Source organism: Dendrobates tinctorius, unplaced genomic scaffold (assembly GCF_039654945.1).
Source record: "Dendrobates tinctorius isolate UK_male_01 unplaced genomic scaffold, ASM3965494v1 ptg000098l, whole genome shotgun sequence".
Taxonomy (NCBI): domain Eukaryota; kingdom Metazoa; phylum Chordata; class Amphibia; order Anura; family Dendrobatidae; genus Dendrobates; species Dendrobates tinctorius.
The window spans coordinates 18,954,849-19,099,027 of record NW_027361766.1 but is presented as its reverse complement, the minus strand read 5'-3'; the positions used below and the strand labels follow the sequence as shown (position 1 = coordinate 19,099,027).

The window sequence follows — 144,179 nt, the reverse complement described above, 5'->3', positions numbered from 1 at the left end:
TAATCCTATCCTGTGTTACTGCCTGCTGAGCTGTGTATCTAATTCTATCCAGTGTGTTACTGTCTGCTCAGCCTTGCATCTAATCCTATCCTGTGTGATATAGTCTGCTGAGCCGTGTGTCTAATCCTATCCTGTGTTACTGACTGCTGAGCTGTATATCTAATCCTATCCCGTGTGATACTGTCTGCTGAGCCGTATATCTAATCCTTTCCTGTGTGATATAGTCTGCTGAGCCGTGTATCTAATTTTATCCTGTGTGATACTGTCTGCTGAGCCATGTATCTAATCCTCTGACTGCTGAGCTGTATATCTAATCCTATCCTGTGTGATACTGTCTGCTGAGCTGTGTATCTAACCCTATCCAGTGTGATACTGGGCTGTGTATCTAATCCTATCCTGTGTGATACAGTCTGCTGAGCCGTGTATCTAATCCTATCTTGTGTGATCATGTCTGCTGAGCCATGTATCTAATCCTATCCTGTGTGTTACTGTCTGCTGAGCCCGTGTATCTAATCCTATCCTGTGTGATACTGTCTGCTGAGTTGTGTATCTAATCCTGTCCTGTGTTACTGACTGCTGAGCTGTGTATCTAATCCTATCCTGTGTGATACCGTCTGCTGAGCCGTGTATCTAATCCTGTCCTGTGGGATACTGTCTGCTGAGCTGTGTATCTAATCTTATCCTGTGTGTTACTGTCTGCTGAGCCATGTATCTAATCCTATCCTGTGTGATACAGTCTGCTGAGCTGTGTATCTAATCCTATCCTGTGTGATACTGTCTGCTGAGCTGTGTATCTAATTCTATCCTGTGTGATAGAGTCTGCTGAGCCGTGTATCTAATCCTATCCTTTGTGATACTGAGCTCCCCCTGGGCTCCCTCTGCAGTCTGTGTCAGAGGGTGGTCTGTGTTGGCACGGTAATAAATTGTGTTATTTCCAGCTTTACAGAAGGACGATAACACCATAGAAATGATAAGAATAATAGGCCTCAGTTACCACAACTGTCTACAAGGAAAACTGTTGCTCATAGCAACCAATCACAGCTTAGCTTCTTTTAAACAGCCCTGGTGAAATGAAAGATGCTTAGTGATTGGTTGCTATGTGGAGTGGGCGTGGCTGATACACACACACATACACACACACATACATACACTCATTTTTATATATATAGATATATTTGTTTTGAATATTTCTCACCATTAATAGCTAAGTAAATGTAAATAGTGAATATTGGGAGAATAGGTGCGGGGTAAGAGAAGTATGATAAATTAAATGGCTTGAGAATCCAGCAGAGGGTCCTGGTAAATGCCTCATGTCAGTATAATTCTCTGATACTGTAAACTAAAGGTGCCGGTGTGTGAAACATGTAGGCAGATTTAAGACAACTGGACGTCAGAAGGAGGTATGGAGACTTTGACTGATACTTACGCCTCCTAAGCGAATTAAGATGACGGGACGATGATGATGCAGACATTGCATCATGTGAACCAGAAGTTGTGGTGAGGGTAATATGACTGTAACTGAATTAAGTGTTGCAAAAAAAAGAGTGAAATACAGTATAGGCTGGGGTTACACGGACGTTGAGTCGGACCAATTATACACATACTCTGGATCACACTCTGTCAGAGCACAGCATACTCTCATGCTAAAGAATCTGGCACAGGTGAGGAGAAGACGTAGAAAGTAATTTCTCCATCTTCTTCCATTACACATGTCTGTGGTAATGACACTGCACTGGGATAACTTGTCTGGGTACATGTGAGCCGAGTCTCGCACCCGAATCAGCATTAGAAAAAAAACACAGATCTGGGCTGCCGCACAGAGTAACACTGGTGCAACTAATATGCGATAAAACACCACATAGTACTCAGCCATGTTGTACACCAGTGTGAGCGAGCCTATATACTCATTGCCTTATCGATATTAGGTCTGGCCAAAGTACCTTTTCTATTTATGCTACATCATCTAGCAGAAAGATGATACTGTGTGGCGCCCCCAGGAGTATGGTCGCCACAGTGGCATTACCTTCCTCCTAGGGAGTGTGATGTCATGCTTGGAAGCAACAAAGGGTCTTTCTGTCAGGTAAATTCAACACACAGCAGGGTTCCCAAGCCAGGCCAGCAGGGGGAGCTCTGAACCAAAGCTGGGGGAGGAGCTGCCCGGGAAGGGGAAGTTAGTTAGTTCGTGTGAGGAGGGCGAAGTGTGTGGATGGGAGAAGAAGAGCTGGAGGATTGAGCAGAGCTCAGGCTCACTTCTAACATGGCGCATGGTCCGGAGTCTGGTCTCCGAGGTGGTATGGATACTGATGTTCCTGCATCAGAAACCGGAGGAATAGGAAACTGTAAATGCTCTGCTCCCACATAAGACTCGGAGGCACAACAGCAACGTGTGAGCCAGAAGAAGGAGGCTACAGCTGTCTGCCATACGAGGGGGCTCTAAAAGAAAGCAAGCAAGGGGAACATCAGTGTAGCTCAGAACTGCAAGTACCTCAGATAAGCGCTAGAAAGGAGACTACACAACCCATCTGCATAGAGAGATTCCTGAGTTGCTTCCAGGCTGGCCAACTCCTGTTCCATCTATAATCTGGATCCTGGACTGCACTTATTATTATTATTATTATTATTATTATTATTTATTGTTATAGCGCCATTTATTCCATGGCGCTTTACATGTGAGGGGGGTATACATAAAAACAAGTACAATAATCTTAAACAATACAAGTCATAACTGGTACAGGAGGAGAGAGGACCCTGCCCGCGAGGGCTCACAATCTTCAAGGGATGGGTGATAATACAGTAGGCGAGGGTAGAGCTGGTCGTGCAGCGGTTTGGTCGATCGGTGGTTACTGCAGGTTATAGGCTTGTCGGAAGAGGTGGGTCTTCAGGCTCTTTTTGAAGGTTTCGATGGTAGGTGAGAGTCTGATATGTTGTGGTAGAGAGTTCCAGAGTAGGGGTGATGCGCGAGAGAAATCTTGTATGCGATTGTAGGAAGAGGAGATAAGAGGGGAGTAGAGAAGGAGATCTTGTGAGGATCGGAGGTTGCGTGCAGGAAAGTACCGGGAGACGAGGTCACAGATGTATGGAGGAGACAAGTTGTGGATGGCTTTGTATGTCATGGTTAGGGTTTTGTAATGGAGTCTCTGGGCAATTGGGAGCCAGTGAAGGGATTGACAGAGGGGAGAAGCTGGGGAATAGCGGGGGGACAGGTGGATTAGTCGGGCAGCAGAGTTTAGAATAGATTGGAGGGGTGCGAGAGTGTTTGAGGGGAGGCCGCAGAGCATGAGGTTGCAGTAGTCAAGGCGAGAGATGATGAGGGCATGGACTAGGGTTTTTGCAGATTCTTGGGTGAGGAATGAACGGATGCGTGAAATATTTTTGAGTTGAAGTCGGCAGGAAGTGGAAAGGGTTTGGATATGTGGTTACTTACAAAGCAAAGTAAAGGTAAAGGAAACTGCACCCTGTTGTGTCATTGCCTTCTTCCTGCAACTCCTTCAGCACTGCTACATCTCTGTGCCTAACACTGCACCCTCTTCCTCAACACCTATTCTCACTGCCCTGGGACTACAGCTCTACCTGTGGGGAGCTATTACATCTTGCTGTCTTATACCATCTGTCCCAGAGGATCTGCCTGCAGCGTCGGCTTAACCCCTTCATTGCCGAGCACCACAGGTGGCGTCACGTATCATCCACTTATAAACTTTAATCAGCCACGCTTATCCCCTTTTACATGGACGCCCAGGGCCACGGACAGGGTCACCGCTACTGTGACACTTCCCTCTGAGATACCGGCCCGGTACTGAGTACCCCACTGCCCTGGCAGGTGATCCATTTGTGCAATGATAATGATAATGTAACGATGAATTGAAAAAGCACTATGTCACACCTATAATTGCGTTAATAGTCTAACATTAATTGAGAATTTTTTATGATAACTCAAATACAGTGTTAATTTATAGTTGTATTGTAAAATAGGATACATAATAATGACTTAAGCACTACTGTGAAAGTAAGTCGTAGGCTATAGTCAGACTGACGTAGATTCTGTCATCTGAGAGAATTGGGCAGATTATGCAAATGACGCTCAGATCAAACTGTGAGCAGAGTTTGATCTGAGTGTCAGCATAGTGTAATCCGAAATGGAAAAAAAAATGAACTGGAGTAAACAGTAAGTAGGTATGCATACTCACACTGACCATTAAATAGGGGCGGCACGGTGGCTCACTGGAATCCCACCAAGGACAACATCTGCAAGGAGTTTGTATGTTCTCCCCGTGTTTGCGTGGGTTTCCTCCCACATTCTAAAGACATACTTATAGGGAATTTAGATTGTGAGCCCCATCAGGGACAGTGGTGATAATGTGTGCAAACTGTAAAGCGCTGCGGAATATGTTAGCGCTATATAAAAAACAAATAAAGAAGAAGAAATAGACAAAACCCAAGACAGAAACAAAATGTATTCAAACCAGATAGATTCGTGGTGAAAAACCCGTGCTGCTTTTCAACAGTAAAGATGAAATTTATGGTTTATTTTCTTTCTCAACGCGTATCATAGCTCAAGGACTTCTTCAGGAGAAGATACAAGTATGCACTGTCATTACATGCTATTTAAATAGGTAGAACATTCAAATCTAGCATTTAAATAGCATGTAATGACAGTGCATACTTGTATCAGCTCCTGAAGAAGTCCTTGAGACTTTGAAACGCATTGAGAAAGAAAATAAACCATCACTTTTATCTTTACTGTTGGATCGTGATTTGTACATCAGCGCGGGTTTTTCACCACTAATCTGTCTAGTTTGAATACTATTGTTTGGCTATTTGACGGACCAGTGGTCCTGCTGCAGCTGTCGGCTCTGATGAGCTATTACACACCCGAATACTTTGAAAAGAAGGTGAGTGCAATCTGATTTTATATCTTGTCTTCACCACCGAATAAGACCCTATTTGGATACGCTGGTGCAAGTGAGACCTTTAGGTAATAGAGCAATGATCTTTTAGGCAAACCAAAAGATCATCTCACCTGATGAAAGAGCATTTTGCTCATTTATCAGGTGACCATCAGCCTGTTTAGTCTGCATGATTATAGGGGATCACTCATTCACAATAATGGTGCAGTAGAAATATAGCTTCAGAATACCCATTTTATCATATTGTGATCCACTTTTCGTTACCTAACCTACTGCACTCAGAAAAGGATCCTTGTCTTCTCTCCCTTCACCCTTTGTGTTGTTTGCTAGGTTTATAAGGTTGTATTGTAAGGCAGTTGATTATGTTGACAATGAATCAACATACAGTATTGTGCTGCCTCTCAAAATATCTTACCAGCATTTTAATTTCCTCTTCATGTATTTTCTAATTAAAGGCAATAAATTATTCATTATTTACCTGCCTGTATTGCGGGAGCATGACAGAGCATCCTGGTGCATAACAAGCGAGCAATCATTGTAGCACAGACTTGTGTGCTGAAAATAATGTAGCTGGTGTCCCTGTAGAAGCAAATTGCCATTTCTGTCTTAGAAACAGCTTCGACCATCGAAACTGCCGCACCAGGCCGGGATGGGAGCAAGATCATCACCCTGCAGTGTCGGACCACCGGAAGAATCGCCCAACTCCTGCTGCCACCAGCGCTGCTGATTTACCCCGGGTAAGATGAATTCAGGACTGTAAGATGGACCCTATTTGACTCATTAATTTTTTTCCCCATTTTCCTTCTGAAAATTTGGGGTGCGTCTTATGGTCCAGTGCATCTTATAGACCAAAAAATACAGTAATCACTGCAAGCAAACAATTTCAGTGACTCTGAATGGCACTTTTGCACTTGTTCACAGGTAATTTGGCCTCGTGAGGGAAAACTACTCTAACTCTCTCAGGTATGTAGGATGCCTTCTGCAGACTGCATGTCTCAACTCTTTCCACATATGCTCAATAAGATTTAGATCACAGCTCATAGAGGCCACTTCAGAATAGTTCAATGCTTTGCTTGTAGCCATTCTTGGATGTTTTTAGCTGTGTATTTTGGGTTGATTATCCTGTTGGAGGACCCATGACCTGCGACTCAAACTAGGCTTCTGACACTGGCCAGCAAATTTCCTTCCAGAATGCCTAGATAATCTTGATCCAAGGGGTAAAGGGGTAACGTTTCTCCCTGTGGAGAGTGACATGTCAAGCATGCCAAGGTGAGGAGACTTTTATGCAGCAATGTTCCTCTGGAAAATATGCAAACTGTCTCATCAGTGAGGAAGATGACTAGGACCCTAGTGCCACCTATGGGAAGTAGAATTTAGATAATCTTGAGATTTCATTGTACCATGCACAGTTTCAAGACACTGTTTCAAATGCAGTAAAGCAGCCCCAAAACACAACCGAACCAACTCCATATTTCTTAGTGGGCTCCATTTTCTTTTCTTTGTATGCTTCATTTTTGCATCTGTGAACATAGAGCTGATGTGAGTTGCTAAAAAGCTCCAGTTTTGTCTCATCTGTCCCAATGACATTTTCCCAGGAGCTTTGTTGCTCTTAAAATGCATTTTGGCAAATTCCAGTCTCACTCTTTTATGATCTGCTTTCAACAGTGGTCTCCTCTTTGGTTGTCTTTCATGAAATCCAGTTTGGCCAAGACAGTGAGGGATGGTGCAATCTGACACTGATGTACCTTGACCTTCGAGTTCACCTCTAATCTCTTTAGAAGTTGTTCTGGGCTCTTTGCTTTCCATTTGTATTATCTGTCTCTTCAATTTGTCATTAATCTTTCTTTTGCGGCCACATCCAGGGAGGTTGTCTACAATAACGTAGACCATAAAATTCTGGATAGTATGTGCAACTATAGTAACTGGAACATCAAGCTTTTTGGAGATGGTCACATAGCTTTTACCTTTAACGTTTGTCTAGAATTTTCATGCTCAGTATGGCACACACCATGATAGCAAACAGGAAAATGACTACTTTTCACTCTTTAAAAAGACTGATTGATTACACGTTTGTAGACACTTGTGATGATAACTACAGGACACCCCTTAGTTTAATATGTCCCTATAGTCCAATTATTTTTAATGTTTTCTAAGGGCACCATCATTTTTGTCCAGGCCATTTTCATGAGTTTGCTTTTTTTTCATTGAAGCTGCAAACGAAACACGCGTTGGGGTACTTGACAGTATGGTTTAACTCAATGGCATATGGTGGGTATAGGTCATTTTGTTATTGCTGGGGGTTTATATGTTCTCATTGGCCTATCTGATTATATAATGGTAATATTTCTGGCCTTAACTCTCTTTATGGTATGAGACTTGTTCTAATATTGGATATATATGGGTTATATTGTATTAGGCCTTTATGTACTGATTGCTACAACATGTTTTCCTATATCTTCACATTCCGGTTATATGTAATTTTAATATGCTAAATACTATTGTGTCTATACTGCCAAACTTGTCCTTTTATGTGGGCTTTATGTCTTTTTTTAATGGGATTTGCTTTTGTGTATAATAAATTGCTTGTATTAAAGGTTTAATATATTTTTGACAATTTTTCTCTAGTACTTAAATTATTATATTTGCTTGGTGGTAGTTATTCAATTATGTAAGTGTTTCTATGTATATCTGTATGGAACCAGCACTCACACAAAGATCTTTGCCAGATAAGTTTGACTCGACTGCAGAGGCACATATGAAAATTCCAGAAGTTTATTCTCAAGCAGAATTATTGTATTATGTACAATACTAACAGTAGTAGCTACACTAGAATTGTCCAATAAATAGTTAGGATCAGGCACTTCCAAGATACATATAATCATAGAAATTTCCAGACTTACATAATAGCATTTGCCGAAAAAAATGAAGAGATCCAGAAAAAATTATATTAAAATGACATATTTATTAATTACACATAAAAATTAGAAAAATTAGAAAAAATGCCCAGTAGGAGGCGCACATATGCCCTAACAGTAATAATAATAAGGCATGTGTAGGTAATAAAAGTCAGATATGAAAAACAATTAAAGAGCCATAATTAACTCCATAAATCCTAACAAAATAAAAAAGTGAAAAAGGCCAATGTATTTAATTAATAAGGTACAGCGGCAACATGACAACTAAGTCTAAGTCCCTGTATCAATGAAAGTGTACAACCAAGATTAAATAATGAGGTACAACGGCAGCATGACATCTAAGTCTAAGTCCTTATACCAATATAAGTGAACAACTAATTACCCAGTGAGCCAAATGAGGATGAATAAGCCATAAATGACATTACCTAAACGTTGTGAGCACAAATAGCGGTAGGCGCTGACGCAGCCTCCTCCACCCCAACGCGCATTTCGCAACAAGCTTCTTCCGGGGGCTGTAACAAGTGCAGCAGGTAAAAAGACAATTCTGAAGGATCCTTATATTAGAAACTTGGAGGCGATAGCCACATGTCGTGAAGCTTAGATGCAGCTGTGAGGCTCATTCCTCAATATGGGTTATTATGACGCCTAGGAGCTAGATGCAGCTGTGAGGCTCGTTCCTCAATATGGGTTATAGTGATGCCTAGGAGAGGTGAGCTTCCAGGAGTGGACCCTCTGGGTCATGGCACCGAACCTGGGTGAGCGAACCAGGTGGACCCGACCCCTATACAGGGATCGTTAGGGGCAGGCCCAGTGGAGTCAGATACCATGACAGCCGGTACCAAGAGGGACGACTCGTAGAGAAGCACTGGGACAAAATGGATAGGGCTGATGGGACAGTCGCAGGCAGGGTAGGAAGGAGACAGGAACCAAGAAGGCTGAGCAGGCACAGAGAGTCTGGGAAAAAGGGGTAGAGACCTGGATGACTGCAGGGAAAACTGGGAGGAGAACCCTAAGGCACCAGGAGAGAGACAGGGACAGCAGAGCTGAGGCAGAGGAACCACCAGAATGGAACAGGAGCAGGGAACCCAGAGGTAGGGAAAACCAGGGAACGCCGAAGACACAAGCAGGAATAGGGTTAACAAGTAACAGCAGGCAGATTCCTGCAGAGACGGCCTAAGCATGGGTATGCAATAGCACACACAATAATCAGGCACCTCCGATAAGGGAGGGCGGCCTGATATACCCAGTGATAGAATCTGATAGGAGCAGCTGTACTTCCGGGTCAGGCACTGCAAAGCTAAAGAGCCGGCAGAACGTGAGGCCTAAGGCGCATGCACAGATCCACTGCCGGCCGAAAGACCGACAGCGCAGGATGGACACACCACGACCCCCAACCAGAAGGATGCCGAGGTGCCGGAACAGAGAGGTGAGTATTGGGAAGTGGGGTGGCTGCGGTCATGACAGTTATATTGTATTAAGCCCTTATGTACTGATTGCTACGACATGTTTTCCTATGCCTTCACATTCTGGTTTGTATAAGAAACTTGGACGTGACAGCCAAATGTCACAAAGCCTAGATGCAGCTGTGAGACTCGTTCCTCAATCAGCTGGGTCAAGGTCAGTGGAGATGTGATGCCTGTTATGCACATGTAGTAGTAAACATGGGGGCAAAGGATCTAAATAGGAAGATACTGCACAAACCCCACTTGGTTCCTGTACAGACTATAGTATCCAGTAACTCAGGCCATAGCGGCTTCATCATGGCCTAGAAAAGGCCTCAAGGTAAAACTAGAGAAGACAGCTCGGACCTGGCTCCCTAAAAGGCCATCAAGTGTATCACATACTGCCTAATCAAGGGAGAGTTCAGCGTTAGAAAGAAAGCTCAGCAGTGCACTTATCTGACTGGCCTAGATAATCCAAGCAGAATTTACCAAATACTATCACCAGAAAAGCAGACTCCACTGGGTAGGTATAATTAGCACCTGCAGTGTGATAGGACAGGATAGATAACAAATGAAAAACACCTGCTGTCCAAAAAGAAAGGACAAAGGTAATCAGCTACCGCACAATGACAGAATCTGCTGGGGCTCAGCAGAGACACTGACAGAAGAGCACAGGACTGTTGGATAGAATCCTGAGGCATGACAATGCCACTGATCAGGAGTAGAAAAACTTCTGATGCACTCTACTCTGTTGCTGACATATACATAGAATTGTTTTGTTTGGTTGTATATGTAACCAAGCACTACTTTTATTAATAATAATAATAAACTTTGTTTCTATACCGCCGACATATTCCGCAGCACTTTACTTTTCAGAGGGGACATGTACAGACGATAGACATTACAGTGTAGAAAGTAAATTGCATCTACTCTGACGTCCAGTTCATCTTTTTTAACTTCAACAATTTCCAGTACTAGTACAGTAGAAGAAAGTTCAAGCCTTGATACAGAGTGTGTGGGTTTTGGGGTTAATTTGGTCTTACCCAGAACAAATCCACAATGTACCTTGTTGATGGTTTCTGAGGTTTTCAGATAGGCTACTGCAGCTATGACCTCTGTGGATGCATCAAAGAAAATGTGGACTTCTTTCCTGATGGCAGCTGAAAGATACTTTAAAGCATAACAACGTGGGACTTGGGAGATCTTCTACAACTTTCAGAGGCTTCTTCCATGGGATGGTAGAGGAGTGTCCCACTCTGTCTAGTATCTTGCCTTGAATAGCAACAGGTGCTATAAACCCAAGAGGATTATAGATGCTGTTCACAACAGATATGACCATTGAAGAGTATGTCACAGACTGACACTTGGAATGTGAATGTGCATCGTTTACTGTCTCGCAGCAAACCAAGGCTGCATTGCATGGAAGAAACAAAAGTAAAGAGACTGAAGTGTCCGTCAAGTTCTTGCTTGGCCTTCAGATGGAAATGCTTCCATTACCTTTTGTCTGTTGAAGATAATCTTGTGAAGTCTGAGGTTCACTAAAGACAGTATACTGTATAAAGAGCCGATCAATTGCCTTGTGGGCAAAAACTTAAGTCCATCATTTACATAGAAGTTCTTCTCCACAAATTGATGAGCATCAGATCTGTACTCCCTCTCATCTTCACAAGCTGTCTGTTTCAGTGCATAGATTGCAGCAGCTAAAGGGCTGTTCCTGAAGACATGTACCTCTATCTGGTAATCTATGACCTCTTTGTGGATGTCATTGTCCTTGTTGTAGCAGAGTGTATCTTTTGAGAATCCACCAATACACAGGAGAACTTCACTGAGCAAGTTATCTTGAGTAAACAGCATTTACTTCTGTTTTTCTCATTTTTTGTGTCCAGTGAAATCATAGTGTCTTCATTTAGATCCTCAATGAATGTCACACTGTTACTCACAGTGACTCTGTTTTAGGATTACATCCAAAAACTTTTAATTGATTGACACTTGGTTTCATACAGTTGGGTCCATATATATTTGTACAGAGACAACATTTTTCTAATTTTGGTTCTAGACATTACCACAATGAATTTTAAACAAATCAATTCAGATGCAGTTGAAGTTCAGACTTTCAGCTTTCATTTGAGGGTATCCACATTAAAATTGGATGAAGGGTTTAGGAGTTTCAGCTCCTTAACATGTGCCACCCTGTTTTTAAAGGGACCAAAAGTAATTAGACAGATTAAATAATTGTAAATAAAATGTTCATTTCTAGTACTTGGTTGAAAACCCTTTGTTGGCAATGACTGCCTGAAGTCTTGAACTCATGGACATCACCAGACGCTGTGTTTCCTCCTTTTTGATGCTCTGTCAGGCCTTCACTGCGGTGGTTTTCAGTTGCTGTTTGTTTGTGGGCCTTTCTGTCTGAAGTTTAATCTTTAACTAGTGAAATGCATGCTCAATTGGGTTGAGATCAGGTGACTGACTTGGCCATTCAAGAATATTCCACTTATTTGCTTTAATAAACTCCTGGGTTGCTTTGGCTTTATGTTTTGGGTCATTGTCCATCTGTAGTATGAAACGACGACCAATCACTTTGGCTGCAATTGGCTGGATCTGAGCACACAGTATGGCCCTGAATACCTCAGAATTCATTCGGCTGCTTCTGTCCTGTGTCACATCATCAATAAACACTAGTGACCCAGTGCCACTGGCAGCCATGCATGCCCAAGCCATCACACTGCCTCCGCCGTGTTTTACAGAAGATGTGGTATGCTTTGGATCCTGAGCTGTACCACGCCTTCGCCATACTTTTCTCTTTCCATCATTCTGGTAGAGGTTGATCTTGGTTTCATCTGTCCAAAGAATGTTCTTCCAGAACTGTGCTGGCTTTTTTAGATTTTTTTTAGCAAAGTCCAGTCTAGCCTTTTTATTCTTGATGCTTATGAGTGGCTTGCACCGTGCAGTGAACCCTCTGTATTTACTTTCATGCAGTCTTCTCTTTATGGTAGATTTGGATATTGATACACCTACCTCCTGGAGAGTGTTGTTCACTTGGTTGGCTGTTGTGAAGGGGTTTCTCTTCACCATGGAGATTATTCTGTGATCATCCACCACTGTTGTCTTCCGTGGGCGCCCAGGTCTTTTTGCATTGATGAGTTCACCAGTGCTTTCTTTCTTTCTCAGGATGTACCAAACTGTAGATTTTGCCACTCCTAATGTTCTAGTAATATCTCGGATGGGTTTTTTCTGTTTTTGCAGCTTAAGGATGGCTTGTTTCACCTGCATGGAGAGCTCCTTTGACCGCTTGTTTCCTTCACAGCAAAAACCTTCCAAATGCAAGAACCACACCTCAAATCAACTCCAGGCCTTTTATCTGCTTAATTGAGAATGACATAACAGAGGGATTGCCCACCCCTGTCCATGAAATAGCCTTGGAGTCAATTGTCCAATTACTTTTGGTCCCTTTAAAAACAGGGTGGCACATATTAAGGAGCTGAAACTCCAAAACCCTTCATCCAATTTTAATGTGGATACCCTCAAATGAAAGCTGAAAGTCTGAACTTCAACTGCATCTGAATTGTTTTGAATAAGATTCATTGTGGTAATGTCTAGAACCAAAATTAGAAAAATGTTGTCTCTGTCCAAATATATATGGACCTAACTGAACCTTGCCACATTTCATATGGAGTTTTCTTCAGCTTTCTGGAGAAAAGTCTGTTCTGTAGATATGTAGCTGTCATTGCTGCCTCACCCCAATATTTCTCTGGTAGTTTGGAATCTGTCAGCATACATCTCATCATTTCTGTCAGAGTTCTGTTTTTCCTTTCTGCTACTCCATTTTGTTCAGGTGTGTACGGAACAGTTTTCTGGTGTTCTATACCATTTTGTCTTCAGTAGTTTTCTATTTTGTGACCTGTAAATTCACCTCCATTATCACTTCTGATGACAATTGGCTTCCTTTGAAATTTGTTACTCGACCTTGCTACATAGTCTTCAAGTTTATCAAAAACTTCACTTTTGTTCTTAATTAAGTATGTGACTGTGTGTTAGGCGTCAGGTTCCTGCAGTGGCACAGCAGGAACCCAGAGCCTCACATTCTGCGGTCTCCCATTCCCCATTGACCGCAGAGGAGCTTGCTCAGCAGCTTCGTCGTTCCCGACGCTCTGCCCAGACCTGCTCTGTGGGTCTGGCTGTTGCTGCCACCTTTGGGCCAGCAGTAGCAATGCAGGCTGTTCAGCAGCAAACCACTCCAGAGGCTAAGTCCTTCTGTCGCTCCACTGAGCATGTTCACATGCCCAGGTCCTTCTCCAGATCTGATTGGTCCATCTCAGGGATCTGGAAGCTTCCGGAAGGTCCCGGCTATAAAAGGTTCGCATGGCCGCTCGGCCATGTGCTAGTATAGACTCTAGTTGCTACCTGTGTGAATGATGACGGATGCATGAACCTGCGAATGACTCATTAAGATTCCCCTCCCTCTGATATTATGTGTGTGGATAGGGACTTAGTCATAGAGTCAGCGCCAGTCAGTGGCACGCTACAGGCCACAGTGCATAACTTCACAGAACTAGCGTCCGACAGTGCGCCCCCTCCTGGGCATTGTCGTATAGCGGCTGTGTCAGTCGCCGCACTGCAGTCAGCAGCACTTGTCAGCATCCGCGGTAGTGACGCCGCACGCACAGTAGGTCTAGACGGACACTGACCCTGTCTTGGGCCTCAGTCCTGTGACCATATACCGTGCGTGCATTCCGCTGAGACCTGTGAGTCCAACAGGCTCGGTATTTATGTTTATTGTTTTGGTGCCTCTGTGAATCAACAGAATACGCCCAGCGCACACCGGGTGACGTTCAACCCGCATGCGATATACCGCCATATTTAGTGTCCGCCATTACCTAGCAACAGTGTAACACCTTCTGCACGGTGGAGCCCGGGTGGCGAACACACTTTCTATTATTTATTATTTAGTGCATTCTGCCATCCCTAACACTGTGTATATTGAGTAGTCATCTATGAAAGTCACCATGTATCTCTTTCCTCCTGATGTAGTCACTTTCATGGGTCCACATACGTCAGTATGCACCAAATCAAGTGGTCTTTTGCTTTTCATCTCACTTTCTTTTGGAATAGATATTCTTGTGGCTTTAGATTTTATGCAACATTCACATCTTACTGTAATTGATCAATCTGATATCTTTAGATCTTTTGTCAATTCTTTTCTTTGTAGTTCCTTTATACTGTCAGGGTGTCTGTGTCCTAGACGTCTATGCCACATGTGAATACAGTTCATGTGAACATGTATACATACCTTCATCTATTCCTTTGGTGTGTCAAGATGATATAATTGTTCATCTGCCATGACATTGGTTATCACCTTGTTTCCTGCTAGAATTGCACGCTCATTGTCGTTGAATTTTACAGTGAGTCCATTGGCTGTTAAACGCTTCACAGATAACAATCCGCCTTCCAATTTTGGAACATACAACACATTCTGTACAAGTATCTTTGAATTTTGTCCGAACTTGTTTGAACAGTTTAGCATACCTTATCCTATACCTTCTGCGGTTATTTTACTCCCATCTGCAAGATAAATGGCTTCTTTCTTATCTAAATCAAGATCAGTGAAGAAATTCTTGTCACTTGTCATATGACTCGTTCCTGAATCAATAAACCAACCAAGTGATGATTTCTTGTCTGTTACTTTAAATGTGCCATTCCAATTATTATCACATGAATCAGAAATTGTGTTTTTCACTTTCTGTGTGTGCTCTTTATGTTGCAATTTTTGTTGTTCTGCTTTCCATATGGTACAGTCTTTCTTTAAATGACCTTTTTTCTTACATCTGAAACATTCTCTTGTCTCTTTATTATAGGGTTTTTAAAATTCTGTAGCTTTAAGAGCATTTCCACTGTCCTTTTCAGTAGAAGAATCATTTGTTTGTTCTTTTCTTCTCTGACATTCATCTATTAGTCTGGTTTTCACAAAATCTAATGTGATGTCTTTTTCTGGTCTTGTCTCTAGGGCATTTATCAAGGCTGTTTACAAATCTGGTAAACTGCACCATAATATTGCTGCTACATGACTTTCTTTAATGTCTTCACCAATAAACCTTAGCCATGATATTACTTCCATCATTGAGAATATGTGCTTCTGCATATCGTCATTTGCACTCAATACTGTAAAGCTTTCTTAATAGAAATAACTTGTGATTTAAACTGGGTCTTTCATGTAATTTTCTTAATGCGTCCCACATTCCTTTTGCTGTATCCTCATTCCTTATGTGTATTAATTGAGCATCATCCACTAATAAGCTAATGGTGGCTCTAGCTTCTCTATTCTTTCTATCCCATGTCTAATTATCTTCATCAGGTCTATCAGTAATGATTACCTCCCAAAATCATCTTTAGATAACATCTCTACTTTGAATTTCCATAACTGATAATTTTCACTGTTCAGCTTAGCTACTGTGAGTTTCAGCTCAGTGCTGCACATCCTTTTTATATAATCTTACCTGTTTTATGAAGATATTCTTCTTTCTTCTTTATATATCCTGTGTGTGGTGTTTCTCTGTAATTATCTCCAGTGTGCGGCCCTCCAGTTCCTGGGTCATAAATTCCTTTGTCCCTCTGTATCTGGATTTTTTCTTTTCAGCCTCGGTTCACTGGGTTTTATCTCCTTCTGTTAACAGATCTTATCTGCGTCTCAGGTGTCTGAGGTTATCTCCTGTAATTATCTTCTGGGTGTCTATGTCCTGGGTGTCTGGGACTATCTCCTGTTCTGGGTCCATAACCTGTAGCAGAGTGTATCTTTTGAGAATCCACTGGTACACAGGAGAACTTCAATGAGCAAGTTATCTTGAGTAAACAGCATTTACTTCTTATGGGTAAATATGAGATAAGAATTGAGAAGCACACAGCCCATGCTGCTGGTATAATACAGTCAAAAGCGAAAGCAAAACTAACATCATCAATAGAGAACTTCCCTCCCCACAATACAGCAAACATTTAACTTCACACTATCGCCATCTGCTGTCAGGCTAGTGTAAAGTCCTCCTTTACATAAACAATAAGTTCATTTCTGTTGCATATGCCAACACTTGTGCCATAGGAACATAAGGTAGTTTTAACTGCCTTCCCTCAAAATAAAGCAATGTAACATTTGCTGGATTTTGGGCTACTACTGCAACAGGTTCTTGTCTGAAGCAAATTAACACTTCTATAAGGCTGTTGTTTAGATTAGGTCCAGTAAGGAGCAGGTTACTGAGAGAATTGCTTTCATACTGAGCACTTTAGTCAAACACCACTCTGATTTGGTAATGTTTGTGAGGGTGATAGACATCAAAGGTTGGAAGCTATCAGCATTATTTTCCTTCCTTCAGTTGTAGTGCAGGTTCTGTGGAATCTCTGTCAAAGATATTCTTCATGAAATCAATGAAATATTTCATCAATATTTTAGGGTGCGTTTTAAAGATGTAAACCTTGCAGTTGCTTTCTGTAGATTGTTTGGTAACTTAATTCTTGGAGAACGAAAGGGTAAAGATGCTACTCAGCTGTTGGAATCATCCTTGGCAAATTACACCAGCCTTACATAAGAAATCTTGGAAGGCCACTTAATCTTATCTATTCAAACATTGCCTATGATACCTCAGCCTAGATCAAAGCATTAGGCAAATGGAGCATCTTGTAGTCCATTGATTTGCTGACATATCTTTTGTAGGTGGAAAATATCTATGCCAAGCAAAATCAGGATATCTGCACTGTTGTCAAGGGCTGGTATCTTGTTTGCTATAGTATTTAGATGAGGGTGATGAAGAATAGCCTCTGGCATTGGGATTGCCTCTCTATTGGATGGCTTCGACGTGTGGGTAAGGTTATCTCTGCAGTGTACTCAACAGAAGCTACTATATGTCCAGCAGCTCTTCTCCCAGACACCTCTATAACAACACTACAGGTGCCGAAGGTGTAAGGTGTAACTACGCCCCCAGGCCTGACTGACAGTCTTCCTCATATCTTGGCTGATTTCTTTAGATTTCCTATGATGCTACATAAAGACGTAGTGTGTTTCAGGTGTGCATTAAAATACATTCACAGGTATGTCTCTAATTAACTCAGATGTTGCAAAAAAAAGCTTCCAAACACATGACATCATCATACGGGCAGTCCAGAATTGTTTAAAGGCATAGTAATCTTAGTGTATGTAAATTTTTGACTTTGCAGTAAGTAATGAAAATGCCTTAAAATATTCTCTCTCTCATTATTCTGGCATTTGGCAAATAATAAATATGGTAATCCTAATTGACCTAAAATGGGAAAGGTTTATTCTCATTTCATGTCAGATATTATGCATATGTGTATTTTTGTAGTGTATGTAATTAAACTTCTAGTTTCAACTGTACATCAGAGCTGGGCTACAGGGAGAGAGATAGGACACATTTCTAAAATCGGCAAACCTTATTGCATAGCAGTGCAACTGTCACAAGTATGTTGCTTCCGGATGTGACCCTTGACCGGTATTCTTGCACCTGTGTTGCCGCCATCTTAACTATATGGGTCCACTCCATCCTGTGCATTTGTTTGGAGGCCTGGGTAGTTAAGCATCTCTGCCTTTTTGCTGTATTTTTGAATTTTTGGAGGCTTTTCAAGTCCTCTTTTTGTGCTATTGCTGTTTAGTGTTTCCGGATGTGACCCTTGGGGGATCTGGATTCAGAAAGTCACAAAGCTTAATTGATCACAGGTCCTCCTTGGAGCTCATTTGACTATTACCTTTAATTGGAGTGGATTTACTGTCATTCAGTGCTGAATGGGTTAAGTACCCTGTCCCTTCTGGCTGTGAACTTGTAGCTTTAGAACTCAGCTTCAGCACCTTGTGACCAATTCCTTCCACTATATAAGCCCACTCTTAGCTCCATCCCTTGTCGGTTATAGAGCTTTTATACTGAGCACTTTGAAGGAGCTAGTCTCTGGATAAGCTGAAGCATTCGTTCTTGCTGCAGCAGTAGTGAAGTTTCCTTTTGGAGAAGCTGAGGAGTGCAATTTGTTGTGTCTTTTCTTACCTGTTTGTCTTACCTTTTTCGTGTTGTCGTATTGTAGTAGTGGGACAAGTGTCTTGCTGGAGAATGCATTAGTCTGGGTGAGATCAGGGCCAGTGAGGGCCTAGACAACTGATCACGCACAGAGGGAAGGACCCGTCTAGGGCATCCTATTGCCATGGGCATGACAGTAGCAACAATACAATACTGTATGATTTCCAAGTCGTGTGACATGACACAGTTATACTTATGTAGATTGCAGAAAATAAAACAGGTCAGATAGATTACAATACAGAAGCAAAAAGAAACTTTATGTTGGGCTAAGTAGACCTGCATATTAACAATTCGTATGCATTTACTGTGATTTGTGAAAAGTAATACAATTGTGGGAAAAGCTCTTTAATGACCAACCAATTCTTCAATGTTTGCATCTGCAGATTTCAGGATCAATAATTGTTTTAACTGACGTAGATGTATGAAACCTTGAAATATGCAGAATAAATTACATTATTTTCTATTCTGTTCTCGTGAAAATATAAACTACTATGTAATTTACAGAATTATTTTATGAAAAACAAATATAGAAAAAAAGCAATTGTTTTTCTTACTATTCATGTTTTGCACCAAACAACTTGTTGAATTCTTCAGGTTATTATGGTCATGTGAGTACCTAATTCGTACAGATTTTTATTTTTGTTATTACTGTGTAATAAAATGTATTTCAAATTAAAATATAGTATATTTTTCATATAGAGAGAGTGGGATTTTTTTAAATTGTTCTATTTCTCCCTAATGTTTTTTATATACAGTATATTTTTCAAAGGTTATTCTTTGCTTTATTGTGCACTTTTCTTGTAGATTGTTTTAAAATACCTAAGATCCCTATAACCTCACCCCCATCACTGATTGGAAACCTTCAGTGTACACTGTCCATGACCACAAATCTCTCAGTCAGTGATGTGGGCATTGTTATAATGATTTCATCAAAATGGCAGCAAGCAGCCAACTAAGTGACACGCTTAGGGGCAGTAGGCCAGGGCACATAATGTAAGTAGTTACTCGGCATTTGCACTTTATGGTTCTATTTACTTAGGCACCCTATGCACTTTATGCAGCACTAGCCGTTTGCACCTTAGCATGTCCATTCTTCATTTTTTTTTCACTTGAAATTAATCTTCCCGCATTGGGTTTAACTTAATAATGAGTTTTGACTGTTTTAGCATGGCTTAGTTGTGCACTATTTGCTAATATGGTGCTATTTACAATGATATTTTTTCATTAAAGTGCTCTTGTGACTTTTTTTCTGGTGCCCTGTGTTTTCCTGCATTAGAAGTGTTATTAGAGTTATACTGACTAATTATTCCAGTGTGTAGGGAATTTCAGTGTCTAATAATATAAAGCTGCAAGGTAGTCACTCAGTGTGGAGCTGATCTCACCCCTGCACAAAGTGCTGCTTCTCTGGTATATGCAGCCAGTGTCGGACTGGGGTGCCAAGGGCCCACTAGTAACATTGACTTTGGGAGCCCACTTTTCATCTGCATTACAAATATTACACTACCATCATTTACAAATTTACCTATATCTCAATATAATAATAATAAACTGGGTAGCTTGGTTAATCAATAGTGTTGAGCTTTCCGATACCGCAAGTATCGGGTATCGGCCGATATTAGATGTATCGGAATTCCGATACTGACTTCCGATACTTTTTTCATATCGGATACTGGAATCGGAAGTTCCCATAATGCTATGAGCCAATGGGAATCCTCAGTTGTGTGGGCACATCCTGTTAGGCATGTAGGCATGTTAACTATTGGCATGGCTGTGATTGGCTGCTGAAATGATGTCATGATGCACTATAAAAGCCACTGCCGCCACCATTTCTGGTCACTCTGCTGTGAATTCAGTTAGAGACAGGCTGCTGTTGAAGACTGTGAGGGACAGTTAGAAATAGCGATTCTCAAAACAATATTGTGCTTTACCCAGGCTACATAAACCACCACTGTAGCTTTCTTTTCCCTAGCAGCAGTGTTCACAGCTGTCTGGAAGGGATGTGTGAGTGCAGCTCACGCTGTGGAGTGGGTCCTGCAGCCATGTCTGGTTGTAGGCCGCCCAGCGTGCCTCACTGCTGCCTCATACATATTTTTCTTTTTGAGCTGCTTATTTTTTAAAAATTCTATCTAGTGTGCTTCCATCTGTATCCATATACATTGGTTGCAAACACTAGTAGTAGACAGCGGAGCCTTTCTACAGCCTTTCAGTGCTAGTGCCCACTTAGCTGCACTGTTCACGGCTGTCTGAGAGGTCTCTGACTGTGTGTGAGTGCAGCTCATGCTGAGTAGTGTGTCCTGCAGCTACATCTGGTTGTAGGCCGCTCAGCGTGTCACTGCCTCACACATTTTTCTTTTATTGCAGCTCATTTTTTCTCCTATTAGTGTGCATCCATCCGTATCCATATATGGTGGTTGCAAACACTCTAGGAGTAGATAGCGGAGCCTTTCTGCAGCCTGTCAGTGCTAGTGCCCACTTAGCTGCACTGTTCACGGCTGCCTGAGAGGTCTCTGACTGTGTGTGAGTGCAGCTCACGCTGAGTAGTGTGTCCTGCAGCTACGTCTGGTTGTAGGCTGCTCAGCGTGCGTCACTGCCTCACACATATTTTTCTTTAACTGCAGCTCATTTTTTCTTCTCCTATTAGTGTGCATCCATCCATATCCATCTACATTGGTTGGTTGCAAACACTATATAGGAGTAGATAGAAGAGCCTTTTTTCTGGCTTGTGCCCTTCAGCTGCAGCCAGATTAGTATTACCCAATTTTTTGGAGCCTCATCTTTTGCATTGTAGGTTACCTGCCTGCATTGTAATAGCTCCAGAAAGTTGGTGATTTTCACTTTCAAATCTTTGGTCACATCATTTTAGTTTTTCCCCCCCCCCAAAAAAAACAACAAAGTTCTCCAAACACTACATTTGAAAGTTGTGTAGGCCACATTGGCTCCCATTAAAGTGTAGTCGACACATACACTTCATAAAATTAGTGTTTCTTATACCTGTAACCAGCTGTTCAGGAATAAGCACACTAAGGCCCCCCTTTGTACTTTTCTGCCTATCTTTCTCAGTCTAGCAAGATGAAGAAGCCAGGGAGTAAGGCACGTGGGCGTGGGCATGGAGTTTCAGCAGGGAGAGGACGTGAGGATTCTGCAGGGAGAGGACATGGGGATTCTGCAGGGAGAGGACATGGGGATTCTGCAGGGAGAGGATGTGGGGATTCTGTGCCTGCTGTTGGCACCAGTGAGTCAGCATCCCCCAGTTTTAGCAGGCAACAGTCCTTTATGCGCAGCTTTGTAGGACCTCACCGTACCCCACTGCTGCGGGAGGAATAAATTAAAGCCGTTGTCGGATGGATGGCAGCTAACGCATCGACTTCAATTACTTCCACATCCTCTCAGGGCCAGAGCACCGAAGAGCAACCATCTGTCTCTTCACCACCTGCCAAAGTGCCCAGGCAGTCAGAGAGCCCTGGACAGGAGCCATCACAGTCTCTACTTCTGTTCTCGGAAACTGTTGGTTTGGAAAGAGGGGGCCAGCCAAGCAGCATTCCAGAATGTGAAGAAGAGGGAGTATGCAGTGATGCGCAACTTCTTTGTCCCTCTGAATCTGAAGAGGCGGGTGGGCCAGTGCCTATGGTCAGCACACCTCAGTACGCATCAGATGATGACGAGACACAGTTGCCACTTTCTGTTGCGTACGGTGCTGGCGAGACAACCCAGGAGAAGCAGGTGTTTGAGGAAGGGAGTGTAGATGATGAGGTCCTTGACCCTTCATGGCACGAGGAACAGGAAGGTGGTGGGAGCAGCTCTGAGGAAGAAATTCCCTGAACGGCCAAAACCGGAGGGAGAGGGAGGGGGCAGACTTGGTTGCCTGTAGCCTCCACTTCGGCACCCGTTAGGAGCATTCCACTTTCAAAAGGCAAAACGGGCGCTCCCAAGACTTGCATTGTGTGGTCCTTTTTTGACACAGTTGCAGATGACATTTGCTTTGTCAAATGCAAGCTGTGTCATCAGAGAGTCAAAAGAGGGAAAAATGTCAGCAACCTCAATACCACTAATATGTGGAAACATGTGCGGACCAAGCATGAGATGGAGTTACACAGACACCCTGAAGACATAGGCCAACGTACAGCACCACCTACCACCTCTTCAGCTCGTGTTGGGGCCTCTTCCTCCAGCTCACACACAGCTGGTTCGGCTTCCTCACAGGATCGCCAAGGAAGAACCTCTGGCACTGTTGTCCGGAGACCCTGTGACATTCCATCCACAGCACCACGTTCCAAGTCATCCTCACACTCCCAGGCCACTCGACAGCCATCAGTAGCACAGGCATGGGAGAAAAGGCGGCCATACTCGGCAAACCATCCCGGAGCACAGGCTCTGAATGCTGGCATTGCCAAACTACTGGCACTTGAAATGCTGTCATTCAGGCTGGTGGAGACTGACACCTTCCGGGACTTCATGGTATTGGCAGTCCCACAATACACCGTGCCCAGCCGCTTTTATTTCAGCAGGCGAGCCATCCCTGCCCTGCAGAAACATGTGGAGGCAAACATAAAACATGCGCTACTAAATGCCGTCAGTAGCAAGGTCCACCTGACCACCGATGCGTGGACCAGTAACCATTGACAGGGACGATACCTTTCCCTCACTGCCCATTGGGTCAATGTTGTGGAGCCGGGTACAGATCTGGAGAGTGGCGCTCTACGTGTTCTGCCAACTCCACGGATTGCAGGAATCCAGTCTGTACACATTGACTCCTCCTCCTACTCAAGTTCCTCTAAAACAGCGTAGCAGGAGCCTGTTACGACCGATATGAGCACAGCCGTGGCCAAACGTCAACAGGCCGTACTGAAATTAATTTCTTTGGGGAATCGAAGCCACACAGCGCAGGAGCTCTGGAATGCCATCAAGCAGGAGAGCGACGTGTGGTTTCTGCCAGCGAATCTCCAGCCGGGCTTGGTAGTGTGTGACAATGGCCGAAATCTGGTGGCAGCTCTTGGCCTTGGCAACCTCACTCACATCCCATGTCTGGCACATGTGCTCAACTTGGTCGTGCAGAGCATTCTGAGGGACTATCCGGATCTTGATGCACTGCTGCACAAGGTCCGCATAGAGTGCGCTCACTTGCGCCGTTCCAGCACGGCAAGGTCGCGCCTTGCTGCTCTGCAGCGCCGATTACGCCATCTGGAACATCGCATCATATGTGACCTACCCACCAGGTGGAATTCTACGTTACATATGTTGGAGCGGTTGTGTGAGCAGCAGGCAGCAGTCATGGAGTGCCAGCTGCATCAGGCGCAAACAAGTCGCACTGTGCGCTGGTCACACTTCAGCACCACTGAGTGGGCCTCTATGAAGGACATCTGCCTCGTTTTGCGTGCCTTCGATGATTCCACGCGGATGGCGAGTACAGATGATGCACTAGTCAGCATGACTGTCCCCCTTATCTGCCTGCTTCAAAAAACACTGCAAGCACTAAGGGATGAGGTTTTGGAAGAGGTGGAGGATGAGGAGTCCTAGGCAGGGGACACTTTGTGAGGAGGATGAAGAGGAGTCGATGGAGGAGGAAGACATCTCTCCAGAGGAGGGAGGTACACAAACCTCTAGTCAGTATGTACAGCGAGGGTGGGGTGATGCAGAGCAGGCAGAGATCACGCCTCAAGCAGGGGACAGCGGTTCTTTGGCAGTTGGGAGTCTGCAGAACATGATTGACTTCATGCTGCAGTGCCTGAGAAACGACCGCCGCATCGCCCACATTCTCTATACGGCTGATTATTGGGTGTACACCCTCCTAGATCTTCACTACCGGGACAACTTGCAAACCTCATGCCAACGTTGAACCGGGAGCGTAAACTGCGGGAGTACCAAGACAGCAGTGGTGCTAGTGCTTTACAAAGCACCTCTGTGCGTCAAGCCAGTGGAGGAAACTCGGCACAAAGAGGGAGCAGAGGCAGCGCCTCAGGACAAGGCAAGACCAGTATGGCCCAAATGTGGCAAAGTTTTGTGTGTCCGCCAAAATTGTCTACACCATCACTGACGGCTCCAGTCAGCAGGAGGCAACGTTTCCGTCAGATGGTGACAGACTACATGTCTTGCCCTGTGACTGTATTCCCAGAGGGCTCTTCCCCCTTCAAGTTTTGGGTCTCTAAGCTGGATACATGGCCAGAGCTTAGCCAGTATGCATTGGAGGTGCTGGCTTGCCCTGCTGCCAGTGTATTATCGGAACGCGTCTTTAGTGCCGTAGGTGGTGTACTAACAGACCATCGCACGCGACTTTCTTCCGATAACGTTGACCGGCTTACTTTTCTGAAAATGAACAAGGCCTGGATCTCCCCAGAATTTGCCAGTCCTCTTCCCGACTAAATAATTGGTTGGCAACTGTATCCAGGTCTCCTGTTGTGTTCATGTTTCTACCACCTGAACTATAATCCCTGGGCTTCAACACAGCCAGTTGTCGCTCAGATGTGTCGTCTGCACAGAGAAAAACACTAGCTCCTGTGTTATTGAGGTTCAGTAAGGCCAGCTGCTCCCCTGCTGTGTGGACTGCAAAGTCTCCTGCTCCATCCACATTCAAACTAATACTGATTTTTAACCGTGCTCCACTTAGGCCTCTGGCTCCACTGTCTCTAGTATTTCCCCTGGCCTCCAACCCCGCCAGTTGCTGCTCTGAAGTGGCATCTGCACAATCCACACTTGTTCCTGAGTTACTGGGGCTCAGTCACGCCAGTTGATCCCCTGATGTGTGTCCGGCAAGGGCTCCTGGTCTGTCCACATTCCCATTACTAGTAGTGTGAATGAGGACAGAGCAGGAGACCTTGCCGGACACACATCAGGGGATCAACTGACGGGACTGAGCTCAAGTAACACAGGAACAAGTGTGGATTGTGCTGACGCCACTTCAGAGCTGTCACTGGCGGGGTTGCAGGCCAGGGGAAATACTAGAGACATTGGAGCCTGAGGCCTAAGTGGAGCACGGTTACAATCAGTAGTAGTCTACAACCTCTATAAAACGTGCTGCAAGTTGGCCTCAGCCTGCTCCATGCTTCATCCTGGGCTCCAACAACGCCAGTTGGTGTTCAGAAGTGCCGTCTTCACAGAGACAAACACACTAGCTCCTGTGTTAGTGGGGTTCAGTAATGCCAGCTGTTCCCCTGCTGTGTAGACGGCAAAGTCTCCTGCTCCATCCACATGCCAACATCAGACCTCAGCCTGCTCCATGCCTCAACCTGGGCTCCAACAACGCTAGTTGGTGTTCAGAAGTGCCGTCTTCACAGAGAAAAACACACTAGCTCCTGTGTTAGTGGGGTTCAGTAATGCCAGCTGTTCCCCTGCTGTGTAGATGGCAAAGTCTCCTGCTCCATCCACATGACAACAACATCAGACCTCAGCCTGCTCCATGCCTCAACCTGGGCTCCAACAACGCTAGTTGGTGTTCAGAAGTGCCGTTTTCACAGAGCAAAACACACTAGCTCCTGTGTTAGTGGGGCTCAGTAATGCCAGCTGTTCCCCTGCTGTGTAGACGGCAAAGTTTCCTGCTCCATCCACATGACAACAATATCAGACCTCAGCCTGCTCCATGCCTCAACCTGGGCTCCAACATCGCTAGTTGGTGTTCAGAAGTGCCGTCTTAACAGAGCCAAACACACTAGCTCCTGTGTTAGTGGAGTTCAGTAAAGCCAGCTGTTCCCCTGCTGTGTAGACGGCAATGTCTCCTGCTGCCTCCACATGCTAAAACAATCAGGCCTCAGCCTGCTCCATGCTTCATCCTGGGCTCCAACAATGCCAGTTGGTGTTCAGAAGTGCCGTCTTCGCAGAGACAAACACACACTAGCTCCTGTGTTAGTGGGGTTCAGTAATGCCAGCTGTTCCCCTGCTGTGTAGACGGCAAAGTCTAGTGCTGCCTCCACATGCCAACAACATCAGGCCTCAGCCTGCTCCATGCTTGATCCTGGGCTCCAACAACGCCAGTTGGTGTTCAGAAGTGCCGTCTTCACAGAGAAAAACACTAGCTCCTGTGTTAGTAGGGTTCAGTAATGCCAGCTGTTCCCCTGCTGTGTAGATGGCAAAGTCTCCTGCTCCATCCACATGCCAACAACATCAGACCTCAGCCTGCTCCATGCCTCAACCTGGGCTCCAACAACGCTAGTTGGTGTTCAGAAGTGCCGTCTTCACAGAGCAAAACACACTAGCTCCTGTGTTAGTGGGGTTCAGTAATGCCAGCTGTTCCCCTGCTGTGTAGACGGCAATGTCTCCTGCTGCCTCCACATGCAAACTACTACTGATTTTTAACTGTGCTCCACTTAGGCCTCCAACTCCACTGTCTCTAGTTTTTCCCCTGGCCTCCAACCCCGCCAGTTGCTGCTCTGTAGTGGCGTCTGCACAATCCATTATCTTGCGTTGAAATCTCTTGTCAATTTTTCTTTTCCGTCCAAATCTAGGGAGGTTAGCCACAGTGCCATAGGCTTTAAACTTCTTGATGACACTGCGCACGGTAGACACAGGAACATTCAGGTCTTTGGAGATGGACTTGTAGCTTTGAGATTGCTCATGCTTCCTCACAATTTGGTATCCCAAGTCCTCAGACAGTTCTTTGGTCTTCTTTCTTTTCTCCATGCTCAATGTGGTACACACAAGGACACAGGACAGAGGTTGAGTCAACTTTAATCCATGTCAACTGGCTGCAAGTGTGATTTAGTTATTGCCAACACCTGTTAGGTGCCACAGGTAAGTTACAGGTGCTGTTAATTACACAAATTAGATAGAGAAGCATCACATGATTTTTTGAACAGTGCCAATTTTGTCCACCCTCTTTTTTATGTTTGGTGTGGAATTATATCCAATTTGGCTTTAGGACAATTCTTTTTGTGTTTTTTCATTTAAGATAAATTAAATGAAGATAATAATAACAAAGAATTTGTGTTTGCAATCATTTTCAGGAAGAAACTGAGTATTATCTGACAAAATTGCAGGGGTGTCAATACTTTTGGCCACAACTGGACATATCATAAGATGATAAATGTTGGTGTACCAATACATATCAAATGAGATAAACATTAATTAAACAATGAAAAAATGAAAAATAAAATGAAATAACTAAAAATAAAAAGTAAAAAATTAATAATAATAATAAATAATAACTAAATAGCACTAAATATGAAAAAGGATAATAAAATGGAAAAGTGAAGGCATGGAAAAAAAAGTCCATAAATAAATAGGTGTTATATTGGCTTTTTCATGTAAACAATCTGGAGAATGATGTCACCGACGAGCTGTGTCCCATCCATGAAAGACCACCAAGGATGAACTGGATCAACTCAAAGGGAGAAGTAAAAAAAGACCCCACAATACTTCAGGTAACTGTAAATTTAAAATATAAAAAGTGAATATACAAGAATGAAAGAGAGGGCAAAGAAAGAAAACAAAGGCGAAAAAAGAGAAAAAGGGGAGGGGGAAGGTGGGAGAAAGAAAAGAAGAAAGGAGAGGAAGGGAAGAGGGAGGGAGGAGAGAGCGGAAAAGAAAAGGAAAGGAAAAAGAAAGAAGAAAAAAGAAAAAGAGGGGGGCAAAAAACATGTGCATATTATAATAGAAAAAACAGGACCAAAGATAACAATATTTAAAATTCAATAAAATAAAAAACAACTGGATAACGAGGTGGTCAGAGATGGGGTACAAAACTGATATTTTCATTGAGGCCATTGGGGTGTATAGTATTCAAAGTCCAGATCCATTTAGTTGCTTTCTGGGAAAGTTTCTTACTAATGTTGCCACCACGAATGGAAGGAGGGATGATGTCTATTCCTCTTATTTTGAGAAGCGATGAGTCACAACTATGGAACATTTTTAAATGTTTAGGTATCGTTTTTAAATTAAAAATATCTGTTTAGCTTTGGGCAGCATTAATGCCATTAACATGCTCCCCTATACGCACTTTAAGCTGGCGAGTGGTTAAGCCATAAATTGTCAGACATGGGCATTCTGCGTTGTAAATAACAGTGTTTTATTCACAATTAATACAATGGTCAATCGTGAATGCTTTAGAACCCATGGAGTTAGTAAAAATGTGTTTGAACTTACCACAGTAGGACAGGCCACACATCTTCCACATGAGAAACTGCCTTTATGTTGTGGAATGGTATTTAAAAAAGTCTGTGGTTGGATCTAGTAATGGCTATGTACCAAAATGTCTCTAATGTTTTTAGATCTACGGTAAGTAATGTTAGGTTGTTTTGAAAGATTTTGAGCCAGAACATTGTCTGAGAGAAGGATAGGCCAAGAATTTTTAAGGGTTTCCCTCATCAGATTAGCTTGAGAATGGTATTCGGTAATACAGGGCCGCCATCAGGGCATGACAGCCCTTACTGCTGTATGGGGCCCGGTGAACAGCAGTACAGAAGGGGGGCCCGCATGTCAGGGGCCCCACTCCTGTGCTTCTAGTGCTGTGCACTGCGGCCGGGCCCTAAGTGCTGTGCGCTGTGGCCTGCCTGCGGTGCGCCGGGCACACATCAGAAGAGCCGCAACAGCGGCTGACATCAGATGAGAGCTGCGCAGAAGTGGAAGAGGTGAAGGACCTGTGGTGACGTCATCAGCTCCGACCCCTGATCACAAGACGATGACGTCACCACAGGTCCTTCAGCTCACAGCAACAGCTGCATCTTCACTGCAGGAGCGCGGCCAGCCAGGTAAGAATAAAGTTTTTTTTTTAATTTGATTATTGAAAACGTCCAATATGTTTCCTTGGCAGGATGGAGACACATGGACCATGTGTCTCCATCCTGCCAGGATAGATTGAAGGCACATGGGCAGATTGGAGTGTGACACTGGGGGCAGGATGGAGACGGGGCATGATTGGAGACACGGGGCAGGATTGGAGATACAGGGGGCAGAATGGAGACACGGGGCAGAATGGAGATGCGGGGCATGATTAGAGACATGGGGCAGAACAGAGATACGGGGCATGATTGGAGACACGGGGCAGAATGGAGATACGGGGCATGATTGGAGACATGGGAAAGAATGGAGACACGGGGCATAATGGCGATACGGGGCATGATTGGAGACACGGGGCAGAATGGAGATATGGGGCATGATTGGAGACACGGGGCAGAATGGAGATACAGGGCAGAATGTAGATACGGGGCAGAATGGAGATATGGGGCATGATTGGAGACACGGGGGCAGGATTGAAGATACAGGGGGAAGAATGGACATACGGGGCATGATTGGAGATACGGGGCATGATTAGAGACACTGGACAGAATGGCGATATGGGGCATGATTGGAGACAAGGGCATGATTGGAGATACAGGGAGCAGAATGTACATACGGGGCGTGATTGGAGACTCAGGGCAAAATGGAGATATGGGGCATGATTGGAGACTGGGGGCAGGATGGAGACACGGGGCAGAATGGAGATACTGGGGGCAGGATGGAGACACGGGGCAGAATGGAGATACGAAGCATGGTTGGAGACTCAGGGGGCAGAATGGAGATACGGGGCATAATTGGAGACATGGGGGCAGTATTGGAGATACTGGGGGCAGGATGGAAACACGGGGCAGAAAGGAGATACGTAGCATGATTGGAGACTCAGGGTGCAGACTGGAGACACGGGGCAGTATTGGAGATACTGGGGGCAGGATGGAGACACGGGGCAGAATGAAAGACATGGGGGCATGATTGGAGACACTGGGCGCATGATTGAAGACAAGGGGCATGATTGGAGACACTGGGGCATGATTGGAGACACTGGGGCATGATTGGAGACACTGGGGGCAGGATTGAATACACTGGGGGCAGGACTGGAGACAGATGGGGCAGGGTTGGAGACAGATGGGGCAGGGTTGGAGACAGATCATGCAGGATCATGGGGCAGGATGGAGACAGATGGGGCAAGATGGGGAGATCATATGGGGCAGAATGGATACTCATGAGGGTAGGATGAGAGAACATATGGCTGAAGCCAGGAATGAGACACACGGGGGCCAGGATGGGGGATATTATTACCATAGGGGCTAATTAAGGGATATTATTACTGCAATGATGTATTTATTTTATTTTTTTAGTATACTGTTAAATGGGGGGTGGTCCTGTTACTGTGTAGAGTGATACTATGTTGCCTTTTTTTCTTCATGTGGTGTAATGTAGAAGTTGGGAAAAAAATAAGTAATGTGCTCTGCTAGTGGAGCTCTAGATAACTGTTTTATTTCCTGCAGAGACGAGTCCTGGCTGGAAGACGTGATGGCGATCTGTGCTGGATGAAAGATGAAAAGCAAAGATGAAGGACTTCACCTAGAGACGTCACTGGTGAGTTAGTGTGTTACCTATACACGGACACTATACACAGAACTCCTGTGTATAATGTCATGGATCACTGTATTACCTGTATATAGACACTGCATAATGGCACTTATGGTTGGCACTTATGGTGACATTAGTATTGTGTTTTTTTTATTACTTATCAGTATTGTAGTATTCATTCACTATGTGGTGGTAATATGTGGTCTGGACATGGTGTAGCGGTATTTGTTCCTTGTATGTGGTATTATTTGGTCACTGTGGTGGTAATATGTGGTCTGTACATGGTGCAGTGGTATTTGTTCCTTGAATGTGGTATTATTCAGTCACTGTGGTGGTAATATGTGGTCTGTACATGGTGCAGTGGTATTTGTTCCTTGAATGTGGTATTATTCAGTCACTGTGGTGGTAATATGTGGTCTGTACATGGTGTTGTATTTTTTTTCCCTTGCATGTGATATTATTTTGTCACTGTGGTGGTAATATGTGGTCTGGTAATGGTGTAGCGGTATTTGTTCCTTGTATGTGGTATTATTCGGTCACTGTGGTGGTAATATGTGGTCTGTACATGGTGCGGTGGTATTTTTTCCTTGTGTGTGGTATTATTCGGTCACTGTGGTGGTGATATGTGGTCTGGTCATGATGTAGCGGTATTTGTTCCTTGTATGTGGTATTATTCGGTCACTGTGGTGGTAATATGTGGTCTGGACATGGTGTAGTGGCATTTGTTCCTTGTATGTGATATTATTGGTCATTTTAAATATTGAAAAATAAATAAAAATATATCTAAATTGTATTGGATATTTTAACAAATATTTAATAGGTTACAGTAGAGTAGAGCTCGACCAAAAGTGTATACCATGTTATGGTGGCGGCTTAAAAAATCTTTTGGCCAAAACAAAAGCTGCCGGCTATATGTGTGATCTGGAGATGGAAACTGTAAATGTGTGATTTGTGAGAAGTGGAGTTTTTCCAAGAGAGAGCAGTGAGCAGTGAGCAGTGAGCTGTGGACAGTTCGAGGGGTGGAGGGCGGGGCTGGGGTGGAGCCTGGGCGGAGTCTCAAGGGGCCCCAAAAATTTTGCCAGTATGAGGCCCCAAAATTCCTAGTGGCAGCCCTGCGGTATTAACCGTACTACTGACGACTTAGTTGTTTTGTTAGAGGAATAGAGTAAATCATTCCTAGTGGTGTGCTTAGCCCTGTTATATGCTCGTTTAATACACCAACGCACGCTCCTATTGCGTTCCATGTGTCTCCGCCTCCTGCTCTTACATCCCCATGTCGTCGCGTCTTCTGATTGCGGCGCCGTGGGTCATGTGGGTCGGCAGCACGGCAGCAGCTGGCCCTTAGTATTTATTCCACATCCTCCCTGGATAGTGCCACACCCTGACGAAGGCAGACGCCAAAACGCGCATTGGGGTGGGCGCATCCTTGGGACCAGATCTGGACCCTCCTATTCTCTGATTATACCTCTGCAAGTAAAGATTACGTAATTATTTATAGCTTTATGATGCCTGGCATTGTCCTGGCAGTGGCAAGGTCACACACTGGTTTAAAGTGACAGCACATGCACTGTACCTTATCTTTTTGCCACTTTATCCTCCTTACCTTATCCCCTTTTGCCACATATCATGACTATTTATATGAGAGTCCATACATATTGAGTTATATCAGCAGTTATTACACATTTGAACTTTTTTCATCATTGGATGTTTGCTGCTAAACAAAACATTTTTTGCCTGTTCCCACGGATTTGCGTCCTTTTTTGTCCCCTGAATTTTGTACCTACCCCACCTTTGTTTTGCTTTACTTTATATTTATTAATAAAACATATTTTTGTATCATATTGGGTTTTCAAGTCGGTTCTTTCCCATGGTTTTCATTAATGTCCCCGATATGCCCTTTACTGCATCCATGTCACATATACTGTGCCAGTGATAAATTTTTCACTTTATTCTTCTACTATTTATGACTAATTTGTTTATTTATGAATGTGTAATTTGTTTTTCAGGTGTTGTTGTAATTAGTTCTCGTGATGAACTGAGCGTATCATGAGAACTGCTGTGCACATGACCGCCGGGGACCAAGCTATCTCCGGTGATCATCTTCAAGCTCCGCTGTGTCTGGATATCAGGCTGAATGGTGGCATAATGCCACCGTTGAACAAAAGGCATCCAGATGTAGCAGAGCTGGACTCGTCGTGGGACAGTATGTATATCTTCTTGGCTAACAGGTAAGGATATTGTTGCTTTTTTATTTGAAATATCTTCCAGGAGATGAGGGCATCGGTGGAATAGGCAATGCAGTAAGTATGGTTTAATTAAGATCTATTAAAGGAGTCTGTGTCATTATTTCAATTAAAATACTTTATTATAGCTGTGTCTTTTTTATCATATAACTATAGGATTAGTAATGGATAGGTGTCTTATAGACGCTTCTCCATTACTAAGCTGTGGGTTTGATATCTCCTGACAATAGAAAGGTGACATCAACCCCACAAATATGAACCCCACTTGCAACCGCTACAGGGCAAGTGGGAAGAGCAATGTAAAGTGCCACTATTGGCGCATCTTTTGATGTGCCAATTGTGGGGCGGCTGCGGGCTGCTATTTTTAGGCTGGTGAGGGCCAAAATCCATGGGCCTCGCCAGCCTGAGAATACCAGGCCGCAGCTGTCTGCTTTTTCCTTGACTGGTTAACAAACATAGGGGAACCTCACGCTATTTTTTTAAATTATTATTTATTTATTAAAAAAGAAGGGGACCTCTCTGTGCTTTCCTCCACTTCCTGTCATGTACTTCTGGCTGTGTCACGAGATTCACCATTATGTAAATTAGTACACATGCATAGTAAGCTGCGTTCCTGCTCTTAATACACATGTGATTAGGAAGATAATGTGGTTATACCAGATCTAATGAAAGTCTATGGGTAATTTACGCTACGACATGCTGCGGTCTGGACGCTGCGGGTTGGACGCTGCAGATGTATGCAGCGTCCAACCCACAGCGTTTACTGACCGTGTGCACATACCCCAATATATGTGCAAACAGGAAATCACTTTTTTTTCCCAGAAGCCAACTTTCAATTAGCTTTATTTAAAGTGACATAAAAATGGCAGATGTGACAACCTATATGGTGCGCTACAACATGTGCTGCATGTTCACAGATCGACCAGAAGAAGAATCTAACTTCACCTGTCAGAAGTGTAGACTACAGGTCCTTTTAGAAGAAAAGAATCGGAGTCTGAAAGAAAGAATTGCAACTTTGAAACTCAACAAAGAAAATGAAGACTTCCTAGACAGAACAGAAACATTACTACTGGTCACAGAAGGTGAAGAAAGTGTCAAAGAACCTCCAAAAGCAGACGAGTGAAAGCATGTGACCAAAAGAAGCAAGAATACAATTCTTGTGATCATGTGTACACAACTTTATCTGTTTCTTTAATGTGTCGAGATGATAAAATTGTTCATGTGCCTTGACATTGGTTATTATCTTATTTCCTGCTAGGATTGTACATTCATCTTCTTTGAATTTTACAGTAAGTCCTTTAGCTGTTAGACATTTTACCTTCTAATCCTGGAACATATAACACATCCTGTACAAGTATTTTTGAATCATGCCCAAAACATTTTAGAACAGTTTAGCATTCCTTGACCAACACCTTCTGCAGTTATTTTGCTTCCGTATGCAAGATAAATGGCTTCCTTCTTATTTAAATCAATATCAGTAAAGAAATTTTTATTACTTGTCATGTGACTTGTTGCTCCAGAGTCAATAAACCAACCCAATGATGAATTCATATCAGTTACTTTAAATGAGCCATTCCAATTATTTTCACATGAATCAGAAATTGTGTTTTTCACCTTCTGTGTATTCTCTTTATGGTGTAATTTCTGTTGTTCTGCTTTCCATATAGTACAATCTTTCTCTAAATGTCCTTTTTTCTTACATCTGAAACATTCTCTTGTCTCTTTATTATAGGGTCTTTTTGATTCTGTAGCTTTAAGAGCATTTCAGCATTAAGTTTTATTGTTGAGTTTGTTTGCAGTACACAGGATCAATCTAGGGGCTAAATTTGTTTACTGGCACTATCTTTTTGTCCCTCTGCTTGCACTGTGTTGGTGCATTTTGGAAAGAAGGAGCTCATTACCTCACAGACTGTTGTTCACAGGACACCCACCGTTTTATTCCCCTTAGTGTTAGCAACACTGTTAAGAAGGATTACGTGGTCCTTGTTTGTAGCTACCAGATACCTAAGATTCCCATCACTGTATTAGTCAGTTGAATTTACATTACTGGATAGCAGGCTGATTTAGCACATGTTGTTTATAAACTGTTCAGCCAGCCATTTGCCTCATGTATTTCTGTGTTACCTGTTGTAGCACCCGCATCTCTGCCTGCAGTCCCTCTCTCCCTGCAGAGACATCAGCGAACTCACCGCCAAGGCTCCGGGTCAGCTGCTGCCCGGGGTGCACACACTCCTAGCAGGTCTCCAGGCACTGTGCTTAGAGCGCACGTGCCCGCACTCTTCTTCTTTCTTAAAGGGGCCGTGCACATTCCTCTAAAGTGTCCTCAGCCAATAGCTGGAGGTCTCTTATAATTTAAACAGCCTCCTCTAACATGGAGGTGCTGTGCAATGTTGTGAGTTTGTTCCTAACACGCTTGTCAGTTCTCAGGTCCCTGTACTTGCATCTGAGTCTGCTGCACCAGCCAGTGCTTCCTTCAATGGTAGTTGAGTCTGCTGATCTTCAGGTGGGGACGCTGCATTTGGAGATTTCTCTTTTCGTGATGTCTGGTCTCTCTTATCCTCAACAGCTAGGTCTCCTGTGGCTGCAAAAATACGAACCTGTTCTGGACTGGATGTCTGGAGAAGTACTCCGTTGGTGCTCAGGGTGTCACGAAATGTGCCATACTCCCGTCCTTCTTGTTCGGTATCCTACTTCTCCTACATCTCCTGCTAATTTGCCTGGCCTGCCAGCGGCATACTGGACGTATGTGGACATCTTCGACAAGAAGACCACAGAATGCACATTTGTCATTCTGTGGTCTTTGTTTGTGTTTCAGTCAAGGTGATGTGAACATTGTCCAACAGACTTGTTCACATTTGTGCATGTCACATGTGTGTTTTTAATCCAGTTTTTTTCGTGCTTATGCATGATTTGATAGACTCCACCCCTCTCTTGTGTGACATGCACATAAGGAGCTGTCTTGCACCACATGCCCATACTAGAAAGTGCCTGTCTTAATCCTGCTCATTTAGGCACTATTCATATGTTCAGGTTTTAAGTACATTAGATAGGGACTGCTTCGATACGGGTTACCTTGACGAGGTGGAGCAGCTTGGCATACATTTTTTTGCAAAAAAACATATCGACTAAATACCCTGTATTTGTTATTACCTTTTATTAGCACTTGCTGACTACTGTCATATGTCTTACTGCAAGGTATTTTTGCACATTTTTCATTCTGTGCTCTTTGTTTGTGTTTCAGTCAAGGTGGTGTGAACATTGTCCAACAGACTTGTTCACATTTGTGCATGTCACATGTGTGTTTTTAATCCAGTTTTTTTTGTGCTTATGCATGATTTGAAAGACTCCACCCCTCTCTTGTGTGACATGCACATAAGGAGCTGTCTTGCACCACATGGCCATACTAGAAAGTGCCTATCTTAATCCTGCTCATTTAGACACTGTTCATATGTTCAGGTTTTAAATACATTAGATAGGGACTGCTTCGATACGGGTTACCTTGACGAGGTGGAGCAGCTTGGCATACATTTTTTTGCAAAAAAACATATCGACTAAATACCCTGTATTTGTTATTACCTTTCATCAGCACTTGCTGACTACTGTCATATGTCTTACTGCAAGGTATTTTTGCACATTTGTCATTCTGTGCTCTTTGTTTGTGTTTCAGTCAGGGTGGTGTGAACATTGTCCAACAGACTTGTTCACATTTGTGCATGTCACATGTGTGTTTTTAAGGTTAAGAACTGTCTATACGCCATATATGAAAAGTGCGTCTTCAAACAGTCCTCCCTTCTGTTTCTGGGGTGCATCGTTTCTGAGACCGGTCTGAAGATCAATCCTGAGAAGGTGTCCGTTGTCTTGAAGGGGCCCTGTCCAGACGGTCTTAAGGCTATCCAGCAGTTTCTCGGGTTTGCAAATTATTATCGCTAATTTATTTAGCATTTTTCTTTCTGGACTGCGCCTATTTCTGCTCTGACCCACAAAGGAGACAATCCTAAGGAATGGACTCCTGAAGCTGAAGAAGCCTTTGTGTCTCTCAAGTAGGCATTCTCCTCGGCTCCGGTGCTGCATTGCCCAAACCATAACAAACAGTTCTTCCTGAAGGTGGATGCATCTTCCACAGAGGCCGGAGTCATCCTCACTCAGAAGTCTTCATCCGGTTGCATGGTGTCCTGTGGCTTTTTCTCTAAACTCTTCTCGGCACCAGAACGTAATTACTCCATTGGCGATAGAGAACTGCACCCTATGAAGCATGAAGCTGGCTCTGGAGGAGTGGCGGTAATTGCTTGAAGGAGCGTTGCATCCTGTTGTAATCTTCACTGACCACAAGAATCTGGCTTATCTGCAGTCTGCTTAGCGGCTTAACCCCCCCGTCAAACTAGGTGGTCTTTGTTCTTCGCTCGCTACAACTTCATACTCCACTTTGGTCCGGCTGATAAATATGTTTAGTCGGACGCGCATTCCAGGTCCTTCCAGTCCACCAACCAGGAGGCAGAGCTTAAACATATCTTCGAGCCCTTCAAAATAATCACTGTCGCTCTGCTGGACTTATCTCGTCTACCCTCCGGTAGGACTTACGTGGCTGAACCTGACAGGAAGCGGGTTCTTCTCTGGAGAAATTCTAAGGTGGCGGGCCACACCAACAGAAGAATACTCTCCTTATCTCTCGACACTATTGGTGGCCGAATCTGGGCAAAGATGTGAATTTTGTCCCTGCTTGTCCTTTGTGTGCCTGAAATAAGACTCCCAAACAGATTCCAACTGGTTGGTTGCTTCCGTTGCCTGTACTCCCTGACAGCATATCTCCATGGATTTCATCACAGATCTGCCAGTGTCGGCTGGATGTACCATCATCTGGGTGGTGGTGGATCGTTTTTCCAAGATGGCTCATTTCATCCTACAATCCGGTCTTCCATCTGCGCCAGTACTGGCGAAAGAATTAATTCTTCAGATTTTCTGTTGCACATAGTCTCCGATAGAGGTGTCCAGTTTACCTCTCGTTTCTGGAGGGCCACATGTAAGATACTGGATGATACTTTGGATTTCTCATCTTCTTACCATCCTCAATCCAATGGCCAAGTTGAACGAGTCAATCAGATCCTGACTAATTTTCTCCAGCATTTTGTCAATGCTCATCACAGTGACTGGGCTGAACTCCTGCCTTGGGCCGAATTCTCTTACAATTACCATAACCATGTGAGCGAGTCTTCAGCCAAATCTCTGCTTTTTGTGGTCTATGATCAACACCCCAAAGTGCCGTTCCCTGTGGCTGTCACCACCGATATTCTAGCTGCTGATTCCCTCGTCAGGAACTTTTCTGAGATCTGGGAGGAAACCAAAGCATCTTTGGTAAAATCCTCCGAACAGATGAAAAGACACGCAGATAAGAGACGTCTGGATTGACCTCTGTTTCATCCTGGAGATAAGGTCACCTCAACGGCAGCTGAGCCAGCTGCACCTGCCAGTGCTCATCTCTCCATCAGACTGTCCTGTCTGCACCTGCGGTTCCTGTCATCTTCTCTGCCTGCATCTGTTGAACATTCTCCTGGGCCATTCCACATTCCAGCTATCCGCTCCTAGAGGTCAGCCGCCATCTACCCAGGGTCAGTCCTGGAGTTAGCACCTGGATCACCTCCCTTGTCTCTCCACGGACTGCGGTGTCGTAGCTGCTGTGTGTCCGAGGTCAGATTGGGTGAAGCTCCAAGTTACGCCCCTCCAGGTCTTCCTTTGGCTTTGGCACAGTGGTTCCACCACCCAGCCCATTACACCTGTATACATGTGCTGAAAACTGCACAGACAAACAAACTGCACAGACTTCAAGTTACAGGCTTCTTACTGGACTATGGTAGATAGGTTTAGCTGCCTGTCAGACTGCTTACACACCTCAGGGTAACGTGTAGTGAGGACATAACAGTGAAACAGTGGCTACCCAGTCAGTGGGATTCAGGACATCGACTATACAGAGACTTTGTACAGCTACAGCAATCTCTTCACAGTAAAGCATTCCCTTAAAAGCACCATTTCCCAAAAATCTTCATAAAAAATGAGATCTGTATCTTCTATCTCCTCAAAGGCATTGTCTATCTGTAAGAAGATGAGCCGAGACAGAGTCAGTGGTTCCCGCTGCCCTTTAAGGCTGGAACTATCGGGACTGTCACCACTGTTGCCGGAGGAGGTTTTTCCTGGGGGGGAGAAGGACCTTTATGCTGGACAGTAGGGGGCGCGGGGAATATAAAGAGGACTGAGTGGGAATGGGTCCGACTTGGCGGGAAAACGACAGGAGAAGGTTGACTTTCTCTCTGCTGCTCAAGCTGCCAACTCCAAGCCATTCATTCCTCAGCATACTGACTCTAAGACTGACTGTGACGCTTCTGAGTTACCGCCTGACCATGTTTTCCTGGACAGCTCTGCCTTGCCTGCAGTTGCAGATAAGCTTACCCGCTCCGTTCCTAGAGACTAATTCAGAATAGCACCCGCTGCCGCGGTCTGCGAGCGCGCCCATGGTTCTTGTCCGACGCCATTCCTGAGGGATCTACACAAAAGACAGTATCCACGTTCCAGCGCACTCAAGCCAAACCGGATACATCAGCACCTTCGGGAAACAGTGCTTCTCGTTCCTCCGTAATAGAGGCAGAGACTGTTCACGATCTGCGTCACCGTCGGGAGATTTTCCAGCCTTTCCCCTGCAAGAACTGCAAATGATAAGTGACCTTGTTTTGTATATCTTTCTCTCGTGCATTCAGTTTGTGCGCGATTTCCGTCATTGCTGTTACTAGTCTTGTCTCCCTGCGTGGAGTATTTCTTGTTCAATTGCCTGTTCAGTAAATCCTGTTAACCCCGTCTCTGTCTCCGGCTCTCCACTGTATCCAACGAATCTCTCTCCTTTACTTTTTGGTGTAGTCCGCAGGACGCAGTCTGATAGCATGGAGACAGTTGAACAGGAAGCTGGGCCCAGAACCAGTATCTCTCTGGGGGCCATGCTGAGTAACTTGACGAAATTTACGGGGTCCAATACCATGTTGTGGAGTTGGACGGAACGTATGAGAGGCATAATGAGAATGCACCCTATGACCCCAGCTCTCGAGGCCGAGGAGGCCATTACTGCTTTAGATGGGGAGACTCGAGACTCTGTGATGCTGCGTACCCCCCTCCGAGACCGTGATATGTTTACTAAAGTGCCCCAAATCCTGGAGGTGACCCATGGGGACACCACTGACACAGGAGAACTTAACTCGCCTGTTTAGTCGTATGCAAAGAGAGGGGCAGATGGTTACGCAATATATGAATGCTCTACAAGAATTACACACCACCATTGTAAGAAAAGACGGAATGGGGATAGGGCTGACAGATGTTTTGTTGTGAAACCTGATGGTGACTGGCCTGCGGGACTCCCTGACCAAGCAAATCCTGAGAGAGCGGGTGCGGGCAGACCCTCGTATCACTTTTGCTGACATAGGGAGAGAGGCCCACTCACGTGAACATGAGCAGGGGGTGACAGTCCCGGTAGGGAAGGTCCAGAGTGGTGAAGCAGCAGTGCAGTCGGTAGCTGAACCCCAATGGGTAGGAGTGACGAGAAAGAACTGCTGCATATTCAAGGTGAACTGGCTCAGGTAAAAGAGAAAGTTGAGGCCGACCAGTGCAACGCCAGAAGCCAAGGTGAAGTAAATGTCCGTAACGAGGCCCAAAGGATCCATTGGCAGAGACCTTTTGCTTGCTATAACTGCAAAGAAATAGGACATATGGCTAGGGAATGTCTGCAACGGGCCGGCTCCCGGCCACGCCGCCCATTAAACTAGAGGGCTCCGAACCTTGGGACATCGCCTGGAGCCAGAATGGAAAGGAAGGAGTAGTGAAAGTCCCATGAATCTGGTGTCTACATGCCCTCTGGGTTGGGCTGAGTTCGATGGCCAGGCCATGCGTTGCCTGGTGAATACCAGGTCTCAAGTGACCACGATGTCGGAACCGTATTTCTGTCGGCACTTCCAGAGACTCTCAGGCTTGAGTGGGTCCCGGTAGTAAAATTGACGGTGGCAAATCACCTGCCCATCCCGGTCACAGGGGTGGTGAGGATGCAGGTCTCCTTGTATGGGAAGGATCTTGGATGGAGGGGTATTGTGCTGACCCAGGGAGAGGCTGGCCACGGTCATATCATTACGCTGGGGATGAATATCTTGAAAGAATTCGAAAAACTGCTGAGTGATGAGCCATCTCACTTGTCTTTAAAACAGTGGAGTCCACACACACCCCAGCAATGGGTGTTCCAACAGATAATCCATACAGCTCGGGTGTAGGAAGTCTCCAGTCAAGGAGAAACATTAGGAAAAGTGGTTGTGACGGCCTCCACCCAACTCATCCTACCACCGGGACAGACCATACTTGCCCTGCCCGTCCAGGCACATGCCCCGCTGGAGGGGGTGGAAGTTCAATTAGAACCTTCGGTGGTGGAACAACTGCCTGCAGGACTCTTATTGGCCCGAACGCTGGCCGTGGTATGAGAAGGGAGGGTGCTTGTACACTGCGTGAAATTGACCGACCAGGAGATTGTTGTCTCACACAGGGTTGAAATCGCGCAGGTAGTGGGCATGCCTGAAGAAGTCATACCACCCCAGGTCATACAGTTCACTACTTCTCCGACAGCTGAACCTCAATACATCCAAGACGGTCGGCGCATTCTGGAACAGATGCGCGCTGAACTGTCTGAACTCACGCCCACCCAGGTGCAACAAGTAGAAGTGTTACTGGGGCGATATCAATCTGTTTTTACGAATCATGAGGATGACTTCAGCTGCACCAGGGCGATCACTCATGAGATGCCAACGGGAGATACAGCACCCATATGAAAATGTTACTGACAGATCCCCCTCCCCCAGTTATATCAGTAGGTGAGAGAAATGCTCGGTCAGATGCTACAGGCGGGTGTCATTAGAGACAGCCAGAGTCCATGGGCAGCTCCCATTGTGCTGGTGCGGAAAAAGGATGGGTCACTGAGGTTCTGTGTAGACTAACGCAAGCTTAATGCCTGTACCATACGGGATTCATACCCTCTGGCTCGGATTGAAGAATCTCTGTCTGCGTTGGGAAAGGCCAAATTCATCTCAACACTGGATCTCACCAGTGGCTACTGGCAAGTGCCCATGTCAGAAAAGGATCGGGCAAAAACAGCCTTTATACTTCCCATGGGCCTCTTTGAATTCAACAGGATGCCATTCCACCTGGCCAATGCCCCCAATACGTTCCAACGACTGATGGAGAGTTTTCTAGGTGATTTGAACTTTGAGGCCACGCTCATCTATCTGAATGAGATAATCATATATGCTGCCTCGTTTGGAGATCATCTGTGGAGACTCAAGCAAGTGTTGAGCCGTTTACAGAAGTATGGGCTAAAAGTAAAACCCCAAAATTGTCACTTGTTCCGGACTCAGATCAAGTACCTAGGTCATGTTGTTTCCGCCGAAGGGGTGAAGCCGTCACAAGATAAAATTGTGGTGATCCGAGAATGACCGACACTGGAGAATGTAAAAGATGTCCAGACGTTCCTGGGATTGACGGGGTACTACCGTCGCTTCGTGAAGAATTGTGCCCGGGTAGTGCAACCGTTACTCGAACTCCTAAAAGGGGTACCCCCAAATGCTAAGTGTCGATTCATCCGTTGGGAGGAGAGACAAGAGAAGGCATTTTTGTGACTTAAAGAAGGCGCTGATCGAAGCTCCGGTACTGGCTTATACGGACTTCCCTATACCATTCATTCTCCACACTGACGGCAGCTTGCACGGACTTGGGGCTGTGTTATCACAGGTGCAGGACGGGAAAGAAAGGGTGATCGCCAGTTTCTTTAGCAATGACTTTTGGTGGCTTACCCTCCTTGTGGAGGGTAGTCTTTAGGAAGCGGCATGGTGGCTCAGTGATTAGCATTGCAGCGCAGGGGTCCTGGGTTCATATCCCACCAAGGACAGCATCTGCAAGGCGTTTGTATGTTCTCCCCGTGTTTGCATGGGTTTTTTCCCACATTGCCAAGACATACTGATAGGGATTCTAGATTTTGAGTCACATAGGGGACAGTGCCAATAATGTCTGTAAAGCGCTGTGGAATTAATAGCGCTATATAAAATGAGTTAAATAAATAAAGCTTTTGCAGGTATTTTTTGTTAATTATTCTAATTTACTTGAGATAATGACTTTTGGGTTTTCATTGGCTGTAAGCCATAATCATCAATATTAACAGAAATAAACACTTGAAATACATCACTCTGTTTATAATGACTCTATATCAGGGGTCTCAAACTCGTGGCCCACGGGCCAACTGCGGCCCTCGGGACAATAGTTTGTGGCCCTCACCTCATGGGCCCTCGGAACAATAGTTTGCGGCCCTCACCTCAGCCGGGATCACACATGCGAGAAACACGGCCAAGTCTCGCATGTGAAATCCCAGTAACACGTAGTACCGCTCATTAAGGTCATGAATATGGACGTCACTCCACTCTCATAGGCGTGGCACCCAAATTCATGAGCTTAATGAGCGGTACCACGTGACGTGTGACTGCGCGCTCATACAGGAAGAAGATGTTGGTGCTGAACCATCGGAGCTGCGGCAGGAGGGTTGAATATGATGATGGCTAGACAGTCACAGCAGCCTGCTGTCAGCAGGCAAGGCATATGAGTCACACTCACAACATTTGCAGCAGGAGCAGCCGAGCAGGGACCGGACCGCGCCACAGACTCAGGTGCGCCGGGTTCAGAATGAGCGGTGGGGGAGTGCGGTATATTGCTCTCGGAGGCGGGACATCTGCCGGCCTTATTGCGAACTTGCGCCATTACCCCGGGCTCAGAAGCGGAGGCGGCCACGGAAATTGCTGCTCAGCGGGACAGAAAAAAGCAGAAAAGACGCATCGGCTAACACTGAAACAGTGACACCAAGTGGAATTATCTATTACACAGCCCCAAACATGTCTTTTTCAAAGCCTGCAGTGAAGAGAAAGGTTGGTGATGAGCACAGACAATTTCAGGAAAAGTGGGAAGTGCAATATTTCTTTGTTGAGCACAGGGGCATCCCGACGTGTCTTATTTGCACAGAGGAAGTTGTAGTGCACAAAGAATACAATTTGAAACGTCATAAGTAGACATGCTGAGGAGTATGCAAAATACCAGGGAGATCAAAGAGACAACCAGGTTGCTAATCTTAAAAGATATCTACTGAGGCAACAAGATTTCTTTAAGAAAGCAACCAAAGAGAATGATGCAGCAGTCGAAGCTAGCTACGTGGTTAGTGAAATGATTGCTAAAGCAGGAAAGCCATTCAAAGAAGGTGAATTTGTAAAAAAGTGCATATTACAGGCTGCAAGTAGTGTCTGTCCAGAAAAGAAAGGTCAGTTTAGCAACATCAGCCTTTCTGCCAACACCGTAGCAGAGCACATTTCTGACCTGTCAAGTGACATTTATGATCAACTGTGTGAGAAAACAAAATGTTTCAGTGTATACTCAGCCCCTCTTGATGAGACCACAGACTTCACAGACACTGCCCAGCTCACAATCTATGTTCGTGGCGTTGATGACAATTTTGAAGTCATAGAGGAGTTGCTCACAGTGATTCCAATGCATGGCCAGACCACCGCTCAGGAGATATTTCACCAGCTGTGTGATGCCATTGAGAATGCCGGTTTACCCCGGAGGAGGTTTGTTGGAATAACAACTGATGGAGCGCCATCAATGACAGGGAGGAAAAATGGACTGGTGGCACTTGTTAAAAAAAAACTGGAAGAGGAAGGTGTGGAGGAGGTCATTGCTCTGCCCTGCATTATCCATCAGCAGGCCCTTTGCAGCAAATGCCTGAAGCTTGACAATGTGATGTCTTTCGTTGTGAAATGCATCAACCAAATCAGATCCAAGGGCTTAAACCACAGAAGGTTTTGTGCTTTTTTTAGAGGAAATGGAGTCAGAATATGGGGATGTGCTCTACTTCACCGAGGTACGTTGGCTCAGCAGGGGAAACATATTGAAGAGATTTTTTGAGTTGAGAGCGGAAGTGAAAGCCTTCATGGAGAAAGATGGGGCTGCTGTTCCTGTGCTAAGTGATCCAAAATGGCTCATGGACTTAGCTTTTTTTGTTGATTTCACACATGAGCTTAATGTACTGAACAAGAAGTTACAAGGCCAGGGGCAACTTGTCAGTGCCGCCTATGACAATGTGAGAGCATTCTCTACAAAACTTATGTTATGGAAAGCCCAGCTTTCTCAGACAAACCTTTGCCATTTCCCATCATGCAAGGCACTCATGGAAGCAGGCACACCATTCAGTGGTGAGGAGTATATGGATGTCATTTTGAAGCTACAGGAGGAATTTTATCACAGATTTGCAGACTTCAAGACGCACGGAGCCACATTTCAAATTTTTGCGGACCCCTTCTCCTTTGATGTGCAAGATGGCCCTCCTGTGCTTCAAATGGAGCTCATTGACCTGCAGTGCAACTCTGAACTCAAAGCCAAGTTCAGGGAGGTGAGTGTAAAAGCAGACAAGCTCGGGCAATTTTTGAGAGCCCCCCAGCTTCCCTGAGCTTTCCTGAATGTTCAAGCGGACCATGTGTCTTTTTGGGAGCACATACTTGTGCGAAAAGCTCTTCTCTACCTTGAACTTCAATAAGTCCAAGTACAGGTCCAGACTTACTAATGAGCATCTTCAAGCCCTACTGAGGGTCTCAACTGCTTCCGCCCTTAAGCCAAATTTGCCTTGGCTATGCGAGAGTAAGCGCCAGTAGCGTAGCTACCGGGGGGAGAGGGGGCGGTGGCCCCGGGCCCCGCGCTCTCTGGGGGCCCACCCGGCGCTACACTACAGATGCACTTTGCGGCAGAGCAGGGAGAGTCTGGCCGCTATGGCTCCCTGAGCAGGCGGGGGGGCCCGGTACAGCAGTGGGCCCCCCGCCCGTCATCGCAGGGTCAGTGGTGTCAGCTACATGCCGGCACAGCTGACCGCATTGATGACAGAAAGAGCGAGCGCTCCTTCTCTCATCATACCCCTGTCAGCGTCTGATGTCACCGACGCCGACACTGACAGGGGCGCGATGACGTCAGTACCCGGCGCCTGCAGTCAGAGATGAGCGGGATCAGCGCAGGAGCCAGGAGGAAGAGAGGTGAGTATTTAGTTTATAGGGGAGTGGTGCATTATCCTACAGAGGGTGGCTATGGGGGTGCATATACATAAGGTAGCTATGGGGGTGCATATACTGAGGATGGCTATGGGGGTGCAATACAGAGGGTGGTTATGGGGGTGCATATACAGAGGATCGCTATGGGGGTGCATATACAGAGGGTCGCTATGGGGGGTGCATATACAGAGGATCGCTATGGGGGGTGCATATACAGAGGATGGCTATGGGGGTGCATATGCATAGGGTAGCTATGGGGGTGCATATACAGAGGATGGCTATGGGGGTGCATATGCATAGGGTAGCTATGGGGGTGCATATACAGAGGATGGCTATGAGGGTACATATACAGATGGCTATGGGGGTGCAATACAGAGGGTGGCTATGGGGGTGCAATACAGAGGGTGGTTATGGGGTGCATATACAGAGGATCGCTATGGGGGTGCATATACAGAGGGTGGCTATGGGGGGTACATTATACTACAGAGGGTGGCTATGGGGGTGCATTATACTACAGAGGGTGGCTATGGGGGTGCATTACATTATAGAGGCTGCCTATGGGGAGTGCATTACACTATAGAGGCTGCCTATAGGGGTGCATTACACTACAGAGGCTGCCTATGTGGAATTCATTATACTATAGAGTCTGCCTATGGGGAGTGCATTATGTAGTTTAGAGTCTGCCTATGGGGAGTGCATTATACAATATAGAGTAAAAAAAAAAAAAAGCATTATTACGTTCTAGGGGACAAAATGCGGGCACTGTTTTCTAGGGCACTTGCACCCGGCCTTAGTATTTTCTAGAGGGTTGCTTTAAAATTTAGAGGTCACACAGGGCCACACAGCAGGTGCATTAATAGGGTCACATATGACAGCAGCGGATCAGCATTGAGGCATCAGCATGATGAGGAGTTTGTGCAGGTTGGGGATAGTTCCGTTTTGGACAGTGCTGAAAATGTGAGAAGTGAAACATGTCTTTGTTGTATTCTCTGTAGCCGAGTCCTGGCTGGAGAAGTTGTCATGTCGGTCTGGGCCAGATGGAAAAGACGTGAAAAGTGAACGGTTCCTTCAGAAAGAACGTCAGCGGTAGGTTATTATCTGTAGCTGTGCTGTGATCTCTTATACAGTATGTTCTGTAGGACGGGTATCTACCACTGACCATATGGTGGTAATATGAATGTTGGTCTTTATATAGCAATTATTTTCCGTAACAGCGCGGTCATCTGCTGAGGTTCTCCTCCACTATTAAGGTGCGTCACCCAGTTATAATCAAGGTTACCTGGTTAGGGGCCCACTCAGAAGTTTCACCCCCCCGAACCAAAACCTTAGCTACGCCTCTGGTAAGCGCTGCCAGATCTCTAGCAGCAAGAAGTAGGCAGAAGAAGCCATGTTCAAAACAGTTTATGTTCAATGTTCCATTCATGTTCAGAAAGTTAAATGTTAAAGAACTGTTAACACAGACATCTGAATAATAATAATAATAATAATAATAATAATAATAATAATAATAATTACATTTCTCTAGTCAGCAACTATATGTGGTTTCTTCAGTCTTCTATATCTGCTGTATTATTACCATTTTCATTTTATTTATTACTGATTGATTTATTTTTTTCTTATGATTTTGTTAATTTATTTTTATTTTTTAACACAAAATAAGATGAAAAAATAAAGACATTTGATAACATTGGAATGTTTTTGTAAGAGCTTTTCTTGTGGAAAACCTGATGCGGCCCAGCCTCACCCAGATTCTACCTCCAGCGGCCCCCGGGTAAATTGAGTTTGAGACCCCTGCTCTATATAATATATGAGATACACTTTTTGTATTAAAGAACTAAAATAAATTAACTTTATGTTGATATTCTAACTTTGCAAGTAGCACCTGTATATCTTCTATTAGACATTTATTTTCTTTTGAAGGATAGAGTTTACAATGATTTAAATTGTAACACAACAAGAAAACACAAAATAACAAATTTGTTATTTTGTGTTTTCTTGTTGTGTCTCAGCCATTGGGTGGTATGAGCATTGTCTTACCGACTTGTTCACACTTGTGCATGTTACATATGTTTTTAATGATTTAAATTGTGTTGAGCCAATTTTGAGGCAGTGAAACATGTTCCCCTTATAGCAGCATGCATCTCTTCATGCCAGTATGTGTGAGCAACCCAGATATTGGATATCTTGATTTTCCCATCACAAAAGTCGCATGATGTGTTATCAGCATTTTTTTTTGTTATTTAAGGACCCATGTACATACTGTATAACCGGTCTGGCTTTTCTAAAGGGCATGTCACACTAAGAGATATCGCTAGCAATATCGCTATAACTTGTGACGTTATAGCGATATTGCTAGCGATATCGCTGTGTCTGATACTTACCTATGACCCACTCCCCCGCTGGTTATCGCTGATCGCGCGAGAACGTCCTGGACCGTTTCTCGTCGTCAGCTTCCTGTGGCGCTTCCTGCTGTGACGACGAGTGACGCGTGGAGCTGGGCGGGAGGATGCAGGATCGCCTCGTCTGACAGGTAAGTAGCGACCCCCGTCCCCTGCGATGTCGCTGGTGAGATCTGCCTGTGTGGCAGCTCACTAGCGACCACTTAGCGATGTACCAGCGATCCTGACCGCGTCATATCGCTAAGTGTGACAGTACCTTAACTCTCTGGTGCAGATCCAAGTGCCAATCCGGTGACCAGATCACAATATTTGTGCAGCATGTTTCAGACCCGGCTCCCAACCAATGTTCCGTGCCATTTTAACAAGTAACAACTGAAGTATATTTGGATCAGTTTGGCATCACTTGTGATCATGGTATCTCTTTTCATGTTCACTACTCTCTTTAGAGACCCTCTTTCTCATTAGATGACCTCTTTCATCATCTTCCATGCTCTGGACCATAATATAGTATCCGGAACCTATCACAGCTTTCCTTTTTTATACTGATCCAGAAGGCCACTTGAGCCATCGAGACAATGGAATGCACAGGTGCAGAGCAGAGGGTTGAAAATCCATACGAGGATAATAAATGGTTAGCCTGCTGTCTGTCAATGTCAAGCTTTCTACAGATCTGGTATCATCCCTCACCCACAAATTATCACTTAGTATCCTAGCAACAGCCTGCACAGAGAGAGGTTGGGGTGAGGGGATTAGGCGTAAACTACCTGCATAAGATTGATGAGAAGGAATATGGAGATTTACCTATGATGAGTGGTATAACATTTACAAGGCTCTATGGCCTTAGCAATGCTATTTAGATCTTGATTTGCAGAGTTTTGTGAAATAACCGGATGAAAGCAAGGCTTTATTTATATGATTTCTATTCTACAATAGATAAACCAGCCACAATGATAGGGAGGAATAAAAATCATTACAACCAGTCATTTCTGTAGTGTATAGTCATATATCCAGCTATGCCATCCAAAATCCAAGCCACAGGTTGGCATCAGATGTTTTATGTCCATGGACAGTTACGCAGTGGTGACGGCTTGCCACTGGTTGGCATTGCCCCCTACCTTTACCCTGCGTTTGTGGGTATGATTGCAAATCAGTGGGCTTGGAGATGGAAGCTGCCCCTCCTCCCATTCTGCTCTCACCCCCCTCCATCCCTGCTTCTGCATCCCACTCACATCTTCCAGAGAGGAGAGAGCGAGAATACAGTCTGCAGTGCCAAGGAAAAAGGGCAGTGTGGGTGTCACTGGAGGACTGGACTTGGCACCAGGAGATGTAAGGTTGGATGGTGAAAAGCATTTTACCCATCCGCCCAGACATTTGACAGATCATTCCTATGTGAGGAGAAAAAGGCACAGAGCGGCCGCAGCTGGAAAGAGTATCCTAAAGGTAAATATCCTCTACACCCAAAAATATTGTTAGATTTGGGACATAACTAACTTGCCATCATAAGAAATGTCCATTGGAGAGATCATACAATGTCTATCTGGCCCCATCCCCTATACTTTCGTGTCATCAGTATGTGCAAAATATACTAGATGTGTCTGCGGTCCTCGTTGTGGCTTTGTTGGAAAGCAAAGTATTAGCCTCCATATGAAAAAATGGGCTTTTTATTATGAAGTGTTAATAGAAACGTGTTTTTTTTTATAATTCCTTACTTTATCATCCCCCTTCGTGTAAGAATGCAATTGTTCCCAATTTCCCATAGAAAACCTACAAGGACTATTCCTGCTCTTATGTAGTCACGGCGTCTGTAAGCACAAAATGTGCATGGGACTGTGAGCTGGTGTCCGGCCAAGATGGCTGGTCACAGGTTAGATGGTATATTTCATCATGTTACTATTGGTATGATGATTACTGTTAATAATAATAATATAATAATAATAATAATAATAATAATAATACATTGCTGCCAAGTAACACATCTTCACATGTCAGTCCTATGCCGAATCCAAGACTTTTACTGTGCAATCATTCTGAATGCATCCTCTTTATTTAATATACATTAGTGGAAAATCATTCTTCATCTATTCATTCATTTCTTTTTCCTTTTTCCCCCGACCAGTTATTTGATTTAGTCATTTGTCGCTAAATATGCTTGTGTATGTGACATGATGGGGTGCCACATGTTGCAGGCCTCATTCATTCCAAGCTGAGTAGTTCACGGGAGCCGCATGAATCTAAAGCAGCTAAGAGAATACTTATAAGACTTCCAAAGATTTCCATTGGATATAGAGATAACAGATTAGTTACTGACCAACCAGAAAAAAAATAAAAAAAATAAATATGGTGTATATATATATATATATATATATATATATATAGTGAGTGTGTTATATAGTGATGGGTGTGTGTTTTATACTGATGTTTGTGTGTTATATACTGCCATTTGTGTGTTATCTACTGTATACTGATTTTTGTGTTACATATTGATGTGTGTTTAATATACTAATATGTGTGTGTGTTATATACTGATGCATTTGTTACATACTGATGTGCATGTGTTATATACTGATTTGTGTGTTACATACTAGTGTGTGCGTTATATACTGTTGTGTGTTACATACTGATGTTTATGTGTGTTATATACCGACATTTGTGTGTTATATATACTGATTTGTGTGTTATATACTGATGTGTGTGTTATATACTGATATGTGTGTTTTATACTGAATTGTGTGTTATATACTGGTATGTGTGTTATATACTGTTGTGTGTGTGTGTTACATACTGATTTGTGGATGAATGTGTTATATACTGTATACTGATTTGTGTGTTACATACTGATGTGTTACATATACTGATGTGTGTTATATATACTGGTGTGTGTTATATACTGACATTTGTGTGTTATATATACTGATTTGTGTGTTATATACTGATGTGTGTGTGTTATATACTGATATGTGTGTTTTATACTGAATTGTGTGTTATATACTGGTATGTGCGTTATATACTGTTGTGTGTGTGTTACATACTGATGTTTATGTGTGTTATATACTGACATTTGTCTGTTATTTACTGTATACTGATATGCGTCCTACATACTGATGTGTGTGTGTTACACATTGATGTGTGAGTATGTTATATACACCGAATTGTGTGTTACTTACTGGTGTTTGTGTTATACACTGATGTGTGTGTTAGATACTGATGTGTGTTATATACTGATATTTAAGTGTGTTATATACTGTGGTGTGGTATATACTGACATTTGTGTTATATACTGTATACTGATTTGTGTTGCATAATGGTGTGTACGTTACATATTGATGTGTGTGTTACATATACTGATGTGTGTTATATATACTGGTGTGTGTTATATACTGATGTTTGTGTGTTATATACTGATGTGTGTGTATTATACATACTGATTTGTGTGTTACATACTGGTGTGTATGTTACATACTGATGTGTGTGTTGCATACTAATATGTGTGTGTTATATACTGATGTGTCACAACTTTGTTGTCGGGTGTCCTGGGACCAGGGGTTCCTTCCCTGTCCCTATGACTAGGGGCGCACTAGCTTGCACCGGATTACTTCTGATGGTGATGATGCTGGGGCCAAGTAATTTGCCTTAGCTCCTGAATCAGCCTTGAGTCTGTACCCTCCCCCCACCCAGGGAAGAGGGGAGTAATAGTGTACCGTAATACACCAACCGGACTAACAAGGTAATACAAACATGGATAATGAAAAATACCAAACATACAAATATGCTCACACAGACAACAGAGGAATGCACTGGGGAGTGGAGGATGGGGTTAAACCAAAGTAAGAGAAGAAAGAGAATTATCACACATTTAAAACCTAGAAACAATCACAGATAAATCCACCAAATGCCTTCTCCAACAACAACCAACAACCTCCAGCCATGCAGCATAAACTAGCTCTGACAATGAGTGCTTGCCAAGGTACAGATTATATAGGAGATGGGAGTGGCTAACAGTGCACAGATGAGAGCCTTAATACTTCCAGGAGCTCTCAACTGAGCAGATTAACCTGTGCACTGCTAAAAGAAAATTACACCATTTTTTATGAAGGTGAAGTGCTTCTAATCAGTGCATGAGTAGGAAAAATCAGAAGCTGCGGTCTTCTGGCTCCTCTCTGTTGTGGTAAACCTGTGACATGATCTTTATATATGTTATATACTGATATGTGTGTATGCTATATACTGATGTGTATGTTATATACTATTATGTGTGTTATGTACTGATATGCGTGTGTGTTATATACTAATGTGTGTGTTTACATGAATATAAACAACTGTGTATATAGTACTTAACTAGTGCTAGACAATCTTTACAATGATTATCTCGATGAAAACATCTCCATGTATCTTAGTTTTATGTATATCCGAATATAGCTAAAAATGCATTTTCTTGCCATGTAAAACTGGACCCACGTTTCATTGTTTCGGAGCAGTCTGTTCTCATGTCCCCTACATTAGATTACAATTGCTCTGACTTTCCTCTCATGTCACCATAGGAGTGACCATACATTCGCTCATTCAGTCACCCATGACTATTAGGCACGCCACCTCTTCGCCTATGTGTCTGTATCGGAGATGTACTGTATCTAGCACAAGTGTATATTCATTCCCACAGAGGTCTGGTGTGTTGGCTTTATGGGAGGCCTCATTTGATGCTTGTTTCTATGGAAACGGCACATTTTCTCTCTGGGATTTGTGTGACAGGTCTGATGGTTCCTCGCTTCAGTGTGAGAAGCATTCAGCGCAAGATGGAGCCACCCTCCTCCTCCATTCTCATGATCAGACCGCTGTGCCTTTTTCTCACTCCTAATGTGTCTGCCTCCTCTCTTCATCTGTTTTTACTGCTTCTACGCTCGCTCTGGCTCATTCCATCCAACACACACATTATCTAAGGGGTAATTTTACCAACATTAAGGGAAAAACAACAGTAATCCAGAAAGCAATGGGAGGTACTACAGCAGCGAATACTGGGAGCTCTGCATACCATTATGAGAGCAATGGAAGGAACGGCAGGTAAATCATGGCAGGACGCTAACAGAGCAAGGTCTCATCATTATTTCACTATCTTATAAATGCACAGAAATATTCACTTATAAGCAACAAATGTCTGTCTGAGTGGGCTGTAATGGAAGTGGGCACAGGACGGATGTGACTCACTCCATACAGTCCGGTCTTAGCCACACATGGCGGGGTCGCCTTACATGAAGCATCCGCTATTGTGCAGAACGGCAGGTGGTTTATTAAAAATCATCTACTAATTGGCCTTTCAACAAATACAAAGTTGTGAAATTGCTCCAAGTTACAGATCAGAGTGAAGGGAAATGTATGATGTAGCACCATCTGGCCCTCAAGCACTGAGACATGGAAGCAGCCATTTTCACGGGAACATTACTGATATTAAAGTTTTGTTAACTACATTCACACTTTTGTGTTTTGCTTGAAACTTTGCCCATATGGATGTTTTTCTGCACATTATGTATTTTTCATTGGATACGGTTTATACAAATTATTTCCCCACAGAAGCTATATAGCAGCTGCTTCTCATTTGGAATAGAGTGCAAACTATGGCCTCCATACAAATCACCCTGCCCACAATATGGTGCAGAATATAGTGTCATTGTCAGTGCAGTTTAGTCTATTTCCAATTAGAAATCGTCCAGACCTGAATTTGTAATATAATTTGTTATTTATTGTCCATGCTAGCATGGAGACAGAATGACGACCGAACAAAGATGTTAGCAAGATCTCCTGTCTTCCTCAGTACAACTTCTTCATGTTTAAATAGCAAAAGATAAAGGCGTGTCTTAACGAAAACCTTAGGTGGAAAAGTACAGAGCGAAAAATGTTACTGCACATATGACGGTCATATGATTGACCGCACATGCATCCTGTTATCTACGATACCAGAAAAAGCAATCAAAGACACCTTTGTTTGTACGTTAGAAAAGGAAAACTAGAACTAGGCTAAAAATCACAGAAGTTAACACTAGTGATGAGCGAGTATGTTCGTTACTCGAGATTTCCGAGCATGCTCGGGTGTCCTCCGAGTACTTCGGTGTGCTCGGAGATTTAGTTTGTGTCGTGGCAGCTGCATGATTTGATAAAATTGGACCATTTAGTCATAACTTACAATTTGTCAGCAGACAACAAATTCTCTTTATTGCATCTTGAACCTTAACGTTTAAAGTTAAGGTGACAAATCTTTCCCATGTACTCCTTGTCTAAGAAGGTAAGTATAAAGATTGTGTTGCTTTAGAAATGTGTTGCATTTAAAACTATAATCCCTATTACCAGGGATACCTAATTTATCGTTAAAGATGCACTCCCATCAAAGTTTCTATCCTCTTAATATATTGCAGTCATGATATTATATAGTACTGTGTACTTACAATTGCTCATTTTGCCTTTCTACCCAGCTAATTCTTCTCTTTTCGCTGCTCTATGTAGAAACAGGAAGCTTGTTTTCCCTGCATAAATCATTCCTCTCTTCCACTCCTGATCCAGCTCCACCCTCCATTTCCCCCAACAGGGACTTTTGTAGTGACTGATGAGTCGCACAGGGAAAATTGATCTCCTGTTTCTACATAGAACTTAGAAGGATTCATCTAGTCAGTTTTTAATAACGTGATATCATAGACCTAATGGCAAAAAAAATTAGCTGGGTAGAAAGGCAAAATGAGCAATTGTAAGTATACAGTGCCATATAATATGATGATTGCAATATATTAAGAGGATAAAAATGTTTATGGGAAGAGAGCTTCTTTAAGTTTCAGTGACTAGCAGAGTGGGATTCTATTAACAAATGGCTGAAGCAAATATTACTCTGGAAAAAATGCTGATCTGGGCAACAGCTGTAGTAAGCTAGCTACCATGGCACTATGTCATTCTACTTCATCCATCCTCCGAGTCATGTGCTAAAGGTTAGTCCATCTGACAATATGGTGTTCATCTGCCCATAGGGGCCATTGATCCATATGCTGCGTAAATTAGTGCTCATGATGAGAAGCAGAGCTCAGGAAAATAATTTTCTGACATTTGCACATATATCCCAGGTGTAATTCATAATCATTTACGCAACCTTCAATTTTCACATATTTGTAGAATAAAAAGTGCTTATAGCAGAAATAGACCTTAAGAGCCAGTAACACAGGAATTGACATGTCACATGACCAGTACTTAAAATGATAGCATACATTACTATTGAACAATATCTATTTGAGCCCAATAGTTAGGATACTTAAGTGATTAAAATAATAATTTTAATTAAACAAATCACTGGATATTTTTACAGCAAAGGGAGTAACTCTAGGGGATGTAGATGAAGCAGCTGGATCCAAGCCATGTTGTCTGTAGAGGCCCCAAGGCCCTTGTCCCACATTGGAACCCAGAAGCTTCACCTTATGTCTGTATCCACAGTTTCTACTATAGTGGATGTTCACTTACAGCTGAATTCAGACTTCTGCAGGCTGTCAGGCTTTATATAGTTCTGGATTATTTCTCCGCTGGCATAATGGTAGCACAGAGATTACTCTGATTTCTTGCGAGCTGATAAGACAAGTCTTTACACCAGAAATGCTCATTAATCTGATGTAACAATAATGAGCTTTGAAATATGCAATGCTCTCAAGATCATTGCATATTAAAAGAGTTGTATAACTATCATAAGATGACTACAGCACTGGACTATAATATAGGCTGTAATGCAAGATCACTAAATGTAGACTTATTCACTGCTTATTATGTTGTATGTATAGTACTGTGCAAAAGTCCTAGGCAGGTGTGGAAAAAATCCTGCAAAGTAAGAATGCTTTAAAAAAATAAAAGCATTTAAGGGAATCTGTCAGCAGATTTTTGCTATGTAATCTGAGGACAGCATGAGGTAGGGGTTAAAACGCTGAATTCAGCGATGTGTCACCTATCAGGATGTGTGCTATTTATTTACTATGAAGGTTTTATCACCAGGACATTATTACCTCTGTGAATAGCTGGCATGAGAACACTAGCACGATGCTGCCCCCAGGTCTGCCACCAGGAATTTCAAGGCCCCATACTGGCAAAATGTTTGGGTGCCCAGGCTCCAGTCAGCTCCACCACCACTCGTCAAATATTCTACAGTCCCACTGCCCAGTCTTGGAAAAACTCCACTTCTGCACCACATCCTCATCAATCACACATTAGGCTGGTTTCGCATTAGCGCTTTTTAAGCGCACGCACGGCCGGGGGTAGCTCCACCCCCGAGCCGGCTCTCTGCCCGGCGTGCCCGCCCCTTGCTTGTAGCGCCGCCTCCTAGCGCACAGCGGCGCCTGCGATCGGCGCACCCTATCTTTAGCATAGGGTGCGCAGATCGTGCGCAGGCCGTGCGCTAGTTGCGTTTTGACCTGCGCTGCGCACTTTTGACGGTGCGCCGTGCGCGCCAAAATCAAACTTTTCGGATTTCGGCGCGCACGGCGCACCGTCAAAAGTGCGCAGCGCAGGTCAAAGCGCAACTAGCGCACGGCCTGCGCACGATCTGCGCACCCTATGCTAAAGATAGGGTGCGCCGATCGCAGGCGCCGCTGTGCGCTAGGAGGCGGCGCTACAAGCAAGGGGCGGGCACGCCGGGCAGAGAGCCGGCTCGGGGGCGGAGCTACCCCCGGCCGTGCGTGCGCTTAAAAAGCGCTAATGTGAAACCAGCCTTAACTGTTCCCATCGAACACCATATCACATACATAACCAGCAGCTTTTGTTTTGGCCAAAAGTTTTTTTAAGCTGCAACCACAACAAGGTAGACTCTTTTATGCCGGTCCCTACTCTTCTCTAACATATTAAACATTTCTTAAAATATCCTGTATTCTTTTTAGGTATATTTTTATATATTTTTCTTTAAGGGAATAAGTCACACACATTTTTTTAAAATTACCATTAATACCACATACAAGGAACAAATATCGTCACGCCATGGCTGGACCACATAGTGACTGAATAATGCCACCTACTGTGCAAACAACAAATACCTTCCCACCATGACCAGACTACATATTACCACCAAATAGTGACCGAATAATACCACATACAAGGGACAAATACAGTCACATCATGACCGGACCACATATTACCACCACATAGTGACTGAATAATACCACATACAAGGAACAAACACCACCACACCATGACCAGACCACATGTTACCACCACATAGTGACTGAATAATACCACATACAAGGAACAAATACCACCACACTATGACCAGACCACATATTACCACCACATAGTGACCAAATATTACCACATACAAGGAACAAATACCGACACACCATGGCCAGTCCACATATTACCACCACATAGAGACTGAATAATACCACATACAATGAAAAAAATGACTGAATTGTACAATACTGATAACTTAAAAAAACACACTGCTAAGTGCCATAATACTCAAAGCTCTGTATATACTGTCAGTGTACAGGTAATACAGTGATCACCTGTAAAGTTATACAAAGGAGGTCTGTATATAGTGCCAGTGTACAGATAATACAGTGATCACCAGTGATACTATACAGAGGAGCTCTGTATATAGTGTCAGTGTATAGATAAAACAGACAGATCACTGGTGACATTATTTACAGGAGCTCTGTATATAGTGTCAGTGTAGAGGTAATACAGTGATCACCGGTGACATAATACACAGGAACTCTGTATATAGTATCAGTGTACAGGTAATACAGTTATCACCAGTGACATTATACACAGGAGCTCTGTACATAGTATACAGTATATAGTGTCATTGTATAGGTAACACACTAAAGGGGTTTTATACATAGCGACATCGCTAGCAATATCGCTATAACGTCACCGATTTTGTGACGTTATAGCGATATTGCTAGCGATATCGCTATGTGTGATACTTACCTCCGACCGGCTCCCCCGCTGTCCATCGCTGATCGCCCGAGATCGCGCAGCTCCATTTCTCGTCGGGCGCTTCCTGCTGGGCTTCCTGTGGCGCCGACGAGCGACGTGTGGAGGCGGGCGGGAGGACGTCAGGATCGCCGCGTCTGAAAGGTAAGAATCGTCAGCTGTATCGCTGCTGCATCGCTGTGAGATCTGCCTGTGTGGCAGCTCACTAGCGATCATTTAGCGATGCATCAGCGATCCTGACCGAGTCGTATCGTGGTCGGGATCGCTGGTGCATCGCTAAATGTAAAAGGGCCTTAACTCACCAGTGATATCTCTAGTTGAAGTCCTTCATCTTTGCTTTTCTTTTTCATCCAGCGCAGACCACCATTACATCTTCCAGCCAGGACTGGTCTCTGCAGAAAATAACACAGGTATCTAGAGCCATGCTTCCAGAGCACATTCCCCACTTTTTCCTTTTCTTCTACATTACACAACTGAATACAGACTTTCAACCACCATTAATATATAATTAGTTATTATGCAACCCACCATTCCAAATATAAATTGTAATCCACCACTGTGCCCCATCAACTATAAATAGCCACTTTCCCATCTAATAAATATGTAAACTAATTAGCACATATACTTTTTCTCTCAATTCACTACCAGTTACATCGCTGCATCCTCAATGCACCCCACTATGTACCTCCCGCTCCCCCATTTCATTATATTTACATGCCCCTTCCACCCCGATTCATTATGCCATGGCCTCTCTCTCTCCCATCCTTACTCTCAATTCATTATCAACTGCTCTCCCCTACATTCCAGACATCATTTACTCTCCTCCGCCCTCAATTTATCATCATTTGCTGCCTCACCCCCAATTCCTCATTTGTTGTCCCCACCCACAATTCATCATCATTTACTGTCCCTCGTCCCCCAGTCTCAATACATCATCATTTACTCCCCCACCCTCAAAACTCATCATTATTTGCTCTCTCCTAGGACCCCAAGTCATCATTTGCTCTCCCCACCTCCCACCTTCAATGCAATTGCTGTCCCACTTCCCCCACCCTCAATTCATCATTTGCAGTCTCCCACCCTCAATTCAAAATTTGCAGTCCCTTGTCCCCCTCACTTCATCATTTGCAGTCCCACCCCACTTCATTATTTGCAGTTCCCCTCACCCATTTATTTCATTTTATAAAGAAAAAAAACCTTTTTCATGCATACCTCACTAATGATCCCCTGCAGGCCCAGCTCTGCTTCTGGTGTCCTGGCAATGGCTAGTGGCGCTCGTACATGCTGGCGTGCGTGCGATGACGTCATTGTGTACGTGCCGTCACCTGACCAGAGGTTCAGGGAAGGCGGAGATAACTGGAGCTGCGCAGCTGTTCAGGTTAGACAGCCGTGGAACTCCGGGAAAGCTCTTTATTACTCTCTCTTAGCCCAGTGAGGTGAAACACAAGAGGGGGGGTTCAGACTAGCTCCAGGTCCCCCCTCTGTACTTCTGCTCACCAAGCTCCATACAGCAGTAAGGGCAGTAATGCCCTGATGGCAGCCCTGTCCGCCCCCTCCTGTTATAAGCAGCTCACTGTCTATAGACTATGTACATAGAAAGCCTGGTGTGGGTGATGTTAGCTGCCTTAGTTCTACTTCATGCTAAATCTAAGAACTCTGATTGTGTCACAACTGCTGTACCCAGTAAATTTAGTGATACATTGTTGGATTCAGGGTTTCCTTTCCTACATTATGCTGCTCTGAGATGAGGTAGCAAAAACCTGCTGACAGATTCCCTTTAATGGTTTATTTTTGCCAATTAGCAAAACGTAAAGTGAGTAATTAAAAACAGATATTTAAATCAAATCAATATTTGGTGTGATGACTTTTTACCTTCAAAACAAAAATCAACCATGAATTCTTCTAGGTGCACTTGCACAGAGTTTTTCAACAAACTCAGCAGGAAGTTGGTTCTAAACATCTTGGAGAATTATTCACAGATCTTCTGTAGATGCCACCATTCTCAAATCCTTCTGTCTTGTCATGCAATCCCAGACAGACTTTATGATGTTAAGATCTGGGCTTTGTGGGGGCCACATAATCACAGGACTCATTGTTCTCCTTTATGCTGAACATAGTTCCCAATGATATTGGCTGAATGTTTTGGGTTGTTGTCTTGTTTCAGAATAAATTTGCAGCAAAAGTACTTCTCAGAATTGAGGACACCATTAATCCGGATTAACTCTTCAACTCTTATTTGCTGAAATGCAGCCACAAACTTCATGAATCCTTCACTGTTGTCTGCAGACACTCATTAATGTTCCACTTTCTAGCACTCCAGCAAACAAACTTCCCTCTGTTACAGCCAAAATTTTTCACATTTTGACTCATCAGTCCACAGTCCTATTGCCATTTTTCGGCACCCCAGATCCAATGTTTTTGAGTATAGTTGAGTCACTTGGCCTTGTTTCCATGATAAAGGTATGTTTTTTGGCTGCAATTATTCCATAAAGACCACTACTGGCCAGACGCCTCTGAATAGTAGTTAGATTTAGCTGGTACCCAATTGTTGCTGCCAGCTCTGAGCTGATGGCACTCCTGGACATCTTCAAATTTCAAAGGGAAGTAAGCATGATATTTTTTTTCATCTGCTGCACTAAGCTTCCTTGGCGAATACTGCATCTATATTCCTTAACGATGCCCATTTCATAGTGTCTTCAATGCTAAGAAATAGAGGCAGATACTTATCCATCATGCAATGTGTAGTACAGCGGGATTGGTGCAGTGTGACAGACAGGCAGTGACCCAGGAATGTTCAAAAACAAAGTCTCTTTTAATAGTCAGCATACTCACAAAACAGAAAAGTAAATAGGATTCTCCAGATCGCAGCTGAGAAACAAGATAGTCCGTAACTGGGACTTGTTACCATGGGCGACTGCACCGCCGTGTACACTGAGGGGTGCCAGGCCTTTTGGCTCTGCTTGGCTCCGTGTTACTTCACACAGGGACACACCCAACCCTTTGCTGCAGGGGTTTTTACAAGGAACCTGTGGCCGTAGACCACATGGAAAACCCGGGCCAGGGGAAGAGACGGCTGACCCGTTATCTTCCTGTAGTCCGTTTAAAAAATAAAAGCCCATGGTAGGTTTTCCGAAATCTGCCTTGGACAAATAGCTTGCCCAAGACCAACACTCACTTTTATTCTGCATTGCAATCACAGCTATGCCTGTGACTGCAATGCACTCCCGCGGCCCTAATATGCTTCTTTGCGCATCCTGGGGGACACATAGCGACCCTCGCTTATGACACCGGTCACTGCCTCACAAATACTATCGATCAGACTTCTGATTCCAAATTTGTTTGAGAGCCAATGTCATTAAAGAGGTTGTCCAGTACCATAACTGTTTTTTTTCATAAATCGTTCTACTATGTGCCCCTCAGTACATCCGTTATGCTATTGTAGCAATTACCTTTTATTATGCTCTAGCAGCATTTCATTATTGCTGGCTTCAGTTCTGATGGAATTAGTCAACAACTTCCTTTCTCCTGACTTTCTGTGTTCTATTACTATAAGTTCCATCATGCATTGCAGTGGTCTGTGAAGCAAAATAACAAATAAGATAAAATAACTGAAAACTTCAGTGTCATTAACTATTCACCCCTTAAAGTCAGTACTTTGTAGATCCTCCTTTTGCAGCAATTACAGCTGCAAGTCGCTTTGGATAAGGTCTGAGCTTTCCACATATTGCCACTGGGATTTTTGCCCATTCCTCAAGGCAAAACTGTTCCAACTTCTTCATATAGATGATTTCCTCTGGTGGACAGCAATCTTCAAGACTGATCACAGATTCTCAGGTCTGGGCTTGGACTACGCCACGCCAAAACATTTAAACGTTTCCCTTTAAACTACAGGAGTGTTGCTTTAACAGTATGCTTTGGATCATTGTTTTGTTGGAAGGTGAACATCAGTTCCAGTCTCAAAGCACTCAAATTTTGGAATAAATTCATGGACTTCAGTGCGCTGCTAGACAAATTCACTAATCCAGGTTATGAGAAAGATTAATTGTTTATTTCCCTACGCGTTTCAAAGTATATACCACTTCTTCCTCAGGGGATGACATATATGTCATATCGGATTGCAACCTTCCCGATTCTCACGAGACAGTCCTGTTTTTGACACCTCCACCCGCGTCCCGCCCGGGACGCTATTTTTCCCGCATTGCACTGAGCCGCCACATACCCCCATGCACCAACGCCATCCTCGCCCTCCCAGATAGACCCACTACAGCCTTCAATGATGTGGCTGGGCTGTGTGTTCTGTGCGCACAGGACTTGTGAGAGGGGAGGAGTCAGGGGTCACATGATCAGAGGCCTACGTGTCTGCACTCTGCAGGACTCTGCTGTGCTGGTTGTCATGGTGCGGATGAGGTAAAGTTTCTGTGTGGGGTCAGGAGGGGTTTACAGTGTGGATGTAGCAGAGCTGTGTGTGTACGAAGTGTGCGTAGCCGAGCTGTGTGTACGAGGTCTACGGAGCAGAGCCGTGTGTACGAGGTGTATGGAGCAGAGCTGCACGTGTAGAAGGTGTACAGAGCAGAGCCTTGTGTGTACGAGGTGTACGGAGTGGAGTCGTGTGCATACGAGTTGTACGAAGCAGAGCCACGTGTTTACGAGGTGTACGGAGAGGAGCCGTATGTGTACGAGGTGTATGGAGCGGAGCCGTGTGTGTACGAGGTGTATGGAGCAGAGCCGTGTGTGTACGAGGTGTACGGAGCAGAACTGTGTGTGTACAAGGTGTACGGAGAGGAGCCATAAGTGTATGAGGTGTACAGAGCGGAGCTGTGTGTGTACGAGATGTACGGAGCAGAGCCGCGCATGTACAAGGTGTATGGAGCCACGTGTGTATGAGGTGTACGGAGTAGAGCCACGTGTGTATGAGGTGTACGGAGAGGAGCCATGTGTGTACAAGGTGTACGGAGCAGAGCCGTGTGTGTACAAGGTGTACGGGGCAGAGCTGCGCGTGTACGGAGCGGAGCTGCGTGTGTATGCAGCGGAGCTGCGTGTGTACAAGGTGTACAGAGCAATGTGTGTATGAGGTATACAGAGCGAACGGAGCTGAGCCGCGTGTGTACGGGGCGTACGGAGTGGAGCCGCATGTGTATGGGGCATACAGAGCAGAGTCGCGTGTGTATGGAGCGGAGCCATGCGTGTACGAGGTGTACAGAGCCACGCATGTACGAGGTGTACAGAGCGGAGCCGCGCATGTACAAGGTGTACGGAGCAGAGTCACGTGTGTATGAGGTGTACCGAGCGGAGCCGCACGTGTAAGAGGTGTACGGGTGTACGGAGCGGAGCTGCAGGTGTACGGAGCGAAGCCGCGCATGTATGAGATGTATGAGGTGTACGGAGAGGAGTCGTGTGTGTACTTGGTAGATGGAGCGGAGCCACGTGTGTATGGGGTATGCACAGCGGAGTCGTGTGTGTACGGAATGGAGCCATATGTGTACGGGATGTACGGAGTGGAGCCAAGTGTGTACAAGGCATACAAAGCAGGCTTTTCCCACGGACACAGGAGTACACGGCGGAGCCCCGAGGAGCACTTTAAAACTCGCATATGATGGTCCACCGGAAGTGATGTGCTGGAAGCTGACCGGAAATTAGGTAACTTCTTGAGGAGATTTTGACGGAATCATGAGTGCTTCAGATCCATCACCATGTCCTCCGACAGCGCGGACAGCAGGATCTCCTTGGAATCGGGGATGCCGGCCATCTGAGCGGATCATGATATGTCCTGCATCGGGAGGCTCAGGTGGGCATTACAATGGGAGCCGGGCTGCTATAGTATCTTTGTAGAATCTTTCTTTATTTCTTTCTTTCTCTCTCTGTTTCTTTCTCTGTTCTTTCTTTCTCTCCGTTTCTTTCTCATTCTCTGTTCTGTCTTTCCCTCTCTTTCTTTCTCTCTGTTCTTTCTTTCTCTCTCTAATCTTTCTTTTTTTCTCTCTCTGTTCTTTCTTCCTCTCTCTCTGTTCTTTCTTTCCCCCTCTTTCTTTCTTTCTTTCTTTCTTTCACTTTCCTCTCTTTCTTTTTCTCTGTTCTTTCTTTCTTTACTTCTTTCTTTCTCTGTCTGTTCTTTCTTTCCCCTCTTTCTTTCTCCCTATCTCTCTGTTCTTTCTTTCCCCTCTTTCTTTCTCTATTGCTCTGTTCTTTCTTTCCCCTCTTTCTTTTTCTTTCTTTCTTTCTCTCTCTGTTCTTTCTTTCTTTCCCCTTACCTTCTCTCTCTGTTCTTTCTTTCCCCTCTTTCTTTCTTTTGCTCTCCCTCTGTTCTTTTTTCTGTCCCCTCTTTCTTTCTCTCTCTGTTTTCCCCCTTTCTTTCTCTCTCTCTGTTCTTTCTTTCTCTCTGTTCTTTCTTTCTATCTGTTCTCTCTCTGTTCTTTTTTCCCCTCTTTCTTTCCCCACTTTCTTTCTCTCTCTCTGTTCTTTTTTTCTGCCCCCTCTTTCTTTCTCTGTTCTTTCTTTCCCCTCTATCTTTCTCTCTGTTCTTTCTTTCCCTCTCTTTCTTTCCTTCTTGCTCTCTGTTCTTTCTTTCCCCTCTTTTTTCTTTCTATTTATTTCCCCTCTTTCTTTCATTCTATTTCTTTACCCTCTTTCTTTCTCTCTGTTCTTTCTATTTCTTTCTTTACTTCTTTCTGTCTCTCTTCTTTCTTTCTTTTGCTCTCTGTTCTTTCTTTCCCCTCTTCCTTTCTTTTGCTCTCCCTCTGTTCATTTTTCTGTCCCATCTTTCTTTCTTTCTCTCTGTTCTTTCTTTCCCCTTTCTTTCTCTCTCTCTTTGTTCTTTCTTTCTTCTCTTTCTCTCTCTGTTCTTCCTTTTTCTTTTTCTCTCTGTTCTTTCTTTCCCCTCTTTCTTTCTCTCTCTGTTCTTTTTTCTGTCCCCTCTTTCTTTCGCTCTGTGTTCTTTCTTTCTCTGTCTTTCTGTTTCTCTGTTCTTTCTTTCTTTCCCCTCTTTCTTTCTTTCTCTGTTCTTTCTTTTGCTCTCTGTTCTTTCTTTCTTTCCCCTCTTACTTTCTCTCTCTGTTCTTTCTTATTTCTCTCTCTGTCTTTTCTTCTCTAGCTGTTCTTCCTCTCTCTGTTCTTTCTTTCTCTCTCACTCTCCTTTTTTTCTTTCTCTCTCTGTTTTCTTTCTTTTCCTCAGTACCTGTCAGTGAGCCAACAGTACCAGTCACTGTGCCCATAATGCCAGCCACTGTGCCCTCAGTACCAGTCAGTGAGATCAGCAGTGCTAAATGGGTGTGGTTGGGTGTTGACATTAGTGTGACTAGTTGTGAAATGGGTGTGGTCGGGGCGTGGCCTAAAATTTGAGCTGCTTTCAGCAAAAAGAAAAGCAAGGAGTCGTCAAAGTGCCCTGATTGCAAAATTATGGAGTCTGTCTGAAGAGACAGGCATATTTGCACAAGCCTGTATCAATAGATCTGTGGTTCTTCAAAATGTATGGAACAACCTCCCTGCCAAGTTCCTTCAAAAACTGTGTGAAAGACTACTTAGAAGATTTGATGTGCTGAAGATGTCTTGAAGACAAAGTGTGGTCTCACCAATTATTGATTTGGTTTAGATTTTTCTTATGTTCAGTCACTTTGCAATTTGTTAATAGATTTTTTACTGCATTCTAATTTTGCAGCATTTTTCCACACCTGCCTCAATTTTTTGTGCAATAGTATAGATGTAAACTGCAAAATGATGCTAAAAGGAAGATATGCAGTAATGTAACCTGCAATAGTTAACATTGACTTTAACATGCAGACAGTTGTACAATACTTTGCAAACACTGAATACATGGATTACATTTTTGCTACACACATAAAAATGTGAGATTTGAGGTTCTCAGAGCACATTTTGATCAAAGTGTATGAGCCCACTTACCAGTAACAAGGCAAGCTCTTTTAGATGGAACGTTACACTAAACAGACTAATCTCTCCTTTATTTAGGCCTCAAAGGAAGGTGAGAAAAAGAAGGATCAAGCTATATTGTTAATAAAAAACCTCTTATTGGACCCATACATGGATAGGGCTCTTAACCCTAATGGAAGCAGACACACCTCCCAAATGCGCAATCCAGAAAAGTCTTACATCCTTCTCACCATCTATCCAAGGCTATTTTTTAATTCCTGTTTCAGGATTTTGTGGAATATACTGCAAGTTAAATAATAGTGAGGTGACTATATTCCCTGGGCTCTGGAAAATAAAGCTTAATAGACAGCAATCGCAAGGGTTAGGTGACAAAACCACAGTGGAAGAACCACTCTGCAACCAAAAAAATGCCATCCCATGTGATTCTACCACCATAACTTTCCCTGCCTGGTATTAATCACGGTTTTACATATATATACTGTATATTTATATATATATGTAGATATATATATATATATATATAATATATGTATACATGTGGTCAAAATTGTTGTTACCCCTCGCTTAATGACAGAAGAACCCACAATGGTCACAGAAATAACTTGAATCTGTCAAAAGTAATACATCAACAATCTATGAAAATGAACAAATGAAAGTCAGACATTGCTTTTCAACCATGCTTCCACAGAATTTAAAAAAAATAAAATTCATGAAATAGGCCTGGACACAAATGATGGTACCCCTGAAAATAATGTGACAAAAGGGACATGTTAAATCAAGGTGTGTCCACTAATTAGCATCACAGGTGTCTACAATCTTGGAATCAGTGAGTGGCCTGTATAGAGGGCTACAGATACTCACTGTGCTGTTTGGTGACATGGTGTGTATCACACTCAATATGGACCAGAGGAAGCAAAGGAAAGAGTTGTCTCAGGAGAGTAGAAAGAAAATTATAGACAAACATGTTAAAGGTAAAAGTTATAAGACCACCTCCAAGCAGCTTGATGTTCCTGTGACTACAGTTACACATATTATTCAGAAATTTAAGCTCCATGGGACTGTAGCCAACCTCCCTGGATGTGGCCGGAGGAGGAAAATTGATGACAAATCAAAGAGACGGATAATACGAATGGTAACAAAAGAGCCCAGAAAAACTTCTAAACAGATTAAAGGTGAACTTCAAGCTCAAGGAACATCAGTGTCAGATCGCACCATCTGTCGTTGTATGAGCCAAAGTGGACGTCATGGGAGACGACCAAGGAGGACACCATTGTTGAAAAAAATCATAAAAAAGCCAGACTGGAATTTGCCAAACTACATGTTGACAAGCCACAAAGCTTGGAGAATGTCGTATGGACAGATGAAACAAAAATGGAACTTTTTGGCAAGGCACATAAGCTCTATGTTCACAGATGGAAAAATGAAGCATATCAAGTAAAGAACACTGTCCCTACTGTGAAACATGGAGGAGGCTCTGTTATGTTCTGGGGCTGCTTTGCTGCATCCGTCATAGTGTGTCTATAATCTGTGCAGGGTACCATGAAATCTCAAGGCTATCAAGGTATTCAATAGAGAAATGTGCTGCCCAGTGTCAGAAAGCTTGGTCTCAGTCACAGGTCATGGGTCTTGCAACAGGATAATGACTCAAAACACACAGCTAAAAACACCCAAGAATGGCTAAGAAGAAAACATTGGACTATTCTGAAGTGGCCTTCTATGAGCCCTGACCTAAGTCCTATTGAGCATAAAAGCTGAAACATGCTGTCTGGAAAAGGCAACTTTGAAATACGAGACAACTGGAGCAGTTTGCTCTTGAGTGGGCCAAAATACCTGTCGAGCGGTGCAGAAGTCTCATTGACAGTTACAGGAATCACTTGATTGCAGTGATTGCCTCAAAAGGTTGTGCAACAAAAAATTAAGTTAAGGCTACCATCATTTCTGTCCAGGCCTATTTCATGAATTTTAATTTTTTTAATTCTGTGGAAGCATGGTGGAAAAGCAATGTCTGACTTTCATTTGTTCATTATCATAGATTTTTTAGTTATTATTACTTTTGCCAGTTTCAAGTTATTTCTGTCACCATTGTGGGTTTTTCTGTCATTAAACAAGGGGTACCAACAATTTTGACCACGTGTGTATATCAAATTTAAGTTCTGTACCCTAGTGAGCGTTTTTGCAGCTTTTTTTGGCGACTGTTGCTGGTCTCAGCACCAAGACTCTTCTGACTACGATATGTCAAAAGTTTTTTTAACCTATTAGTGCTCCTGAATTACATTTAGATACAGCCATAATAATACGTCTGTCAGCTCTTCTGCTTCTCAGGGCCATTTTAAGTGTGATATGGTACCTGTCTTGTTCACAGGAACAACTCATGGGGAACACAATGTCCAATACCCACTCTAACAAGCAGGAAATCAAAAGGTCATCACTTTAGGTACAAATGCTCCTTAATGCACAATTACCGGATTGGGCTCGCTAATGGGAGAAGATTATCCTATTTCTGCAGCAACTCATTCATTCTGACAGCAATAATTTCAGCATAGAAAAGCACTAATGAAACAGCAGCATCCTGTAGACAGTGAGGAAAATACAGATCTATCTCGGATTAGAAATAAAAAGATGAATATTTCAGAGTCACTGAAGTTTAGTATGGCGAAAAGTAGGATTGAGGATGGAATTAACCATTACTGTAGTGATATGAACATCTCACACTGCCTATGATGAGAATAGCATACTACAGAGTCATCTACCAAATGACAATAAAAGGTCATTCTAAAAGTCACTTGTCACAGTCCTCTGGGTCTGCCAGCTATTGCAAGCCTGTTTGACCTTACTGAGATCATGGTCTAAGAGACTTCTGTCAGTGCAGCACTAGCAGGTATAATGCATTGAAATGCTGGTACACTGTTAAAAATAAAGTGGCAAAAAAACTATGCTTTTTCACCAGGCTGACATACAAAAAGTAGAATAAAATCTAATCACAAGTCAAATGTAAATAAAAATGGTATTGCTGAAAATGTCATCTTTTTCTGCAAAAAGTAAGCCACCATACATTTCCATAAGTGGAGAAATAAATCTATAGCTCTCAGAATTTGTTTTTCTATAAAATAGTTTTCATTGTGTGAAAGCGACAAAACATAAAAAATTATATAAATGTGGTATCGCTGAAATCATACTGACCAGAAGAATAAATTTGTCTTATCAAATTTACCACACAGTGAATAGCATAAAAAAAAATTAAAAAAACAATTCCTGGAATGCTGGCCTTGGTTCATTGTGCCTCACAAAAATCGGAACAGAAAGCTTTAAAAAAAAGTCTTGTGCTCAAAAATGGTACCAATAAAAAACATCAACTTTTCCCGAAAAAAACAAGCCATCACATGACTCTGTCGGCAGAAATATAGCTCTCAAACATGGCGATGCAAAAACTTTTAGTGTGTGACAGCAGGCAAGCATAAAAAAAATATAAGTCTGATATTGCAGTAATCGCCCCAATCCAAAGAATAAAGTCGTTTAATCACTTATACCACACGAGGAACGGTGTAAAAAATAATAATAATTCACCTGCTATTGATTTGTTTATTCTGCCTCCCAAAGATCGAAGTAAGGCTCGGCTCCATTTATCCTGCACTGAGCGCTGTTAGGTGCCGGATTCCTACAGCTACACAACAGGAATCCAGAGCCTCACATGCTGCTCTGCAGCAAGTCATTCCTGAAGCTAAGTTCCTCTGCCGCTCCACTGAGCATGCTCACGAGACGATCTCCCATTGGAGGTCGGGAGTCACGTGCTCAGGTCCTTCTCCAGATCTGATTGGTCCATCTCAGAGATCTGGAAGGTCCCGGCAGCGCACGGCTATAAAAGCCCACATGGCCGCTCGGCCATGCGCTAGTATAGACTCTTCTTGCTAGATGTGTGAATGGTGATGGATGTATGATTCTGGTGACTGACTTATTAAGATTCCCCTGCCTCTGATATTACGCATGTGGATAGGGAACTATAGAAAGAGTCAGCGCCAGTCAGTGGCAAGCCATAGGCCACTGTGCACACCGCACCTCTACACTAGCATCCGGTGGTGTCACGTCTCTCACGGCACTATCGCATAGCAGCTGTGTCTGCCGCCGCGCTGCCTTCAGCAGCACTTACCGGCATCTGCAGTAGCGACGCCGCACACACGGTAGGTCTAGACGGACACCGCTCCCTGTCTTGGACCCGTGTCCTGTGACCAGATACTGTGCGTGCAATTTCGCTGAGACCTGTGAGTCTAACAGGCTCGGTGTTTATGTTTATGTTACAGTGCCTCTGTGAGTTAACAGAGTCCGCCCTGCGCACATCGGGTGACGTTGATCCCGTGCGCATTATACCGCCATATAACGCGTCTGCCATTAATTAGCAGCAGCGTTAACACCTTCTGCACGGTGGACCCCGAACAGCGAACACACTTTATTATTTATTTATTTGATGCGTTCCGCCGTTCCTAACATTATACTAGCACCAGGGTCTGGCTAATAATGGCGGACCAGCAGCAGCTACAGCGGTACATTCGGCAGCTGGAGGGCAGGTTGGCAGCCCTCGAGAGTTCCACCTTGGCTGTGGATGCTGCTGCAGTCGCTGCTCAGACACTTGCAGAAGCTGTCTCCTGGCCGTCCATGTCCACGCCCATGCCAACAAATTCCCGCCTCCCGTTGCCCGATAAATTTTCTGGTGACAGCGCCACCTGTAGAGGTTTCGTGAGCCAGTGTACTATCCAGCTCGAGTTACTGGCCATGCGATTCCCTACAGAGCGGGCTAAGGTGGGGTTTATCGTCTCCCTCCTGTCAGGCATGGCGTTGGAGTGGGCTACGCCACTATGGGAGCGTGATGACCCTGTGGTACTGAGCGCGGCTCAGTTTCTAAAATCACTAAAGCAGGTCTTTTTGGGACCCCGGGTCACTCACGATACCTCTCTCTAGTTACTTGTGTTAACTTAGGGATCCCTGTCGGTCAGTCACTACGCCGTCCGTTTCCGGACCTTGGCTTCCGAGCTCGAGTGGCCTGATAAAGCACTCATCCCTGTGTTCTGGAGAGGGTTGGCTGAGCATGTCAAAGATGCTTTATCCACCAGGGAGGTCCCCACAAGCCTGGAAGAGTTGATAGCGATCTCCACCGGTATTGACCTCCGTTTTACAGAGTGCGGGCTGGAGCGTACTCAATTCAGACAGAAGCTTAGGTCGGCCCCCGACTTCTCTGAATTTCTGGAACCCCCAGATCTGGAAGTTTTACCTTCTGAGCCCATGGACGTGTCTCGTACCGGTCCGAAACCGCATCTGGCACAGGGCTCCACTTGCTGCTACCTGTGTCGACAGTCGGGCCACCTGGCTAACAGGTATCCGCAGCGGTCGAAAAAACGTTCACCTCCAGTGGCAGTTGGTGGAGATCTACCTAATATGAAAACTTTCTCCTCCAAACCGGTATTTTGAGGGAAGTTAGATAGTGGAGCTTCCACCTGGGAGGTAGAGGTCACAGTGGACTCTGGGGCAGAAGGAAACTCTATGTCTTCAGCCTTCGCCCAAAAGCACGCCATTCCACTGGTGCCACTTCCTCACCCCATGACCGTTAGAGTGGTCAATGGATCTACCTCACCGTCTCAGATTACCCACCAAACAGCACCCCTGGGGTTCTCATTCTCCCCGTCTCATTGCGATACATTGTCCCTGCTCATTATGCCTAAGGGCATCGATCAGGTGCTTCTCGGACTCCCCCGGCTCCGTTGCCTTTCCCCTCATATAGAGTGGTCCTCGGGGAGTATACTGGGCTGGAGCAAGGACTGTGTGGGAAGGTGCATGGGGGGTAGTGTCCAAGTAGCCTCTGCGGAGGTGCCCGCGGATCATTCTGCACCCCTCACTGGGAATCTGAAGTCCATGGTTCCAGTCGTCCCTGAGCCAGTGCCGCCAAGCAAGACCTCTCTCCCGCCTCACCTGTGGTCCAAGGTTCTCGCGTGTTCACACGCGTCCAGGGTGGGTGGTCACTTTGGTTACAATCGGACCACTAAACTCCTGGCTAGCTCTTATTGGTGGCCGCACGGGGCTCGGGACACTAAAAAATATATTCAGGCATGCGCCTCTTGCGCTTGGAATAGCTCCTCTAAACAGAGGCCGGCTGGGTTACTGTATCCCTTGCCGGTGGCAGACCGGGCAATGGAGGTCCGCGACAGTCTGGGTCGCACCCCGCATGTCACTCAAATCTCTAAAATGAGAATGATGACGCCCACCGACACACTTCAGCGCCCCCCTCCAACTTCGGCTCCTTGCAACATAGCCATCCCTGACACCTTCCACGTGTCCCTTCTCAAACCGATTCACATGTCCCGGTTTTTCAAGTCATCTGCCGGGGCATCAGGCTGGTCTTCGGACGAGCCTGAGGCCTACGCCTCTGTGGGACACAAGGTGGTACATGGCAGAAAACTTTGCTTGGTGGGTTGGAAGGCTCAGGAGGGAGGGGGCCCTAGGAGGGGGGGTAATTTTAGGCATCGGATTCCTGCAGCTACACAACAGGAATCCAGAGCCTCACATGCTGCTCTGCAGCAAGTCATTCCTCAGGCTAAGTTCCTCTGCCGCTCCACTGAGCATGCTCACGAGACGATCTCCTATTGGAGGTCGGGAGTCACGTGCTCAGGTCCTTCTCCAGATCTGATTGGTCCATCTCAGAGATCTGGAAGGTCCCGGCAGCGCACAGGCTATTAAAGGCCCGCATGGCCGCTCGGCCATGTGCTAGTATAGACTCTTCTTGCTAGATGTGTGAATGGGGATGGATGTATGATTCTGGTGACTGACTTATTAAGATTCCCCTCCCTCTGATATTACGCATGTGGATAGGGAACTATAGAAAGAGTCAGCGCCAGTCAGTGGCAAGCCATAGGCCACTGTGCACACCGCACCTCTACACTAGCATCCGGTGGTGTCACGTCTCTCACGGCACTATCGCATAGCGGCTGTGTCTGCCGCCGCGCTGCCTTCAGCAGCACTTACCGGCATCTGCAGTAGCGACGCCGCACACACGGTAGGTCTAGACGGACACCGCTCCCTGTCTTGGACCCGTGTCTTGTGACCAGATACCGTGCGTGCAATTTCGCTGAGACCTGTGAGTCTAACAGGCTCGGTGTTTATGTTTATATTACAGCGCCTCTGTGAGTTAACAGAGTCCGCCCTGCGCACATCGGTTGACGTTGAACCCGTGCGCATTATACCGCCATATAGCGCATCTGCCATTAATTAGCAGCAGTGTTAACACCTTCTGCACAGTGGACCCCGAGCGGCGAACGCACTTTATTATTTATTTATTTGGTGCGTTCCACCGTTCCTAACAAGCGCTTACCCCAGGGTTTTCTGTGTAAATCTCTAAAATACATGATTCAGACGAAACCCCTGGTGGAAGATTCCCAATAATGACACAGATGGAGGCACTGTAGACTCTGGGTTGGACACATTTTTGTGCACCTGAAAAGAAGGACACCGCTGAAGAGAGGCCAGATGAAGTCCAGAGTAACTCTGCTGCCTTATTATAGTGAATGGATTCCTCGGAGTTTTATCTGAATCACATCATTTCGAGATTTAGATGGAAACTCTGATGTAAGTCCTCAGTGTAGAGCGTAGGATAAATGTGATCCAAACTGTTATGTGAAATGTTCTAAATTAAAGCTTCAACTCAGTCTATAAAAATAGCAAGTCCCCACTCAGGTCCACCATCTGCCAATGGAAATATAGGGAGCTTCCATCTTACAGGTAGGACAAAGGCTGTGGAAAAGCGCTAGAGTTCTTCGCCCCCAAAAGAAATCCAGCGAATTTTGTGCACACAAATCAAAATGCCGGCTCCTTCCTGAGCTCCACAGTGTACCAAAACCACATTTAGCATCCATATGTTTGGCATTTTTGTAATGGTGAGAGCTCACTTAATTTATGGGTTGTGGGTCTTCAGAAGCATGAGCTGGGCACAATGCATGAGCACTGCAATGTGAGGGCACTACAATAACAGATTTGCAATTTTCACTCAACAACATCCACTGCTGCTTTTTTCTGGAATACACCCATGGAGTCAAAATTGTCACTACACCTATAGATTAATTCCCAGAGGGGTGTAATTTTCTAAATGGGTTCACTTGAGGTGGGGATACTGCCCTTCTGGCACTTAGGAGCACACTATCAACAAAAGAAGTTACTCTTGTCAACAAAAGCGGAAACAAATGACACTCAAAAACACTCACGAGCAACAAGCAGTGCGTCCGGAAAGAAAAGAAGAGTGGTAGTTATGGGCGACTCACTACTAAGAGGCACGGAGGCAACTATCTGCAGGCCGGACATAACCGCACGAGAAGTATGCTGCCTCCCAGGAGCAAAAATCAAGGATGTGGCCAACAGGATACCAACTATCCTCAAATCCAAGGACGACTACCCTTTCCTACTGATACATGTAGGCACAAATGACACGGCAAGAAATGACCTACCAACTATCTGCGAAGACTTTGAAATTCTGGGGAAGAAAATCCTCCCAGTCGATGGTCAAGGCATCAGAAGATGGAATAGGATACTAGAGGTGAACAACTGGCTACGACGGTGGTGCAGGCAGCAAGGATTTGGATTCTTGGACCATGGCGTGAATTACCTCTACGATGGACTTCTCGCAAGAGATGGGATACACCTCACAAAACCTGGGAAACACATATTTGCCAGAAGACTTGCCACACTCATCAGGAGGGCTTTAAACTAGAAGAAGAGGGGATGGGAGGAAAAACAGCAGACAAGAACATGCAGCAGAAGGACAAACTAATCAAGGATACTAGATGTGGTAAAGAGGACCCAAGACAGGTTACTCAGAAGGAAGCTAAGAAAAAGGAAGCAAAACTTCTTTCCTGCATGCTGACCAACGCAAGAAGCCTGACCAATAAGATTGAAGATCTGGAGTTGGTAATGTATGAGGAAAAATACGACATAGTAGGAATAACTGAGACATGGTTAGACGACAGCTATGACTGGGCGGCTAACTTGCAAGGATATGATTTGTTTAGGAGGGATCGTAAAAAAAGGAAAGGGGGTGGAGTCTGTCTATATATAAAGTCCACTTTAAAGCCCACACTAAGAGGAGATATACAAGAGGGATATGAAGAGGTGGAGTCTCTATGGGTGGAGATACAAGGAGGGAAAAGCAATTAAATCCTCATAGGGGTTTGTTATAAGCCACCAAATATGACAGAAACCATTGAGAATGTATTATTGAAACAAATAGACAAAGCAGCAAATCACAATGAGGTGATTATTATGGGGGACTTCAACTACCCCGACATAGACTGGGAAACTGAAACCTGCATATCTCAGAAAGGAAACCAATTTCCGTCAGTGACCAAGGATAACTATCTGTCACAACTTGTGCAGGGCCCAACTAGAGGGACAGCCCTTCTGGACTTAATTTTAAGCAACAGGCCAGATAGAATAACAGAAGTACGAGTCGATGGGAACCTAGGGAACAGTGACCACAATATAATACAATTCCACTTGTCCTTCAGTAAGGTGCCCTGGAAGGGGGTTACAAAAACGCTGAATCTCAGGAAAGCAAAGTTTGATCAGCTTAGAGAGGACTTTCGTCGAATTGATTGGGACAATGTCCTCAAAAATAGGAGCACAGAAAATAAATGGGAAATATTTAAATCAGTTTTACACACCCACTGCGAGCTAGCCATACCGTACAGAAATAAAAGGGCTAGGAACAGGAGAACACCAATGTGGCTAAATAAGGATGTAAAAAGGGCAATAAATAGCAAGAACAAGTCATTTAAGAAGCTAAAACAAGAAGGCAATGAAGAAGCATTAAAAAGTTACAGAGAAAAAAATAAAATGTGTAAAAAACAAATACATTTAGCAAAAGTGGAAACTGAGAGACTCATTGCTAAGGAAAGTAAAACAAACCCCAAACTATTCTTTAATTATATAAACAGTAAAATGATTAAAATTGATGGTGTCGGCCCTTTAAAGAACAATGAGGGTGAAATCATAGAGAGCGATATGGGAAAAGCAAATGTTTTAATTACTTTTTTCTCAACAGTGTTCACACAGGAAAAGGATTTGCCAGGGGAAATGCAGAGTGATAATGTAAACTCCCCATTAAGTATTACCTGCCTAACCCAGGAAGAAGTGCAGAACCGCCTTAGTAAGATTAAAATTGACAAATCACCAGGCCCTGATGGCATTCACCCTCGGGTATTAAGGGAGTTAAGTAATGTGATAGCCAGGCCTCTATTCCTTATATTTAAAGACTCTATAGAAACAGGGTCTGTTCCTTTTGATTGGCGGCAAGCAAATGTGGTACCAATATTCAAAAAGGGGTGTAAAAGGGAACCTGGAAACTATAGGCCGGTAAGCTTAACATCTGTTGTGGGTAAAATTTTTGAAGGGTTTCTAAGGGTTACCATTATGGAATATCTCAATGTTAATAAATGTTTAACTCCATATCAATATGGATTTATGAAGGATCGCTCCTGTCAAACTAACCTGATCAGCTTCTATGAGGATGTAAGCTCTCAAATGTACTAAGGAGAATCATTGGATGTCATTTATCTCGACTTCTCTAAAGCATTTGACACTGTCCCACATAAAAGATTGGTGAGTAAGATGAGAAAGCTTGGGCTAGGGGAAAATGTGTGTTGATCGGTAGGTAGCTGGCTTAGTGATAGAAAACAAAGAGTGGTTATTAATGGTGCTTACTCAGATTGGGCCAGGGTTACTAGTGGGGTACCACAGGGTTCTGTATTGGGCCCCCTACTATTTAATATATTTATTAATGATCTAGTGGATGGTTTACACAGTAAAATATCAGTATTTGCAGATGATACAAAACTATGTAAGGTAGTTAACACAAAGGAGGACAGTTTGCAACTACAGACATTTGAGTAAATTGGACAATTGGGCTGAAAAATGGCAAATGAGGTTTAACACAGATAAGTGTAACATTATGCACATGGGAAGGAGAAACAGATGGTATAATTACTTACTAAATGGGAAACTGCTGGGGAAATCAGACATGGAAAAAGACTTAGGCATCTTAGTCAATAAGAAGCTAAATTGGAGTGCCCAGTGTCAGGCAGCTGCCACCAAAGCAAATTGGGTCATGGGATGCATTAGAAGAGGTCTGGGGACACGAGATGAAAACATAATTCTCCCTCTGTACAAATCACTCGTCAGACCACACTTGGAGTATTTTGTGCAATTTTGGACGCCGGTGCTCAAGAAAGACATTACTGAACTTGAAAGGGTTCAAAGGCGGGCTACTAAAATGATAAATGGAGTTGGTTCACTACAATACCCAGAAAGGTTATCAAAATTAGATCTTTTTACTCTAGAAAAGAGAAGACTTAGGGGAGACCTAATAAATATGTACAAGTATATCAGAGGGCAATACAGAGATCTCTCCAATGAACTGTTTGCACCAAGGACTGTGACAAGAGCAAGGGGGCATTCTCTTCGTTTGGAGGAAAGACAATTTCTGCACCAGCATAGAAGAGGGTTCTTCACTGTAAGAGCAGTGAGGCTCTGGAATTCTCTTCCTGAGGAAGTGGTGATGGCCAACTCACTGAATGAATTTAAGAAAGGAATGGATGCTTTTCTTGTGAGTAACAGTATAGAAGGTTACGAATAACAGAATATTATAGGTAGATGGTTGACCCAGCTTAGGAGTCGGGAAGGAATTTTTTTCCCTATGGAGAAAATTAGCTTCTACTCTGTGGGTTTTTTGCCTTCCCCAGGATCAACAATGCAGACCAGCTGCACTAAAAATAGGCTGAACTAGATGGACATAAGGTCTTCCTTCAGCCTTCAAAACTATGTTACTATGTATATGGAGTCCACAAACTATTCTACAATAATTTGTTATCGTAGCGCTCCTTCCCTCCTAAGACTTGCCATGTGGCTAGGCAGTATTGTACAGCTACATATCGAGTATTTCTATGCTCAGCAGAAATTGTGTGACAAACTTTGGTGCCACTTTTAGCCATTCCCCCATGTGAAAATCATAAACCATATCAGTAAAATGTTCACTATAATATGGCACTTCTTCCTTTTGGAGTTTTGCACTGTACCTCAAAAGTAGTTTTCAACCACATATTGGCCATTGGCGTACTCAGAAGAAATTGTGTAACAAATTGTATAGTCTGTTTTCTCCTACCCTTTTAAAATTTGAAAACCTGGGGCCAAAGCAACATTTTAGTCTTAAAAATTGCAATTTTCTTTGAGTTAGCCCAATGTTATACAGTTCTGTGAATCACTTGAGGGATAAAACAGTTCATTAAATCCTTAGATGTATTCCTCAAGAAATGTAGTTTCCAAAATGAGGTCACTAGTGGGGGTTTCTGCTCTTTTGGCATGTCAGGGGCTCTTCAAATGTGACATGGCATCCACAATCTATTCCAACCATAATTGCACTCCTGAATTCAATTGGCACTCCTTCCCTTTTGAGCCCTGTCGTGTGTCCAAACAGTATTTTTTCAACACGTATGGGGTATTGGCTTACTCAGGAGAAATCACACAACAGATTTTGTGGTCCATTAACTCCTGTTATACTTTTCAAAGGGAAAAATTTGGGATAAAGCAACATTTTTGCAGGAAAAATGTATTTTTTAAATTTTAATGGTTCAACATTATAAAATTCTATGGGTTCAACGTGCTCATCCCACTCTTAGATAAGTTCCTTGAGGTGTATAGTTTTCAAAATAGGGTCACTTGGTTCCCACTGTTTAGGCACATCAGTGGTTCTGCAAATGCGATATGGCATCCGCTACCTATTCCAGTCAATTTTGCTCTTCAAATATTGCCCCTTCCATGCCCTGCTGTGCGCCCAAAAAGATATGGGCAACATATCGGATAACTGTGTATTCAGGATAAATTGAACTTCAAATTGAATGCTCCATTTTCTCCTGTTACCTTTGTGAAAATGAAAAATATGGAGCTAAAGCAACATTTTTGTGGGGAAAAGTAAAATTTTCTTTTTTTTTTTCCCACATTGCTTTAATTCCTGTGAAGCACCTAAACTGTTAATAAATTTCTTGAATGTGGTTTTGAGCATTTCCAGTTTGGTAGTTTCTAAAATGGCATCAGTTTTGGCTATTATTTGTCATATAGGCCCTCAAAATCACTTCAAATGGGATGTGGTCCCTAGTAAAATTGGTTGTGTAAATTTTGTTGGAAAAATGAGAAATACTGATAAATTTTAACCCTTCTAACTTCCTAGCAAAAAAATTATATTTAAAAAATAATGCTGATGTTACGAAGACATGTGGTAAATGTTATTTATTGACTATTTTATGTGATATAAATATCAGATTTAAGGGAATAAAAATTCAAATTTGAAAATTACAAAATTTTTGAATATTTTCATAAATAAATGCAACTCATAAAGACCAAAATTTACCACTTACATGAAGTACAATATGTCATGAAAAAACATTCTCAGATTCACATGGATATTTTGCAGCGTTCCAGAGTTACAACCTCATAAAGTGACACTGGTCAGAATTGAAAAAAATTGGCCTGGTCAGGAAGGTGAAAACAGGGTGGAGGGTGAAGGGCAGGGGAGCCGGGGATCTGCGCAGGTGAGGAGGCGCCACTTGCTGTCGGGGACACCGGTGCGCTATGGGCCCCCCGCCCGCAGCTTGGTCGGTGCCTCAGTACTTGCAATACTTACCTTTTCCCGTTCCTGCACTGCAGGATCTTCCATGTCTTCTGACTTTAACGTTTCAGGTCAGAAGGCTCGAAGACATCATGTCTGTGCGCCTTCTGCCTGAACAGTCACAGAGCAGAGAGCAGGAAGATGGCGACGCTGAGGAGTCCGGAGCGGAGCAGTGGCCAGCGAGGAGAGGTGAGTATTTATTTTTTTATGTTTGAAGCATTATATGGGGCTTTATATCCTGGAGCATCATATGGGGCCCATTATATCCTGGAGCATCATATGTGGCCCATTATGTATGGAGCATCATATGGGTCCCATTATATATGGAGCATCATATGGGACCCATCATATACTGGAACATGATATGGGGCCCATCATATATTGGAGCATTATATGGAGCCCATCATATATTGTACATTATATGGGGTCATCATATACTGGAGCATCATATGAGGCCCATCATATACTGTATGGAGCATCATATGGGATCCATCATATGCTGGAACTTGATATGGGGCCCATCATATACTGGAGCATTATATGGAGTCCATCATATACTGGAGCATCATATTGGGCCCATCATATACTGCACATTATATGGGGTCATCATATACTGGAGCATCATATGGGGCCCATCATACACTGTATGGAGCATTATATGGGGCTCATGGATGGAGCAATATATGGAACTCATTATGTATGGAACATTATATGGAGCCCATCATATACTGTACTGGGCATTAAATGGGGTCCATTATTCTGTATGAAGCAATATATGTGGCTCATTATACTGTATGGAGCACTATGTGGTGCCCATAATACCTTATGGAGGACTATACTGTCCTGTTTCTGAGCTATTGACATTGTAAGTGAAATCATTGGCATTCTACTATACCTATATTTCTCCGCTGTATCTGTGCATCATGAAATGTAGTATGTGTTAAAGGGGCCCACTGAGACTCTTTTGCCTGGGGCCCATGAAAACCTGAGCCGGCCTTAGTGAAGAGGTTAAATAACAGGTCATTTTCCGATGACACATTCCCTCTAAAGTATTTTCCAGATTATCAACCTTGAGTCTGTAACCCATAAGGACTCTTAAATAAACCCTGTTCTTTAGACAGAATAAAAATGGCAACTTGATTTTCTGTAATCCAGAAAAGTGTTCAAAATTAAAGTCATATAGGCAGATTTTCTCGATATCATATTGTGGTCATTGTCTTCTCTACTCAGTCCACTCACTCATAATCTCTCTATCCCTTTTTCTATCATAGGGTGGTCTCTGTTCCTTCCTTAATCACCTCCCATTTGTTATGCCGCGCTCTCCAGGAGGCGGGGCTTCGGCCCCGACGTCACTCCTTCCGGTACGGCGGTCCCTCAGGGGCCCCCGTCGGGTGCGCTCGCGCAACTCTCGTCCCCGGGTCTCCCCCTCCATGCCACGTTTGCGCTTGCGCGCTCCTGTCAGTGCTGTATAGGGCTCGGTCCTCTCTATGGTATTGGAGGACCCGACCCGGAACCACTAGTGGTCTTGTGCTTTCTGGCTAGGTCCTGACCCGGAACCAGTAGTAGTCATGTGCTATATCAGACGACCTCCCCCTAGGGGAGGTGCCTGATTATTGTTGTGCTTCCTGGCTGGGTCAGCTGTGTCCCAGCCTGGCTGTGCGCTGTTCTCAGGTCCTCTGCTCTGTCTGCTATTCTGTGGTGCTCCTAGCACTTGCTCTGAACCCTTGTTGCTTCATGCTCAGTTGTGCCTCCTGGCACATCCTCTCGTATCCTGTCCCTTGTTTCTTGCTCCGCCGTGCCTCCTGGCATTCACTCTATTCCTGTGTTCTGTTACTTGCTACACGCCTTATGTGCCCACGTGTACCCGTCTAGCACTACCTTTTACTCAGCGCACTCCCGTGTACTCTCCTGTGTTCCCTAGTATCCTGCACCGTCCAGTCACACAGTCTCGTATCTCCTGTGAGCCGGCCGCCTGGTGCCAGCAGTCGTGGTATCGTATCCCCTGGGGCTTGCTCCTGACACTCCCTGTATAGGGGGTGGTCCTCACTAGGCTAGCTCGCCCTGGGAGGGTTGGTGCCGCGACCCAGAGGGTCCACTCCAGGAGTCGCTAACACTCTAACACTCTTACAGTATAATCAGGCCATGGACCCCGCTGGTACTGCGGCTTCCGTCCAAAAGGAGCTGACGTTCCTCCGGGAAAACCAGATTAGGATTATGGCATTTCTCAAGTCCATGGAGTCCGGTTTATCTGCCTCTCAGTCTTCTGAGCCTGGGAATGCTGCCCAGTTGGCTAGTCTCCAGCAGGAACTTGCGCAGCAACGCGACTCCCAGGCTCAGATTCTCAACTATATAGCGTCGGTAGATAATCGGCTCCTTTCCATACAATCTGCCCAGGCCATGCTTCCACACTCGCTTCCGCGCCTATGCAAGCCACCCCGGTATAGTGGTGACCCTGTGTTGTGTCGCGGATTCTTGAACCAGTGTCGTTTGCATTTTGAGTTTTTGCCGCAGCATTACCCCACCGATCGTGCTAAAATAGCATTTATTGTTTCTCACTTAGAGGGTAAGGCGCTTGCGTGGGTGAATCCCCTTTGGGAGCGTGATGACCCGCTCGTCGCTCAGCTTTCCATCTTTTTGGACACTTTCCGTAAGGTGTTCGACGAGCCGGGTCGCCTTGCTTCCACCACCGAGTCCCTCTTTAATCTTCGTCAAGGTTCTCTATCGGTTGGACAATACGCGATATGTTTTCGCACTTTGTCCTCTGAGCTAGGTTGGAATAATGATGCCCTCGTAGGGGCCTTTTGGCGTGGTCTGTCCGGTCGGATCAAAGACGAACTGGCGGGCCGAGATACCCCTACCAATTTGGAGGATCTTATCTCTCTCGCGACCCGCATTGATTTGCGCTTCCAGGAGCGCACCCGCGAGTCAGCCAGAGAGAGAGGGTCCTCTCGCCTCTCTTCGTCCACTCGCAGTTTTTCTCATCCGTTACCCGAGTTATCTGCGGCAGATCCGGTACCTGAGCCTATGCAGGTGGATCGCCTCCAGATAGCTCAACGGCGTCGTGTGAAAAGGCAGGCACAAGGGCTCTGTTTCTATTGTGGGGATGCCTCCCACTTTCTACGCTCATGTCCCAAGAGACCGGGGAAGTCTCTCCGCCTGGGACTGTTAAGTGAGGTCTCCCCAAGTGTATGTGATTCCTCTCTACCCCTGACCGTGCCTGTCTCCCTGAATTTTGGTTTCGAGACTTTTACTGTGAAAGCTATTGTGGACTCTGGCGCAGTGGGTAACTTTATTAGTCTCGAGGCAGTTAAGAAGTTTCGCATCCCTGTCAGATCCCTGGAGTCTCCTAGGTCAGTAGTTCCGGTCGACGATAAGCCCTTGCAGGACACCGTTAACCAGGTCACTGAGGAAGTTGAGTTGCAGATTGGCACATGTCATCGGGAGCGGATCTCCTTCTACGTATTGCCGACTTCGCCTCATACCCTTCTTCTTGGCTTTCCTTGGTTACGTATTCATGGGCCGACCCTGGACTGGCAATCTGGTGATATTCTCCGTTGGGGACCGTCCTGTCAAAAGAGTTGCCTGCTGTTCATTCATCCTAAGAACCCTGCTTGCTCGTCTTCGACGGTTATAGGTCCGCCGTCCACCATCCCGTCTGTGACTTGTGACATTGTCGAGAAGGAGGCTGAGAGTCAGTCTCCACATCCGTCAAGCATCCCGTCTGTGACTTGTGACATTGTCGAGAAGGAGGCTGAGAGTCAGTCTCCACATCCGTCAAGCATCCCGTCTGTGACTTGTGACATTGTCGAGAAGGAGGCTGAGAGTCAGTCTCCACATCCGTCAAGCATCCCGTCTGTGACTTGTGACATTGTCGAGAAGGAGGCTGAGAGTCAGTCTCCACATCCTTCAAGCAACCGGTCTGTGACTTGTGACATTATCAACAGGGGGGCTGAGAGTCAGTCTCCACCTCCGTCAAGTGACCGTCCCAAGGTAATTACCGTGGCTTCCGTCAAGTTGACGCCCCAGCGTCCAGGGGAGACCTTTGTGTCTAAAGGTAACCGTAAAGGTGTGTTATCCTGGGGACATTCTTCTCCGGCTGCCGGTCATGTTGGTGCCAAGAGGACACTCTCCCGTTTATCCCACGATTACTGGTGGCCATCTATTGCTCAGGACGTCAAAGACTTCGTGGCTGCTTGCCCATCGTGTGTCAAGAAGAGACTTCCCAAGCAATCATCCTACGACAGCTCGCCTCCTAAGGATGAATTGACTCCCAATGACTGCACCACCACTTCGGCCTCCAAGCATGTCTGTGTGCCTCTGCCGGTTCGACCTGTCTCGGGGATACCTGCCTCCGACTCTCTGTCCGTGGAGTTCTCCAGGGTATGGCAGGAGACCGAATTTTCTCGTATTGAGACTCTGGATCTCATTGGTCCTCATGCAGTTAGGAAGTGTCTGGATCCCGCTCCTAGTGTCAAGGTGCTATTTTCCAGTTCTAGAGAGAGGGGGCTTAAAGGAGGGGGTACTGTTATGCCGCGCTCTCCAGGAGGCGGGGCTTCGGCCCCGACGTCACTCCTTCCGGTACGGCGGTCCCTCAGGGGCCCCCGTCGGGTGCGCTCGCGCAACTCTCGTTCCCGGGTCTCCCCCTCCATGCCACGTTTGCGCTTGCGCGCTCCTGTCAGTGCTGTATAGGGCTCGGTCCTCTCTATGGTATTGGAGGACCCGACCCGGAACCACTAGTGGTCTTGTGCTTTCTGGCTAGGTCCTGACCCGGAACCAGTAGTAGTCATGTGCTATATCAGATGACCTCCCCCTAGGGGAGGTGCCTGATTATTGTTGTGCTTCCTGGCTGGGTCAGCTGTGTCCCAGCCTGGCTGTGCGCTGTTCTCAGGTCCTCTGCTCTGTCTGCTATTCTGTGGTGCTCCTAGCACTTGCTCTGAACCCTTGTTGCTTCATACTCAGTTGTGCCTCCTGGCACATCCTCTCGTATCCTGTCCCTTGTTTCTTGCTCCGCCGTGCCTCCTGGCATTCACTCTATTCCTGTGTTCTGTTACTTGCTACACGCCTTATGTGCCCACGTGTACCCGTCTAGCACTACCTTTTACTCAGCGCACTCCCGTGTACTCTCCTGTGTTCCCTAGTATCCTGCACCGTCCAGTCACACAGTCTCGTATCTCCTGTGAGCCGGCCGCCTGGTGCCAGCAGTCGTGGTATCGTATCCCCTGGGGCTTGCTCCTGACACTCCCTGTATAGGGGGTGGTCCTCACTAGGCTAGCTCGCCCTGGGAGGGTTGGTGCCGCGACCCAGAGGGTCCACTCCAGAAGTCGCTAACACTCTAACACTCTTACACCATTGTATTGTTCTATTTTATTTATTTTAAGGTACAATCTTTTGTCCATATTCTTGTTAATCTATGCATCTATGCTTGTTTATCTATTCGACATGTCAGCTACTACCACGTTTCTTCGAATTCATTGTCATGTTTAATTGCTTTACTTTCTTCTCAATAAGAGCTTTATTGATACACATCTATACATGGTGGGTCTTAACAAAGCAAGGGTGATTATAGGTGGTTTAATTGACAGATTAATGATGTGAGATTGATGATAAGGTTCATTAAACCAGAGGTTCCCTAATAAGAATGGTGGTATGTTCATGAATTAGTACCCTAGTGCCCAGTGTTCAATGAAAAAGGCTATGTACTTCACAAATTAACCTTTCTTTTATTTGATTTTTCACTTGCTAGCATACTGGAAAAATCACTCACCAGCCCAAATAGCCATTAAACATTTTCTTCCATTGTACTGCTGTAGAGTGTCTGTAAGTCCTTTATCTAGATGAGAGTTTTTACAGAAAAGTTGCAAATTCTTTAAAGCCACTGTTCAGCAATTACAGCTCTTTCTGCTTTTTCCTTCTTTCTCTTGGTGTTAGAGATAGCAGAAGGGACAATTCTACACATATATCCATAGTGAAAAGAGGAGGGAGTGGAAAAGCATGAACAGTCTCAGAGCGGGCAGAGAAAACACGCAGTATAAAGAAGGAAAGCAAATCTACCAGAAATAAGTGCAGTATATAAGTTGTGCTTATATAGGAGCTAATTAAGACATCAACACCCAGTAGACACACAGATTTACCATCGTTACATAGCATGTTGAATAAATACACATTTGTGTGTCATGTTCAACCTAGGGATGGGAAAGGATAAATGGAATGAAGTATAGGTACAACAATAATACATGATGCAGTTTGCATTAAAATAGCTGATTTTTCTTTCTGAATCACAAGCGTCTATCCACTGTATGACACTTAGATAAGTATTTATTTTATCTTCTTCTAAAAAAAATCATCTAAGCCCTTTTTTTAAACCATTAAGTGTTCCTACCGCGACCACAATCTGAAGTTGTCAGTTCAATAGAATAATAGTTCTCATGGTAAAGAATGTTTGTTTCGTCTAGAGATTTAACTTTCTCCAGACAAAGAAAGTGTCATCTATTCTTTCGAGTGAGTTTTATATGATATAACTTTTGACCATATTTTTGATAGTCCATTTATACTGTATACTTGTTTTCTCCACATTGAACCTCATTAGTGATGAGCATGTATGCTCGTTACTCCAGTTTTCCGAGCATGCTCGGGTGATCTCCGAGTATTTTGGCGTGCTCGGAGACTTAGTTTGTGTCACCATAGCTGCATGATTTGCTGCTGCTAGACAGCCTGAATACATGTGGGGATTCCCTAACAAACAGGCAATCCTTGCATGTATTGAGGCTGTCTAGCAGCCGCAAATTACGCAACTGCAGAGACACAAACAGGGCCGGACTGGGACTAAAATTCAGCACTGGCATTTGAAGTTACACACGCCTACTAGTCACATGGTGACAATATAATATCTTTGTACACTTGTAGGTTACAAGAAGTGAGAGGAGATTAACACGACTATATAACATGTAGTCACAGCTGTGCCCAGTATTTCAGCTCAGTCCTATTTATTGCTTTTAGTTGCAGTACTCCTCCCAAAGCTCTGTCCCCTTTTGTACGCACGGTCACAGAATTCCTGGCAGAACTGCTATGCATTGGGCAACCAGACCCCCTGGTCATAGCCGCCCCTATCATACCTCCCAACTTTTGAAAACGGGAAAGAGGGACAAAGACAGCGGCGCGCTGCACGCGCCACTGCAAATTTTAGGTCACACCCATTTTGCAACTAGTCACACCCATGTCCATGCCCAACCACACCCATTTAGCACTGCTGATCTGCTGATCACACTGACTGGTACTGAGGGCACAGTGGCTGGCATTATGGGCACATTTGCTGGTACTGTGGGCACACTGACTGGTACTAAGGAAGAGAAAAGACAGAGAGAGAGAGAAAAAAGAAAACAGAAAGAAAGAAAGGAGAGTGAGAGAGAGAAAGAAAGAACAGAATGAGAAAGAACAGAGAGAGAAAGAAAGAAGTAAAGAAAGAACAGAGAGAAAGAGAGGAAAGAAAAATAAAGAAAGAGGGGAAAGAAAGAACAGAGAGAGAGAGAGAAATAGAAAGATTAGAGAGAGAAAGAACACAGAGAGAGAAAGAAAATGAGGGAAAGACAGAACAGAGAGTGAGTGAGAAACAAAGAACAGAGAAAGAAAGAAACAGAGAGAAAGAAATAAAGAATGATTCTATAAAGATACTATAGCAGCCCGACTCCCATTGTAGTGCCCACCTGAGCCTCCCGGTGCAGGACATATCATGATCCGCTCACATGGCCGGCATCCCCGATTCCAAGGCGATCCTGCTGTCTGCGCTGTCGTAGGACATGGTGATGGATCTGAAGCATTCCTAGTTCCGTCACAATCTCCTCATGAAATTATCTCATTTCCGGTCAGCTTCCAGCACATCACTTCTGGTGGAACGTCATGTGCGAGTTTTAAAATGCTCCTCGGGGCTCCGCCATGTACTCCTGTGTCCGTGGGAAAAGCCCGCTTTGTATGCCTCGTACACACTTGGCTCTGCTCCGTAAATCCCGTACACACATGGCTCCACTCCGTACACACACGGCTCCACTCCGCATACCCCATACACACGCGGCTCCGCTCCATACACCAGGTACACACACGACTCCGCTCCATACACCAAGTACACGCGCAGCTCCGCACACCCTGTACTCACGTGGCTCCGCTCCGTAAACCTCATACACGTGCGGCTCAGCTCCGTACACCTCATACACACGCGGCTCCGCTCCGTACACCTCGTACACACGCAGCTCCGCTCCGTACACCTCGTACACACGCTGCTCCGCTCACATTCACCTTGTACACACGCGGCTCCGCTCCATACACTTCGTAAACACGGCTCGTAGCTGCTCTGCTACGTCCACCCTGTAAACCCCTCCTGACCCCACACAGAGACTTACCCGCATCCAGCAGTGCACCATGACAACCAGCATGGCAGAGTCCTGCATACACACAGAGGCTCCTGATCATGTGACCCACTGACTCCCCCCCTCCTGTGACCTCATCACAGGTCCTGTATGCACAGAGCAGCCAATTGCAGCCTGAGAACGGAGCTGCCTGCGGGGGGGTCAGAAGTGCCATGCAGCGTCTCATCCCGTCATTACAGAAGGGGGACCCCGCATTTGCGTGCAGTGCCCTGGAAGCAGGAGCGGATCGAGCGGCCTACTATAGGCACCGGCCCTTCTGGCATTTGCCAGAAGTACCCGATGGTCAGTCTGGTCCTGGACACAAACATAATTTACAAGCACGCCCAAGATACTCGGAGAACACCAGAGCATACTCGCTCGTCACTAAACCTCATCTGTTATGTAGATGCCCAAACACTCAGTTTGACCAAGTCAGCTTGTTATTTATGAACATCTACCCAGATTTCGATCTAATGACAAATCTTACTTTCTCACCTTGTAAAAACATTAATTTACCCATTAGGTGTCTATGGGGGAAAATGTCAAACACCTTTGAAAAGTCCAAGAGCACTTTAACCAAAGATGCCCCCTTTCTCCAGGCTTCTACTCACTTTCTAAAAACTATCAGGGTAGTTTGATAACTTCTGTCCTTACTAAAAGCATGCTGGCATTCACTTCTAATAATATTTTTTATCACATACTCCTACATATAGTCCCTTACAAGCCCTTCAAATATGTTTCCTTTAATGGATGTTAAGCTTAATGGTCTATAATTACCAAACAAGACCGAGAGCAATTTTAAAAATGGGCACCCCAACCCATATGACTAGTCATATTTATATACTTTAAATGCCTTTTGTCATTAAAGGGAATCTATCACGATGTTTTAGTCAACTAATCTGAGAGCAGCAAAATGTAGAGACAGAGATCCTAATTCTATCGATGTGTCACTTACTGGGCTTTTTAGTGTAGTTTTCATAAAATCACAATTTTATCAGTGGGAGATTATCATTAGAGGACTAGTAAACCTGTTGCCAGGTAGTCATTCATATTCATAAGTTCTTTTTAACCCTGCCCCCACCACTGATTGACAGCTTTCTGCCTATGTACAATGCAGTGGTTAACATTCAGATAACTGCTAGATCTGCAGCAGAGATTTTATCAAAATGACAGCAAGCAGCCCAGGAATTGATACATCGCTGGAATCAGGATCTCTGCCCCTACATTTTGCTGCTCTGAGATGGGTTAGCAAATATCTGTGGACAGATTTCTTTTAATGAGCTTTGTAAGAGTGTAATACATATGGGGTTTAATTTTTGTCATCTATACATGTTACCTATAGCAATACATTTTTTTAAATTCTTTATTCAACAAAGGATAGAAGAAGAGCATAGAGGAGCTATTAACACTCAGCATCATACACCAATATTTCTGACAGCAGTGAAAAAGAAATAAAGAAAAAACAGAGAAATATGGCCACGTGATACGTGATTGTGTAGTTGCAAAAACAGCTAGGGCCTTGATACAACAGTCAAGAATTGGGGGCCAGGAGGTAATGATTGTCTATTCTATTATTTCTACACACTGTTTTTCAGTGATTCCTTTGTATCCCCGTTCATACTGCACCCACACGCACAAATGATACCCCATTTGAAAGGTAAACTTGCCCCCTTCAGCAAGAAAATAGCCAACCAAACCACACATCCACAATTTGATCACAAAATACAGTTTAAACATTAATTTTCATAAACCTGCAGTAAGGAAAAATGACCTGCAGGTGGCACCACAGTACCCCAAAGCACACTACCAACACATTTGTAAGCATGCACTGCTTTTTCGGTGATTACTTCGCCCCACACACAAATGGGGAGTCACATATGCAAACACATTTGTAAACATGCACTGCTTTTTCGCCGATCACTTCGCCCCCACACACAAATGATGCACCGTTTGAAAGGTAAACTTGCTACCTTCAGCAAGAAAAGAGCCAAACAAACCACACATTCACAATTTTATCACTAAATACAGTTTAAGCATTCATTTTCATAAACCTGCAGAAAGACACAATGGCCTGCAGGTGGCACCTCAACCAGAAGACATTTTTTGGCCTCTACTTATCAAAACAATTTATAGTATTCCCAATCAACATATATAAATACCTGTCTGTGTTCATCAGCTTATGAAATACATTTACATTTGACCAGCTTGCTTTTTCTGAAATTTATTTATTTTACTCATTTATATAGCGCCATTAATTCCACAGTGCTTTACAGACATTATTGTATGTTCGATGTAAAGAACATTCTGTGTGTGACAGTTTCTCTGAGCACTTGCACTTGCTTTTTATCATTGTCTTTATTACTATTTTTAGATTAAGAGTAAATGTATGCAGTCATTTGCAAGTGATTGGTTCATTTCATGATAACAGAACATACAGACCAAAGATTGGTAATTACTGTTTGACTTGAGCGCTGCCATGACGTTAGAACAAGTGATCCCATAATTTGTGTGGCAGGTGTTCACGTCTGACAGCAGCTTGCAGTCTCGAGTCCATGTGCTGGCATTAGGACCTCGTTACGTTCCTGATGATGACACTTTGACCAGAGAATGATTGAAACTGTGAGACCTGGTCGTTGCTTTGCGGTTGTAACCTGGCAATCGCAGCCTTCCAGCGGTATAAAGGGGTACAAGTCTGACAGTAATAAACGGCCTGTGGGTCCGTTGTCATCATTAGGACATGAACCTGTAAGCTCCAAATGACGGCACCCGGACCAGAGGCTGTTAGTTACGGCCATATCTTGACATCTCATAAAAGCAGAATCCCGCAGTTGCCACTGGAAGGGGAACTGTAAATACGGCAGTTCAGGAAAGGGTTAAAAGAGAATTGCATCATTTGTAATTCCATTATATATTGGTGATAATTTGCAGACTATGAATTGCAAATAGGGTCTACTGATAGATAAGAAATACCAGGCGACCACTAAGGTGGCCATTTATTTCTATCATTCCATCAGCGGCAGCACTTCTATTGCCTGTGATTGGCAACAGCGATGTGGTGACTTCAACAGCACATCATCAGAAAACCAATGGTGCAGGTTAAGTCACCGGACCACTGCGACCTGCGATTGGTGGAGGAACCGGGGTGCTGGTGAAAGTGTCCTCTCATCTTCCTGGGTCAGCATTGTCCACAGAGAGGACTGCGTGGATTCAGGTGGGTGTCTTTTCGTTTGTTAAGGCTGGGGTTGCACGGCAACATCAATTCTCAGAAAAAAATGGGTGACAAAAATTTTTGTGTAACTTGGCTGCGACTTGCTGTCACACTACTATTCTATAGCTGTGATTTTGCTGTAAAATTAAATAGCCTAGTTGCGATAAGTTGCAGGCAATTTGCATTGAAGCCTATGGCAAGTGCCGCTCGCGACTTCCTGCAGAAATTCCAATTCATTTGGAAACATTTGTGACTTGGTGTCACAGTTGCAGGATGTCGTGGGTTGCATTTTGACACCGTAGGTAATCATTAGATGCCGTGTCAGAATGTGACACTGATTTCAGTGTTGCATGACAAATGTTATTGCGTAGCCCTAGCCTAATTTTTACAGCTCCAATACCCTGGAGAACTTTTTTTTTTGCTTGGATAACCCGTTTAAAGGGAATCTGATATTTCGTGATATTGGGTCGCCCTCCCAGGGCCATGGGGTACTCGGTACCGGGCCGGTGTCAGCGGGATGTGTCACAGCAGCGGGGACCCGGTCCATGGCCCTGGGCGCCCAATTAATAGGGGAAGTTGAATGGTGGTGGAATGTAGTTAAATTAATAGTTTGTGACGCCACCCAGTGGCGGATTAAGTGGACTATGGGCCCGGGGCTGTTCATAAAACCTGGGCCCCTGTTACCCCCCTTCCCAGGAAAACATTTTCTGTCCAAATTTTGTGGCTCTTCTCACAAAAACACTGCATATGCTGATTTTTAGGTATACAAATTGTAACATTTATTAGACCATAAAAACAAAGAAAAATTACTTTTTTCTCACAAGAAATTGTATTGTATGGTCAAACAATATAAATAATATTAAATATTCCTCAAAATCAACAGTCAAAATATAATGATGGGCTATAAAACCGGGACACAAAGTGTAGGGAAGAACCCAGGTGCGCACCCTGAGGAACAACCCCGTTATCCCATGCTAAAGTGCTTACCCATCATGTGCTCCAGCCTCCAGGACAAGTGCAGCACCGCCACGCTGCACTTGCGCTGGTGGCGGCGCTGCACTTGTCCTGGAGCACATGATGGGTAAGCACTTTAGCATGGGATAACGGGGTTGTTCCTCAAATAAATTTCTTACGTTTCTAAAATATTTTGGACTTTCACTCCATTTTTTTGTGTTAACATATAAGTTACACTTAGGCTGTGTGCACACGCTACGGATTAGGTGTGGATTCATCCGCGCGGATTTTGTAAAATCCGCAGGTGAAACCGCAGGTCAAAATACCTGCGGTTTTACCTGCGGATGTCAAAAACCACTGCGGAACTGCAGCAAAATCCGCAGTGTGTGCACACAGCCTTACACAGGCTGCCTGCCTGCGGCTGCCTGGCTGCTGTGTGTGTGAGTGTGACTTAAGTTGTGAGTGACACTGAGTGGAAGGAAGCTGCCCGCAGGGAGAGCTCAGCAGCTGACTGAGCATGGAGGCAGCCGCATAATGCATTGGAGGGAGCAGCCAGGGAGGCTGGGGAGAGGCAGAGCATGGAGGCAGCAGCATAATGCATTGGAGCCGGGAGCAGCCAGGGAGGCTGGGGAGAGGCAGAGCATGGAGGCAGCCGCATAAATTGCATAATGCATTGGATTGGAGGGAGCAGCCAGGGAGGCTGGGGAGAGGCAGAGCATCCTCCTCCCAAATGGTGACGGTGAGTGACCCACCTGCGCTAGCTGCTGCCAAAATCTCCTGGGCTGAGCCTGATATACTCTCTCTTCTCTCCTCACTGTGCCTCGGCCGGCCGCCTCCACGCTTCTCTCCCGAGTCCCGGCCACAGCACAGAGAGAGGAGGAATTTCTGCTCCTGCCGTGCTGCGCCGCCCCCACACACGTGCCGCCTGGGACTGCCCGCCCCCCTTCCAAGTTCCTACGCCACTGGGTGGCGGCGGGCGGCTCACACAGATGCCGACCGACCGGATTGGCCCCTGCCCTGGGCCCCCAAAAAACCTTGGGCCCGGGGCGACCGCCCCATCCGCCCCTATTAAGATCCGCCATTGACGCCACCTGTGGTGTTCAGCAAGTGAGGTGTTAAGCCGACGCTGCTTGCAGATCCTCTGGGACTGGTGGTGTGTTGCAGCCAAGATGGTGAAGCTCCCCACAGGTGAAGCTGTAGCCCCAGGGCAGTGTAGATGTGGAATTAGAGGAGAGGCACAAGCGGTGTTGAAGCTGGTACCCAGATGTAGCGGTGCCGGGTGCGTTGGCGCAAGAATAAATGGAAGACACCAGGGCATGTAGTTCCAAAACTTTACTCACAGTCTGTAGTACACACAGGTGCCTGCCTCCGTGCCGTGTCCTCCAGGTCAGGGACTCAGTCAACCTACAGGCAAGATGGAATGCTCCCTTCCAATACTCCGCCAACATGTGCCTTTCTGAACGTCTCCTCTATAGCGCCTTTAAGTGTGAAGTACTCCTAGTACTGAGTTACACTGGAGTGCCTCCTGACAGATGTTCCCAAGAACTCTACTTGTACGGCAGACAGCTGTAGCCTGCTTCGGGGACTCCTTACTCCTGAGTCCCGGCTCTCTATCCAAGTTGCTGTTGTGCCCCCAAGTCTTAGATGGGAATAGTGCATTTACAGCCACTACTCCACCGGTGTCTGCTGCAGAACCATTAGTGTCCATACAACCTCGGGGATCGGGCCCCTGCCTTGTGCTTAGAACTTCTAGGCAGGGTTCTCTCCTAACCCACGTCCTCTCTGTTCCCTTTTACTCCTTTGTTCCGTACTAATCTCTCTCTCTTATGGAAGATCAGGTTTCAGTTCAATGTCTTTCTCCTTCTTTCCTTTCAGGTGCCAGCAGACCCGGGTCACTCAGGTCTGCTGCAGCACCTCCTTCCTCCATCCCTCTTCCAGGGATCTCCTCTCCTCACTCTCCTCTCTCTGACTGACCTGTAATTCTAAACCTTCCCGCTCTTTTATGTATTCTCAACTCCACCCGTCTCCCAGCACGTTTAGTGTTCCAAGCAGGGAGCCACCAAAGGTGCTCTGCTACACTCCAAGCAGGGAGCCGCAATGTGGCTTTGCTGAACTACTGTGTTGTGTGGGATGCAGATGTTGGAGCATGGTCAGGAGCCTCCAACTTACCTGGATGGTGGGGCACCACACCTCAGGAGGAGGTGCAGTACCTCTGTGGCAACTGAGCCTCAGGGGCGCCACAATATCATGTAAAGATATCACCCAATTGTGCGTCCCATAAGGATTCTATTAGGGCTGTTGACTCCCCCAACCCCGCACCTTTGAGGCATAAATACCTTTTTTATCTTGTTGGGGATGTATGCAAATCGCCGCGGTCCAGTCCGATGGGCGTGGCTTAGTCGCCTTCTCCCCCCCCTCCTTGGCTTGCTGCACGTAATCTTCATCTGTGAATAGCACAGATAACATTGGTTTCTGTGCTTGTGCATTGTAAAGACTACCGGCGCCTGCGCAGTATGCTTTGCCCAACTGTGGACGAAGCATATAATCGCTACTGCGCATGCGCCGTAATTTTCCAGCGCGGCCTATGCCCCGGAAGTCTTCACATGCATTTGAAGACTTCCGGGGCATAGACGGCGCTGGAAAATACCGGTGTACACGCAGTAGCCATTATATAGCAATTATATGCTTCGCCCACAGTTGGGCAAAGCATACTGCGCAGGCGCCGGTGGCCTTTACAATGCGCAAGCGCGGAAACCAACGTTATCTGTGCTATTCACAGATGAAGATTACGTGCAGCAAGCCGAGGAGGGGGGGGGCGACTAAGCCACGCCCATCGGACCGGACCGCGGCGATTTGCATACATCCCCAACAAGATAAAAAAGGTATTTATGCCTCAAAGATGCGGGGTAGGGGGAGTCAAAAGCCCTAATAGAATCCTTATGGGACGCGCAATTGGGTGATATCTTTACATGACATCACGAAATATGGGTGACAGATTCCCTTTAAGGACCTATTTATTGTGTGGCCCGACAAATGTTGCCATGTAGCCTATTTTTTACAACCCTAAGGCTCTGGGATACTTTTCTTTTTGGTCGGACAACCCCTTTAAGGACCTGTCCACATAAATGTATTGTTTATCTTGCTGTTGCACAGATGAGTACTGTGCAGTTCCCTTACTTTTCAGTCATTTTGCAATGACGAATCACACTCGGATTTCACTCAAATTAGTTTTATGAGACTTTAAAAATTTTATGTTTTACAGTGCCACTTTTGCCTATGGCTTTTATACAGATTTGCAGTTTAGTCTCATTTAAAGGGGATGTTTATTTCCTCCTTAAGCATTGCGATGTTCTATTATTCCTGCTAGAATTGTATGAATACATTGACAACTGGATGTTCTCATTTTCCTTGACAATAGGCTGTGTCCCTACATGGTCTGACACTGACATCAATGACTGAACAGCGTGAGAATACGAAGGAAAATACGACATTGACACAGAAAATGGTAACTCTCAGTTGTGAATCTACAGTGGCTTGTGAAAGTATTCACCCCCCTTGGCTTTTTACCTATTTTGTCACATTACAACCTGTGGTTAAATGTTTTTGTAATCTGATTTGTGTGTGAAGCAAAAAAGTGAGAAAAATATAGGCATCAATAAAATTTATGGGATCAAATAACTAAAAATTGGCCTGTGCATATACATTCACCCCTTTTGCGATGAAGTCCCTACAAATTTCTGGTGCACCAATTATCTTCATAAGTCACATGCTTAGTGACAGGAAGTCCACCTATGTGCAATCTAAGTGTCACCTGGTCTGGCAGTATATACACACCTTTTCCGAAAGGCCACAGAGGCTGCAACACTAAGCAAGAGGCAGCACTAACCAAACACCATGAAGACCAAGGAGATCTCCAAACAAGTCAGGGACAAAGTAGTGGAGAAGTACAAGTCAGGGTTGGGTTATAAAAACATATCCCAATCCAGTGTTGGACTGGGGTGTCTGGGGCCCACAGGAGGAACTGAATCTAGGGGCCCACCCTACAGCTATATGTAAATATCTGTAAGCCGTTATCCCTGTTATAGCGGAGTATCGACTGTAAAACACAGGAGGTTCCTGCTCATCTGCTGTGCCCACCATAACTGGGAAGTACAATTACGGTAGGTTGCAGCAAAGAGCTTCTTTGGTTGAAACAATTATCACCGATCCACAGGATAGGTGTTTGGTGGAATCCAACTTTTGGAAAATGCACCGACATGAAGAATGGGGAAGTTTTATCTCTGACAGTGCACTTTTATACTCATTTTAAAATGAAGCTTCAGGTGGGATGTCTGACCACAGCCTCATTCATTCTCTTTGGGGCTTCCAAAAAAAACAAGAGCAGCGCATGGCTGAGTTGTACATGCAGCTCCAGTCTAATGGCGATAAAAGTTCCACATTCTGCCAATTGGTGCAGGTCCCAGCAATCAGACCCGCACCAATCAATAACTTATCACTTATCTTGTGGAGAAGTGATTACTTTTTTACTGGGCAACCCTTTTAAGTGCCTCTGTGTTCCAAGTATTTAATCTCTAATAGAAATAAAGAATTGTCTCCTAATTAATATCAGAGAGAACAAATGACCGCCATACACAAGACAATCCACTATAACAAGACAGATAATGCCACATACAAGGGAGAAATACCACCACACCATGACCAGACCACATATGACCAGCATATAGGGACCAAATAATACCACATACAAGGGACAAATATTGCCATACCATGACTAGACCACATAGTGACCAAATGATACTACAAACAAGGGAGAAATGCAGCCACACCCGTGACCAGACCACATATTACCACCACATAGTGACCGAGTAATATCACATATAAGGAACAAATACTGCCACACCATGACCAGATCACATATGACCACTACATATGGACTGAATAATACCACATACAAGGATCAAATGCAACCACACAATGACCAGATCACATTTTACCACCACATAGGGACTGAATAACACCACATACAAGGAACAAATACTGCCACACCATGACCAAACCACATATTACCAGCATATAGCAACCAAATAATACATACAGCAAAGAAATACTGTCACACATGACTGGACTACATATTCCACCACTTAGTGACCAAATAATACCACATACTGTACAAGGGAGAAATACCATCACATCATGGCCTGACCACTAGAGTTGAGCGAAACGGGTCGAAAAATTTCAAAAGTCGCCGACTTTTGGCAAAGTCGGGTTTCATGAAACGAAACCCGACCCTAGGATGAGGTCGGCCACGAGGTCGGCGACTTACGCGCCAAAGTCGCGTTTCAAAAGTTTGTTTTGCTCTCTTTTTCAGCCAATCAGGATCCACGGACACTGTGGGCAACGTGATGACATAGGCACGGGTCACCACCATCTTTCAGAAGGGCATGCAAGTGATTGGCTTGCTTTGGGGGGCGTCACAGGGGGTATAAAAGGGCGTGCACGCCGACCGCCATGTTACTCATGCTGATCTCAGAATAGGGAGAGCTGCTGCTGCTGCTGATTTTGTAGGGAGAGCGTTAGGCAGGGAAGAAGACACCAAAAACTGCTTCTGCTGCTAGCGATTTTGCCTGTACAACACACCAGTCACTGTGTGTGCAGTGCAAGGGGAGGCTATATAGTGGTGTATCAGTGGTGTTGGTTGTTGGGCTGCCTTCTAAGGCTTCCTGACATTCCTGCATTGCTGTTTACCCACTGCTCCGCAAACTGCTTTTTTAAAAGCAATCCCAATTTTTTTTTTTGTCCTGCTGAGGTACTGAGCGTGCATTTTTTCACACCATACAGCGGTGTACGCTCCTCACACAGTACCGTGTAACGGCTGTTATCACAGCCACAGTGAAGCTATCAGTGTGTCACTCTGTGAGAATAAAACGAGGACATGTTCCGTTCTTACAGATCTGCACTCTAGGGAGATTCCTATTCTGCCCAATTCTACATACACCTTGTAGTTTGTGATACACTAGCCAATTTCTGCCTGTGACATAGCGCTGTGAAATTCAGTGGGCCTCACACAATCCATAAGTGTCCAGTGTCCACAAGTGTGTGCAGAAATTCAAAATCTCCCTTATCCTCTAGTCACTTTGGTCACAGCTGTGCCATCGAGCCTGTGACAGAGCGCTCAGATATCAGTGGGCCTCACACAATCCAAAAGTGTCCAGTGTCCACAAGTGTCTTCTGAAATTCAAAATCTCACTTATCCTCTAGTCACTTTGGTCACAGCTGTGCCATCGAGCCTGTCACATAGCGCTCAGATATTCATTGGGCCTCACACAATCCAAAAGTGTCCAGTGTCCACAAGTGTCTGCTGAAATTCAAAATCTCACTTATCCTCTAGTCACTTTGGTCACAGCTGTGCCATCGAGCCTGTCACATAGCGCTCAGATATTCATTGGGCCTCACACAATCCAAAAGTGTCCAGTGTCCACAAGTGTCTGCTGATATTCAAAATCTCCCTTATCCTCTAGTCACTTTTGTCACAGCTGTGCCATCGAGCCTGTGACATAGCGCTCAGATATCAGTGGGCCTCACACAATCCAAAAGTGTCCAGTGTCCACAAGTGTCTGCTGAAATTCAAAATCTCCCTTATCCTCTAGTCACTTTTGTCACAGCTGTGCCATCGAGCCTGTGACATAGCGCTCAGATATCAGTGGGCCTCACACAATCCAAAAGTGTCCAGTGTCCACAAGTGTCTGCTGAAATTCAAAATCTCCCTTATCCTCTAGTCACTTTGGTCACAGCTGTGCCATCGAGCCTGTCACATAGCGCTCAGATATCAGTGGGCCTCACACAATCCAAAAGTGTCCAGTGTCCACAAGTGTCTGCAGAAATTCAAAATCTCCCTTATCCTCTCGTCACTTTTGTCACAGCTGTGCCATCGAGCCTGTCACATAGCGCTCAGATATTCATTGGGCCTCACACAATCCAAAAGTGTCCAGTGTCCACAAGTGTCTGCTGAAATTCAAAATCTCACTTATCCTCTAGTCACTTTTGTCACAGCTGTGCCATCGAGCCTGTGACATAGCGCTCAGATATCAGTGGGCCTCACACAATCCAAAAGTGTCCAGTGTCCACAAGTGTGTGCAGAAATTCAAAATCTCCCTTATCCTCTAGTCACTTTGGTCACAGCTGTGCCATCGAGCCTGTGACAGAGCGCTCAGATATTCAGTGGGCCTCACACAATCCAAAAGTGTCCAGTGTCCACAAGTGTCTGCAGAAATTCAAAATCTCCCTTATCCTCTCGTCACTTTTGTCACAGCTGTGCCATCGAGCCTATCACATAGCGCTCAGATATTCATTGGGCCTCACACAATCCAAAAGTGTCCAGTGTCCACAAGTGTCTGCTGAAACTCAAAATCTCACTTATCCTCTCGTCACTTTTGTCACAGCTGTGCCATCGAGCCTGTCACATAGCGCTCAGATATTCATTGGGCCTCACACAATCCAAAAGTGTCCAGTGTCCACAAGTGTCTGCTGAAATTCAAAATCTCCCTTATCCTCTAGTCACTTTTGTCACAGCTGTGCCATCGAGCCTGTGACATAGCGCTCAGATATCAGTGGGCCTCACACAATCCAAAAGTGTCCAGTGTCCACAAGTGTGTGCAGAAATTCAAAATCTCCCTTATCCTCTAGTCACTTTGGTCACAGCTGTGCCATCGAGCCTGTGACAGAGCGCTCAGATATTCAGTGGGCCTCACACAATCCAAAAGTGTCCAGTGTCCACAAGTGTGTGCAGAAATTCAAAATCTCCCTTATCCTCTAGTCACTTTGGTCACAGCTGTGCCATCGAGCCTGTGACAGAGCGCTCAGATATTCAGTTGGCCTCACACAATCCAAAAGTGTCCAGTGTCCACAAGTGTGTGCAGAAATTCAAAATCTCCCTTATCCTCTAGTCACTTTGGTCACAGCTGTGCCATCGAGCCTGTGACAAAGCGTTCAGATATTCAGTGGGCCTCACACAATCCAAAAGTGTCCAGTGTCCACAAGTGTCTGCAGAAATTCAATATCTCCCCTGTCCTATAGACACCTTGTACCTTGTTTTACATTACTATATAGTTTGTTGGATTTTGTCTACATTTCTACCAAAAATGAGGAAGGCTGGTGGAAGAGGCCGTGGAATTGGGCGGGGGTTGGCAGCTGGTAATGCTGGTGTTGGTGGTGGATCTGATGGTAGTGGCAAGAGCAAAATAGGACCGAATGCAGGAGGTGTTGAGCCTGCGTCATCGTCTGGCTACATAAGGCCTCGAACGCTTAGTTTTCAAGGAGTTGGCAAACCGCTTTTAAAGCCAGAGCATCAGGAAAAAGTTTTGTCTTACATTGCTGACTCAGCCTCCAGCTCTATCGCCTCCTCTTCTTCAGTTGTAAAAAGTAAAAGCACTGAGTCGTCATTGGAGGCTCATGTTCATGAACCACACCTTTCTTTGTGTCCTTCACCCCAACCAAGATTGAAGGATGACGCAGGCCATTCTACTGATTACTCCATGGAGCTGTTTTCACATACCATGCCTGGATTATCAAGTGAAATGGTGAATTACCCAGGCCAAGATGAATCTGACATGGAGTGCACTGATGCACAGCCGCTGATGGATGATTCTGCTGGTACATTCACTCAGAGCACTACATTGTCCTCGCAGTGTACAGAGCCAGATTCTGACCCTGATGAGACTCAGGTGCCCCTTCCCGCACACTATACCACCATACACGGTGACACAGAGGAAGGTGCACATGACATAGAAGAGGAGGTGATGGATGACCCAGTTGTTGACCCAGATTGGCATCCATTGGGGGAAGAGGGTGCTGCTTCCAATAGCTCAGATGAGGAGCATCCACAGCAGACATCGACATCGCAACAGCTGTTATCTGGCAGGCCCGGTGCACTCCAAAGACAGGTTCCAAACATCAAAAGAGTTGCTGGACAGCTTGTCCAGAGGGTCAAAAGATCACAGTGTGCTAGGCCGCAAAATGTCTGCCAAAGTAGGAAGAGTGCAGTGTGGCACTTTTTTGAACAAAATCCTCATGATCAGGCCAAGGTTATCTGTAAGAAGTGCGCAAAGACCTTTAGCCGAGGGAAAAAATCTGAAAAATTTGAATACCAGTTGCATGCTTAGACATTTAACCAGCATGCACTTGCAAGCGTGGACACAACACCAAACCTCAAGTGACACATGTGCAACTGATCACAACGAAGGTAGTCAGCAACGCTACATTGTTTCCCCCACTGTAAGCCCACCGGTTAGCACAGCAGCAAATGTTGAGGTGTCTTTGCATGGCCACAGCAGTCAGGGAATCCCACTGTTATATCAACGAAAGACTGATTCTAGGCCATCAGAAAGAACACCAACTCCATCACCATCATCAACCCTCTCTCAGTCCGCCCTGTCCACCGCTACTTCCACCATATGCAGCTCTCAAGTCCAGCTCACCCTCCCAGACACTATGAGTAGGTCAAGAAAGTACTCAGTCTCTCATCCGCGTACACTGGGTTTGAACGCCCACATTGCCAAACTAATCTCGTTTGAGATGATGCCCTTTCGGTTGGTGGAAAGCGCAGCTTTCCGCGAACTCATGGCCTATGCAGTACCACGCTATGACCTACCCAGTCACCACTTCTTCTCTCGCAAAGCCATCCCAGCCCTCCACCATCATGTGAAAGACCGCATTGTCCATGCACTCAAGCAGTCAGTGAGCGGAAAGGTGCACCTCACAACTGAAGCATGGTCCAGTCGGCATGGCCAGGGCCGTTACGTGTCCATCACTGCGAACTGGGTTAATGTGGTGGATGCAGGGTCCATAGGGGACAGCAGTGGTGGGACAGTGCTGCCTAGCCCACGGTATAGGAAACAGTTGGCTGTAGGCGTTCGACCCTCCTCCTCCTCCTCCTCCAGAAGCGAAAGCTCATCCACAGAGCGCAGTCGTACGAGCACTCCATCTGCAGCTGCCACTGTTGCACACGAGGTGTCCCCCTATCGAGCAGCTAGTGGAAAGCGTCAGCAGGCAGTGTTGCAGATGATGTGTTTGGGCGACAGACACACCGCCGAGGTGCTGGCCGAGTACTTTCAGCGACAAACTGAGTCATGGCTGGGCAGTGTACATCTTGAGGCAGGCAAGGTAGTTAGTGATAACGGGCGTAATTTTGTGGCAGCCATAGCCCTTTCAAAACTCAGCCACATACCTTGCTTGGCTCACACCTTGAACCTGGTGGTGCAGTGCTTCCTCAAAAATTATCCGGAGTTAACAGCCCTGCTCCAGAAGGTACGAAGACTGTGCACGCACATCCGCCGGTCGCCTGTACACTCCGTTCGTATGCAGAAGCTGCAGCGATTGCTCCACCTTCCCAACCACCGCCTCATTATCGACATTGCAACAAGGTGGAACTACACCCTGCACATGGTGGAGCGGCTGTGCGAGCAGAGGCAGGCCATAATGCATTTGTGGGAGGATACACGGCCAGGCACTTTGAGAGCAGACATGGAGTTGACCGGTGTGCAGTGGTCGAAGCTGAAAGACCTCTGTAAAGTCCTTCAGTGTTTTGAGGAATGCACACGGCTGGTAAGTGCAGACGACGCCATCCTAAGCATGAGCATCCCACTTATGCGTCTGATAATGCAAACCTTGACGCACCTTAAGGAGCAGGCTTCTGCAGCCAATGTTGATGAGGAGGAAGAGGAGGAGGGAATCCTTGATGACATTCAGCCATTGTCTGCTCAGGGACCTCTCCTGGACGAGGTGGAGGAAGAAGAGGAGGAGGAAGAGGATGATGGGGATGATTACTTAGGGGAGGAGGATGCATCTCGTGGGGCAAGTGAAAATGTTGGCGTGGCAAGGTCTGGTACAGGGTTTGTACGTGACTGGAGGGATGTGGATTTGCCAGAAAGTGCTCCTCCAACCAGCACTCGCAGTGCATCATTGACACCGGGAACATTAGCCCACATGTCAGATTATGCCTTGCAGATCCTAAAAAGGGACCCCCGCATTGCCAAAATGATGAACGATGACGACTACTGGTTGGCCAGCATCCTGGATCCACGCTATAAAGGCAAATTACAAAACATCATGCCACAGGAGAACCTTGACCTAATATTGGCTAATAAACAAGCAACTCTGGTAAATCGGTTGCTTGAGGCATTCCCAGCACACAGCAGCGGTGATGGTTCTCACACGAGCCGTACGGGCCGGGGGCAGCTTGGCAGAGGTGTTCGTGGTGCACACAGCAGAAGTGGCGTTGGAGACAGGGGTTTCATGACAATGTTGTGGACTGATTTTTCAAGTACCGCTCACACAACTGGTAATACTGCATCGATGGAAAGTGACAGGAGACAGCAGTTGTCAACTATGGTTACAAACTACTTTTCCTCCCATATCGATGTTCTCCCACACAGGTCATTCCCCTTTGACTATTGGGCCGCTAAACTGGACACCTGGCCTGAATTGGCACAATATGCCTTACAGGAGCTCGCTTGCCCAGCTGCAAGTGTGCTATCGGAAAGAGTCTTCAGTGCAGCTGGATCAATCCTGACAGGAAAAAGGACCCGTCTGTCAACCCAAAATGTGGATGATCTAACCTTCATTAAAATGAACCACGCATGGGTTTCCAAGGATTTTGTCCCACCTTCCCCTGTTGACACATAGGGTGACAGAAAAATGGCTTGCTTTGGTCCACCTCTTCCTGGGACTTGACCTATTTCACCTTTTGCATCAGCTGAATGTCCAACATCAACATATGCCACTTTCTAAAACTCCCTAACTGTGCTGCCTCCCCCCCCCATGGCCGGGGTCACCACCTAGCGCACGACACCGTGCGAGTGCCGTTGCCCTGGACAGGTGGGTAGGCCGACTCTTGGGCGCGGGCACTGGCACAGGGTCCTTCATAGTGCAATCAAGTGTCTCTGACGGTGGTGGTGCACACCCGCCGTCAGACACACCGCCGTACTATGAGGGGCCCAGTGCCAGTACTGACGCCCACGAGTGGGCCCCCCTTGCTTGGGCAGTGCCCCAGCATTTGCAATCTTTACCTCTCCCTGCTCCTCCGCTGTGTAGTCTGGGCCGTCAAATCCATACTGTGCCTGACACCGTCTGAGCCTGCCTCCTGATGTATAGACATATATTTTGAATGTGTACGCTATCCATACATGTTATCCGGGGAAACGGTACCCTTTCTAACCTTTGTGCAATCACGTGCAATCCATACTGGGCCTAACACCGTCTGAGCCTGCCTCCTGATGTATAGACATATATTTTGAATGTGTACGCTATCCATACATGTTATCTGGGGATACGGTACCCTTTCTAACCTTTGTGCAATCACGTGCAATCCATACTGGGCCTAACACCGTCTGAGCCTGCCTCCTGATGTATAGACATATATTTTGAATGTGTACGCTATCCATACATGTTATCCGGGGATACGGTACCCTTTCTAACCTTTGTGCAATCACGTGCAATCCATACTGGGCCTAACACCGTCTGAGCCTGCCTCCTGATGTATAGACATATATTTTGAATGTGTACGCTATCCATACATGTTTTCCAGGGATACGGTACCCTTTCTAACCTTTGTGCAATCACGTGCAATCCATACTGGGCCTAACACCATCTGAGCCTGCCTCCTGATGTATAGACATATATTTTGAATGTGTACGCTATCCATACATGTTATCCGGGGATACGGTACCCTTTCTAACCTTTGTGCAATCACGTGCAATCCATACTGGGCCTAACACCGTCTGAGCCTGCCTCCTGATGTATAGACATATATTTTGAATGTGTACGCTATCCATACATGTTATCTGGGGATACGGTACCCTTTCTCACCTTTGTGCAATCACGTGTAATCCATACTGGGCGTGAGAACGGCTGGCGAGCTGTTAAGCAAGCTACAGCACCTGTGGTTTGCACACGTAAGTTTTTCATTTTTTCAGGAATGACGGTTAGGCCTAATTCCGGAACTGCGGTTGACCTGCACTTACTGGGAAATCATTGTTCGCGGGTAATAATTGTAATCAGTGATCCCCATCACTAACGTTGTTCAGCGGGTTATCTGCACCTGTAAGCGACAAACGCTGGCCTTTTCAGTGTAGCGCACATGCAGCCACGGACATGTAAGGGCATGACACACCAGTTATTGGCCAATCTCATGTGCCAGAGCCTCACGTGTCCCTCTAGTAAGCCGGACTCGGACCGCGGGGCATGACGGAGTCTCGTTCGTTAACGGAATTAAGCTTGCAATGTGTGCATCTGTTCTGTAGCTGGCATGGTTGAGGTTTCCCAGGTGGAGTCGAATTTAACCGTAGGCTCCACTCCTGGTGGTGCCCTTCTGGACATTCCTTTAAGGTTCAGCTTTGCAACCATACTGCCCACGTAAAACAAACACTTTGCCTTCATGAACGCTGTTTGGAGGGTCATGATTCGTGGGAATAACGCCGCCCAATCAGTTAACCTGCTAGAGAGATCGTTCGTTGCTCCCAAGCATGACATCACACTCCCTAGGAAGAAGGTAATGCCACTGTGGCGACCGTACTCCTGGGGGCGACACAAGTGCACTGATGCCCAGCCACTGCTCGATGAATCTGCTGGTACATTGACCCAGACCACTACATTCCCCTCGCACGCTACACGACCTGAATCTGACCCTGATGAAACTCAGGTTACCCTTCCCATATACAGTTCCATCTTACACGGTGACAAAGAGGAAGCTGCAGATGAAAGTGCAGGTTCGGCCTACCCGCCATCAGACACACCACCGTACTATCAGGGGCCCTGTGCCAGTGCCGTCGCCAACGAGTGGGCCCCCCCTGCTTGCTCAGAATCACAGCACTTGCAAAGTTGAAATACTGTGCAGTGAGATGGAAGATGGGGACGACGAGGAGTCCAGACAAGTACAGGGATTCCCTAGGGAGGAGACTTATTTGATTGTTTTCAATGTTGGGACAGCAATTTTTGGGGAGCACTATACTCTGGAGAGTGATCGATGGGGCCCACCATACACTGGAACATTCCAAAGGTGGACATCAGACACTGGAGCAGCATTTACAGGGCCCATTATACACTAGAGCATTAGAAATGGGGCCCATTATGTTTGGAGCATTATTTGGGCCCATAAGACAGTGGAGCTTCATCCATGGGGACCAACATATACTGTAGCATTATGTGGAGCTCATCATATACTGTTTCAAACATTATATGGGACCAATGATTCTGTATGGAGAAATAGATGGGCCTCGTCATGAGATGTAAAAAGTGAAGTATTTTTCATTGTACTATACCGCTATTTCTCTGCCGTATCGGAGCATGATGAGTTGTGGTATGTGTTAAAGGGGCGCTCTTTCGCCCAGGGCACATGAAAACCTGCAGCCAGCCCTCCCCCCCACAACTTTAGCCAAATAACCCCCATTTTTCAGTGCGTAACTTGTATTATGAAGTTAATTAAGGTTGACAAGCTTAAGTAAGAAGAATTGATGCTTTTGGCATTCAAATGGGCACTGTAGGTGTGTTTCCTGTCCTCCTCTCACTGCCGACTTTTATTCCCCATTGACTTACATTGGGTTTCGTGTTTCGGGACGACCCCGACTTTTCCATATAATCGGACGATCTTGCTCGACCCGACTTTTGGAAAAGTCGGGTTTCACGAAACGAAACTCGACCCTAAAAAAACAAAAGTCGCTCAACTCTACTGACCACATATTACCACCACATAGTGGCCGAATTATACCACATACATGGGACAAATACCGCTACACCATGACCAGACCACAAATTACTACCCCATAGTCACCAACTACTACAATACTGATCATGAACAAAAAAACAATACTAACAATGGTTATTACCCCCAGTGACATTATACACAAGAGCTCTGTATATCGTATCAGTGTACAGGAAATACAGTGATCAACAGTGACATTATATACAAGAGATCTGTATAAAATGTATACTGTTCAGGAAATACAGTGAACAATAGTGACAATATACACAGGAGCTCTGTATATAGTGTATAGTGTGCAGGAAATGCAGTGATCACCAATGACATTATTCACAGGAGCGCTATATATAGTGTATAGTGTGCAGGCAATTCAGTGATCACCAGTGAAATTATACACAGGAGCTCTGTATATAGTGTATAGGTTGCATGTACATGTCATACAGTGACTCACTGACATCTCTAGATGATGGCCTTCATCTTCATGTTTCTTCTTCATCTGGCACAGACTGCCATCACTTCTTCCAGCCAGCACATGTCGCTACAAAAAATAACACAGTCATTTATAGTTGATTGCTTCCAGAGCACATTCCCACTTTTTTTCTGGACTTCTACACTATGGCAGATGAAGAAAAAAGTGACACAGATCCTCCCTGCACAGTAATAGAACCCTATTGCCCCCCCATCCCCCACCCTATGGAAATCAGTCTCCCAAAAAGTAAATTATATTATAGCAGTAAGGCCGGGGTCACTGTAGCGTATCACACCTGATGCGAGAGCATCGGATGTGGTATGCTAATGACACTCGGCTCCTGCTTAGCTGCGATCGAGAGCCGAGTGTCAGTGCTCTGCGCTCCGATTCTGTCGTATGAGCTGAGGAGGAGACGGAGAAATTAATTTCTCCAGCTCCTCTGTTGCCGGCGTTGGTGGGAATCACACTGCACTCGGATGATATATGAGTGCAGTGCTACATCCATAGACTTATATGGGTGTGTGTGATCCGAATTTCGCATGCAGAGTTTTTTCTCCTGTCTGATCGCGATCCAATCAGAGCAGGAAAAAAAAAGCCATTGAGAACAGAAGCATAGGATTAAATTGGTACGAATACAATCCGATTTTAATCGAACTGCATTCGTCCGATTTAATCACAAGTGGGAGCGAACGCTAATAATGTTCCTTAATTGTCTCCTCATGTAATTTTGTTCCCCACTTGCCACTATGGACTAATAATGTATGTTCCTTATTCAGGCCCCCTTTATTTAATAATGTTCCCCATCCTTGGCCCTTATGTTCCCCCATCTTGGGCCTCTATGTCCCTTGTCCAGCTTGGCCCACATATGTCAATCCTGGCCCCCATATATACCTTGTCCATCCTGGTCCCCATATGTCCAGCCTGGCCCCCATATATCCATTCTGGCCCCGAGCCGAGAGACATTCAGCTGCGAGGACTTGCACATATTTTTTGAGCACGCCGAAGACACTCGGTTAGCACACGAACATGCTTGGATAACACCTTATCCGAGCACGTTTGCTCATCACTAATAATAAGGTGTAGATCGGTGTGTGTCAGACTCACCATCAATTCCAAGACTGGGCGCTGAAGTGCTCCAACAGAATGGAGCATCCGTGCCACCGTCCCGCTCAGTCTCTATGGGACTGCTAGAAAAATTTTGAGCACTGTACCACATTTCAGAGCCATTTTCTCAAGATTGATGAAGGGCTCCACGGTTGGACCTCCACCAAACCGCAGGTCAAAAATTTTAATTAAGTTTAGAAGTTGTTAAAATAAATCCACAAATTGAATCATATATATCTAGGAATAGCTTACTAATTTATGAAAGTGCCTTTATTTAGCTGTATTCAGTCTAGTTCCCTCTTGGCTTATATTGTAATCCTAGTACATCTGTACTTCACAATGTGTGATCTCTAGATATTCCTTCCATATTTTACCTTGTCGAGGATACTTCATATTTCTTATTTCACCCTCCTTTTCCTTTATGCAATGTTCATTTATTTTCTACCTGCCATTCCCTTGCTTTTTTTGCCTCGCCGACTCTTCTGATACTGTCTTCTTAGATCTTATATATTTCGTCTGTGATACTCCTTCCCCCCTCATTGCTGGGTATTAAGTGCTGATGCTGACACTGCAGGGGTTATAAATTACCTCTATGCTTCAGTCTAGAGAAGGAGGTGGCTTCTCATGCAGATGACTCTTTCTCTCTTTCTTACAAGACAATACAATTGTAAGGGCTTCCACACCAGCAGATTATGCCAGGCTGATTTAATGGTCTGGACTGTGGTATACTTCAGAGCTTTGAGTATTTGGAATTCTGCAATTTATTTTCCATTAACTTATTGGTAGAGTATTTAATCACCTTTTTGATTTTATTTTAGAAGTGCAGAAAAAACAGAAATTATGTACACATTATTGCAATTGTCGACCCACATTTTCTGAATCTGCAGCAGTATTTTGTGGTCCAGCTCCGTTCTATTGAAACTTCTACTCAACTGTTACATTATTCCAATATTTCTGGTATTTCCTCTGTTCAAAATAAAATCCCCCATTCTTCTCTCTCTACAGTTGAGCAAACACTAAGCATTTTTTAGTCTGATGTGATAATCATAGGCAGGGGCAGACATAAGACATGTGCAGCCGGTGCGGCTGCATCGGGTACCCGAGGTGGAGGGGGGCTCCTGCTGGACGGCTAATAATGAGGGCAATCTGGCCTGTTTATCCGGCCTCAAGGCTCTAGGGGGCCCTTGGCTAGATTGCCCTCATGTGTGGTGGGCAGTGAGAGATCCCTACAGCTTCGCTGCCTGCAAGAGAAAATGGCAGCAGAGCGAGGCTGCAGCGATCCATCCTGCCCGCGCATCCTGTCTCTCACACAGTCAGCAGCGCGGCTGAATGACATCATCATTCAGTGCCGCAGCTGTGCCAGAGAGAGGAAACTGGGAGCGACGGTGATGCTGTGGGAGAGAGTGAAAAAAGAGGTGAGAGGTGCAGAGATATGAGAGGTGCTGTTTGTGCGTGTGTGTCGCTGCGGGGGAACGTGCAGAGAGGTGAATGGTGCTGTGTAGGTGGAGGAAAGTGTGTGTGTGTCACTGCGGGGGAACGTGCAGAGAGGTGAATGGTGCTGTGTGTGTAGGTGGAGGAGAGGGCAGTGATGGGGAGAAATCAATGATTGGGTGACGGAGAGGGCAATGATAGGGGTGATGGGGAGAAAGCAATGATGGTGGTTGTTGAAAGGACAATGATTGGGGTGGTGGGGGAGGAGGAAACGATGGATGTGGTGGAATGGGCAGTGATGGGTTGGTGGGGGAGAAGGCAATGGTAGTGGTAGTGGAAAGGACAATGATAGGGTGGTGGGGAGAAGGCAGTGATGGAGGTGGTGGAAAGGGCAATGATGGGGTGAGAGGTGCTGTGTGTCGCTGCAGGGGAACGTGCAGAGAGGTGAATGGTGCTGTGTATAGGTGGTGGAGAGGGCAATGATGAGGGTGGTGGGGGAGAAAGCAACGATGGAGGTAGTGGAAAGGACAATGATGGGGTGGTGTAGGAGAAAGCAATGATGGTGGCATTTGAAAGGACAATGATGGTGGTGGATCGGGAGGAGGAAATAATAGAGGTGGTGGAATGGGCAATAATGGGGTTGGTGGGGAGAAGGCAATGATGGTGGCAGTAGAAAGGACAATGATGAGGTGGTGGGGAAGGAGGCAATGATGGAGGTGATGGTGGAGAAGGAAATGATGGAGGTGGTGGAGCGGGCAATGATGAGGGTGGTGGGGGAGAAAGCAATGATGGAGATGGTGGAAAAAGCAATGATGGAGTGGTGGGTGAGAAAGCAATGATGGGGTGGTGAAAAGGACACTTATGGTCATGGTGGAAAGGACAATAATGGGGGTTGTGGGGAAGGAGGAAATAATGGAGATGTGGAATGGGCAATGATGGGATGGTAGTGAAAAGGACAATGATGGTGGAAAGGGCAATGATGGGGGTGGTGGGGGAGGAGGAAATTATGGAGGTGGTGGAATGGGCAACCATGGGGGTGGTGGGGGAGAAGGCAATGATGGAGGTGGTGGCATGGACAATGATGGGGTGGTGGGGGAGAAAGCAATGATTAGGGTGGGGGAGAGGACAATGATGGAATGCGGGAGGAGGAGAACAATGAGGGGTGTGGGGGATTGGGATGGGAGGAAGGGGGATTTATAATGGATTTAGGAACAGGGGGAGGTGGAGGAAGACATTATTGCTTATTATGTCTAACACAATCCCTTAGTATATAGTGTACTCATTTATTATACATAGCCCAGACCCTTAGTATATAGTGTACTCATATATTATGTATAGCACAGTCCCTTAGTATATAGTTTACTCGCTTATTATGTATAGCGCCATTCCTCAGAATATAGTGTAGACACTTTTTATGATGCTGTCCCTTATTATATAGTTTCCTCTGCTGTTGTGTACAGCACTGTCTCTTACATAGCGTATTCTTGCTATTTTTGTTGTTCACAGCGCCCTCTTTTATTACATAGTCCCCTCTCTTGTTAGATATAAAATGACTGCTGATGGAGGAGCCAGTGACCAGACTACCAGTCCATGAGCTCCATTAGAAAAGAAGCTCCATCAGCCATCATTGCATTATACAGTCATGGCCAAAAGTTTAGAGAATGACACAAATATTAATTTTTACAAAGTCTACTGCTTCATTTTTTCTAATGGCAATTTGCATATACTCCAGAATGTTATAAAGAGTGATCAGCTTAACAGCAATTACTTGCAAAGTCAATATTTGCCTAGAAAATTAACTTTATCCCCCAAAACACATTTCAACATAATTGCAGCCCTGCCTTAAAAGGACCAGCTAACATCGTTTCAGTGATTGCTCCATTAACACAGGTGTGGGTGTTGATGAGGACAGGGCTGGAGATCAATCTGTCATGATTAAGTAAGAATGACACCACTGGACACTTTAAAAGGAGGCTGGTGCTTGGCATCATTGTTTCTCTTCTGTTAACCATGGTTATCTCTAAAGAAACACGTGCAGTCATCATTGCACTGCACAAAAATGGCCTAACAGGGAAGAGTATCGCAGCTAGAAAGATTGCACCTCAGTCAACAATCTATCGCATCATCAAGAACTTCAAGGAGAGAGGTTCCCTTGTTGCCAAAAAGGCTCCAGGGCACCCAAGAAAGACCAGCAAGCGCCAGGACCGTCTCTTAAAAGTGTTTCAGCTGCGGGATCGGGCTACCAGCAGTGCAGAGCTTGCTCAGGAATGGCAGCAGGCAGGTGTGAGTGCACCTGCACGCACTGTGAGGCGGAGACTCTTGGAGCAAGGCCTGGTCTCAAGGAGGGCAGCAAAGAAGCCACTTCTTTCCAGGAAAAACATCATGGACAGACTGATATTCTGCAAGAGGTACAGGGAGTGGACTGCTGAGGACTGGGGTAAAGTCATTTTCTCTGATGAATCCCCTTTTCGATTGTTTGGGACATCTGGAAAACGGCTTATTCGGAGAAGACCAGGTGAGCGCTACCACCAGTCTTGTCTCATGCCAACTGTCAAGCATCCTGAAACCATTCATGTGTGGGGTGGCTTCTCAGCCAAGGGAATGGGCTCTCTCTCAGTCTTGCCTAAAAACACAGCCATGAATAAAGAATGGTACCAGAATGTCCTCCAAGAGCAACTTCTCCCAACCGTCCAAGAGCAGTTTGGCGATCAACAATGCCTTTTTCAACATGATGGAGCACCTTGCCATAAAGCAAAGGTGATAACTAAATGGCTCAGGGAACAAAACATAGAGATTTTGGGACCATGGCCTGGAAACTCCCCAGATCTTAATCCCATTGAGAACTTGTGGTCAATCATCAAGAGATGGGTGGACAAACAAAAACCTTCAAATTCAGACAAAATAAAAGCATTGATTTTGCAAGAATGGACTGCTATCAGTCAGGATTTGATCCAGAAGTTGATTGAGTGCATGCCTGGGAGAATTGCTGAGGTCCTGAAGAAGAAGGGTCAACACTGCAAATATTGACTTGCTGCATTAACTCATTCTAACTGTCAATATAACCTTTTGTTACTCATAATATGATTGCAATTATATTTCTGTATGTGATAAAAACATCTGACAAACACACATAAAAACCAGAGGGCAGCAGATCATGTGAAAATATAATATTTGTGTCATTCTCTAAACTTTTGGCCATGACTGTACAAGACAGGATGGTATGTAATAAAAAACAGGACTCTATATAATCCAATATGTAAGGACGATGCTGTACATAACATGAGAGGGCACTGTATAATAAGGGAAGGCAATATATATAATAAAGGAGACTGTGTAATATATATATATATATACATGTATGTGTGTGTGGCTATATACTGTAAATATATATATTGTGGTGTAGTGACCACTGTGTCTGCTAGGGGGCGCTGTGTGGTTGTCCCAGGACAGGCGTATAAGCATTTCCTTTGTCCTGATAGGTGTAGGATGCTGAATGATCGTAATGTATCTCAAGGTGGGTGGCCTTGAGATGAAGACTTGTGTATGTGTTGATCAGCAGTGATACTGCTGAGGATTCGTGCCAATGGGTTAGGGAGAGCTACCTACAAATCCACCCAGGGGTGTGGCTAGAACGCCATAGTAAAGAATGTATGAATGCTTGTAGGACCTGTGATGAGGTCATAGCCATGTGACCCGGTGGGCGTGGCTACAGACCATATAAGGTGGCCAGGGTAGGTCACATGAGTGAATGCTGGGACCCCGTTGGTCCGTTGTGGAAGGTCCCGCTGGGAGATGGGGCTTCCTGCCTGATGAAGTGGCTGTGAGTAATGGCGACGTGTGAGAGTTCCCTGGAGGGAATGAATGTCTGCACTGAGAAGCAGCCATGAGGTAAACCCGGACAGGGGATATAACTCTGAGGCTAGGGAGCCTATGTACTGGACATTGCACAACCTGTGTGACCACAGGATAAGCAGAGTGAAGCTCTGTCATGGACGCTATGCTATTGTTATGAACTGTCTGTTGCTTTAAGGGTTTATGATGCCTAATAAACCGCATGAACTGTTGGAGTTATGTTAAGAAACCTGTGCCGGATGTGATTTATTGGCTGCCAAGCGAGTATCCCCTACCCGAATGACAGCGCTACCTTACAATATATATATATATATGTATATATATAATGTAGCTTTGTCGCCATAGAAGGAGAGGAGTCCTAATCTGTCAATGTCCGCCCCTGATCATAGATGACAGTGCGGCCTTGTAGAGATGAGTTTTATGTTATTGAATGGGCATAACTATAGCCATAATAGTGGGCTGAGGGACCATCCTGAGTTGCCAATCACCCGTAAATTTATGGACAGTCTGTAAAAACCCAGCACTTTTCTCTGCTATCCGTGGTGTCCGGTGTTAAAAAGCAATGTGAAGAACGTGAAGGATTCACTCCTCGCCCACCCCACCTGACGTCAATATTATGTCAGCGGGATCACGTGGTAAGGTCTCCCCACTTGTACCAATGTGACATTCAACACATAAGGTCAGCTTGGCACAGTTTTACAAACACCCCCTTATCCATACAGGCCCAGGGAAGCACAGAGAGTGAGAGAAGGTGGCTCACGTAGTCACTGATGTGGCACCACATTCGCCCACAAACCTGATAGGCTGAGAGACCCTTTTCACTAGCAACAGTGAAACAGAAAACTATCAGCCCATTAGGACTGCCAACAGTTCCTCATTCGATATTCACCTGGTCCGTTAACAGGGTTATATTGGGCCAAGAATCCGCCCCAGTAGCATGTGAGATTAGACAGAGAAACGGACTTGTGGATTCATTGATCAAGATAAAAGAGCAACCCAAGGTTAAATGATATATTTAATCACCTTAAGGGCACACTAGACAATACACTATACACACAATGGTAATGCATATATAATGGACAGATATGCAAATACAATAGTGGTAGGACAAAAGGTATAAGCAAAATATATGGTCAGTTACCAGTTAGATGAAAGTCCTGGCTTGTGGGGGAGGGGCTGCCACATGGGAGGCTTGTGGTCCACTTTGTGTGGGACTTGTCCTCATGTAAGGAGGTGGCGGAGGACCTCATGGTCTCCTCTCTCTCCTATGTGCTGGTCTCGTGCACTTTATGTGGTACCTAGAGGGTGTACCTGTGTATTAATGCCTTAGGCCTGTTTCACATTTCAGTTTTTTGACGTCAGTCCAAATCCGCCATAGTGTGAAAAAACGGATCCATTTGCGTTTTGCCACAAACGGATGTCACCGGATCCGTGTTTTTGACTGATCCGCTTTAGCAGCTATTGCATGAAATTTAAAGTAACACGACGAGAGAGAGAGAGGAGAGAGAGAGATTTTGCTGCCAGAAAGGGATTTGGGGTTAATTATCATGAAAGGTACTTCTTCCGGGTATGCTCAGTATAAAAAGGCAGATGCGTTTGCGGATTCCATGAAATAACGGTTGGCAATGGATCCGCCTCTCATAGGCATCCATTATAACGCATGGTGAACAGCGACGGATCCGTTGCTATCTGCTGTTTTAACGCACACAAAAAACGTTTCATTGTCCGTCCACTTAAGACAGCGGGCGCCAAAATTCTGACAGATCTGCCAAAAAATGGAGGCAACGGATGACTATCCGTCAAAATCCGCCGCAATGCAAGTCAATGGGAAGACAAACGGATCCGCCAAACAAAATGGTGGATCCATTTTTTTTGCAAAACAGCCGATTTTGACTGACGTAAAAAAAACTGATGTGTGAAACAGGCCTTATTGTGAAGTGTCTATGTGTATTATTGATGTGCTATGTTTGCATTGTTTTACTGTTTGGAGTTCCCTTTAATTGTCTATGTGTTCACTATGTACTGTCATATGTTAATTGCTGCCTGTAGGCAGTTTAGAAACAGAAGGTGTTAACCCAGGGGGTTGGGATATAGCCCCAAAAAGGAACAGGAAGTCCCTGTTCTAATAAGTTCCCCGGCTAGGCTTGCCGAGGGCAGGTGCTCAGCATTCTCATGAGCAAAACTCTCCCCTGGATAAGAAAGTGTGCTGCCTCAGACCCCCGGGCAGTGAATTGGCCACCAGGACTGAGGTAGTGCCCCTATAAGCGTCCAGACATCGGCTTATGGACTGCCACTAATACTGTTGCTGCCGCTGATATGGCAGTGAAGGATACTAGGGAAAGAGCAGAATGTTTCATCCGATTTACTGCCTCTACTTTTCTTTTTTTGCTCCTCAATAAATTGTTTCCCTGATTGCCTACTCTGCAGTGACTGTGGAGAAGAGGTAAATTGCCTGAGGTTGCTTCTGTCCTGTCTGTTTTATGTGCAAGGGGCCGGGGTGCTTGAGGACTGTAGCTTTAAGTGGACTCGCCTGCGACTACCACCCTGTGCCACCTTGTTACACTCACACGAAGTGTCGTAACAACTTCCCAGGGAAATAGAAATAGGATATGCTTCACATAAGCATTTAACCCTCTGGGTCACTCTCCCCCCCTCCCGCCCTCTTGGCTGAACCTATATCCCCTCCAATGGAAGTTTAGAGATAAATCTCCCAAAACCTATGAAAGATCATAACTCCTCTCTGGGCAGTCCTAGGGCCTAGGGCTGCGGTTTTTGCACCATCAGATCCGGCCACTCCCTTGATACTCAGAGACTAAACACAATTTTGCTATCTAGCTGCTACTGGCTGTTCTATGTGCCTCCTTTCCCATGCACAGAGTCACCTTGTCGATGGTGGGACGGCTTTTATGCTATGTTTGATCAAATACAGTATTACTAAAGAACTCTGTATGATTTAAATGCACTTTTGCTTTTTACTTATTTAATTATAGCAGGGTTTTTTTCATTTTGTCTTTTGTAGGTTTTGTATGTTAGACTGGCTTGAGACCCAGGCGGGCGCTTGCCCTGTTCTGGGGATCTTGGAAATATACATGATGTACAGCTAGAATGTATAATATTTTCATAACCTCTTTATGAATTCCTAGCTGGCTAAACAAAGGCCTTAGGCTGCATGGCTTGGATCCACAGGTGGTCTTCCTGTAAAAGGTTGCATACCAGCTAGCTAGTGGGGGGTGTGAATCCCTTTGTTCGAAGCTGGCCCGGTGTCATGTTTCCACAGCACATGCTGAAGGGATTTTTATAATCCTATGCCAAATAGGACACATATGATTGACATGGAATTATGTCTGCAATATTCTTCACAAGTACCATCAGTGATTTTTTTCACTTTTCTTCCAATGTTTGTACTGCACATGCGCCAAAGAGGCTTCTATGTGCAGTACAAATGGGACCTTACTGGAAGAAGAATGATGTTGGCGCAAGGAGAAAGGATGAGCCAATCATCGCCTAGCGTGCCAGGACTCCATTTGAATCTTCTGCCAGCAGTGTCGGAGCTGCCCGTGCCCAGGGCTGGTGGGTGTAACTCTATGCTTATCTATCTTCCACTCCTATTTCCACTTCATACACAGCACCATACTGTATATACAGGTCCACAATATCCTGTATTACAGTATGTAATAATATACTATAATGGCTGAAGAGTCTGGCGTTGCCTGGGCATAGTAACCAACTGTGGTTAGTTATAACAAATTATAATGATTATATTGCACATAAAAACATTTCACATCATATATTCAACACTACAGATTTGCAACACAAATTAACTAAACGATTACCCAAGTATTGATAGTATTTTATTTTCAACTCATTCAAGAGCCTTTTGATGAACAACATTTTTGGTTTTTCCTTTCGGTGCAAAGATGAACAGATTTTTGGCAGTTCCAACTCTTGAACAGATCACGTAAATTTGACCATGAGAAAAGCATGGAGATTGCAAATCGATCCCTACTACTTTCAAGGACTGTCCCTGAGCATTGTTAATGGAAATTGCAAATAGCAGTTGAACTGGAAACTGGAGGCATTTAAAATAAAAAAACAAATCAGATTGAATGAGTGGAATTCTTGAAATGAAAATGTCCTCTCCTTTGGCACATCCTGTTTCTGAGCTGTGTATCTAACCCTATCCTGTGTGATAATGTCTGCTGGGCTGTGTACCTAATCCTCTCCTTGTGTGCTACTTTCTGCTGAGCTGTGTATCTAATCCTATCGTGTGTTACTGACTGCTCAGCCGTGTATCTAATCCTATCCTGTGTGATACTGACTGCAGAGCAGAGTATCTAATCCTATCCTGTGTGATACTGACTGCTGAGCCGTGTATCTAATCCTATTCTGTGTGACACTGTCTGCTGAGCCGTCTGTCTAATACTATTCTTTGTGATACTGTGTGCTGAGCTGTGTATTTATTCCTATCCTGTGTGATACTGACTGCTGAGCCGTGTATCTATTCCTATCCTGTGTGATACTGACTGCTGAACTGTGTATCTAATCTTATCCTGTGTGACAATGATTGCTGAGCTGTGTATCTAATCCTATCCTGTGTGATACTGACTGCTGAGCTGTGTATCTAATCCTATCCTGTGTGATACTGACTGCTGAGCCATGCATCTAATCCTATCCTGTGTGATACTGGGCACCTCCTGCAGTCTGTGTCAGAGGGTGGTCTGCGTTGGCACGGTAATAAATTGTGTTATTTCCAGCTTTACAGAAAGACGATAACACCATAGAAATGATAAGAATAATAGGCCTCAGTTACCACAACTGTCTACAAAGAAAACTGTTGCTGATAGCAACCAATCACAGTTCATTTATCATCTTTTAAACAGCTCTGGGAAAGCGTGGCGAGTTTTGAGTGGCGACTTTTGTGTTTTAACTTTTATGTGGCGAGGTTGGTGTATGTGTGGTGAAATGTGTGCTGAGGGTGGTATATGTGTTGAAGCACATGGTAGTGTGTGGCGCATTTTGTGTGTGTGTTCATATCCCCGTGTGTGGTGAGTATCCCATGTCAGGGTCCCACCTTAGCAACTGTACGGTATATACTCTTTGGTGCCATCGCTCTCATTCTCTAAGTCCCCCTTGTTCACATCTGGCAGCTGTCAATTTGCCTCCAACACTTTTCCTTTCACTTTTTCCCCATTATGTAGATAGGGGCAAAATTGGTGAATTGGAACGCGCAGGGATAAAATTTCGCCTCACAACATAGCCTATGACGCTCTCAGGGTCCAGACGTGTGACTGTGCAAAATTTTCTGGCTGTAGCTACGACGGTGCAGATGCCAATCCCGGACATACACACACACACACACATACATACACTTTTTCCCCATTATGTACCTAGGGGCAAAATTGTTTGGTGAATTGGAACGCACAGGGTTAAAATTTCGCCTCACAACATAGCCTATGACGCTCTCAGTGTCCAGACGTGTGACTGTGCAAAATTTTGTGGCTGTAGCTGCGGCGTTGCAGATGCCAATCCTGGATATACACACATATATACATATAAACATACAAACACACACACCACACATTGAGCTTTATATATTAGATGTATATAGTGTGGATATATGTGTAATAGTATAGTGCTGTGTATGCACTATATGCAGCCAGCATCCTCTATATTTTATATACGCAGCCATTATCTTCTACTGTATATGCTGCCAGCATCCTCTATATTATACAGTATGAACGCAGCCAGGAACCTCTATATAATACAGTGGGGAAAAAAAGTATTTAGTCAGTCAGCAATAGTGCAAGTTCCACCACTTAAAAAGATGAGAGGCGTCTGTAATTTACATCATAGGTAGACCTCAACTATGGGAGACAAACTGAGAAAAAAAAATCCAGAAAATCACATTGTCTGTTTTTTTTTCATTTTATTTGCATATTATGGTGGAAAATAACTATTTGGTCAGAAACAAGCAATCAAGATTTCTGGCTCTCACAGACCTGTAACTTCTTCTTTAAGAGTCTCCTCTTTCCTCCACTCATTACCTGTAGTAATGGCACCTGTTTAAACTTGTTATCAGTATAAAAAGACACCTGTGCACACCCTCAAGCAGTCTGACTCCAAACTCCACTATGGTGAAGACCAAAGAGCTGTCAAAGGACACCAGAAACAAAATTGTAGCCCTGCACCAGGCTGGGAAGACTGAATCTGCAATAGCCAACCAGCTTGGAGTGAAGAAATCAACTGTGGGAGCAATAATTAGAAAATGGAAGACATACAAGACCACTGATAATCTCCCTCGATCTGGTGCTTCACGCAAAATCCCACCACGTGGGGTCAGAATGATCACAAGAACGGTGAGCAAAAATCCCAGAACCACGCGGGGGGACCTAGTGAATGAACTGCAGAGAGCTGGGACCAATGTAACAAGGCCTACCATAAGTAACACACTACGCCACCATGGACTCAGATCCTGCAGTGCCAGACGTGTCCCACTGCTTAAGCCTGTACATGTCCGGGCCCGTCTGAAGTTTGCTAGAGAGCATTTGGATGATCCAGAGGAGTTTTGGGAGAATGTCCTATGGTCTGATGAAACCAAACTGGAACTGTTTGGTAGAAACACAACTTGTCGTGTTTGGAGGAAAAAGAATACTGAGTTGCATCCATCAAACACCATACCTACTGTAAAGCATGGTGGTGGAAACATCATGCTTTGGGGCTGTTTCTCTGCAAAGGGGCAAGGACGACTGATCCGGGTACATGAAAAAATGAATGGGGCCATGTATCGTGAGATTTTGAGTGCAAACCTCCTTCCATCAGCAAGGGCATTGAAGATGAAACGTGGCTGGGTCTTTCAACATGGCAATGATCCAAAGCACACCTCCAGGGCAATGAAGGAGTGGCTTCGTAAGAAGCATTTCAAGGTCCTGGAGTGGCCTAGCCAGTCTCCAGATCTCAACCCTATAGAAAACCTTTGGAGGGAGTTGAAAGTCCGTGTTGCCAAGCGAAAAGCCAAAAACATCACTGATCTAGAGGAGATCTGCATGGAGGAATGGGCCAACATACCAACAACAGTGTGTGGCAACCTTGTGAAGACTTACAGAAAACGTTTGACCTCTGTCATTGCCAACAAAGGATATATCACAAAGTATTGAGATGAAATTTTGTTTCTGACCAAATACTTATTTTCCACCATAATATGCAAATAAAATGAAAAAAAAAACAGACAATGTGATTTTCTGGATTTTTTTTTCTCAGTTTGTCTCCCATAGTTGAGGTCTACCTATGATGTAAATTACAGACGCCTCTCATCTTTTTAAGTGGTGGAACTTGCACTATTGCTGACTGACTAAATACTTTTTTTCCCCACTGTATATACGCAGCCAGCATCCTCTATATTATACAGTATATACATAGCCATCCTGCCCTGTATACTGGGTGTAATTTTCAGTAACTGTATTATTCTGTATATACACTGCACAGTACCACTTCTCCTGTCCTGTATACTGGGTGCAATTCTCAGTATCTGTATTATTCTCTATATATACACTGCACAGTACCATTTCTCCTGTCCTCCTGTATATTGGGTGTAATTCTCAATATCTGTATTATTCTGTATATATACACTGCACAGTACCATTTCTCCTGTCCTCCTGTATATTGGGTGTACTTCTCAATATCTGTATTATTCTGTATATATACACTGCACAGTACCACTTCTCCTGCCCTCATGTATATTGGGTGTAATTCTCAATATCTGTATTATTCTGTATATATACACTGCACAGTACCACTTCTCCTGCCCTCCTGTATACTGTGTGTAATTCTCAGTATCTGTATTATTCTCTATATATACACTGCACAGTACCACTTCTCCTGTCCTGTATACTGGGTGTAATTCTCAGTATCTGTATTATTCTCTATATATACACTGCACAGTACCATTTCTCCTGTCCTGTATACTGGGTGTAATTCTCAGTATCTGTATTATTCTATATATATACACTGCACACTGTCATTGCTATTCTTTATGCTGGGTTTAATTCTCAGTATGGGGTCTTACTCAGTATTATTTTAGACACCTTGCTGGGTGTGGTTTTATCAGTGGGTGTGGTATTAACAGCAGGCATGGTTTTATTAAGGGGTGTGGTTTATGTCAAGAAAAAAATTGGACCATCCGTGAATTTTGGTCCAGTTGTCCAGCAAAAATTGAATAGGACGTTGGCAACCCTGGGGCCATCTCATGTTTTTCTGGGGGCTGGATGATCAATAATGTGGAGAGACTCAGTGGTCAGTGGGTGCTCTCGTCCACTGGCCCGGCTGTCTTTACAAAGACTATATGGACCTGGGCTCATACCACTGAACGCCTGCTCTCTCTCCCCCCCGTGGACAGAACACTACTCAGACAACACAGGATGAGGGTAAAACAGTGTGGCAATAATTTATTCAACCACCAGCACACAATAGCATACAGAATAGTCCCAGCAAATACCCAGGATGGTGCAAATTACAGAGTCTCGCCCTTCCGCTGGCTTGCCAGGATTAGAGCTGCTTCCAGTTCCAAATACACTACCGTTCAAAAGTTTAGTGTCACCTAGAAATTTTCTTATTTTTGAAAGTAAAGCACAGGTTTTTTTTCCAATAAAGCTAACATTAAGGCTGAGTTCACACGTCGTGGTTTTTTCGCGTTTTCACGGCGGTTTTAAACGCGCGATTTTGCCGAGAAAAATAAGTATTCCATGCAATCTTATGGGATTCCGCAATGCTGTGCTAATGCTGCGTTTTTTTCCGCGGCGGAATCGCTTTGCGGTAAAAAATGCAGCATGCTCATTAATTTAGCGGAATCGCGGTGAACCCGCACCCATAGGATTGCATTGTTCCACTTACTTCCCGCATGTGGCCTTGTTACATTGGTCCCAGCTCTCTGCAGTTCATTCACTAGGTCCCCCCGCGTGGTTCTGGGATTTTTGCTCACCGTTCTTGTGATCATTCTGACCCCACGTGGTGGGATTTTGCGTGAAGCACCAGATCGAGGGAGATTATCAGTGGTCTTGTATGTCTTCCATTTTCTAATTATTGCTCCCACAGTTGATTTCTTCACTCCAAGCTGGTTGGCTATTGCAGATTCAGTCTTCCCAGCCTGGTGCAGGGCTACAATTTTGTTTCTGGTGTCCTTTGACAGCTCTTTGGTCTTCACCATAGTGGAGTTTGGAGTCAGACTGCTTGAGGGTGTGCACAGGTGTCTTTTTATACTGATAACAAGTTTAAACAGGTGCCATTACTACAGGTAATGAGTGGAGGAAAGAGGAGACTCTTAAAGAAGAAGTTACAGGTCTGTGAGAGCCAGAAATCTTGATTGCTTGTTTCTGACCAAATAGTTATTTTCCACCATAATATGCAAATAAAATGAAAAAAAAACAGACAATGTGATTTTCTGGATTTTTTTTTCTCAGTTTGTCTCCCATAGTTGAGGTCTACCTATGATGTAAATTACAGACGCCTCTCATCTTTTTAAGTGGTGGAACTTGCACTATTGCTGACTGACTAAATACTTTTTTTCCCCACTGTATATACGCAGCCAGCATCCTCTATATTATACAGTATATACATAGCCATCCTGCCCTGTATACTGGGTGTAATTTTCAGTAACTGTATTATTCTGTATATACACTGCACAGTACCACTTCTCCTGTCCTGTATACTGGGTGCAATTCTCAGTATCTGTATTATTCTCTATATATACACTGCACAGTACCATTTCTCCTGTCCTCCTGTATATTGGGTGTAATTCTCAATATCTGTATTATTCTGTATATATACACTGCACAGTACCATTTCTCCTGTCCTCCTGTATATTGGGTGTACTTCTCAATATCTGTATTATTCTGTATATATACACTGCACAGTACCACTTCTCCTGCCCTCATGTATATTGGGTGTAATTCTCAATATCTGTATTATTCTGTATATATACACTGCACAGTACCACTTCTCCTGCCCTCCTGTATACTGTGTGTAATTCTCAGTATCTGTATTATTCTCTATATATACACTGCACAGTACCACTTCTCCTGTCCTGTATACTGGGTGTAATTCTCAGTATCTGTATTATTCTCTATATATACACTGCACAGTACCACTTCTCCTGTCCTCCTGTATACTGGGTGTAATTCTCAGTATCTGTATTATTCTGTATATACACTGCACAGTACCACTTCTCCTGTCCTGTATACTGGGTGTAATTCTCAGTATCTGTATTATTCTGTATATATGCACTGCACCGTACCACTTCCCCTGTCCTGTATACTGGGTGTAATTCTCAGTATCTGTATTATTCTCTATATATACACTGCACAGTACCACTTCTCCTGTCCTCCTGTATACTGGGTGTAATTCTCAGTATCTGTATTATTCTCTATATATACACTGCACAGTACCACTTCTCCTGTCCTCCTGTATATTGGGTGTAATTCTCAATATCTGTATTATTCTGTATATATACACTGCACAGTACCACTTCTCCTGCCCTCCTGTATACTGTGTGTAATTCTCAGTATCTGTATTATTCTCTATATATACACTGCACAGTACCACTTCTCCTGTCCTGTATACTGGGTGTAATTCTCAGTATCTGTATTATTCTCTATATATACACTGCACAGTAACACTTCTCCTGTCCTCCTGTATACTGGGTGTAATTCTCAGTATCTGTATTATTCTCTATATACACTGCACAGTACCACTTCCCCTGTCCTGTATACTGGATGTAATTCTCAGTATCTGTATTATTCTCTATATATACACTGCACAGTAACACTTCTCCTGTCCTGTATACTGGGTGTAATTCTCAGTATCTGTATTATTCTCTATATATACACTGCACAGTACCACTTCTCCTGTCCTGTACACTGGGTGTAATTCTCAGTAACTGTATTATTCTCTATATACACTGCACAGTACCACTTCTCCTGTCCTGTATACTGGGTGTAATTCTCAGTATCTGTATTATTCTCTATATATACACTGCACAGTAACACTTCTCCTGTCCTGTATACTGGGTGTAATTCTCAGTATCTGTATTATTCTCTATATACACTGCACAGTACCACTCCTCCTGTCCTGTATACTGGGTGTAATTCTCAGTAACTGTATTATTCTCTATATATACACTGCACAGTACCACTTCCCCTGTCCTGTATACTGGGTGTAATTCTCAATATCTGTATTATTCTCTATATATACACTGCACAGTACCATTTCTCCTGTCCTGTATACTGGGTGTAATTCTCAGTATCTGTATTATTCTATATATATACACTGCACACTGTCATTGCTATTCTTTATGCTGGGTTTAATTCTCAGTATGGGGTCTTACTCAGTATTATTTTAGACACCTTGCTGGGTGTGGTTTTATCAGTGGGTGTGGTATTAACAGCAGGCATGGTTTTATTAAGGGGTGTGGTTTATGTCAAGAAAAAAATTGGACCATCCGTGAATTTTGGTCCAGTTGTCCAGCAAAAATTGAATAGGACGTTGGCAACCCTGGGGCCATCTCATGTTTTTCTGGGGGCTGGATGATCAATAATGTGGAGAGACTCAGTGGTCAGTGGGTGCTCTCGTCCACTGGCCCGGCTGTCTTTACAAAGACTATATGGACCTGGGCTCATACCACTGAACGCCTGCTCTCTCTCCCCCCCGTGGACAGAACACTACTCAGACAACACAGGATGAGGGTAAAACAGTGTGGCAATAATTTATTCAACCACCAGCACACAATAGCATACAGAATAGTCCCAGCAAATACCCAGGATGGTGCAAATTACAGAGTCTCGCCCTTCCGCTGGCTTGCCAGGATTAGAGCTGCTTCCAGTTCCAAATACACTACCGTTCAAAAGTTTAGTGTCACCTAGAAATTTTCTTATTTTTGAAAGTAAAGCACAGGTTTTTTTTCCAATAAAGCTAACATTAAGGCTGAGTTCACACGTCGTGGTTTTTTCGCGTTTTCACGGCGGTTTTAAACGCGCGATTTTGCCGAGAAAAATAAGTATTCCATGCAATCTTATGGGATTCCGCAATGCTGTGCTAATGCTGCGTTTTTTTCCGCGGCGGAATCGCTTTGCGGTAAAAAATGCAGCATGCTCATTAATTTAGCGGAATCGCGGTGAACCCGCACCCATAGGATTGCATTGTTCCACTTACTTCCCGCATGTGGCTGTGCCCACCATGCGAAAAGTAAGCAGAACATTTGCGGATGGTCCTCACGGTTCAGAGGAGAGGAGACTGTCCTCCGGGCTGTGGGTACCATATCCCTGTAAAAAATAGAATTAAAATAAAAAATATTGTTATTCTCACCTTCCGGCGTCCCGCGCAGCCTTCCTGCCTCTCTCCACGCTCCCGGTCCCAGTAATCCTTTGCGAGAATGACCGCAATGACGTCGAGATCTCGCGGGAGCACGACGTCTCGCGGTCATTCGCGCAAAGGATTACTGGGTCCAGGAGCATGGAGAGAGGAGGGAAGGCTGTGCGGGACGCCGGAAGGTGAGAATAACAATATTTTTTATTTTTCTATTATTTTTTTTTTACATTTTATCTTTTACTACTGAGGCCGCATAGGCAGCCTCAGTAGTAAAAAGTTGGTCACACTTGTCAAACACTATGTTTGATGAGTGTGACCAACCTGTCAATCAGTTCTCCAAGCGATGCTCCAGATCGCTTGGAAAACGCTAGCGTTCTGCAAGCTAATTATGCTTGCAAATCACTAGTTTTTCCGCGGGAAAATCACGGGAATTTAAAATGCGATTTTCCCGTGGAATGGAATTCCGGAATTCTCGCTGTAACTTCCGCGAGAGTTCTTCTACGTGTGCACATAGTCTAAATGATTCAAAAATACACTCTATACATTGCTAATGTGGTAAATGACTATTCTAACTGCAAACGTCTGGTTTGTAATGCAATATCTTCATAGGTGTATAGAGGCCCATTTCAACAACCATCACTCCGGTGTTCTTATGATACTTTGTGCTTGCTAGCTGTGTAAGAAGGCTAATTGATGGTTAGAATACCCTTGAAAACCCTTGTGCAAGTATGTTAGCACAGCTGAAAACAGTTTGGCTGATTAGGGAAGCTATAAACCTGACCTTCCTTTGAGCTAGTTGAGAATCTGGAGCATTACATTTGTTGGTTCCATTAAACTATCAAAATGGCCAGAAAAGAAGAACTCGACAGTCTATTCTTGTTCTTAGAAAGGCTATTCCATGAGAGAAATTGCCAAAAAACTGAAGATTTCCTACAACCGTGTGTACTACTCCCTTCAGAGGAGAGCACAAACAGACTCTAACCAGAGTAGAAAGAGAAGTGAGAGGTGCCGCTGCACAACTTAGTAACAGACAAGTAGATTAGAGTCTGTAGTTACAGTGAAAAGGCGACTTCAGGATGCTGGCCTTCAGGGCAGAGTGGCAAAGAAAAAGCCATATCTGAGACTGGCTAATAAAAGGAAAAGATTAATATGGGCAAAAGAACACAGACAGTGGACAGAGGAAGATTGGAAAAAAGTGTTATGGACAGACAAATCCAAGTTTGAGGTGTTTGGATCACACAGAACAACAAATGTGAGAAGCAGAACAGCTGAAAAGATGCTGGAAAGGTGCCTGACGCCATCTGTCAAGAATGGTAGAGGTAATGTGATGGTCTGGGGTTGCTTTGGTGCTGGTAAAGTGGGAGATTTGTACAAGGTAAAATGGATTTTGAATAAGGAAGGCTATCACTCCATTTTGCAATGCCATGCCATACCCTGTGGACAGCGCTTGATTGTAGCCAATTTAAACCTACAACAGGACAGTGACCCAAAGCACACTTCAAAAGTATGCAAGAACTATTTAGGGAAGAAGCAGGCAGCTGGTATTCTATCTGTAATGGAGTGGCCAGCTCAGTCACCAAATCTCAACCCCATTGAGCTGTTGTGGGAGCAGATTGACCGTATGGTACGCAAAACGTGCCCATCAAGCCAAACCAACTTGTGGGAGGGGCTTCTTGAAGTATGGGGTGAAATTTCTCCAGATTACCTCAGCAAATTAACTGATAGAATGCCAAAGGTCTGCAATGCTGTAATTGCTGCAAAGGGAGATTTCTTTGACGAAAGCAAAGTTTGAAGGAAAAAATTATTATTTCAAATAAAAATCTTTTTTTTCGAACCTTGTCAATGTCTGGACTAGATTTTAAATTCATTTGGCAACTCATTTGATTAATAAAAGTATGAGTTTTCATGCAAGACACAAAATTGTGACCCCAAAATTTTGAACGGTAGTGTACCTCCACCAGTGGCTCCCCGCTTTCGGCGGGCCCCCACAGCAAGGAGGTAATGACAAGCTTAGGAATCTAACCGAGAGCAGTGAGGTATGTGGCCAGGTGACCCGACTGTCCCAACCTGGATTCTTTAAGACGTCTCTGGGGTTTTAGTGATGGTCAATGAAGCAGTCCTGTATTCTTCCAGCCGGGGCCATAGTCCCCTAAGCTCATATCCTGTAGAGTCACATGGACCAGAAGAAAAAGTCTCTTTACCAACATCCAGAGGACAGAGAGAGATGTGAATGATGCAAACCTGCATTGTTTGATTATGTAATCTATTTACATAGTTTTTCCTTCTCTGTTTGGGAATGCCAACAAACTGTCTAGCATAGACAATGTATGTAATCAACATATCAGCAAACATCATTGTTCAGTGGCCATGCATTACTGTCATACAAAGATAATGGAAAATAAACTGTAGGAGGTAATATTAGAGGTAAATATTTGCCCTACAAGAAGAGTCAATACTTCAGACAACAGTTTATGTTTCTGGGCCTACACAATTTACGTCTGGCATAATTAAGAAGAAATGCTGTGTCGTCACAATCAGAGTTATGATACTACTGTCAATCTCTTAAATTGTGCTTGCTACTGTGAACCCATGAAAATTGTTTTGCATTTTTAAGTATAAAACTCTGTACTGATTCATACTCTAACATCTTAGTAGTAGTTCCCACCCCATCTTTTGAAGAAGAGCTTCAAAGCCCCTTTTAGTTACAAATTAAAAATCTAAATCACTAACTACCAGCAGCTGCCAATGCAGATGCTTACTATTTACATCAAAGGGGGGGGATTCTTGACTCTTGAGCAGCTCACAGTTCTGCAGTCTCCATACTTCCTGGTTTCTTGGGGGTTTTTCTCCCTGAAATGTGCTAGCATTATGACTTTTTTAACCCCTTTCCTACATTGGACGTACTATTCCGTCCATGTGACCTGGGACCTAAGTCCCATGGACGGAATAGTACGTCATGCCCTTTAATGCGACATCGCGACTTAAGTCGCGGTGATCGCATTAAAATGCCGACGCCATCTTACCTCTGGATAGATGGCCTCGGCATCCCGGGCAGTCTCCGCCCTGGCCCGCCCCTCTGTGAGCTTCAATTCAGAACAGCCAATCACAGCGCTTCTCTTTGTTTCAGCCAATCAGATTGGCTGAAACAACAGGATCCTAGGACTGGTGCCTGGCAACGCCAGGCACTGGAGAAAAGTCCCCAGATTGCGCGATCGCCGATCTAATCGATCGCACCAATCGCAGCGCACAGCGGCACAATATCGCCGCTGTGCCCTGCCGGTGTTGGCCCGGATCGGTGCTGTAATAGCACCGATCCTAGGCTGGAGCCTAGGACAGGCCCAGCAGGGCCTGCAGGAAGTGGTTTGCGTGATCGATTAGATCGGTGATCGCGCCAGCCACAGAGCACAGCTGCGGTCACGCTGTGACCGCTGTGTTCCCTGCTGATGACCTGGCCATGACCTGCCTATGAATCGGAGCTGTGAGCTCCGATCCTAGGCAGTTACCATGGTCACCAGGCAGAGCAGGGATTGGTGGGATCGATGTAATCATTCGATCCCACCAATGACAGGTCACAGCAGCGATGTGACCGCTCTGTGACCTGCCCCTGACCTGCCCCTGACCTGCCCCTGACCTGCCTCTGACCTGTCTGACTTTTCTGCAGGGGTCCTCACTCTAGCTGAGAATTCCTGCAGAGAGGTCGGACGCAGCAAGAGCTCCCGTGCTGGGTATTGTGGTGCCACAGCTTGTAGCATCACAATCCCTGCAGAAGAAGAAAGAAAACTACAACTGTAAGTGTTAATTGATCCCTGATCCCCTGCCCAATCTATCTTCACCCCCCCAATCTATCTTCATCCCCCCTTTTACCCCCCTTCACCCCCTCCACCCCCCCTTTTGCGCCGCCTCCGTGCGCAGCCGGCGAGCGTTGATCGGTGGCGCAGTTCACTGATCAACACTCGTGCTCTCTTTTTTTCCTTAGCCCCCTTTGCGCCACCTCCGCACACACATCCCGGTTTTCATTTTTTTCACCCCCCTTTGTGCCACCTAACTACAACCCTAACTGATCCCTACTCAATCTCTCTTCATCTACCCCAATCCCCCCATCCCCCTTCTCCCTATTTTTACCCCCCTCCACCCCACTTTTGCGCCACCTCCGTGCGCAGCCGCCGAGCGTTGATCGGTGACACAGTTCACCGATCAACACTCGTGCTCACTTTTTTCCTTAGCCCCCTTTGCGCCACCTCCGCACACACATCCCGTTTTTCATTTTTTTCACCCCCCTTTGTGCCACCTAACTACAACCCTAACTGATCCCTGCCCAATCTCTCTTCATCCACCCCAATCCCCCATCCCCCTATTTTTACCCCCCTCCACCCCACTTTTGCGCCACCTCCGTGAGCAGCCGCCGAGCGTTGATCGGTGACACAGTTCATCGATCAACACTCGTGCTCGCTTTTTTCCTTAGCCCCCTTTGCGCCACCTCCGCACACACATCCCGCAGCCGCAAAACTTTGATAAGTGACGCACATCACTTATTAGAGCTTGTGCCTGCCGTTTTTCATTTTTTTCACCCCCTTTTGTGCCACCTAACTACAACCCTAACTGTTGATCCCTGCCCGATCTCTATTCATCCACCCCAATCCCCCCAGCCCCCTCTTTTTACCCCCCTTTGCGCCGTTTCCGTGTGCACATTTAGCAGCCGCCGAATTTTGATAAGTGACACAATTCACTTATCAAAGTTCGTGCCGGCTGTTTTCCATTTTTCTTTTTCACCTCCCCCCGTTGAGCCACCCCTGTGCACACATCCAGCAGCTAAAATTTTGATAAGTGACGCCGTTCACTTATCATATCTAGGACCTGCTGTTTTAGACTTTTTTTCACAGGTATTTTGCTCCCCATTTCATTTTAGCTTTTTCTTACAGGATAGTGTGCACCAATCACTAGCCCCCCACCACATACACAGTTATAAATAGAGTACACCCAAGCACCATATTTACACAAAAAAATGTCCCGCCCATCACGTTCCTCCCACAGCGCTATTCAATGGAGGAGGCATATGCTTTACTTGCCTCCGACACTGATAGCGAGGATGACGATCCGACTTTTCTTTATTTTTCGGATTTTTCATCCTCTTCCTCCTTCTCATCTTCCTCCTCGGGTCCTGTGGAACCACCACGCAGACGCTCCAGGACAGAAGATGAGGCAGCGCCCACCATGCCCGCAGCTGATTCAGCAGACCCTGTGTGGACCTCGCCCCCCCGAAAATTACGAGCCACCAATTCCTGATTTTGTGGCAGAATCAGGAATCAAGTTTGACACCACCGGCCTCACAGAAATTGACTTTTTCTATGTCTTTTTCTCTGAGGATTTTGTTAACCTCATGGTGGAGCAAACTAATTTGTACGCTCCGCAATTTTTGGAGCAAAACCTGCGTTCATCCTATACTAACTGGTCTCCTGTGGACGCAGTTGAAATGACGCAGTTTTGGGGCCTGGTCCTCCACATGGGTATCCTGAAGAAGCCTGAAATTCGGCAATATTGGAGTGTTGATATTTTATACAACACTCCAGTGTTCCGAATGGTCATGGTCCAAACGCTTTTCAGGCCATCCACAAGTTTCTGCATTATAACGATAATGCACAGTGTCCCGCACGAGATGACCCCAACTTTGACCATCTGTTCAAAGTTCGGCCGGTCATCGAACACTTCAACAAAAAGTTTGCTGAAGTGTACGTGCCTCAAAGGAACATCTGCGTGGATGAGTCCTTGGTCCATTCCAAGGGAAGGCTCGGATTCCGTCAATACCTGCCCAGTAAGAGGGCCAGGTACGGAATCAAACTCTATAAGCTGTATGAGAGTACCTCAGGGTACACCCACAGGTTTAGAGTGTACGAAGGAAAGGACACCAGGATTGAACCCCCTGAGTGTCCTCCTGACCTGGGAGTGAGTGGGAAAATTGTGTGGGATTTGGTGCACCCACTGCTGGATAAAGGTTATCACCACTACACTGATAACTTTTATACCAGTGTCCCACTCTACAAATCCCTCTCTGCGCGAGGTACCGCAGCTTGCGGTACTGTCCGCAAAAATCAGAGAGGCCTCCCGAAGACACTACTTGGGCAGATGCTCCAAAAAGGTGAGAGCAGGGCCCAATGTAGCGACCACCTGCGGGTGGTCAAGTACAAGGACAAGAGGGATGTCTTTCTCTTGACCACCATACACGGTGATGGCAGCGCCCTCAGCACTGTACGGGGTACCTCTGCACAGGTCAGCAAACCTGAATGTGTGCTGGAGTACAATAAAAACATGGGGGGCGTTGATCGCTCCGATCAACTCCTCCAACCGTACCATGCTTTGAGAAAGGCCAAGGTGTGGTACAAAAAGCTGGCCATGCACATTGTCCAATTGGCAATGCTCAACGCATTCCTGCTGTCACAATGTGCACACCACACAGATACGTCATACCTTGAGTTCCAGGAGGTAGTGGTTAAGGCCCTGATGTTTGGCACTCTGGAAGAAGCGGGCCCCAGAACTTCCGGAACTGAAGGTGCTCATATTGTACCAGGTCAGCATTTCCCGGGGGAGGTCCCGCAAATTACAAAAAGAGGTAAATCGCAGAAAAGGAGCCGAGTGTGTTACAAAAACGGAATACGCAAGGACACCATTTATCAATGCGACACCTGCCCCGAAAAACCTGGTCTGTGTATGAAGGATTGCTTCAAATTGTACCACACCTCAATGCACTACTAAATTACTTTACCGGAAACATTAGATTAGTTGGGGCACATCTAGATAAGTTCCTTGGGGGTCTAGTTTCCAAAACAATGTCACTTGTGGGTTTTTTTTTACTGTTTAGGCACATCAGGGGCTCTGCAAATGGAAAATGACGCCCACAGACCATTCCATCTAAGTCAGCATTCCAAAACGTCACTCCCTTCCGATCCCCGACGTGTGCCTAAACAGTTTTTTCCCACATATGGGGACCAGCGTACTCAGGACAAATTGGACAACAACTTTTGGAGTCCAATTTCTCCTGTTACCCTTGGGAAAATTAAAAATTGGGGACTAAACAATCATTTTTGTGGGCATAAAATAGGATTTTTTATTTTCACGCCAAGGCAGTATAAACTTTAGTGAAACACTTGGGGGTTCAAAGTTCTCACCACATATCTAGATAAGTTCCTTAGGGGGTCTAGTTTCCAAAATGGGGTCACTTGTGGGGGTTTCTACTGTTTATCCACATCAGGGGCTCTGCAAACGGAACATGACGCCCGCAGACCATTCCATCAAAGTCTGCATTCCAAAGCGTCACTTCTTCCCTTCTGAGCCCCGACGTGTGCCCAAACAGTAGTTTTCTCCCACATATGGGGAACCAGCGTATTCAGGACAAATTGTACAACAACTTTGGGGGTCCAATTTCTCCTGTTACGCTTGGGAAAATTAAAAATTGGGGACTAAACAATCATTTTTGTGGGCATAAAATAGGATTTTTTATTTTCACGCCAGGGCAGTATAAACTTTAGTGAAACACTTGGGGGTTCAAAGTTCTCACCACATATCTAGATAAGTTCCTTAGGGGGTCTAGTTTCCAAAATGGGGTCACTTGTGGGGGGTTTCCACTGTTTGGGCTCATTGGGGGCACGTCAAACGCAACATGGCGTCCAATCTCAATTACGGCCAATTTTAGGTTGAAAAAGTCAAACGGCTCTGCTTCACTTCCGAGCCCTGCCGTGCGATCAAACAGTGGTCCCCCCAACATACAGGGTATCAGCGTACTCGGGACAAATTGGACAACTTTTGGGGTCCAATTTCTCCTGCTACCTTTGGGAAAATAAAAAATTGGGGACTAAACGATCATGTTTGTGGAAAAAATATGATTTTTTATTTTCACGCCCGGGCGTTATAAACTCCTGTGAAGCCCTTGGGGGTTCAAGGTGCTCAGCACACATCTAGATAAGTTCCTTAGGGGGTCTAGTTTCCAAAATGGGGTCACTTGTGGGGGGTTTCCACTGTTTGGGAACATTGGGGGCTCGTCAAACGCAACATGGCGTCCAATCTCAATTCCAGTCAATTTTAGGTTGAAAAAGTCAAACGGCGCTGCTTCCCTTCCGAGCCCTGCCGTGCGCCCGAACAGTGGTCCCCCCCAACATATAGGGTATCAGCGTACTCAGGACAAATTGGACAACATCTTTTGGGGTCCAATTTCTCCTGTTACCCTTGGGAAAATTAAAAAATTGTTGCTAACATATCATTTTTGTGACTAAAAAGTTAAATGTTAATTTTTTCCTTCCATGTTGCTTCTGCTCCTGTGAAGCGCCTGAATGTTTAATAATCTTCTTGAATGTAGTTTTAAGTAGCTTGAGGGCTGCAGTTTTTAGAATGGTGTCACTTTTGGGTATTTTCTGCCATATAGACCCCTCAAAGTGACTTCAAATGTGAGATGGTCCCTAAAAAAATGGTTTTGTAAATTTTGTTGTAAAAATGAGAAATCGCTGGTCAACTTTTAACCCTTATAACTTCCTGACAAAAAAATTTTGTTTCCAAAATTGTGCTGTTGTAAAGTAGAAATGTGGGAAATGTTATTTATTAACTATTTTGTGTTACGTAACTCTCTGGTTTAAGGGCATAAAAATTCAAAGTTTGAAAATTGCAAAATTTTCAAAATTTTTCGCCATATTTCCATTATTTTCATAAATAAACGCACGTTATAGCGAAGAAATGTTATCACTAAAGTGAAGTACAATATGTCACGAGAAAACAATGTCAGAATCGCCTAGATCCGTTGAAGCGTTCCAGAGTTATTACCTCATAAAGGGACAGTGGTCAGAATTGTAAAAATTGGCCTGGGAGTTAACGTGCAAACCACCCTTGGTAGTGAAGGGGTTAATATGTGCACATTCTCTGAATTTTTTGTCCTATATGATTAAAGGCTAAGTTGTAACTACTTTCCTTTAGTGTTCGAGAACATCCAATTTGGACCACTGAGATTTGGATGTATTTGTATCATTGAGATTTGGACACGTGTTCACTACAGCAAAGAAAACAAAGACATCCAGGAATTACCAGAGTAGTGACACTAGAGCAGATGGAATATATCACGAGTAATTGTCTTTTTTATCCTCCGAGTTCACTTCCTTGACACTACCTCTAAACTTAATGTAAGCCTTAAATAGTTTGTCCGGAAAAAATAATTTATTACCTATCCAGTAAATAGATGAAAATTTACTGATTAGTGGAATCTGACTACTGTATCTTGCTCCAATCGGCAGAATGGGCAATTGTTAACTCATCAGGGCACATTTATCAACATTACAAAAGGAAGCCGCAGGTCGGATGCCTAACCTCCACTCCATTTTTTCTCTATGGGGCTGCCAGAAAAAGCTGAGTGTAGTGGTTGTCAGCCCCATAGGGAATGAATGGAGTGATGGTCAAGGAGGTGCACTAAATATCCATACTAATGGAAATAAAAGTGCCCCATTGGGGATGAAAGTTAACTGTTCTGCCGATCAGTGTAGGACCCAGTGATCAGAAACTCGGCAATCAGACATTCACCAATCAATCAGTGATCATGTTTCCTGTGGATACGTTATAACTTGTTTTCACTGGACAACCCCGTTAAGTTTTAACTAAAAACATGATAATAAAAGAGGGGCATGATGACGGTTGCTCAGTGGTTACCACTGCAGCCTTGCTTGCAGCCTTGCTGCAGCCTGGGTTCAAATCGCACCAAGGACAATATCTGCTAGGAGTTTTGTACATTCTTCCCGTTCTTGTGTGGGCTTCCTCTGGTTCTCTTCCAAACTCTAAAGACATACTGATAGAGAATTTAGATTGTGAGCTCCATTGGGGACGGTGCCGATAATGTCTGAAAAGCGCTGTGGAATTAATGCCGCTAAATAGGAGAGTAGGATAAATAAAGAAGTTTGGGATCCAGTCCTTGGCTTTCATTATTAGGTTCATGTTCAAATCTCTAATAATGTTTGTGTGGCATAAATAAAAGTAGTCGAGGGCGGGTTACGAGTATCCAGGGCCTTGAGCAGTTTACAAGGCATGTGCTCCTCACCCCCAGTCGCCACTCCACGGCAATGACCGGTAGTTTGATGCCACTCATGGATGGCTTGGTTATTAAGTCTGCCACACTACCGATGGGTGGATTGGTCTTACAATGAGACTAATAGGCGCCCTGCCCCCACCTTCAATTATTGCTGCCTATTGCAATTCTTCTCCCATTAGTGTAGGGATGGTAGTGATGTCTACATAGTGAAAAAGTACATTTTTACAGGTTGAAATGATAAATTGGAAATTCTTACTCTAAAAATTTGGTGCAGGACCCAACGATGGGATATATTACCACAACGCTGCTTTAACCAACATTATGCCACCTACACTTATGCTCCAGACTACACCTGTTTGGCTCTGGGATACAAGGCCCAAAGGCACAACACCACAGCCCTTATCATAGCTCCCATCCAGCCCAGATTCAGCCGGACTCTCATGGCAAGCCATTGCTTTGCCCGGCTTCTATACTCACCTTGTCATCTGTGGGGGGCGGGTCCACTTCTCTCTGCTCAGTGCATAAATTAAATTTAATGTATTCACTTCTCCAGCCTTCAAGTCTCCAACTCACTTCACTATGTTTGCAGGCGGCAGCTTAAGCTATAAGCCATAACTCATAATGTTAAACATAGGAGATTTTGGTAATGATTTCGGTAATCTTGACCTGTATTGCAGGCAGTAAACCCAGAAGCAGATTATACAGGTACAATGTATACAGCAGCGTACTTCTTTGTACTTGTATACTAAGGTAAAAATGTCATATTTTGTGTTCCTATAAAACTAAAATAAAATAAAAAATTGTATTCTAGAGGAAGAATAAAAGTTTTTTTTACTTCCTATAAAATTACTACAAAATAATGGAAAACACTTAAAATAGTCATTTTTAATACGCTTTTGAAAAAAATAATGAATATCACAAATCAGCAAATAACATGGACATATTTGGTGTCTCTGTAATCATAATGACCCACAGAACACAACGATCAGCTTATTTACAGGGATCGGTAAATGGTGTAAAAAATGGCGTGATTGTTATTTTTCTCTATTAAACCCATAAAAAAGTATTGATAATGTAACGCTGAAGCCATATTCACGCAGAGCATAAATGCTATATTTTCTCTACTGCTTTTTCTCCTGCACATTTTCTGTTGGTATCCGCACCACATGACGCAATAACAATCTTCTGTAAAAATTGCATGCTAGCTGCTTTTCTTTTATGCCTTTTCCCCCTTATGTGATGTCATTTTTGGACGGATATGAAGAAGTTTTTATCGCTTTTTTAATGCTACATAAAAGTTTTGATTCTGCACTTAAAAATGCAATGCCGTTCTTTTTTTCATGCATTTTTTTTTGTTTGTTTTTTTTTTTCAGAAGAAGCCTATAAAGAAAAAAATGCACCAAAACCGCAGAGTTCAGCAGAGTCTTTAGAGCGGGAGAGTTCACTTTGCTTAGACATTGAAACAGTGTTCACATGCAGGTCTAAAAAATGCAGCAATAATCAGAGAAGATTGTTAATGCGTAGTTTGGTACGGATTATGCATAAAACAAAAAACAGTAGTCTTACAGACAAAAAAGCCAGATGTCATATAGTGAAACTACATAAAGATGAGAAAGTTCTGGCGGCTCCGACTGTGAATGAAGGAGCAGAAAATAAATCCACAGGTCCCAACTAGAGATAAGCAGGATGCACATATGATGGCGCCGGCCCTAGATAATAAAGAGCCGAGCCGGGGACGCCAGAAGGTGAGAGATTTGTGGCCTCCATCCAGCCGCCAGGTACCACTGACCTGAACGCTGGACCAGAGACCCGTGAATTGATCATTTGTCCCTCTTTCTATTCTTCAAAAATTGGGAGGTATGCCTTTTTACTAAACTGTTTACACATATGACTAGTTTCTGTGCGAATATTTTGTTATTTACACAGGGGTTATTTATCACTACTGTGGAGTATGTCGCTAATGGATAATCGGAAGGACGTTTAAAACCTAAAGATGTGGAGATATTCAGTTAGAGTAATCTAGAAGCAGAAATAATGTATCAGCAATATACATTTTGTATAAAGCAGCAACTAAAATAATAAACCCTTACTTAAGCCATTTCCAGAGATCACAAACTCCTTTTTCTCTCAGCACTTTCCCTTTGAGGCCAGCACAGTATCTGGCCAAAGTGAACGTGTCTAATACTTGCTGGTCCATCACCATGGTGACAAGCGAGAGGCTCTCCGCAAAGAAAAGGGCCATGGAAGAAAAGACTCAGCTTGTGGGGGCGATGCACAGGGAAGAGGAGATGGAGAGCAGAAAAAAAACACTAGGGAAGGAGGGAGATAGAAGAGGGGAAAGCACATAAAAGTAAAAGAGGTGTGTAAATAGGCAACGGGCAGGTGGGGAAAACAGTGACCATTGCCAAGAGAAAAGATGGTCAGTAATGTAACAAAGCATACAATGTGCTGAATCTGATTAATGCAAGTTCAGCTCTAACAACTATCTCTTGTCTCCACAGATCTTATCAAATGTTGGATTGTCTAAATGATGCTTTTATTATCAAGAGGAAGACCCCAGCAGCTTGGTGTTCATGGGTGGTCCTAGCTGGCACTCAAGTATTCCGGATGCATCTGCTGCCTCACTCTCTGTAAACAAATTTAATTTGTACACTTGATCTATGTGGAAAATGAATTTTGATTACCCTTCTCCTGGATGCAGGATGAGACTTCTTGTGGTCAAATTAATCCTGTTTTGGGCATCCTCAGCTCTAGCAGGCATACCTGCTGTGCCTTGGAAGGTGCAGTGTCCATCACAGTGTGTCTGTCAGATTCGCCCCTGGTACACTCCGAGATCAGCTTACAGAGAAGCCAATACTGTGGACTGCAATGATCTTTTTGACACTGCTGTTCCAAATTCTCTACCAGCAGGAACTCATACCCTTCTCCTGCAGAGCAACAACATTGCACGTCTGGAGCAAGAAGAATTAGGTTACTTGGAAAACCTGACAGAACTGGATTTGTCTCAGAATAGTTTCTCCCATATTAGAGACTTTAATGCTAGGCACCTACCGAAGCTCGTAAGCCTCCACCTTGAAGAAAACCAATTGGAAAACTTGCCAGACCATAGTTTTTCTGGACTTGAGAGTCTTGAAGAATTGTACTTAAATCACAATCAGTTAAATTACATATCTCCCCAAGCTTTTTCTGGTCTGACACGTTTACTTCGTCTTCATCTGAACTCAAACCTACTGTCCAGACTGAATAACCAATGGTTTAAAGAAATGCCATCCCTTGAAGTCTTGATGGTTGGTGGCAATAAGGTTAGTTCAATACTAGACATGAACTTTAAGGCCCTTTCCAATTTACGAAGTCTTGTTCTGGCAGGTATGGCGTTGAAGGACATATCAGACTTTGCATTAGAGGGATTACTTAATTTGGAAAGTCTTAGCTTGTATGATAACAGGTTAATCAGAGTACCAAAAGGTGCTTTGCAGAGGGTGCCAAGCCTGAAGTTTTTGGATTTCAACAAAAATCCACTCAGTAGAATCCAACAAAAAGACTTTGAAAATATGGATCAGTTAAAGGAACTTGGATTAAACAGCATGGAAGAGCTGGTATCTATTGATGAGCTAGCATTAGTGAATCTGCCAGAACTGACCAAGTTAGAAGTCACTAACAATCCTAAGCTTTCATTCATCCATCCCAGAGCGTTCCAGAAACTGCCACGCATGGAAACACTAATGCTGAATAACAATGCTCTGAGCTCTTTACACAGAGAAACCGTAGAGTCACTGCCAAACTTGCAGGAAATTGCTATGCATGGAAATCCTCTGAGATGTGATTGTGTTATCCGCTGGGTCAATGCCACAGCCTCACATGTCCGTTTTATGGAACCTCAATCAACACTTTGTTCTGAGCCACCAGAATTAAGGCGCACACAGTTAAGATTAGTCCCTTTTCGTGAGATGAGTGACAGGTGTCTCCCCCTTATTCCAGTACCCAGTTTTTCACCCCGTGTTCGGGCATCCAGTGGACAAAGCATAACCTTACACTGCCGAGCACTTGCAGAGCCAGAGCCACAAATATATTGGGTCACCCCTTCTGGAGAGAGGCTAGGAGTGTCTGCAGACTGGGGAGGTTATAAAGTACAAGAAGAAGGAACACTTGAAATACAGGTGGTGTCATCCGCTCATGCTGGTGTATATACCTGTGTAGCACAGAATTTGGTTGGAGCAGATTACAAGAGTGTTCACCTCATGGTCAACCAACTATACCCAGCTAGAGATGATCCTGTCCAACTTCATGTTGGAGAAGTAGGTGAGCGTCATTTACTGCTGTCTTGGGTCCCACCTCTTAATGCACTTGGATGCAGCCTGCGCTGGAGTTGCCTAACACCTGGTGCCAGTGTTGAACGTGCAAGGCTTCCTGTTGGCCTGAATTCCTACAATGTCACAAGACTGCTTCCAGGAGAAGAATGTAGGGTATGCCTACGTGTTTCCATTCTTGGAGGCAGAGTGAGAACAGCTTGTGCTAGTGCCAGGACTAGGGAGACTGGCACAGGTTACAAACATAGAGGACAAAAAGCATTAACTGCACTAGCTTTCTGCTCATTACTGGTTGTGATTGGGTTACTTGCCCGATATCGTCCAGGTGGCAGATCAGACCCTTCCTCGCCGTGGTCTCTCTCTGGCAGAGTTATTCACCCTCCAGTTATATACCAATGGAACCAGAACAGAAAAGACGACCTTTTGTCAGGCATTAATGTGCCAGCTACTCCTCTGTGCTAATGAACGTTTGCCTAAGTTGTTTCAGAGACTTTCCCAGTTAGACTCTGGAGAGTAGTGCCTTGGAAGGGATCTAAAAGTGAGAATGCCTTGAAGAACATAGGCAGACAGGAAAGAGACAAAGTTGACATGTGGGCACAAAGCTGTTTGTAGAAAAAAAGTGCAGACTAATATTCAAGAACATTTATGTACCAGGAAACCTGAAAACCCAGTGTACACTCACACCGATGTGTAGCTGCACAAATGAAGGAAGAATCAATGTACACCTGCAAAGAATAAAAGATGTAATGTAAAAATTAAAAAAACATACGCAAACATTTTACAAGCATGGAAGGATACGCTCAGTAGATACAAACAGATATCACTCTTGCAGCTAATACACATATTGCACTTTTGTAAAAGAGAGCAGAATCCTAACATCTTGCTAAATCACAAAATAATACAAAAGGTGTATAGCTATGTAAATGCTACACAATGATATAAATCAATTGCTGTGCAGATACATACCCTTGAACTTCCAGCACATTTCTTGGACTCCTGAAGCATCAGGACCACCATACACTGGGTTACCATTTTGCTAGTTTTCTATGACTGGAATACAAACTGTCCTATTGTAGCCCATGCAGAACTACTGAAAATTGTTTGAAGAAAAAACAGTATAAACCTACATTTCAAAAGCAAGGCAGTGCCTCCACCTTTCAAATCCATTTGATTCCAAGAGAGGGTGAAGGTTTAGGGTCACCTTGGCTTTAAAGGTCACTGAATCGGAAAGGAATCTTGGACTTTATAATCAAAGGCAGCAAGCCTCCTCTTTAAATCCTTTCCCAACGAATATGTACAATCGTGATTGTTATAATAAAGCTCTAAGCAGCAAAAATAACTGGACTGCTGTGATTAAAATATTGCCAGTGTACTTATCATGCAGTAAAAAGATTGGTTCATAGATTTGATTTCTTATAGGGTAAGAAAGTTAGGCTGTGTTCCCTCGATGAGTTTTTGACTCTGCTGATTTTCGCTGTTTCAAAATCGCAGCGTCTTACAGTTCCAGCAGAGTGGATGGGATTTATAGAAATCCCATGCACACTGTGCTATTTTTTTACTCAGCATAAACTGACCTGCGGTGCGTGTTTCAAATCTGTAACAGGTCAATTTCTCTTTCCGGTACGCAGAGTTTTATGTGCAGATTTTTCCTATGAACGTGCATTAGATGCAGAAAATTTGCGGGTAAAAAAACGTATACGCGTTTTTAGTGCATTTATGCCTCGGAAAGGCATGACAAATGCATGTAATCCGCACAGGAATGTATCAATAAAATTTTGTGAAAGCCAAACACCAAGAAGTATCAAAAACTTGACATACCAAAAAGAGACAAAATAGTAGTGGCAAAACCAAGATAAAAAAACACACAAGTAACCTAATTTACTTAATAGGTGCAGAAATGGTCCAGAAAATCTGCAACATCACAATCTCATTGTGGGAACCTAGCTTTATAACTTGCAATTTACGTTCTCAGAAAAGTTATTTTATTACTGTAATAAAGACAGAAATATAAAAAGTGTAAACTTCATTGAGAACCTGAAAATTCAGTTTTGACTATGAATTACTCTAAACAAGTAAATATTTCTGCTGATGAACCTTGTTTCCTACAGAATACATCAGCTTCCACCAGGTCAGATATTTGCAACTTTTCAGACCCATATAGCTAATAAGCAGGACTCTCTATGAATATTACACCATCACTTCAATTATCTTTATTAGGGTGCATACACACAACTGTATTTTATGGACCATGTGACAACCACAATGCTTAGCCCAATCACCTGATCATTGGTCTCCCAACTTGAACTAACAGCAGCATAAGTATATATGAAATGAAAAAAGAAATATGCAGCACTCTCCTGGACCCATAGAAGCGAGTAATCGTGACACGGCCGTTGTCCGGCATCTCCCTCCCCTAGCATTCCTCTAACGTCCTGCATGTCCACATACCTGTTGATGGAATTCATGTGAATTAAAGATGCACAGTTTTTCTGCTATATTGGTGAGTGCTGCATATTTCTTCTTTTTTCATTTCACATTGAAATATTCATGTTTTTTCATGCAAGCACCTCTGTTTTTTGACTGAAATATATACCGCAATACTTCAGATAAATAGCTCCATCTGTTAATGTGGTGATTTGTGTGCCCTAGTTTGCCGTTCATCTGTTTGCTCTTTGCTGGGATAAGTATATATGAGGCTGATAGTTAAGGTCAGAAGACTGCCAAATGGGATGGGCATTGTGGCTCAAACATGGTCCGTAAAAACCAGTTGTGTGAATGCACTCTTATCTTGATGATGAATACAAATTCTAGGATATACAAATGATTTATTGCAACCTCTTCTCCCCACCATCCAGGAATCCATCTGGCAGCACAATTGGGCTTCCTAACTTAATTCGATCACCCACCAGTAAAATCACAGCAATACTTAAGTGTATAGCCCTTTTTCCACAATTTAAAAAATAATCTAATGAGCTTGCACAAAGTGGCAAAAGATTGTCCAGTTTCTGCCGAATATACTATAAAACTTAGGACACATTAAGACATCCGTGCAAATTAGTCTGAGATCAGATCGGAATGCACAGGCTGGGGGTCTCCCGACCTGAGTATGACAACTTCATAGAAATATATGTGCTGTCAGGCTTGGGTCGGGAGATCCATGTCCAGTCTGTGCATTGCGGTCCGATCTCAGAACGATTTGCACTGACATCTGATTGCACCCTTAAAGGAACCTATCATTTCCCTAAATGCTATTAGCTTGCAGATATGGGGTTAATCTAATAATAGTGTCACAATCCTGTCCAGTCACTGTACGTAACGTGATGCTACTCGCAGAAAATTAACTTTATTACTCCAAAGAGCCTCAGGCTTTCAGTCGTAGAAGTGCGTCTTCAGTCACCACTCAGTACACAGTGA

At 44.6% G+C, this 144,179-nt stretch overlaps 1 protein-coding gene across 1 annotated transcript; it reads left to right on the top strand.

The window, feature by feature from the left end:
- The first annotated feature begins 49,605 nt into the window (after positions 1 to 49,605).
- LRRN2 (leucine rich repeat neuronal 2) lies at positions 49,606 to 142,104 on the top strand. The gene is made up of 2 exons (XM_073587173.1): positions 49,606 to 49,832; positions 138,960 to 142,104. The coding sequence occupies exon 2, from the start codon at positions 139,119 to 139,121 to the stop codon at positions 141,225 to 141,227; it is 2,109 nt and encodes a 702-aa protein (XP_073443274.1). The 5' UTR covers positions 49,606 to 49,832; positions 138,960 to 139,118; the 3' UTR covers positions 141,228 to 142,104.
- The last annotated feature ends 2,075 nt before the right edge of the window (positions 142,105 to 144,179 follow it).

Coding starts and splice junctions, on each gene's coding strand:
- LRRN2 (XM_073587173.1), top strand. CDS start 139,119: ATGTGGAAAATGAATTTTGATTACCCTTCTCCTGGATGCAGGATGAGA.